Here is a 121,702-nt window from a genome sequence, read left to right on the forward strand (position 1 = left end):
TTGGTAACCATTACGCTTGGATAATGCATCAGAAATATTTACATCATCATCATGCAATTCTATGTTGCCCTATGAGGAGTGTAGGAGTCTGGGGGCTAGGTTAGTTGGCTCTAGCATTTAACCCCTTCGTGCACAGTGACTCAGTATGAGTCAAATCGGTTTTAATCTGAAGAGGAACCGATGATGCACTATGACGCACTTGCAGTGGCAGTCTGAAGGGATGCCGATTAGGCAATTCTGGACAAAAATATTCACCAAAACTTATGTTTTAGCATGAAATGCATCAATATTTGGTGCATCATAGGGGAGGGTGTCTATTTCCAGGCCAACATTCTCAAATAGTCGGCATTCTCTTGGGTTTTAGTTAAGGGGGGGGGGGTGCATGCAAGATTTTTGGCGATTTGCTTGAAAACTATTGGTCTTATCAGAATCCCACCAATACCACGTGAAAGCTCGCAAAATTCTGAATCTAGACATATGCTTAGCCCTTGCATTGTGCAGGCAAAGCATTGTGCTACAGTGTAGGGCAGTTATTTTCACTGTTGAACAACAGTATTCCCACCTCATTTCGGTACTTTCAAAGTACTTTTACTCATCAATTTTGTGCGTGTTTATTAGCTTATCGTATAGTATAAACATCTGGGAAAATGTTACTATAGCCAATTTCTGGGGCAAATAAAATACGTGGGAATGTTTTCCTTTGTGCGTGAGTCCAGCCTGCTCTTGTGACATTTTGTCTGATCATATCACACACACAGAAAACGTACGGTGCGCGAGGGGGTTAAGATGAGAGACCAGCCTCACTCATCCCTGAGTGGCAATACATGAGCAATACACGCCATCCACCCCTTGGATGTAAATCTCCACAGGCTCACTTAGACTGGAACGCCTTCATTACCCACTAAACCACCAGGAGCCATAATTTGGTTATATGGTTACCACTCAGCGTAGTCACCCATAGGCAAAAGGAAGAGGAAAGAATGAAGGAAATAATGACAGAAGGGTAAGGAAGGAAGAGAGGAAAGGGCAGACACCCGAGAGCAGCACTACATCGAGTGAGTGGATGGTGAGTGCCCCCATCAACTGAACAAATACTTTAGTCTTCCTCTTAATTTATATTATTCTGTAGTACTGTTACCTAAAAAAAGGGCTGAGGGAGTGAGAGGTCACAGTGGTTACAGTTATGCAAATTAGAAGTAAATACAGTAATAACAATCAGCTGATGAAGATACTGTACCAAACATAAGGCGGGATAGAAAAGAGAAAGACAGGAAATTTAAGACATTACTTCTATTTTGGTTACATCCAGAAGGAAACAGCTAAAACACAGAAAGAAATGTACACTTCAAAGCTTTTACTGTTAGTATTCTTTGCTATATACCTACAAAAGTTGGCTGTCACTGAACAAGTGATGGTATCTTGTCAGTCAACAACTTTCTATCATTCTACTTTGTGATGCTCCATCACCTGATACTACAGCCTAAATTTCATTTTGGACAACAATTACAGTACAGATATACAAGTATGGCAAACCCTCTTTATAACAAACTTTGACTGGATTCTGACCAACAAACTCTGACTCAACTGATGGAAAAAATTTCATATACACAGTGGATGTGGCTGACTGGCCATGTGACACTGTCAGCTGTGTAAAGACTAAATGGACAGTGTTAGTGGTGTACTGTAAACAGTATGTGAAATTAAACTGTTCTAAATACTGTACAGTAATGTTGTGTGCAGAAGTGTATAACTGTATCTCTCCCAGTGAGTAAGTCCAGGAGTATCCCATGACCCCAGTGACTGCACATATATTGCTAATGATGTCATGGATTTTCTGCCCATCTCACCCTGTGTTGGTCCTTTGTTAATATGCTAAGTTAGATTAGAATAATATCTTTATTCCTCAGCTGGGGAAGGCAACTCTGCCGTACCCCTCAAACCTCTATAATTTATCCAACCTAGTGTATTTACAAAGGGCCAACACAGGTGGAGTGTTCATCCCATCAGCCATGAATGAGCAATTGCTGTTTAGCATACTTCTGGTACATGTAACTCTTGGTTCAAAACACCAGGAGGAGTGGCTCCTAATGAACCGCCTCTACATCATTCTGTCCTCTGCCATCACATCCCCCTTCACTCAAAAGCTAAGTGGAGAGTAAATTGTGCTGCCAGTCAACAAAATGTCAATAGGAAACATGTTTCTTGCCTCACTGTACTATGTATATATGGTACTCATTCAAAATCTTTTATGATTAACAATACTGTTCAGTACATAAAGTATGTGCATAATAACGACATGTACAGTACAGTATCAAGCAGGCAAAATATTAAAACACAATAACTGAGAAATGTAGGGTACTATATTATATCTAGCAAATGAAGGTAGGTATTTAATAAACCTGGATTTATTAACATGGTCAGTGAACATCAGATTTAACAATCCACCACTCCTCCAAATCAGTTTGTTATAAAGAGTGTTCACCAAAGAATAATTATGTCCTGATTAACTTCTGTATACCAATTCATCCTACCATATAACCATGTTCCTTCTTGTGCTCTCATTCACATCTTTCAGTCTTATGCATGGGCTACCTCAGATCATCCTGCCATCCTACTGAAAATGTGTTACAGGAGATTCAAAGAAAAATCAGTTTGTATCTTTTCCATTTTGCAGATAGTATGCACTTAAAACTAATATTTGGATCATACAAAAGGCATTTGAAAAACTTCACATATATTTATTGATCAAATGAAAAACTGCTTCTATTAGATATAAGGCATGGAACATGTAAATACTTGAATGTAAATGGTTTAATTCTGCTTGTATTCATTTACAGAATAGTGTATAGAGAATAAATTATAATACTCCTAATGCCCGTACCTGAAAAAGAAAGAAAGAAAATTAATACTTTGGATGGTATTATGTTGAAATGGTGAGGATGGAAAATTTCTGAATGTTGAAAAGTTAGTTACAGTACATGGATGTCAAGTTAATGGTTCAATAACACTTTTGGGGTAAGACAATGGAGTGTGATGTTGACATGGTTGTTCAGGATATACTGGTACCCTGGTAAGTACTTGCACTGCATATACAGGATGTCCCAGGACTTGACAAACTAATTTCATATGATTCTATGGCCAATTCTGATTATGTATACATGTATCTATATACATACACACAGTCACAACTTGTTATATGACGGGGATGCATCAAGTGAGAACTTATCGCATGATGATTTATTGCATAGTGAGATTGAAACAACATGGGTTCAATGGGGCTAGGAAGGATGCCCTCTGCACCAAAACCTAAAATGTCCCCCCAAATCTCTGCCATCCACCTGAAGTTTGTCCTAGGACGGTCTGAGTCATCACCAGGGGTCCCACCAAAGGCTGGGGGACAGCTGAGGTCCTGGACAAGCACTCCAAGTCCTCAAAAGGAGGTGAAAGGAGATAGGGACAGCGATGCCGTGAGGCGCCTGACAGAGAGCAATGTGGTGAGGCAGACGGAGAGTGATGTGGTAAGGCAGATGGAGAGCAATGTGGCGAGGCAGATGGATAGTGATGCGGTGAGGTGGATGGAGAACGGAGCAGTGACAGTGAGGAGGAGTGTGGAAGCGGTGTGGAAGTGGTGTACAAGTGTGCCAGGCAGCAATGAAGACCAGGTAGACATGACAGAGGCAGGTGATGCAGGATGTTGCATTTGCACACCACTCACTGATAGCCTTGGCTCTTTCTTGGTGTTGCTGCCAGGGAAGGAGGAGGTGATGGTGGCCAGCCATGCTGCCTTTTTCTTAGCTCCCAGGAGCTCCCTGTATGCCTTCAAGGATTGTTCGATGCCATACACTGATGCATCACTCCTCACTGGGTTTGGGTCCTTGTCCTGGATGAATACAATGCCCTTGTCCATTATTACAAGGAACTCCTTCATGGTTTTTATATAAAGAACAACACGGTGCACATCCTTGGCACCTTCCTGAGTCTCCGCCACTCATTCCCTGAACTCTATGAATTCCTCTGTGAAGAGCTGTCCCTCTCTGCAACGGCACCAAGGAGAAGGGTCAGGAAGTCCTTGGCTGCCTTGAACCCTGGTGCACATTGTTCTTCCTGGCTGAAATGTCTTCTCTGATATCCGCTTCTAAAACAACGCATAACATCAACGTTTAAGACAGGTTTTGGAGAATATCCCACTTCATTGCTTTCAGCTTTACATGGAAGGCCTCTGGCCACCACACGGTCATGTGTCTAAGGCCAGCATGGACCTTAATCTGCTCAAACTAACCCAGGTAGTCTTGAACTCCTTGGCCTCCATACCTTGCTTGTCACTGACGTTCTTCCACAGATCGAGAGCCTTACTGCAGATGAAGGTAGGTTGTGGCTGCTTTGCTCGGTTCAGGTTGTTAACCCACAGAGCCAGGATACGCTCCTTCTACACGACAGGCTCCCTTGCTCAAGTTAGACATTTTATGGTCAGAGAAAGTGCATTCTGCAGTGCTGCAATTACAGCATCTGATTCTTTTTGACTGTCAAGACCATGGACTGAGGCTGCTTTAGGACGTAAGCGATTGTACTCAGGCCTTGGCTTCCTCGTGGCACTGAACAATGTCTAATTTCATGTCAAGAAAAAGGTTACACCTTGTCCTTCACAGCATCAGTAGCACCACGCTTTCCACTGAGGGTAGCACCAGACAATTTTTAAGTTCAGATTTTCACTTACTTCACACACTAAAAGTTCTCTCTCAACTCACTATTGCACGTAGCACTATTCATTGCATACTTGTACTGCTACCTGGCGACAGCAATAACACTACGGTGGTCTTATGCAAGCAAGATGATTGGGTAACTTGAAGAACACAAGGAAGACTATCACAATCATAGGACATGAGAATGAGCAGGAGAGCAAGACTCAGGCTGACGCAAAGCCCACTGCCTGCGGAGACCCGAGATGAGGATTCTATGCAAATAAACATTGGGCAGCCATGCTGGCTAAGACAGCTGAGTGTCGGCTTGCATGCGTCAGTGTGCTCACACAAGATTCTCAGAGGTGACCATCAAAAACATCACTGTAGCAAAACTGTGACCAATTTTTTAACGTTCTTCCGAAAAAGGGCATTACGTCTCAATTATTTTTGCAGCAATTTACCATATGGTGAAGTCATAATGTCATGATTAATGTATATACAATATATATACTGTATATTATATATATATATATATATATATATATACTGTATATATATATATATATATATATATGTATATATATATATATATATATATATACAGGGTGTAATGCAATGTATGGCAAAAACTTACACAAATGATCTATCATGTAATTTTGAGTATATTTTGTTCTATAAACATATGCTTTCTGCGACCCCAGTTCAGTACCCAGCATTCGGCTGTTTAAGTGTAAAAGCTTCGTGCCTTGCGTGGGCCATTGGGCGAGAGCTTCGAAGGGCGAAGGGAGACGAGTATTATTAGCATTTACTGTACTGTACATGAAAATCCCATATCCTATCAGTACACGTGAGTTTTAAGAAGAAACTTTAAGTAGTCTATTGATTCTTTAACATCAAATCATGCATTCATGCAATTCTTTTGCACCAATCGACTGTAATTAAGGTTAAAATTCAAATTTTATGGTTTGCAAGGGAGTAGGGAGGGAGGGACGAGAGGCTGGTGTGTTGTTGCCAGTTATGTAATGTTTAGTTTGTAGGATATTGCTCCCAGCATTATCATAACACCCACAGCTCATTCAGTGAAAAAACATTACTGTACTGAGTGACTTACAGCACTTTAAGTCAGGAGTAATATTATTATTCATTACAATTTTTGTGCTGGAAGCAAACATGGCACCATTTTTTTTCATATGATGTTGACGTGAGAACAGTGATACAGGATTGCCAATGTAACGACTGTGGAGCTAGACCTATTTTTTGCTTCTACCTAGCAGCACTATTTAACACCTGGCAACATGATATCTAGCTACATTCTGGATAGTTTTGTCATTTTAGGTGATATTCTAGAGATTTTATCGTATTTTCTAGCGATGTTTTGCAGTGTTTACTATCTAGTGACATTCTAGCAAGTTTTCAGGACTAAACTAGCGAGATTGATGATAGGGATTGGCAACCCTGGGTCCACTGTCATTTGAACGGGAACATTTGCAGGGGAGGCACACACTACAAGTACTGTTCTCCACGTTCATCTGTTCACTGGGTTCAGCTTCAGTTGTTCATGAAACAGCATTCCACGTACCTACAGCAATGAAGAATATGCAGATATCGTCCATTTTTTTTTTTTTTTTAATGGATTCTGCGATGGTAATGCCAGTGCTGCAGAGAGGAAAACAGGTGGAGATACCCAATGGCGCCATGTCTACTTGCACCAGAAAAAATGTAATAAATAATTTTCTTCCTGACTTAAAGTGAGGCTAATCTCCCTTTAGAATGTTTCCCCTACCCCCCCCTGAATTAGCTGTGGGTGTTATGATAATGCTGGGAGCAATATCCTACAAACTAAACATTGCATAACTGGCAACAACACACCAGCCTCTCGTCCCTCCCTCCCTACTCCCTTGCAAACCATAAAATTTGAATTTTAACCTTAATTACAGTCGATTGGTACAAAAGAATTGCATGAATGCATGACTTGATGTTAAAGAATCAATAGACTACGTAAAGTTTCTTCTTAAAACTCGCGTGTACTGATAGGATATGGGATTTTCATGTACAGTACAGTAAATGCTAATAATACTCGTCTCCCTTCGCCCTGCGAAGCTCTCGCCCAGTGGCCCATGCAAGGCACGAAGCTTTTACACTTAAACAGCCAAATGCTGGGTACTGAACTGGGGTCGCAGAGAGCATATGTTTATAGAACAAAATATACTCAAAATTACACGATTGATCATTTGTGTAAGTTTTTGCCATACGTCGCATTACACCCTGTATATATATGTGAAAGCAGTGATAAGAAACAGGGAAGTGAGCATGGAAGTGAAAAAGTTACTACATGACAGTATTGTGATACCAACTCTAACGTACGGAAGTGAAGCTTGGACATTGTTGGAAGGACACAAGTCAAGAGTGAGAGCAGTGGAAATGAGTTATTTAAGAGGAGCCTGTGGAGTCACGTGGAGAGACAGGCTGACGAATGAGGATATAAAGGAGCGTTGTGGTGTGGATGTGGATGTGATAGGAAGCGTTATGAGGAACACACTGAGGTGGTTTGGCCATGTGGAGAGGATGGAGGGCGAAAGACTGACGAAGAGAGTGTATGTGAGTGAGGTGGAGGGGGGAAGAGGGAGGGGGAGGCCGAGGATGAGATGGAGGGATGGGGTGGAGAGGTATATGAGAGAGGGGGGTGTGAGTTGGGAGCAGGGCAGTGAAATGGCGGGGGACAGGGCGACTTGGAGGCGATTTGTTTGTGGCCACCCCAAACGGGATTGAGGCGTCTGGCAATAGATAGATAGATAGATAGATATATATATGTATATATACATACACATAGAGAGAGAGAGAGAGAGAGAGAGAGTACGCACATACTGTACAGTATATGTATGCAAGATCAACATGGCTTCATTCTCACCCATTACACAACTACAGTAGTTACTGATGACTGTATGTGGGAATTATGAGGGAGGCCATATTCACCCATAAGACTATCAGTAATTGTAGCTCCAGAAATGGACTCATGCCGATACGAATTTTTTTTTCTTTTTTTTTAATAACCAAAAACTGGCACTTGAATCATCACCTAAAGTTTATGCATCAAGTCTCGGGACACCCAACAAACACACACTCATGGATGGGGTTATAAGGTCAAAACACAAGTTATGTAGTGGGGCACGAAGATGGTGATGAATGGAAATGGGATGGGGTATTTCAAATCAGATGTACAAAGATGGTGGTAGGTGGGGGGGCTCACCATCCATTCACTGGATGTAGTGCTGCTTTGGGTGTCTGCCCTTTCCTCTCTTCCTTTCTTCCTCTTCTGTCTTTCTTCCCTTCACTCCTTCCTTGTCTATGGGTGACTACAATGAGAGAAAAGCCAAATGGTTTCCTGTACACCAAGAAACCATTTACTACGCAGGGTGGTAACCATATAACCAAATTATGGCGCCTGGTGGTTTAGCGAGTAATGAAGGTGTTCCAATTGGATTGAGCCTGTGCAGGTTCATATCCATGGGGTGGTTGGGGTTACTCATGTTATGCCGCTCAGGGATTAGTGAGGCTGGTCACTTTCATCTTCAATGTTGTGACCAACTTGCCAAGCCCCAGGCTCCTACGTTCATCATGGGGCAACAGAGGATTGGATAATGGATGGATGGATGATGATAAATTGCTTGCTACTACAGAATGTGGAATTTGCAGACACGTTCACTGTCTGAGAGGGGCAAGTTCTGGAAGTATATGTCTAGAAGTTCATTATTATGTGATGGTTACTGAAAGAGAAGGAGATGCAGTCCAATATGCTTGTGGACAGAAGGAGAGTTTTGAACAAGTGAAAAATTTCAAGCATCTTGGTGCAGTGACTGCAGTGAATAGAGTGGTTAAATGAAGGAAAATGGTCAGTTATACGGATCCTGAAGACAGCGACACACAACAGAGGACTGTACAGTGGCTGCTAAGGAGTGGCATAATGGTCTGTTAACATCCTAATTAATGTATGGGTGTGAGACTTTAGTATGGCATGTGTTTGAAAGGCTGAAGTGAGAGAGATGGAAAATAAACTGTTAAAGATCATCATGTGAGTTATGTGCACTGGATAAGAGAAGAATACAATACAGAGATTCAAGAAATATATAAGGTGAAGGAATCACTGACCAAAGGGGAGATGAGTGTGGTGAATGGCAGAGCCACAGATGATAATGATAATGATCAGAAAGGTGACAACAGTGCATGAAGCTATGGCGGGAGGAAGAGAGAGCCTACAGGGAGAGGTCTGATACATCATGTGAATGTGTGAAAGGGCATGTAATGGATTTTGGGGAAGCAAAAGGATCTATCATGGGTAGTAGAAATGGATGGATGAGGCACAGTGTATGGAAATTAGGGCATGAGAAGGTAAAGAAAAACAGCCTTGTATCGTACTGTCTTATCTCTTATATAGGTTCCAATGTGCCTGGATCTATTGGCAGCTTTCCAAGCTGGTCTATATCTGGCAGCCTCCCAATTCAGTCCCTTATCCCTGAGGTTACTCCAATGACCTCATCCCAGGTCATTTTTGGTCAAAATCTCACAACTCTACTCCCGATTTTCACACTTCTCACCCTCCACACCCAACTGTCATCCTCTATCTTTTCAACATGAAGGACTAAATGGTAAATAAATGGATGAATATCTCCATAATTCTGGGGAAAACATGATGATGATGATGATGATGATGAATGATGTGAAAGGTTATACTTGTGGTGTAACTAAGTTTATTCCAACCAACACAAACATCATGTACAAAGAGGATATAACTAAGTCACTGTTAGGTTCCAATGGAAAGTAAAGAAACTGACTCATTATTAAGTACCATTATGCCTTACAATATAATCTACTGAGTTATGTCATTCCAGTAGGTATAACAGTAATAATTAGTTCACTATGTGAAAAATGTAACTACTATACAGTATATTTAACTTGTGTACCTTCTTGTCATAACACACATTACCTGCACCACGAAATATGTAAAACCACATTTAACATGCCCATTACATATCTAGGTAGAGCAACAACAAATGAAAAATGTCATCTGACAATATGTTTATGATTAGCTTAGCATGATTTTGTATTATCATATGGTTTCAGGAGAGTATTAAGGATGTACTGACTACTGTACAAACACAAGATACTCACTTCTGAAACTCCCACTCCCTATTGTCAAGGGGACACACCTGGCGAGTCTTCAGCCACCGTGAGATGCAGTGGAAGTGGAATGCATGCTGTTGGTGGAGAGGAAGGAACAGATAAGGAAACAATAACAAAAATATCCTCTATCTCAAATATCAGGTTTATTAACACTAAACTAAAGAAGCATTTAAAGAGCAATAAAAAGAAACAATAAAAACAATTCAGTGCATGTCATAGGCTAGGCCAGAATAAGAGGCTGGATAGGTGGAGTGGTTGACAGAGGGGTGCGAAAGTCACTTAACCCCTAAAGTGCTAACTGGATCGATCAATCCTTTTTCAGGACTGCGCAGATACCGAATGAGATCGATAGAGGGGCTTTTGGGAAAAACTGTGGACACTAGGCTTTGGACCGATTGTGATATATAGACGTACATCGATGCAAACCAATAAGAACTACGTCCTGAATAGGAAGGAGGGAGGATCCGGGCCCGTACCCATGGTGGGGGGGGCTGATTCCCCCATCACCTTCCTCTACCCCAATACCTTTGTTCCCTTGCCCCCTCCCTTACCTCTGACTGCCTCCTGCTCCCTCCCTTCCCCTCCCCCATCATCCTCCACCATGCTGCCATGTTTAACCCCCCTTTTCCCCCTCTTCCCTGTCTCCTTGGGGAGGGTTATATCCCCCTACCCTTCCTCCACACCCCTGTGTTCCCTCTCTGCCTGTCCTCTTTGTCTTGTGGTGTCTGTCTCCCAACTCTATACCCCTGTACTACCCCTCCAGGCCTCTCCCCACCCCACCCCTGCCCCCCGTTGTATGCTGTCCGCTTTCAACTTACACCTCCCCCTCGCCTAGAGTATTATACATCACTGTTACTATTCACGTTGCGTGTTTTCATTCAGTACCAGATTATTGTTTGTGTAATTGTATACACCGACGCATAAAACATAAAATGTACATTTTTTCATGTTTTTTATGAGTCTCCGTGTATGTACCATAATGTTTCCTGTAAATGTTAGTAATGTTTATTTTTTATAATAATAAGTTGTGTACAGTATTTGTGTGTTTGTCTTTCTCTTACACCATTATCATTATTTTGCATGCTTTAGCTTTTTTACCCTTAAAATTCTTACAGCTACTTGATTTGACAGCTCTGAGGGAGGGGATGGGGAGGAAGGGGTAAGGGAGAGTATGCTGGAGTATGTAACACCAAGAAAAAGATTTTGCATGCTTTTGCTCTTTTTTTTTATTTATTTATTTTGACAGCTACACAGCTATGAGGGAAGAGGATGGGGGGAGTGAAGAAGTGTTCGGAGGGAAGGGTGTTGAGAGTGAGTGAGGAACACCATCATAATTATTTTGCATGCTATTATTTGGAAAAAAAAAAAAAAAAAAAAAAAGGGACTGAGCTGGAAAATTCTGACGGGGTGATAGGAGTGGATGAAGAAGGTCATAAGAGGGAAGGAATGAGGGAGGAATGGTGTGGGAGCGCATACAAAACTGGAGTCGCCCCACCTGGAAGGCTAACTTTTTTCAACTTTGACATGCTATAGCTCATGAAACAGCATATGAACATGCACTGTACACTTCCCAGGTCCAGCCTCCGTCTTGTAAGTTCACCACCATCTGGGCAGGCTCGTGTTCTCTCTCTGAGGCATGAGAGACAACAGTGGTGGTGCAGGGATGACTAAAGTTGGGCCTCCTCCTCCACTTCACTTGCTGAAGTGGCAAGATCCTTGAAGATCACAGATGTGGGGAGATCCTCCAAGGCTGAAGAGACGGGGCGAGGATCATCAGGGTCACCACTCTTGGAGACTGGAGGAGACTGGGTGCCCTTTGAGATTGGAGACTTGTCCCTGGATATAAGAGACTTGCCCTTGGAGACATGAGACTTGCCCCTGGAGACATAAGACTTGCTCTTGGAGATAAGACACTTGCCCTTGGAGACAGGAGACTGGAACAAACCACCTTGCCTTGTGGAAGGCTGTGGTTCTGAAGGTGTAGGGGAAGCTATGGGTGTGAAGTAATGAAGTAGTCCGTGTAGCCTTTGCCTTCTTTAGCCAGTACAGTATATTGAAGATAAAGTAGTGACCAATGTAAAGTACAATATGACTTTCTATGCTGATATTATGCCTTATATTTAATCATGAGTATAAATGTTGCCTCCCCCTGGCAAATACCCACTATCACACGGTTCAGTGTTTATACACCTTTTTGTTCACTTCCTGAGAGCTTGCTACAAAACCAGTAATTATCAAAAAGAGATGAACCTGATCTTCAGTTGTTCTCTCTCTCTCAGCGAAATTGTAAAATTATCGTACAAAATGTACGATAATGAGAAATGCTATCGTGCCCGAATGTGAAATTATCATATATGTACAATAATTATCGTACACATGGCAACACTGGAGAATGCGTGGGTTAGGAATGAGGGTTTTGGAGAGGAGGTGGAGAGGTGCACGGGATCCTGGGATGGCTTACAAACTCATCTCTGCGCATCTACATCACTCCATGTGATGGATGCCTCACAGCTAGTGGCGTGCATTTTGAATTTCCTCGTACCATCCTGTACTGATTCCTGTCCCTTGTATAGCAGAAAACGTCCTACAAATGCTAAGCTCGTAACATCCATTTCCTGTGTTCCGAATCCTCATATAATGCAACCCGCCTGTACTCTTTTGCCTGGTGGAACAGGAGCTCCAACTCTCCCCATCACCAGCATTCCCATTCCCCTTGGGAGTACCACCTTGATCAGCTGGTGCTACAGCCTACTTCCTGTACCCACACCCACACACACAAGGACGTTAGGAAAGCACCGGAACCTGATGAAGTGTCTAAATGAATAATAAAAGTGTACAAAGAGACTAGCAGGAATGGTACATGACATCATTATGAGCTCACTGGCAAAAAGTGAAGTCCCTCAGGATTGGAAAAGACCAAATGTGGCTTCCATATACAAGGGAAGGAAACAAGGAAGAGCCACTGAATTACAAGCTAGTATCACTAACCAGCACCGTTGCAAAAATTTGTGAGACCAAAGTGAAAGACCGGTGGATCAAATACCTTGAAGGAACTTACAATAACAGATCATCAATTTGGCTACAGAAAAGGAAGGTCATATACTACAAACCTACTAAGCTTTTACTCAAGAGTGACAGATGGTACGCAAGAGGGGGACGGATGGATTGATCGTGTCTTTTTGGACCTAAAGAATGCGTCTGACAAAGTACCACACAGGAGATTGTTGTGGAAACTTGAACACATAGGAGGTCTAAAATGAGCATTACTTAGGTGGATGAAAGATTTTTTCGGAGGACGGTGAGATGAGGACTGTCATAAAGGACCAGCAGTCAGAGTGTTGTAAAGAAATGAGAACAGTCGTAAAGAACCAGCAGTCGGAGTGTTGTAAAGAAATGAGAATAGTCATTAAGAACCAGCAGTCGGAGTGTTGTAAAGAAATGAGAATAGTCGTAAAGGACCAGAGGTCGGAGTGTTGCAAAGAAATGAGAATAGTCGTAAAGGACCAGCAGTTGGAGTGGTATTAAGTAATTAGTGGTGTACATGCAGAACCAGAGTTGGCACCAGTCATGTTCCTGGTTTATGTAAATGATATGGTGGAAGGAATAGATAGTTATATAAGTCTATTTGCAGATGACACTAAGCTAATAAGGAAAGTGAAAAAAAAAGAACACTATAAACAGCTGCAAATGGACCTTGATAAGATATCTCAATGGAGTCAATGGTGGGAAATACAGTTCAATGTGAACAAACGTAAAGTAACGGAATTTGGAACAAGTACAAAGAGACAAACAGGAAAAAACAGAATGGGGAAAGAATGGATTAGTAAAATGAAAGAAGACAAAGACTTAGGGGTACTGTTTTTAGAGAACCTTTCATGGGAAAATCACATAATGAGGCTCACCGGAGATACATAACATATAACTTTTTGGAATGAAGAGTTGAGAGAGGCTGTGGCACAAAAAGAATAAAGCATATAGTGAGTGGAAAAGAAACAGGGGCGTGAAACAAGTTGTGAGACGGAGGAGAGAGTTGTGTAGAGAGGAAGAGAGAGGTGAAAAGATTAGTACGAGAGAGTAAGAAGAGAATGGATGAGGAATTTGGAAGGAATTTAAGTGTCAAGTGGAAGGAATGTAAGAAAATATTCTGGAAAGAGGTAAAGAGAGTTAGACAGGGTGCCAAAGAAGTTAGCTGGGGAATGAATGAGAAAAATGGTAGATAACTAGTGGAGAAGGGAGAAAACGTGAGCAGATGGAGAGAACACTTTAAGGAATTGTTGAACATTGATAATGAAAGTAATGAGAGTGTAAGTGGCTGGGGAATGGCTGGGAAACAGAGGGATGTGAGAAGAGAGGAAGAAATCAGTAGGATGGAAGTTGTGGAAGCGATGAAGACAGTTAAAATGGGGAAAGCCCCAAGAACTGATGAAGTGCGTGATGAAATGCTGAAGCATGGGGGAGAGATAGTAGTAGAATGGATGTGGAAGATGTGCAGATTGGCCTGGGAGGAGGGTAGAGTTCCAGAGGATTGGAAGTCAGGTATAATTATTCCCCTGTACAAAGGAAAAGGGGAAAAAGAAGTATGTGGTAATCATAAGGGCATTTGTCTTCTTAGTGTAATAGGAAAAGTATATGGTAGGATACTTATTGACAGAGTTAGGGAAATAACAGAGGAATTAGTTGGAGAAGAACCGGGAGGTTTTAGGAAGGGAACACGTTGTGTAGATCAGATATTTATTCTCAGATCTTTAGTGTAAAAGTTCTAGAGAAGGGAAAGAAGTTGTATGCGGCCTTCATGGATTTAGAGAAAGCATATGACAGGGTGGATAGACAAGGATTGTGGGAAGTATTAAGAATACATGGGGTAGATGGGAAGTTGTTGAATGCCGTGAAGAGTATGCATGAGGGTGCTAAAGCTGCAGTGCATGTAGACAGTGAACTAAGCGAATTTTTCTATTTGAAAGTTGGATTGAAACAGGGATGTGTCATGTCCCCATGGTTGTTCAATCTGTATATGGATGGGGTTATAAATGAGATACAAGGTAGGGCAGTGGATGTTGGAGAGGTCCTAATGAGAGAGGGCAGTGTTTGGAAACACCCTGTACTGTTGACTTCAGATGATACTGTGTTGTTAAGTGAAGACGAAGGGGAGCTGCAAGGTTTGGTGGATGAGTTTGGGAGTGTGTGTAAGAAATAGACTCTAAAGGTGAATGTAGGGAAGAGTAAAGTTATGGTCTTTGAGAGAAGTGAAGTCAGAGAATATACAGTGAGGTTGGATGAGGAGGAAATGGAAAATGAGTGCTTTTAAGTACCTGGGTAGTGTGATGAGTAAGGATGGAAGTTTAGAGGATGAAGTGCTTGAAAGGGTACAACAAGGCAGAAAGGTTGCTGGTTCCCTGAAAGAAGTGACAAGAAACGTGGAAGTGAAGGTGGAAGTGAAAAAGTTACTACATGACAGTATTGTGATACCAACTCTTAACGTATGGAAGTGAAGCTTGGACCTTGTTGGAGGGACAGAGGTCAAGAATGAGAGCAGTGGAAATGAGTCATTTCTGAGGAGCATGTGGAGTCACATGGAGAGACAGACTGACAAATGGAGAAATGAAGGAGCATTGCTGTGTGGATGCGATAGGAAGCGTTAGGAGAAACACACTCTGAGGTGGTTTGGCCATGTGGAGAGGATGGAGAGTGAGAGACTGACAAGGTGAGTGTATGTGAGAAAGGTGGAGGAGAGGAGAGGGAGGGGGAGGCCAAGGATGAGATGGATGGATGGAATGGAGAGGTATTTGAGAGAGGGGTGTGTGAGCTGGAAGCAGGGCAGTGAAAAGGCAGGGGACAGGGCGACATGGAGGCGATTTGTTTGTGGCCACCCCTTACGGGATTGAGGTACCTGGCAATAGATAGATAGAAACATAAGAGTTGCATTTACTTAACTGGATGAAGAGATGATGAAAAAGTTGATTGTATCCATGATTTGCCCAAGGCCAGAATATGCAGCAGTGGTATGGTCACCAAATAAAATGAAGGATATAAGAAGGACTGAAAGAATACAAAGAGCAGCAACGAAGATGGTACCAGGCTGAGAGAATTACCGTACAAGGAATGACTGTTGAGACTAAATCTTCCAACCCTAGAAAAAAGAAGAATACGGGGATATCTGATTAATGTGTATAGAGCATCCAAGGGAATGGAGAAGCTTGATAGGGAGGACCTGTTTTTGTGAGACGAAAGAAAAACGAGGGATCATGGAAAAAAGTTGAGAAGGACCACATGCAACAGACATAAAGAAATACAGCTTCCCTTACAGAACTATTGAAGCATGGAATAGCCTGGAAAAAGAAGTGATATATGTCATGGATATTCACGATTTGAAAACCAAGTTGGACGTTACTAGTTATCGAGATGGGACAGTACGAGCATTGCTCCTTTCCTGTAAATCACAACTAGGTTAACTAGGTAAATACACACACACACACACAAATGTAGGGGGGAAGGGGGAATAACAATCCTGTTTAAATGAACGACAATTCACCTACATAAAATACTTACATTACAAACTCCCCAGGCTACAGTGCACTCCTCTGAAGTAACCGAGGCTTGGTTAGCTTGACATTCTATGCAAAGGTCCATTATGTGGTTGCGACATATAGCACAGTTGTCCACGACGATATCTGGGAAAAAGATTGTGAATGAAATAAGTTACATGTCTACCAAGACAAGAGTACGATATCTCATATCTTATTTGCATTTTTGGTTTTGTATACTCATGAGCATATAGTTCTGCAAACTAAAGTACAGGACTGTATAAATATTGAACACTTGTATTACCGTACTTGAAATCCTTTAACTTTATGCTGTCATGTATTGCACTGTATTGATAAAATTTCCATTGCAATTCTACATTAGTGGTAGGTGGTGGCGACCATCATCCACTCACTTGATGTTGTGCTGCCTACTTCTTCCTTAGTCTTTATCATTCTTTTTCTGTGCCTGCTCTCCTCTCTTCTTATTTCTCCCATCTTTCCTGTCACTTCTTATTGCTTTTCTTTCCTTTACAGATGGCTTTACATTGAGTGACAAGCCAAATGGTTTCCTGTAAGCCAAGAAATCATTTACAACGCTGGGTGGTAACCATATAACCAAACCATACATGCTCCCTGTGTCAACAAGTGGGTTGGTGGAGGGTTAGTGCCCCTTTCCGTAAAACAAGTACAGTAACTCAAAGTCAAACGGCCACCCCTTTACGGGATTATGGCGTCTGGCAATAGATAGATAGATAGATAGAATTCTACATTACCGCTGTGTAGCAATACTTACCCCATGCCCACAGAGCCACTGCATTCCACTGAAACAAACAAAATACATTGACATATTAGTTCAACTATAAATATGATCACCTGAAATTGATAAACTATTACTGTACAATGATATAAGTTACTTCTACACTGTACTCAATGAACAAGGGATATTTACAAAAGTGAATATCAAATGTCCCAAGATCTGCATACCCAAACAGAAGTCTTCCATTACTATAACTCTCATGCATTTCTAAACCATTAGAGCGACTTTTCATCAGTGCTGTAATGGGGGGTATACACAACCATATGACATATACTCATTTTTCTTTTTTGGTCATGTCTTATGGCCAAGAAATATAATTTGGGTATATGTAGCTATGTGGTATACAGCAACATAGACTATGTATTCCTTGTTCTACTAAATGAACTTTATTGTAGATAACAGCATGGTTTCAAACATTCTAAACTGCATTCCATCTGGCAGTACCAGAGTTCTTCCTATCCATACTGGAATGTTATGCGACATTACTGTATATACCTCTAGACAGGTTCTGGACACATTCATATACTGTACAGTACAGTACAATGCATGAGCTACTGCATGGAGACATGCAGTAGTATTATACCACTGTAAACTACAAAGCTTGTGTACAGACACAAGCAGTGCCTTCCTTGCTCCAAACAACCAGCCTAGAACACTAAACATAGCCACGTACAGTACACACTACGAATTCCATTGTGAAAAACTAAATAATTCTGGTTAGTCCAGATTCCTGTCACTTGGCGATTATAGAGGGATAGTATGTTAGCATATCATATTCAGCCAAGAAAACTTTTATCATTATAGCACTGTTACTCATCTAATCTCTCAGAGAGAACTATACAAAATAATATAGTCCTGCAGACTGGGTGGACTTGCTGGAATGCTTTTTAACACATGATGTCTTTGGTTAATTATACTTAATTTTATTTGGATTTGTTCTATTCTGGCCACAACTGGCAAGGTTAGTTATGACTAAGGTTGTTGTTTGGTATGTTAGGATTGATAGCTCAAAATGCTGGGGAGGAAGCTTGACTCTCCTAAACACTTAAGAACCATGGAAATAGACTTTAGGTGGACCCACTGTATGTCCTACAAAGAACCCTATAATATGACTTTCTTATGAGTATTACTAACAAAATAAGAGAGCAGACTAGACAATACTCACTGAAGAAACAGAACACATCAGTACACAAACCAACATCCATCACCAACATTAATGGGTACATTACAAAGTTAAACAGCATCATACTTAAAGTAGACAAACACCACATTCCCCAAGTCAACAGGAAGAAATTACAACCTAAACTTTACACTGCCATGTCAGACAATGCGACAGACTTTAACAGAGCTTCCCTCTCCTGTACACCCTAGACACTATCACAGGGTCAAGAACTAAACGATGCGATCAACAACAAAATTAGTATCGCTCCACAGATGCCTCTCAACTTGACAAAATACTTAACAGTATCACTATATCAACAATCATGCACCTCCAAGACCCACATACTGTAGCCATCACCTCCAACACCCAACACATCCCTTCCTGCAAAAAACATGCAAAAATTCTTAAGAACCACATCACAAGCACAAGTCACTTAACATTAACATGCATGGAGTCGGAGGTGGGGGCTCTTGACATGGGCAGTCTTTTCCACTTGATCACATTACCACATCTTTAACTCCAGAACAGACACATATCATCATCAAGAAAACAAAGAACTCTGACTCTACAAGAACAGGACCAAATGGTATCCAGGTCCTGACAAACATTAACAACTATTCATATGTGCACTGTAGCATTCCCAGTACACTCTATTTAAAAACTTGGAATAAGTATCACTATACAGTACAGTAAGTTCTCACTAATAACAGTTCCGACAATAATGCTTTCAGCAATGACAGTAAGTTAGAATGGATACCCAGTTTCTAAAATAACGTTTGGATTCACCTGAATAATATTTATTTCGCGAATGCCAAGTTGTTATACTACAAATATGTCCATAACAAGATGAAGAATGAAACTGACAAACAAGAAGAAAAACAGGAAATTGCCAAAAATGTGAACAGTAGTGCGGAGAGGGTGGAGGATCCTCCCCTCGCCACTTCCCTTGACTTGCCCACCGCCATCTCTTCCACCTCCAATGCTCCGCCTGGCATACTGTACCTGTAACCCCGCCATAATGATTGTTGCTGCATTATGAAAGAAATATAACATTCGATAGGCTGTAAATTTCTTCGTCAAAGCCCAGAATGATACAATAACGGCAACCATTAAATGCAGTGTCGGCACTCCTGCCACAACTCAAGTGTGCTGAGACAGAGAGAGAGCAGCCATCAAAATTAATGACTAATGATTGGACTTGTACATCAAATTTCATGATTATAACAGAAACAGTATAACAATTGAGTGAATGTCTGCCATCAGTCACTTATCAACCATTTCACGCCTGGTCGACACTCCTGCCAAAACTCAAGTCTGCTGAGACGGAGAGAGTGCAGCCATCAGAATTAATGACTAATGAATGGACTTGTACATCAAGTTTCAAGAAAATACCAGAAACAGTATCACAATTGAGTGAATGCCCACCATCAGTCACTTATCACTTGCTTTCTTTCACAACGCTGGCGAGCCAAGGAAGAACAACAGAGAGGAGTCGAGTAGATGAAGACATTGATGACATTGGGGGCTTTCCTGAAGATTTTGACTTTGTGGGGTTTGGTGAAGTGTTGACTAAAGTGGGTGACCCAGGCACAAGAGGCAGGAGTGGGGACGTGGCCAGCGAGGGGTTGGGGGTGCGTCGCAGTAGCCTCCATGTGCAAGCCTCGGAACAATCATCACACCAAACACCTCGTTAACTCCTTTAAGGTGAGTTTGATATTACACATGACGAATTAATAACTAATCTTATTATTTCAACTAAAAAAAAGTAGTGATAGGGGGGCTTCAAATGGGAAAAATGGGTAAAAGTCCTGGGGTGGTGGCACCAATAAACCATTTAGCCTATATGTGAATTTTAACGTCACACAAATAACTGTTTCACTAATAATGGCGTTTTTCTGGCACCAATTAAATATTACAGGCGAGATCCTACTGTACAGTACTTAAATCAAACAAGGACCCAAAATCTCTTCTTCATACTGACGCATTACACTAGCACATGATCCAAAATAAATGAATGACTTTTTCTCACACTCCAAGTCCCCCTTGCTCATTCACAACATAGATTAAGAACACTCCATTCTACAAACACCTTACAGACTAATATCAGGCAACAAACATCAGATGGCATCAACTCTGCATCTGCACAATAAACATTTCTCCAATCAGATATTTGTAAAACCTAAGATGTCATCTGCTGATGCAAACTAATCACCAAGACATACAACACAGACATAGAAAACAACAACAAACACTGATTTACCAATACTTGTCTTGCAGACATGCAAGTTGCATTCCAGGGCAGGACAACAAAAACACAAAGTTCCCAAAATAGAGCTCTAACAGGGCTCTGTTCTCTCACTCACACTCTTCAACTTATACATGCATGATATTCCCACAACCCAACCACCCACAAGCTCTGCCTCATATGCTGATGACATCATCATCATAACCACACACCTCATTGCACACACAGCCTCCACAATGCAACAGGAATTACCCAACACACTCCAGACTTGGGTCGGGGACAACAGGCTGACAAACACCCCAGCCAAATCCACCACCACATTCATCACCAACATTAACCCGCCCCGTCCCAGAGACGTGAATTCACGTCCTCACATGATGTGCACTCATATCCCGGAGACATACATTAAAGCGGCAACATTGCAAGGTCCCTAATTTGCACAATTTTCAATTTTCGCGAGTGATTTCACGAGTGATTTTTGGCACGTATACACGGGACACCTTCCTGTATTCCTCTACAAGATGCTAAGCAGGGACAATGCCTTACACTGCATAACCTCCCCCCCCCCCTGCATGCCATTGTCTCGGCAATTCACCTGTTACCAGTGACCTGGCCAATAAAGACATTCAGGGCCAGAGTGATTCCCCAATCGATGACAATGTGGAGGACAAAGTTTACATAGCATTAGAGGAAGAAACAGTCAGAAATGATGATCAGGTAATGTGAGAAAAAAAGGTCATGAATGGTGATGAGTTAGTGAGTGAAACAATGCTTATAATGCCTATATTACTGTTTGAAAACCAATATACTCTTGTACTACATATAAATTCGTACCAAGTAAATAAATAAATACTGTTTATGAGTGGATAAAATAGTTACCCTCCCACAGAACTCGTTTTCTTTGGTGCCAGCCTGTTAGAAAACTCAGTCAGGTAAGGAGGTACTCGTACCTGGATGGAGTATTTTAAACCTCAGGTGAGCGATTTCTCTATGAATTTTCGATGTTTCTCACCAAAAGCGAATGTTTGAGCCTAAAAAAAAAAGGCCCAAAAATGTCGGGACTGGGGCGTACCACTGCCCAGAAAACATCGGGATGGGGCGGGTTAAATATGAACACAGGTACTCCCATCACACTTGCCCAAGGATGTGTGCAACAGAATCCCTCCGCTAAGATCCTTGGAGTACCAGGTATCATATGACATCGGACTCACCTTCAAGGACCATGTACAAGAAGATGTCAAGAGGTGGTGTACCTCCAGACTCAGTGCAATCTGGGCAACTACAGAGCCAGAGTTAAAATAAACACTCCTTACTCTCCACACAATACATCAGTGATGACCTATGTCCCCAGCATGGGCTCTCATCCTATCTACAACTCACAACAACACCTACCAACCTGTACATAGCAACACCTTATGCATCACCACAGGCTGTGTCGAAACCATTCCCACAGCTCACCTATACTCTGAAACAAAAGTTCTTCTTGTCAGAGACTACCTTTATACGAGGGGCACACAATTCTATGCAGCAGCCTGTGTCATTAAATAACACCCATGTTATTACACAAAAGAGACAAAACACCTAGGCGCAGAAAACAATTACCACACAAATTATCAAACCTTTTACAGCAATATGCCACCTCCAGACATTCTAACACTAGTACTGAAGAAACTAATACATACTAATTTCATGAGCTAGGCAATACAGCACCTCAGTCAGATCACTCTACTACAAGCCTCCCTCTTGATACCCACCCACAGGACATCACCTGGCCCTCCTCAGCTTACCAGCTTAGATTTGGGTTAGGTGGAATCACTGATCACACATGCCCAGCTTGTAGAATAGGCCCACACAACATACTATAAAACATATAATGGATAACAGCTCAGCACATGCCACATGAAGACCGAGGAACAACATCAATGGGGACCAGAAGCGGTGGCATCTTTGTCGTGGGTCCACCCCCCTAAGGCTGTCGAAGGAGGAGGACAGCATGGGGGCCAAACAACTGCAAACCCCTCCAGCCCCTCACAGGGCCCGAGAACCCAGGAGTGGCTTTGGTCGCCTAGGCAAGTACCACATCTCTCAATTAAACATACGCAACTCTCTTTTCTTCACTGAGAAATGACTCTTCAGCGGTCATTTCTCAAAGACTTCTAGCCGGTGACACTGAAAGCAATCCAGGACCCATCAACAAATACATACTGTATGTCCAACATGCCCAAAAAACATCACTCGAGTCGACAGACAAAGGGTTCAGTTCAGTGCAATTCTTGCAAGAACTGGACCTATTTCACCTGCACGACCCTTGCACCCGGAGAACATTATACAAACACCTGGATCTGCTCCTTATGTTCCTTACCCCCATCCTCAAACCCCCCACCAGCTTCCTCCACACCTCCTCAGCCTAACTCACCAATCCTTTCCACACCAACCAATCCCCCAACCCCTCAGATTCCACCCCAATCTAATCCACCCCAACCCTTACCTTTATCACAACCTTTTCCAATTCCTTCTTGTCCACCCACATCCCCACCTCCCCCCCATGCTGCAGCACCCAACACACATCATACACACAACATTGACATTCTTCAAATAAACATAGATGGCATAAACACCAAAAAACAAGAACTCACACAATTTATCAAATAACAAAACATACACACTGCCATCTTACAAGAAACAAAACTACGCAGAACACAAAAAACACCTACATTTCATAATTTCACCACCATCAGACAAGACTGGGCTGATGGTGAGGGTGGTGGACTCATCACCCTGGTGCACCAATCCATCAACTTTTCTGGTACTAGTGCACACACAAAATCACTTCATCCCCCACATGACACAACAACAGAAATACAATCAATTAAAATACCGGTACCCAATGGCAACAAATCACACATAACAATCGCCAATACATACATTCCCCTCCAGTCATCACCCACAGTACCACACACTCATTCTCCCCAAATACACCACATCACTAACATACCCAACATCATCCTGGGTGGTGATTTCAATGCCAAGGCATTGCCCTGGCATGTCAACAGCTCTGACACAGACAGAGGGGTGGTACTACAATCCCGAACAGATAATCTTTTCATCCTCAACAATCTCCATCAACATACCCATATCCCACACCAAGCCCTCTTCCTCCCATCATCCCCAGACACCACCTTTTGCTCCCCAAACCTCACCCCCACAACATCCTGGAGCGGTCAAAACCCTTGGCTCTGACCACCTCCCAATTATTACCACTATCAAAAGCAGAATCATCCCAGCTAACCACAGACACACATACACTAATTATATGAGAGCTAACTGGGAGGCCTTTACAACTGAAACAGAACAACACTTTGAAACATTAAACAGTACACCCATCATGAACATCAACATCGCCATGCACACTCTCACTATAATTATTCAAAACGCAGACAAAAGACACATCCCTACAGGCAACTGAGACACAACCCCAACTTCACACCAGAAATTCGAAGTCTCATCAGTCAATACGACACACTACAACACTCCCCAACACCCCATACACAAAACACCGTACAAGAAATACAAGAACTCAACACTCAAATAAACAATAAAATATCAGAGCAGCAAACACTAAATAGGAATAATTATCTCTAAACACTTGATCACAAAACAAACACCAGCAAACTCTACAAAAACTAAACGGCATCACACTCTCAACAGCAACGCTACACAATCACACGCTGCCATCACAACAACATACACCATATCCTCAAGCAAACAACATGCAAACACTCTCATAAATCACTTTTCACACGTCAGCCATCTAAACCTCCACCGCAACGACCAACGTGTCATCCGACGCAAGAGACACTTCCCCACAGACCCAGACCCTTCACTGACAACCAGATGAAGCACAAAATTAGCAAAGCACTCATCTGTCTGTGGCTCAGACAACATAAGCAACATGCAACTTAAACACCTCAGACCATAAGGCATACAAGCACTCACCAATATAACAAACTACAGCTACTCACACAGCATAATACCCAACATCTGGAAGCATCACTATCTCCAAACCCAACAAAGAACCCACATTACCTTCCTCACAGTGCCCCATCACATTCCTCTGCACCCCCTCTAGTCACTGAATGCCTGGTACTACTAGTTACACCTCACACACCACTAGCCCAATCACAACATGGCTTTAGGCCACTACACTCCACAAACACTCTTCTTACAGACCTTACACATTGAGTTTTTGATAGCATCACTTCAGTCAGGCCACCACATAGAACACTCCTTGTTACACTAGACATTAGGAAAGCTTTTATTGCCATCCCCCACTACAACCTCACAAACAAAATATTCAACACAAATATGCACAATAAAATAAAAAGACGGCTGGCAAACTATTTAGTGGGAAGATGTGCACATGCAACATTTGCCAGTCAGTCATCGAACATCAGAAACTTCACAAATGGCATCCCCCAAGGATCTGTTTTGTCCCCTACACTCTTTAACCAACACATGCACGACATACTTACACCCCACACACCACAAATACACATAACTTCCTAAGCAGACAACATAACACTTACACATACACACCAAAATGCAAACACAGCCATATACATCCTCCAACCTCACCTCAGCACACTACATAAATGGTTCACCAAAAACAGACTCACAACAGCCCCACACAAATCTACAGTGACCCTTCTCACAAACTGGATAGCAGAACATAGTCACATTCCACAATCAATCAATCAATCATTTCCTGTGGCACCCTCGGGGATGCATAGGGCCTCGATGAACTCACACCACCACATCCTATCTTGTGCTAACTCCTCAAGATCTCCCCAACACTCATCTCCAGCTTCCCGTCTCATTGTCCTCACCCACGTCTCTTTTGGCCTTCCTCTACCTCTCCTACCAAGTGCCACCCACCCTGGTGTACCTCGTACTATTCCCTGTCTCCTATACACATGTCCTAGCCACTTCCATCGTGAGAATCTAACATATTCATCGATCGGCTGCACTCCCGTTATTTCTCTAATTCTACTATTTGGTATCCTTTCCCACCACTTAACTCCTAATATTCTTTAAGTGCTTTATTTTCAAACACCAAGAATTTATTTTCCATAGTCACTGTGCTGTACCAAGACTCGTGTCCATAAATTAAGATACTCCTAACCATTACCTTATAAAGTTTGATTTTTGTATGCACAGAGAAATTGTTATTATTCCAAATATTTTTAAGCATTCCCATTGCCTGATTAGCCTTCTTTAACCTTTCCTCGAATTCAAAGTTCAAAGAACCATCCTTGGCTAAATAAGTATCTAAATATTTAAACCTATCAACTTGCTTTACAAACATACCTCCAATTACACATTCCTGCGCATTTTTCATATTCATATTGATTATTTCAGTTTTTCCACAATTAATAACCAAACCCACCTTGCGACCTTCACTCACCAAACAGTTCAACACTCTCTGCATCTCTTCTGGCCCATCACAAATCAAAAGTATGTCATCTGCATAATCTAAATCCAAAAGTTTCCTGTTCTCTCCCCAAAGTATACCTGCACCGGTTTCTGTTCCAACGCGTTTCATAATGTAATCAATGACCAATATAAATAGTAAAGGCGATAGAACACCACCTTGAATTACTCCGGACTTGACTTCAAACGAATCACTCAGACAACCATCAACCATCACTTTACAAAATGTGTCCTCATGCATGTTCATAATGACCCTCACAAACTCCTCTGGTATTCCATAATGTCTCATGATCTTCCCCATAGTCTCTCTCGAAACACTATCAAAAGCCTTTTCAAAATCAACAAAACAAAGACTTAACAGTACTCTCATTTCATTAACTTGCTGCATCAAATGCCTAACTATAAAGATCTGATCATTGCAACCACGTCCCTTTCTAAAACCAGCCTGTTCATCCCTCAGAATACCCTCAACCACTGGCTCCAACCTATTTAACAACACTCTACTGAAAACTTTCAAAGCTATCGGTGACAAAGAGATTCCCCTCCAATTACCACATTCACTCAGGTCTCCCTTCTTCGGAACTTTAACAATTACACCATTCTTCCAAACTGATGGTAGTAACCCCGTCACCCATATCTTATTGAATAGCTTGGTCAAGATCATTATTAATCTATCCCCCTCCACTTTAAACATTTCCGGAAATAAACCATCCTCCCCTGGTGCCTTATTATTCTTTAACTGTTTTACTGCTTTCTCCACTTCTGCAAGCCTCAACTCTCCTGTTTCTATATTTAAATCTTCCTGAGCAGACGGTATATCCTCTTCTGGTGGTATTGGTCTATTAAGAACTGTCTCAAAATGCTCTTTCCATCTACTTTTAATATCTCCATCTTTGGTCAATAAATTTTCTTCCCTGTCTCTAACTGGTATTTCCTTGCGTTTACCTGCATTACCACTCAGTTCTCTAATCGATTCATATGCTATTCTTTGACTCTGTCCATCATTTTTGTTTATTAAGATTTCAGTCTCTGCAACCTTTTCATCCACACATCTTCTTTTATCTCTCCAAGCTAACCTTCTTACTTCTGAATTCAAACTCCAGTACGCAGCTCTTGCTAATTCAATCTCTTGTTCATCAACGCATTGGATCTCACTCCTCAATTTAGCCTCACCTCTCTTTTTTTATCATATCCCACATTTCCTCTGATATCCATTTCTTTCTCCTGGAGCTATGTCTCCTTCCAATCGTACATTCAGCAGTCTCATGCAAAACTTTGTTCACATCCTCCCACATCTCACCTACACTTCTCTCCCCCTCTTCCAACGTTTCCAACACCAAAAACCTATTTCTGCATTCTAATCTGAATTCCTCCTTTTCTTCTCCTTCCCTTCTAAGCTTAACAATATCGTATCTACCAACACCAGATTTTTCCTTCTTCTGATTTTTAAGTTTAAACCTTATTTTTGCAATGCTGAGTTGATGGTCACTACCAATATCCGCTCCCCATTTAACATGAACATCTAGCAGAGAACTTCTATGCCTCCTACTGATAGCGATGTGATCAATCTGATTTTTATATTTTCCACACGGCGACACCCAAGTTGTCTTGTGTATATTGCAATGCTGAAAGAGTGTGCCCCCGATGACTAAGTCATTTGCTAGACAGAAGCTTCCAAACCTCACTCCGTTTTCACTCATCCTACTACCAACTCCCATCTTACCCATACATGCCTCAAATCCCTCATTTGAACAGCCCATTACTGCATTAAAGTCTCCAACGCAGATCAAAACATCATGTCTAGGTACCCTTCCTACTCCTTCTTGCAACTTTTCATAAAATGTGTCTTTCCTTTCATCGAGTGCATCATTAGTAGGTGCATAACACACAAACAGACTGATGTTGCCATAAACAACACTCCCTTACCACACACACACACACAAACCCAAAATCCTTGGTGTAACATACCCGGTACATCAATGTCATTTAAACAACACATCACAAACATTAAAAACAAATTAACACCAAGACTCAACACCCTACGGTCACTTGCCCATACAACAACACAACAAATAAACTACCACCACAGTATACAAACAATATTATGTTCTGTGATTGGGCTATTATGCAAGCCCTGGGGCTTCAAACCTCACTAAAAACACACTGCAACAATCTACAGACCATACAGAACAAGGTCCTAAAAATAATCACAGGCTGCACCGCTACTACACCTACAGACCACCTACACCAAGAAACCAAAGTCCTCTAAGTCAAGGATCATCTAGACATGACAGGCACACAAATTCTTGCCGCAGCCTCCACAAACCCGCACCATCCACTACACTACATGGCAGCACATCCAAACACACCAAGGGATAACAAAACAACACCCAGCACACGATATAAAAAATACTGTCATCTCTCCCCCCTCGCCAGCCTAAAACCAGCTTCCAGATGCATATCCATACTCAAATCACTCACTGCTCCATTTGGTTACTCAAAGACAACACACAGTTGCACGTATAGCCTCCTGATATCCAACCTTCTGAATCCTACCTCCCTCGTGAGGACAGGGTCCACCTGGCCAGGCTGAGATGTGGGCATCATCCAGCCCTCTTTACTTACCAGAAGAGGCTCAATGACTCCATTGCTACTGCCTGTCCAGGATGCAACACAGCACCCCATACTATTAAGCACATTATGGAAGACTACACGTCACACAACTGGCTGCACCAACAACACAACATACACTCCTTGAGAGATCTGTGGGAAAGCCCGGTCTCGGCCATGGCTTTCCTTAGGGACTCAGGCTGTTTGGCCAGAATGCCTACGGAATAACTACTACTACATCAATGGTGCAGGGATCCTGTGGGACAACCACATAAAGGCAGTTGCTTACATGCAGACAACTGATTTGCTTAAACCCTGCTCAGGAACACCTGGGTCTGACAGACCCGGTCGATCATGTCCATACCCTAGCTCAGCAACTTCTAGATGCCTGGGATCCGTATCTTTTTCAGCAGCTTCTTAACTTTTTGTGCCTATGCCAGGTGTAGGGGGGGTTACTTTCGGCTCTCTCATATTTTTGCTTTATATCCCTCATAAGTTGCATTTGGGTCTGTGAGACTCAAATGTACCTGAGAAGGTAGGGTGTATTTGTTCTCCTCATTTGCAGGTTGCAGCTATGCTGTGTGGGATCCACTCTTTCCATCATGAAGGACCTCCATTCCTCAAGTTGTGACAGAATTGCTAGGCTCACAGTGTTCTTTGTTTGTATGGCTACTGCCAAAAAAAAATTTGCATTTTTTATCAATATTTTTTCCCTTTTTTTCTTTTTAATATACCTGTATAGTTAGGTGAGTTACAAGTAATTTGCCTAATTTTTTAATTGACAAGACCTTATAAACTGTAACATATCCAGGAATTCAATAAATGAAACGTGTGCAAATACAGCATTTTTATATACCTGGGTCTGACAAACCCAGGTGTTCCTGAAGTGTACACAACCCAATACCATTAGTATTTCTGAATGAAGTTAATCAGTTGGACCAGGGTTGAGCAACAACAACAAAGATAATACTTATCTTTATGTATCAGCATAACAGGAAAAGCACACTCAATCCTCGTAAATTGCGTGTTCATAAATCATGGATTCATAAATCACGGCTAAGTGGCTGTCAGACTGCCGGCAACCTTAAATCACTGTTAAGTCACGAAAATCACGGACCTAGGCACCCAAGTGGGCCTTTTCCGAGGAGAACCGTAAACCGTGGCATTCAAACTGAAAATCGCGACCCAACAACCAATCACCATGCATCCCTGGTGGCAAGTGTGGATACTAATGCCGCCATGTTGTTGTTCTTGTCCCACCAGTCCACACACTACAGACCGTCGCCGTGGAGTACGAGAGCTAACTGCCTTTTTGTGCAACTTCCCCCCGCCTCCTACCTGCCATTGCCCCTCTCAATCCCCCAGTGAAGCACTCTAAGCAGTATGGCATCAAGAAGCTGCCGCCGTTGTCGTACAGTCAACATTTGGTGCTCAATCGTCGAGTTGAGAAGGGAGAGAAGTTTTCAAAGCTGATGAAAGAGTTTGGGAAGAACAACTGCTGAGAGGTTCTAAGTTCTTCCCAACACCACCCCACTCCATTCACTTGTGCAATTTCATCATAGGATTAACGTGAGATCCCTTAACATTGCTTATTTCTATTTAATACATGCCCTGAATATTCCCAAATTTGTATGTTTGTGTTTGATGGTACCTAGATCGCCATAGGTACGGTGCTCTGGGGGCAGGTTGGCCGAAGTCCAGACCCAAATTAATTTTTCACATAAGAGTTATTATTCATAAATCACGAAATTCGTAAATCACGGCAGTGGTCCAGACCAAAATTGCCACAATTTACGAGGATTGACTGTATATGGTAGGACACATTAACAAAGTTGGGGAAAAACAGAGGAATTACTTGGAGAAGAACAGGGAGGTTTTAGGATGGGAAGAGGTTGCATAGATCAGATATTTATTCTTAGGTTTTTAGTAAAAAAGTTTCTAGAGAAAGGAGAGATGTTGTAAGCAGCCTTCATGGGTTGGGAGAAAGCATATGACAGGGTGGATAGAGGATGAACATGGAAAGTATTAAGAATGTAAAACTGATGAAGAGGAGGCAATCATGTCTTCAAAATTACATATATTCGCTACTTTTTCAATGATCACTGTGATCACATTTACTATAATTTATTGACATATAAGTGCAATGAAATCTAATATGCATGGGAGCTCTCCTATGTAGCCTAATGATACGAGAGGTAAGTGTTATATTAAAAAAAAAAAAAGTCAACTTGCTGTTTCAGAAAACCATAGATTTTAATAATGACTATGTTATTCTGGATTTTTTTTGGTATGAATCTATCTAATTTAACTTCCACACCTGTGGCAATTTAGCTGTTTCCAATTTATGCCCCCCCCCCCCTTCTCTAATGAAAATGAGACTGGTGTGAGTTTTGGGTGGGGAAGCAAGGATTAAAATGGTTAATTTCCATAAGAAATGATGGTAGAATTTACACAGAATCACACACATAAATTATCCTAACTGGAGGCTGTGACCCCCAGACCCCCAACACTATAAACCACCTCACCACATTCAATCTTAGCCTTCAAAATGCAGGAATTGTACTGGAATCTTACTTGTTGTTTTGTGATAAAAACAATAGCAGAAGTAGATCAAATCACAATAAACAACACCAGAAAAAAACATCATCCTAACTGGGAGGTTTTGCCCATCAGACCCCCTCCCCTCACCTGACATTAAATGCCTCACCTTGTTCAAACTTAATTTTCAAAATGCAGAAACCATACCATCTTAAAGGTTGTCCAGCAAGCATGGTACTATAAATGTCTTTTCTGTAATTATGCAGAAGTTTACTGTTAGGGCAGTCGACTGCTCTTGACAACACTCCGTGATCTTTTAATAAGTCAACAGCTGCATCATCATCATGGATAAAATTAATCACAAATGTCTAATAATGGTTAGAACAGCCACAAAATCCACTAGCCATTTTTTAACTGATATCAAATCAATCTCAAAGTTCAGATGTGACTGCTCATGCAAGTGTGATGTGGGGCTTGCATTTGTGTCACATGACTCAATGGATGCACTCACTGGTTTCCTTGCTTCAATCTAACTGGTCGGCGCATCAGCCTTGTGTGCCTGCCATCACCTCTGTTTGATGCCCCTTCACAGATGAAGGTCAGATTAAGTTATGGTACTGGTAAGTATTAACGTTACTATTCCTTTCTGACAACTACCTTATTGGAGAAGATTTAGTTGGTGAGACCTACTGTTTCTTTCTGATAACTACCGTACTTTATTGGAGAGGATTCAGTTGGTGAGACCTACTGTTCCTTTCTGACAACTACTTTACTGGAGAAAATTTTGTTGGTGAGACCTACTGTTCCTTTCTGACAATTACTTTATTGGAAGATTTAGTTGGGGAGACCTACAAACAATACAAAGGAAATTTCCTAATTCATGTTTCCTGTCAGCCAAGAAACCATTTATAACGCTGGGTGGTAACCATATAACCAACCCATACGTGCTCCCTACGTGTCAACAAGTGGGTTGGTGGAGGGTTAGTGCCCCTCCCCGTAAAACAAATAACTCAGAGTCAAATGGCCACCCCTCATGGGATTATGGCGTCTGGCTATAGATAGATAGATAGATGATTGTCCTCAACAGCAAGTTGTCAAAAAAATATGTTAATTCTTTGCCACACAGACACAGCCTTTCCTTATTTTTCCTATTGATATGTCTTTCACAGGTTACTTGTTATGCTTCATAAATTACCAAAGATACTGAACATTTTTAAAATTCTGCCTGTGAAATTACATAAAGGTTTGTTTATATCACACATACTGCCATCCCATTTTTTTTTTTTTTTTTTTTTTTTTGTCCAACTCTGGGCAAAGGCTTCAGGGCCTATATCTCGGGGGCAGTAGCCTATCCCAAGGCCCAGTAGTCCTCCTACACCTCCACATGTCACCACTTCGGCGCTAACACCCACTGTCCATATTGAATACATGCTAGGGCTGTCTCATACAGGACTGGTGTATTGGTATTAGCGGGGGTACTTTTATGACATGTCGGTGGGTCATCTGGTAGATCAGGAAAGTCTGCTTCTATGAAATTCAAATCCTTAAACTGTTCCCTGCCCCAGCCAGGATTCGAACCTGGGTCCATCAGGACTGCAGGCCGCCTCTCTACCGATTCAGTCACCGCCTCCCCCGACTGACAAGAGCAGTTGATAATTCTTTACCAAATGGGCACAGCAATTCCACCTACACTCTAACAAATATGATCTCATGTTAAGTAATTCTGGTACATAAGCAACACTATTAACTGCTCCAGTGTACCAGTAACTGGAAAAAATGATTGGGAAGACAAAATATACTTATTATGGAGCATTTAAGGAAGCGGCCAGGTCACCTGCAGCAATGTTTACTGACGAACTGACTGGCCACATTCCACTGCAGGGCTCTTGCTAACTGCCGATGGTTGCGAGTCATTTGGCTCCTAAGGTTTCATATTTATGAGCTAAGTAAATTTTTAGTAGCCAAATTGACTATGAGGCAAAATATTTTACTAGCAATAAATATATACCGGTATTTTTATTTACACATTGTGATGATTAGAATCATATAATGAGGTTTTAAAAACATTCACAGTGGCGACAAGGAAAGACTTAATAATCGATCACACCGTGCTTTTTTGTTCATTTAAGTGAGATTTACTTATTTTGTAGTTTAGTGGGTTTTCAACTGGATGTATTTTCTCCTTGCCAAAAGGTGACTTGCATGCAAAATTTGTTTGCCGAAGGGGAAAAATGCTCACATTTGCGAGCTGTGGCTCACCAAACAAGAGCCCTGCACTGCTCTGCTGGATGCGTCAGTGTATCTCAAGTCAAAGCAATGGGAAACAATGTTTTAACTAAACCTAATCCAACCTAACCTCACTTGAATTTAACTGCCAGCTTTCAAATTTAAAAATGAATCTTAAGAACGTTAAATATGGCCGGCTGCTGGCAGATGTCAGCGAAATATTTATGCATACTAAATCCTCATTTACAGCTTTCAGAGGTTTTCATTTTCATTCATTGCCAGATGCCATGTATCCCAAACGGGGTGGCCAAGGGCTTAGAGTTAATTGTTTTACAGGGAGGGGCACTAATCCTCCACCAACCCCACTTGACACATAGGGAGAACGTTATGCCAACAGCATCTGGTGTTCCCAGGCGGTCACCCATCCAAGTACTAACCAGACCCAACGTTGCTTTCAGAGGTAAGTTTACAAAAATCCCCAGTAGCTGTGGTAATCCATGAATAATAACAAGTAACCTGTGAAAGACTCATTTCAATAAAAAATATGGAAAGGCTGCATGCATTTGGTAAAAATTTCATAAGCAGAACTTACAGCCAAGCTCCAAACACATATTTTACCACTGGTGTATTTTCAAATTCTTTATTGATACACTGATAGATTAATTCTGCAGGTTAGGACTTAGACTATGATTTGGCCTGATAGGTAATGGTTTTTGATGGGCTTTAGGGTTAAGTGGCAATTGTAGATTGTTAAAATTAAGGGGGGTCTAGGGGGCAAAGCCCCGTAGTTGGGGAAAGTAAGTCTAGGATAGGTTAGGTCAGGTCAGGCAGGATTGTTAGGTTTCCTATAGTTATGAATATCTCATGCACCTGGTTGGTGAGACTGTTGGTAATCAACATATCTAATTGGTTACAGGCTGCCAAAGGTGAACTGTTGGCTTGGTTTCTTCCAATCACTTTCTAGTGCTGCATCATTACCATAATTACTTTCCTTCAGATCAAGACTTTGTAAGAATATAGTTGGAATTGCCACACCTGTCTGGTAAAGAAATACCAAAGCTTATAATAAAGAATATTCGTAAATGAAGCCCACATAACACCCTAAGTAATTTAGTCACAATGGAGAATGAAATGAAAGTGTTAAAATTAAAAGCATGAGTTGGCAAAAGCCCTAGCATATCTACATGAATCAGGTCATAAACTGAGAGAATAATCATATATTATTTGATTCTGTTGCAAATGATCCTTTCTGTTTATTAAGAGGGTCACTTACATATCAAGACCCTAGTCTCCTCTCATATAACTAAAAAGGCAAATGTACGAGGCCAAGGTATTATTAGCGCAAATGGTTATTAAAATGTTTTCTTATTTTTGCTCTTTTACCAAATGAAATGCATTCTGTCCTACGTAATGGACGTCCCCTTCACTAGTACATTACCTTTTTTACTTCAAACCTCTTCTTGTCTTGTTTAGAGGTGCTGGAGGACGGCACCTCAACTTCTTCTTCCTGTGGATCCACTTCCATCGCTGACATTTTCTCCGCCACCGATTCTAACAAGGGTCTCACGAGCCACCCGAATATTTTCACTGGATTCCATTCTCTTTAAATAAGCTGCTAAATATTTACTGAAGGAACTTTGAAATTAGTTTATTGCTTAAATTATCTTGATTTTAGCCAAATAAGTGTCCAATAAGGGATAAATATTTTCACTAAACTTCTAGCTTTCAAGCGATCATCGGATTGCTGTGGATTGGGTAAACAAAGGTCCTCTGCGACGGGAGGTACGAACACCCCATGAGGGAATAAAAAGCAATTTGACCAGATTCAGACAAACAATGGTTGACTGATATGTTTATTGTTGCTATGGTATACAAAGCACATATGGAACCAAGGAGGTGGTGGGTCTTGCCCACAGAGCTCTGTCATATGGAGGAGAGCTGTCTCCGCAGCGATAGTGACTTACAGCCGCCATATTGAAACACCCGCACTCGTCCCCTTTTTTTTTTTTTTTTTTTTTTTTTTTTTTAAATGTCTGACTCTGGGCATAGGCTTCACAGCCTGCTATCAGGGCCCAGCAGTCCTCCTACATACCATTCACATCTACATGTCACCACTTCGGCTCTAACACCCACCGTCCATATTGAATACATGCTAGGGCTGTCTCATACAGGGGGGGGGGCGCGGTAGCACAGTGGTAGCGCGCTGGACTCGTAATCGGGGGATTGTGAGTTCGAGCCTCGCCCGGGCTGCCGTGCCGGGAGTGGTAGCTCGCTCCTGTAACCCTAGCGGGGCTATATAGTCCAATACAGGGCTTAGCTCGGGGGAACTCCATTTCTCCCATTTTTGTCTCATACAGGACTGGTGTATTGGTATTAGCGGGGGTATTTTTACGACATGTCGGCAGATCTTCTGGTAGATCAGTAAAGCCTGATTGAATGAAATACAAATCCTTAAACTGTTCCCTGCCCCAGCCGGGATTCGAACCTGGGTCCGTTAGGACTACAGGCCACCTCTCTACCGATTGAGCCACCGCCTCCCCCATGAAACACTTCTTAGCTAGCTGTCCCTGAATCCCTGGTGCTTCCATATATACATGTGTCATAATACAATATATATATATATATATATATATATATATATATATATATATATATATATATTACCATTTTCTTCTGCCTAGCTCTACGCATTATAGTATAAAGTTAGCCAAGAGTATGAACAAAGCAACGCCGTAAGTTATTGCAGTGCAGAACATACTTTTTTTTTAAATTGTTTCTCTCTATGACCGCATTAACTGAACGTCAGTTTAATTATGCTAGTAAAGATAAAATAGAAGTCGATGGAAAAAGCATATAATATGTGTTATGCTACGTGTTCAAGGGTCAACTTCTTGTCCTCTGAACACGAGCTACTGAGCTGGGGTTCCCTTCGAGACCGGGTCTAGAGTAGCCTCTACCTCTGGTTGAAGGCTGGGGAGACACTCTGCTGGTTGAAGGTTGGGGAGATGCTCTGCTCGTCGAGGACTGGGGAGATCGTTTGGGGGTCGCTGGCGTGGTGGGGGTATGTTTGAAAAAGGCAGTGATTGTAGTCTGCCTGGCCGCCCTCTTCTTTTCCTCCAGCATCATCATGTACAACTTCATCCCCTCCTCCAACCGATTAGCTGCGTCCCTCTGCTTCGTCCCGGGAGAAGGTTGTGTGTGCGCATAAGCCCAGTGATCTCGTCCAGCTTGGTCAGCATCTCCCTCAGAATTGTCATATTGAGGGCTTGCACTTCAGGGAAGTCCTCCTCCTGTGCCTCCTGGTGTGCCCGCTGAATTTCCATATTGAGGAGCTCAAACACGAAAAAATCTTGCTGCACAGCACGGGTAGAACTTGGTGTGACACAAGAAAGGACTGATAGCCGTATACTGTCAGTTCAAAATGTGTTGGGAAGCTCGAAATTCTGCATGTATGTACAGTATCATGTTTTATTAAATAAGTAATCACGGATCTCACTACTAAACAGAGAAAATCATAAACACATTAGTTTGACAGCAATGTACCATATACAGTACTTCTAAACTGTCATGTACGGGCCATTACTCTCATGTAGGGTAGGATGTAAGTTATCTACATTATAACCAATGCCTTAACTTCTACAATTTTATTGTGTCTAATCACCAATATTCACCATCCTTACCCATATCACCATGATGAAGTGTAATTTAATGACACAGAAAATGCAAAAGTAATATGGCTACCTTTTGTTTACCCTTATTGTGTGTGCAGGCCTATTGTCTTAATCATGTGTCATCCACATATATTGTTGAGAAGAGGTCTCAGAAGCAGGCTCGATCTCAGTCAACTGCTCAGCAGACTGTTGCTTATGGTGTAATATGGTCAGTCATTCTGATGTAAACAAATGTGTTTATTATCTGTTCATATACTGTTCCATCATACATTGTGGCAACCCTATCTGCTGACTCCAGTTAGTTACAGAAGCTCAGTATTTAGGATGCCCCAGTCTCATGCGCTAAGGCAGAGCAGACATGAACAAACTCTCATCAGGGAAGGCTGTGCCATCATGCTGTCCTGACGAAGTCCTGCATTCCTCAAGATCTGCATATAATTCAAGAAGATAATCTACAAAAACCTCACTACAATATACCTCAAACCTCAGCACAGATTGAATCTGATAAACTTAACATTTAACCTTACACCAACCACAACAGTAATGACAAAAATGACATCAGAATGTGGGGAAACCTTACCCCCGTCAGGACACATGGAAGGTACTGTAGACGCATGCCGCATGGTGAGCTGATTGGCACTCTCACAGTGCTGCCAAGGATGCTGGCTTCATTTGGATCACTGCATAAATGATGATTTCAGTTGATTTGTACACTACATCACCTTGTACAGGCCAAGGCGATGCCATTCTGGTGTAAACCAGAAAAAACTTGCAAATCATCTATAACTATTTGGATGTACAGTATTTAAAAATTCCCCACCAGTTCCTGAAGTGTCAAGTTTTAATCAGTATTAAAAACCACAATGAGGTGGACTGTATTTGCATGTTGCAGTTGAGAACACATATACTGCATATGTGCATAAGTTTACCCACATTTTGCAGGTGAAGGGTTAAAGGTAGCAAAGGAATATTAATATGGACTTCTGTAATATGTTATGAACTTAACAGTAAATATGAATGTAAAATAGAGAACTTATAATATGAATTTTTTGACATGTGCTCCAACATTCTATCTCAGTCTCCAAATCTATATTTTTCTTTCAAGCATCTGTCATCATAAGATGCATATCCAAATATCCAAGCCACCGAACATCACAAACTATACTTGATGTACAAGCACCCTGAGCTAAAACATTTTAAATCTTTCATTCTTTGCTACCATTCACAATTTATAAACAAACTTTCTCTTTACTCCATCCACAAGTACTCGTATCTACTGTAATGGACATATTTAATGTAATGGACATAAAACAGTCACATCAAACTTTTGTTCCACATATATTTTTCACACCCAGGTGAGAGTGAATGGAGATTTGAGTGATGAGTTTTCCGTGAATGTTGGTGTGCATCAGGGGTCAGTCTTGAGTCCCATGTTGTTTATCATGGTACTTGAAGCCCTTTCACGTGACTTTAGAAACGGACTCCCGTGGGAGTTGTTGTATGCTGATGATTTGGTGTTGATTGCAGAGAATGAAAGGGAGGCGGAGGAAAGGTTTAGGAAGTGGAGAGATGGTATGGGGCAAAAGGGTTTAAGGGTAAATGCAGATAAAACAAAAGTGATGATATCTAGGGTTGGTGGCGGTAGTCAAAGACGAGGGAGAGTGGCCATGTGCAGTTTGCCACAAGGGCGTGGGAAGTAATTCCATCTTGTGTGGTATGTGTGATAAATGGGTGCATAAGAGATGTAGTGGTATCAGAGGTAGACTGCGAGATAATGCTGATTTTATGTGTGCGGCGTGCCGGGGTGAGCAGGTGGAGATTGTCAGACGTGAAAGGATTGAACTTGCTGGTGAATCTCTTGAGTGTGTGGAAGAGTTTTGTTATTTGGGAGACATGTTGTGTGCTGGAGGTGGGGCTGGAGCTAGCTCTGTGGCTAGGGTGAGAAGTGGCTGGAAGAAGTTCAGGGAGCTCTTGCCTCTCCTGACATTGAGAGGGCTCTCCCTACGTGCTAAGGGGTCTTTGTATGCAGCATGTGATAGGAGTGTAATGCTGTATGGCAGTGAGACCTGGGCAGTGAAGGAGGAAGATATTCGCCAGCTCAGACGTACAGAAATGACAATGATTAGGTGGATGTGCAGTGCGTCCCTGCGTCCAAGGCCTGGAGGGGCTGGGTTTACAATGGAAGAGTTGAGAGGTAGGATGGGACTGGAGTGTATTGGTGTTGTGATGAGGAGAGGTAGATTGAGGTGGTTTGGACATGTGGAGAGGATGGGGGATGATAACTGGGTGAGGAAGGTGAGAAGTGTTAATATTGGGGGTGGGGTTATGAGGGGTAGACCGAGAAAGACATGGGACGAGGTCATTAAGTGTGACCTTAGGGTTAAGGGACTGAACAGGGAGGCTGCAATGGATCGTGCAGCGTGGAGAGCCGCCATTAGGTGACCAAGGCTGACACATGCAAACATGTTGGAGCCTTTAAAAACGAACGATTCTTCATTCATCTCTGGCATTATGCAAAGTCAGAATCTTGCCAACTTTAACTAGTCCTTGGCAGTCACAAAACTCACATCTGATGCCATTTGAATTGCAGTACTTTAGGTAGTTGCTCAAAGGATGAGGATATTCCTGGGACACACCATCCCCTCCACTTTAATCACCTGACAGGTAGATACCATGCAAGGATTATTATTTCTCCGCTGACTCCAAAGACACCCGTGGGATGTGGATAAAAAATTTTTTATGAAGTGTTGATGAGGAAAAACTATCAATTTCATAATAACTTTATTATGATGACCACTTTGCATCACCTAGCTCGCATATACACTAATGGGGTAGTAGATTAATGCAAGAGAAAAAGGTGAATAAATAGCCAGGTGTTGAGTACACATTACAAAAAGAGGAGGTATAAGTTATGTAGCCATTAGTGTACAGCATAGCAACTTAGTTGCCAAACAGGTACAAGGCTGAATTAATGAGTATATGAGAATAAAAAGATAAGGTAATAGTGGGGCAAAAACAATATACTCTCCAGTTTTAAGTTACAAGAAAAAAAATAACTTTAGCTACACCATAATTATATTACATTCATTAACAACTGAGGACAAACAGTACTAAATGTAAACACTCAGGTTTTAATTTTTAACCATTGTGAACATGTATTTTATGATGTCTAATGTTCATTTAGTTTGGGGCTAGTATGCCTTTACACAATATGACTGTACATCAAATGTTTAGCCTACCTTGTTTTCTAGATCTGTCATTCTATTATTTGTAGTTTTACATCCCTCACCAAAAATACACATAAAACTCTTGACCCCACCTTTTTATACTGCCACTCAGTGTTCACGTACCAGAATGTCAGTTTGTGGATCAAAAGCAGAGAGCAGCTCTTTAATTTTCAAATGCAATACTGTACAATATAGTTTACAACATGATAAGCAACACAATTTTTACAACAGTCCAACATGAAAAAGCATTAGGTCATCTACTACGACTAGTTAAGAGTACTACAGTAATAGCTGATGATGTAACGCTTTTCCAACTGTGAAGGAGAAAAGTGGAATACTGTACAGGTACAGCTGATTTTTTTCCCCCAAGAAAAATCCGCCAATCTTACACTGCAATGAAAGGGGTGCAACTTTACCTTAAGAAAAGTTAATTTCACTGATAAAAACTCACTTTTTCTCCACAGTTTCCTCCAAATGTTCTATAAATATTTTTCGTCACAACATTTTACAAAATGTCAGCTTTATAATGTATAAACAGCTTCAACAAGCATTTAGTCATCCCATCTTGATTTTCTCCGGCGCTGTGACGGCTGGTTAGTGGATGTCCTAGTGATGGTCCAAGAGGTGTCAGGACTGGCTGCTGTGAACTGTGGATGGTAAACAGTTCGTAAGAAGCAGACACCCTTATTGACTCCTTTAATACAATAACAACTTTGGTGTTTTGTCTTTGCACCACCAAGAATACATAACATTAACTACATATTCCGATATCTACCACATCATCTCTCTACAATAACCTTCCATATTAGTCTGGGCTAGAAAGTACGATTTTTGAGTGAACCTTGCACTTGGACATATAGTTTTCTTTTACACTGGTTTTAGACAATTTTGACCTGCTGATTTCAAATGCTATCAGTGCCAGACGATAAAAGTTGAATGTTTTTGTGGACATCTCTTTAAAGCAGGTATATAAAATCATGGTTAAAGGCATTGGCTATCTCTTTATAAACCTATCTAGAGCAAGAACTCTGCCAAGATTGAAAATTTTTTATGGAGTTCTGTAAAATTAATTTAATTTTACACTTCATTATTACTTATTATTACAAAATAGGTCATTATTGTATATTATTAAAAAATTAAAGATGCTATAATTTATAGTTGCATTCAAAATTGGTTGAGAAGATTAGGAGAAATACACTGAGGTGGTCTGGACATGTGAAGAGAATGGAGAATGAAAGGCTGACTAAGAGGGTGTATGTAGGTGAGGTGGAGGGAGGGAGAGGGAGGGGTAGACCGAGGATGAGGTGGAGGGATGGAGTTGAGAGGTATATGAGGGAGGGGGGGGTGAGTTGGGAGGAGGGTAGTCAAATGGTGGGTGACAGAGAGACTTGGAGGCGTTTTGTCTGCGGCCACCCTTTGCGGGATTAGGGCGTCAGGCTATAGATAGATAGAAAATTGCAACATCTTGATCCTGAACTTCTGAAGAGGTTTATGTCTGGAGAGCAAGTTATGTGTCACCAAGATGGGCTATGGAATGCTATATGGTCAGATCTCTTCATTGAGACCACTTACATGTGATATGGCAATGGACCATCTGGCATCATAGGATCTACTTTGAATGAATCCACTATAGCCATTTGGGCACTATCTCACTGCACATGTGCACAGCTGATGAATGACCTGGAAGCAATGAAAGATGGAGAAGCTCAACATGTCACCTCCAACAAGGAGAAGCAACTGACACGCATCACAGCAGATGTGATAAATAGAATGAACATAAATGATGCTCTTTCATCATGCATTGACATATTTGACAATGATAAGCATCCAGTCTCTGGTCTTGTTGATACATTTTCTGGGCGAGTTGTTGATGATCCTACAGTTAATGTTCACTGCTGCCTTGAAATCGGAACTGCCCAGTGGTTACAATATGAGAGCCAATGGCCATCAAGCTTCCACAACAAGTTGAAAAGAAATGTCAAGACCATAGCAGCTGCAACGACACATACTACTAAATTTGGCCAAAGTCACATCATTGTTGATGCTGAATCTATCTATGCATGCATCATTGCAATAATGACATCATCAACAGAGACCATTTCCACAGAGAGACAATTCTCTCATGAACTGGCTCCACACCCAACTTCTCTCTTTAAGTATGGTGAAATAAGGACAAGCAGCAAGTCTGTACTCAAGAATAAACTTCAGATGGTACGTGGAATACGGCACTGTCAACATCCAATGGTGGTAATCCTCGATGGCTGTGCTTTGTTGTGAACAATTCCTTGGCTAGCATTACCTGCAAAGCTTTCAACATTCATTGGCACTGCAGTGTCCAGAATCATGTGATATACTGAGACAGCATCAGTCCTTCATGTGGTTTTTGACAGACACATTACTATAAGATGAGTACAAAGTCATACTGTCAAACCTCACAACAGAAAGGATTGAGTCACGTGTTCAAGCTGACAGAAGAATTGCCTTTACCCAAACAGGCCATCATGTTGAATGTAAGTGCAAACAAAGAACATGTCATCCATATGACTGTAAAAAAGTTGTGCTCCATCCAGGTCCCACAAGGAAAATGCATCATCGTGACTGGCCCTGATCCATATCCAACAGAAGTTGCAGTTGGTCCACAGCAAACAGCAATAACACGAGGAGGCAGATGTCATCGTGGCATATCACATGATTCACAAAGCTGCTACAGGCTTTTCATCAATTCAGGTTGTATCTGAAGACACTGATGTGCTTCTTATCCTTGCACATCACTTGCATGCACAAACCAACAGCTTGCCAACTACAGCTGTGGTAACCATGAAGTTATGTTCTGGAAAGTACACTGTCATCAATGTCAATGAGGTGGTCAATAAACATGCTGCAGTCATCCACAACCTTTTGCAGCTCATGCCCTAAATGGATGTGATGCAGTCTCTTCATCTGCTGGTAATGGCAAGGCAACTGTGTTCAAAACACTTGAAAAATTCAATGGTTTGCTTCTTCTAGGTAACATTGCAGCATCAGATGACATCACTAGCTCTTGTTTGAAATTTGTAGCCATGTTATATGGGCAAGAGCCAGAGATATCACTAGGCTACATGCGTGCTAATATTTTCAAGAGAAAGCTTGCTGGTAAACAACATGTACCACCAAAAATGAGCAACCTTCCACCTACTCAAGGTGCATTTAAGCTACATTGTGAGCAAGCCCATTTCCAAACAGCTTTGTGGAAATCACCAAGCATGGTTTCGCCGCCCGACTGGACCCTCTGCAGCATGGCTGGGAAATGAACGGAAAAGAACTTTGACCAAAGTATGTTCTGCCTGGACACTTAGCTGCACCAGATGAAATGCTTAATCTCATAAACTGTGGCTGCAAAATGACACACTTTCCATGCACAAAAATTACACTTCCGTGCTCAAACTTCTGCAAATGCAGGGGCCAAGCAAGCTGTCAAAACCCATTCAAACTGAACATGGACAGCAGTGATGAAAGTGGCAATGAGTCTGACTAACTACTGCGTGAATATATTATTATAAACATTATATTTTGCCAGATTTAATTTCTTGAATTGATTTCTAGAACTGAACACTCATAACCCGTCATGTGATACCAATACGATATAAAGTCTATCTATCAATCTATCTATTGCCAGATGCCTTAATCCCTTATACGGGGTGGCCACAAACAAATCGCCTCCATGTCACCCTGTCCCCCGCCATTTCACTGCCCTGCTCCCAATTCACACCTCCCTCTCTCATATACCTCTCCACTCCATCCCTGTATCTCATCCTTGGCCTTCCCCTCCATCTCTTCCCGTCCACCTCACTCACATACATTCTCCTCATCAGACTCTCACTCTGCATCCTCTCCACATGGCCAAACCACCTCAGTGTGTTTCTCCTAATGCTTCCTATCACATCCACATCCACACTACAACGCTCCTTCACATCCTCATTTGTCAGTCTGTCTCTCCATGTAACTCCACAGACTCCTCTCAAATAACTCATTTCCACTGCTCTCACTCTTGACTTGTGTCCCTCCAACAACATCCAACCTTCACTTTCATACGACAGAGTTGGTATCACAATACTGTTATGCAGTAACTTTTTCACTTCCATGCTCATTTCCCTGTTTCTTATCACTGTCTTTAAGGAACCAGCAACCTTTCTTTATTGTCGTACCCTTTCAAGCACTTCACTCTCCAAAATTCCATCCTTACTCATCACACTATCCAAGTACTTAAACGTGCTCACATTTTCCATTTCCTTATCATCCAACCTCACTGTACATTCACTGACTTCACCTCTCTCGAAGACCATAACTTTACTCTTCGCTACATTCACCTTTAAATTCCGTTTCTTACATAGTCTCCCAAATTCATCCACCAAACCTTGCAGCTCCCCTTCATCTTCACTTAACAACACAGTATCATCTGCAAACAACAGTACAGGGAGTTTCCAAACACTGCCCTCTCTCATTAAGGCAACTCCAACATCCACTGCCCTACCTTGTATCTCTTTTATAACTCCATCCATGTACAGATTGAACAACCATGGAGACATGATACATCCCTGTTTCATCCCAACCTTCAAATAGAGAAACTCACTCAGTTCACAATCCACACGCACTGCAGCCTTAGCAGCCTAATACATATTCTTCACAGCATTCAACAATTTCCCATCTACTCCATATATTCTTAATACTTTCCACAATCTTTGTCTATCCACCCTGTCATATGCTTTCTCTAAATCCATGAAGGCCACATACAACTTCTTTCCCTTCTCTAGACACTTTTCCACTAAAGATCTAAGAATGATTATCTAATCTACACAACCTCTTCCCTTCCTAAAGCCTCCCTGTTCTCCTCCAACTAATTCCTCTGTTACTTCCTTAACTCTGTCAATAAGTATCCCACCATCTACTTTTCCTATTACACTAAGAAGACGAATGCCTCTATGATTACCACACATTTCTTTTCCACTTTCCCTTTGTACAAGGGAATAATTATACCTGACTTCAAATCATCCGGGACATTATCTTCCTTCCAGGCCAATCTGCACATCTTCCACATCCATTCTGCTACTATCTCTCCCCCATGCTTCAGCTTTTCACCACACACTCCATCAGTTCCTGGGGCTTTCCCCATTTTGACTCTCTTCAGTGCTTCCACAACTTCCATTCTACTGATTTTTTCCTGTCTCCTCACCTCCCTCCTTCTCCCAGCCATTCCCCAGCCACTTATAGTCGCATTACTTCCTTTCTCTACGTTCAACAATTCATTAAAGTGTTCTCTCCATCTGCTCACTTTTTCTCCCTTCTCAACTAGTAATCTACCATTTTTATCATTTACTCCCCTACTAACTTCATTACTACCCTGTCTGATTCTCTTTACCTCTTTCCAGAACATTTTCTTACATTCCCTCCACTTGACACTCAAATTCCTCATCCACTCTCTCCTTACTCTCTCATACTAATTTTTTCATCTCTCTCTTCTTTTCCACATATAACTCTCTCTTCTGTCTCGCAACTTCTTTCACGCCCCTATTTCTCATCCATTCATAATATGCTTTCTTCTTTTGTGCCACAGCCTCTCTCAACCCTTCAATCCACCATGCTGTTCCTTGCACCCCCTTTCGTCTTCTCTCCACCCCACACACCACCTCACATGCTGCATATATTTCCTCTGTGAATATCTTGCACACACCTTCCATGTCCCCCACCTGCTCCAATTCATATTTACCCAATCGTTCCTCCACTTCTCTCTTATATTCTGCTTTTTTCTCATCCTCTTGTAACCTTTCCACTCTCCCTACATCTACTCCTTCCTCCCGTCCTTCCCTTCTTCTATTTCTCCATTTTACTTGGACCTTGATTCTGACCACTACCAAGTGGTGGTCAAAAAGTTCACTCCCCCAACCTTTATATGCTCTTGCATCCATTACACATCTTTGCATCCTTTCATCCACACACACAAAATCAATCACTGCCTTCCTTTCATTCAGTTCACCATCCACCCTTCTCATCATTCGCCATGTATACCTGTGGATCATTTTGTGCTTGAATGGGTATTGGCCATCACCAACCCCCTCCTGGCACAAATGTCCACTAAAGCACCACCATTCTCATCTATCTCAGCAGGCTCACCCCACTCACCAACTATTCCATCGACCTTCACATTCCCTACTTTACCATTCATATCATCAATCAAAAACACTCTCTCATTCCTTTCAAACTTTTCCATGCACACTTCCACATTTGTCCAGAACTCTTCTCTCACTCTGCTTGCACGATCTTGTGTTGGCGCATACACGCACACAATCACTCACATTTGTAGTCCAACTTTCAGTCCTACCCACACAATCCTTGAGCCAACTGATCCATACTCTCTTATATTCTCCTTCCATCTGTTACGCACAACAATACACACTCCTTCTTTTGCTCTCTCACTGTCACCTACTCCTGCACATATACCCCATCCATACTCCCATTCTCTCACACTCTCACCTGTTCATTTAGTTTCAGTTACTCCACATACATCCACTTTCGCACCCTCAAGCACCTGGACAATCTCTCTCTCTTTCACCTCAACATTTGCACCCCCTACATTCTAGGTCGCCAACCGTATCATGTCCTTTGTATTGTCCTTAGTCGTTATCTTTTGGTCAGTCCTGGTCTGAGGCTTCTTGTTTGTATTTTTAGTTACCGGTAGTTGTTTTCCGAGGAGGGGCATTAACCCTCTGCCAACCCACTTGCTGTCACGTAGGGAACACATGTCGGTTGGTTATAAGGTTACCACCCAGCGTTGTAAATGATTTCCTGGTTTACAGGAAATCATTTGCCTTGCCACTCAATGTAGAGCTACCCTAAAAAAGGGTACCACTACACTAAGTGGGTGGATGATGGGCGCCCCCACCTACCACAATATATAAAGTCTTTGTGTATTTTTTTCATGTATGGATAAATAATTTTTTGCCATATTTCTAGTAATACTATCCAACTGTTTTGTCAACAAAAATATAAAATATAATTTACACCTTTAATAACCAATGAGATTCATTCTCTGTATTTCACAGGATTCCTGGCAGTAATTTTGGATTATTGCATTTTTACAAAAACGCTCAAAGCTTAACGTCTGGCACTCATCACATTTGGATTCAGCAGAAAAACAGAGTCTAGAAACAGTCATGAAAACTACTATTTGTTAAAAGACATGGTCTAATGATTCTAGCCCTGTACTATATGAATGAGTAAAGTGTTAACCTAGGGAATGGCATACTGTACTTGGAATACAGGCACCATGAGATCTACAACCCATTATAAAATCTAATAAGTTTACCAATCCTCTCACCTGTCACCCTCTAATGCCCCAAACTTCCAAAGGGCACAGCCTACTGTATAAATGTAGTAATAGTAGTTGGGCACTCCTGGTTTGGCTAAGCAGACCCATTAACTTCGGGCAGGCAATCATCCCTGCAGGGCCAGCCTGGGCACTGAACCGATGTGCACTTGTGGTAGATGGGGCCTAACCAGAGCAAGGTGTGAGGACAGGTGACAGTCTGGTTCCTGGATGGATGCCACATTTGCCTCTCTTCACCAGGTTAACAGAGGCACCATTGTCACCCCATTACACTAGAGTCTCCAGACAACATGAGATAGGTTATGGAAAACTTCATGCTGAATTAAGTTCGTGCTAAAATGTGACACATATTTACAAATAAAATGGGAATACAATAGGGGGTTAGGTTCTGAGAACTTCATATTTTTCTTTAAAAATATGTTTTTAAAAAAGCTACCAATATGTCTTTCTTAGATGCCTGTGGCAGTATGGTTTACATACAATCTCGCATCCTAACCTAACCTAACCGAGTAGTTTCTATCTCCCAAGATCCCCCATAATTTTAACCACCTACGATTGCCACTAGACCTAACCTTGAAAGCTCCCAATACCATCCATCCATCCATCATCCAATCCTACACTGCCCCATAAGGAGCGTAGGAGCCCGGGGCTAGGCAGTTGGTACCGACATTTAAGATGAGAAACCTGGCAAAAATTCTAATAATCAACCTGAGAAAGATCTCCACAAAGCACCATGCATATTCTGCCAAGAATTACTTTCGTTGCATTTAGTATTAAGAAAAAGCAGTGTGAAACTGTTTTTGAAAGTATCAAGTCATGAATGATACAGGAAAAAATACAATTAAATCAAATGCACGGAGTGACTGTGTACAACTTCTACAGTAAACATAAATGCAGTAATCCTCAATAATATTCAAATCAGTTCCAAGCTGTAAAATTTGACTGATAACACAATTCACAAGAAATGAATTCACATACTTATCTTACATAACTTCTTATGTCAACGCTTACACTTTACATATCATAAGAGTTTAATTTTCTAACCCCAAGTCCGTTAGTTCATAACAAAAATCAGTCACGAAACCATTTCCACGCTTGCTGCACTAAATGTGAAAACATGAATTTCACAGCTCCCTCATCATTAACCTCTCTAGTTTTTTATCACTCTCCAACAAAGAGTCTATCCACACTGGAAGTACAACCACCTCATTTTATCTGACTGTCTGAATGTTACTCTCGTTCACATTAAGCTTCCACACCACATGCCACTTTGTCCAGTAATTTTAATTTTCCAATGGAACAAATGCTTTTCTTGTGTTCTTATCAGTTTTATGGTGCTTAAGCACTGTAACTAATTTAGTCTGGAACCATAAGCTCAGAGTTCTGAGATGAAATGAGGTGTGTCTGGGGGGGGGGGGGGCCCTGTAGATACAACAGCAGAACAGCAGTCAACATAACAATGATGCTACAGCAGGCAGGTATTGGATGTGGGTCATGTGGGTTGGCTATGGTTATGGAACTGTAGCAGTGACTGACAAATGCACAATGCATGAGCTGTCAACAAATGCAGCCATCTGGAAATCCAATACCTACATGCACTCACTTAGTTCTCCCATGCAATTGGGTGATATTGTGTTATTGAATAATAAAGGAAAAAATTAAATGCTCCTGTTATTGTTACCACCCAGCAATGTAAATGGCTTCCTGGGTTACAGGAAACCATTATGCTTGTCACTCAGTGTAGAGTCACCCTGGGAAGAAACAGGCAGCACTACATCAAGTGAGTGAATGATGATCGCCACCAACTACCACTACTGTACAGAGGTAAAGCATATGTATGGCAGTGTCATCAACATGGATTAAAATTTAAAAGAATAAAAAAGTTGGGAAAAACTCACCAAGCAAGACTCCAATTTTGCCTATGAAAATCCTGTATGACACTACAGTAATTAGATTACAGGTATGCTGCCTAAGGGCACAGCCTACTGTATAGAGATAAAGCTAACATGAGACAGTAATGTTAAAAGGGTTTAAAGGGGCAAAAAAGTGGAAAAAAGCTAACCACACAAAAAGTTTCAACCATCAGGGTTGGTGTATGAAGAGCAAACCATGCAATGCTTTTTTCATTAAAACAGCATCCATAATAACACTTTCTTCACTTGCGCACTTTTGTCCGTGAATGATTGCAGTGGAAATGAGTTACTGTATCTGAAAGGAGCATATGGAGTCACAAGGAGAGACAGACTGACAAATGAGGAAGTGAAGAAGCGTTGTGGTGTGGATGTGGATGTGATAGGAAGGGTTAGGAGAAACACACTGTGGTGGTCTGGTCAAGTGGAGAGGATGAAGAGTGAGAGACTGATGAGGAGAATGTATGTGAGTGAGGTGGAGGGGGGAAGAGGGAGGGGAAGGCCAAGGATGAGATGGATGGATGGAATGGAGAGGTACCAATATATGACAGAGGGGGATGGTGTGTGAGCTGGAAGCAGGGCAGTGAAATGGCAGGGGACAGGGTGACATAGAGGAGATTTGTTTGTGGCCACTCCTTACGGGATTAAGGCGTCTGGCAATAAATAGATAAAGACTTTTGTCCATGCAAAAGTTGCCCTTCAGTTGTCCAACCTCTTCCTTTTAGGGGATATGGAGGAAGATTTGGGACTTTTATTTAACTGGGCAGAAGAGATGCCTGACTATATTGGTATCATCAACTGAAGGAATCCTCCTCCAGCACCCTCAGTTGTGTAAAATTATCAACTGATAGTACAAGTAAAATTAATGAGATGCATCACACTGAGACATTTTTCCTAACTTTAATATATTATCTGGTAATATCATGAATACAGTCACAGGCAGAAGCTAACTGACGAAGTTAGGTAAACATACCTGACTCTTGTATTGTGAGTGGAAGGCAGCCTTCATAGCAGCCAGTCTGTTTGTTGCTGGTCCGGTCATGCTGGGGTCACCACCACCATAAGCCTGACTGGCTGGACCCACTGCATTGATAACACCACTCCCACTGTCCTCACAGCTGCCTCCACAACCACTACTGCTGCCACCTCCCTCTCCTTGAAATTATGTTCATAACATGAAATCATCATCATCATCATCATCCCAACTTCTTTTTCCCTCTCAAAGATGGAATGAGATAAGAGAAGAGAAGAATGTGACAAGAAAAACTAATCAACAGCACATATGATGAAATGGGCTACACATTTACTATTCAAGTCCCCAAATATCTTACTCCTGTTCCATTTAGTAACGTTTGGAAAGTCTACACGAAATTCCATTCAAATGGTAACTGTAAATTGCGGGCATCTCGCAAAGCAGCTATTTAGGTAACAATGGAAATTTAATATCGACAGGTACTTTTTCTGATAACACGGACTCAATATTAAAGAAAAATCGTTTTAAAAAATGAGATAATAAAGGCTACCAGTAAGTAAACGTTCAGGGAAAAATGTTGAGGGTAAACTTGGCATATCAAGACAAAATTACAGTAAATAAAATATACTATTTCTTTTATGTAGATTTGATGATGATGATGATGATGATGATGATGATGATGATTAGGCACTGCTGTACTGAGTAATGTGGATATCTCTGCACAGGACATACAGTAATTGGATTTATCAACTAACCTGAGCCATCAGTTGGCGTGTTGGAGCCAAGACCCGGTCGCTCCCTGAAACCAAGTCCTCGTCCCCCAAGAGCTTTGGCCTTACCCTGCTTAAACCGAGACTTTCGAAACCAAGCACTCTGCATGGCCAGTTCTAGCAACTCTGAGGGAACTTCCTGTGCTGCCCCCTCCAGGTTTCTTACTAAGTGGCCAGCAAATTCTTTGTCTTTGTCTGTCACGAGAGTGTAAGCCGTTCCCTTCTCACCAGCACGGCCTGACAAAGACATCATCACAAATATGTATTAATTATTATTTCCTCATCCAGTGCAAGAGAAAAACCTCATTTAGGATCACTGAGGCCTACTGGCTGCTCACATACTGAGACCTAATCAGGCAAATTTACAGTTTCCACTCAATATAAATCAACATCATAATTTTCAAATATATTAATGCATAAACAATTGAAAAGCTTATTATCCCACATTCTCTTACTTAGTTATACAGTAAATCTCATGATAATAAAAACACTTAGTCTGATAAACTCAGAAGTTCAGTATAAGCAAGCTTCACCATCCGGAGTTTTTTCTGGTTAGTCCACCACCTGATTTATAAGGGCAAAAGGCCTAGTGTACCCATGTGAATCTAAGGCACTATATTACAATGACACTGGACACAAAACTACTTGGGTTGCAATATCCATGGCATTTACCACCTGCATTCAGCACATTTGTAACGACTTCAAAAAATTCCAGGGATGCATCGATTACACGCAAATGTAAATACAGTAATCTCTCAATTATCTGGATGCTCCGTGTACAGACGTTAGGCCTTGGGTCTAGTAGGTCCATATCCGGATTTATTTGTCCATATCCGGACATAAAAGTTCCGGGATTGGCGGCAAGCCAACCTAGAAAGTCAAAAAAGTCTATTGGGTGGCTCACTGGCCTCTCTGTCCATGTGTGGGTAATAGACCATAACCCACAAGCTGAGTTAAAATGGCTGTCTGGGTCCCTACCAAAGAGCGAAAGTTCCCAGGCCGGCCAGATCAATGGGAAGGTATCAGCCTTGAACAAGTAACACAGAACCTAGCCCACCATCAGAGCAAAAGCACCCGTCCGCCTCCTCTCCGAACAGTGAAAGTCCCCTGGCATCCTTCACTTCCCCCGACCCCCCATCCCTCCTCTTTCCCTCCCCATGCCCACCACCACCCGGCTTATCTCCTTGTCCCTCAGTCCTCCCCCACCCAAGCATAGCCCACCATCCCTGCATCACCACCAGTGAATTTTTTTTATTTTTTTGCAATTTATTTAAATATTATTGGTCACATCGAAATTTCAAAAACACCATGAGAAAGCTCGTGAAATTCTGCATCTAGACATCTGCTTAGCTCTTGCACAGTGTGGGCAAAATATTGCACTAGAATGTTAGGGAAGTTGTTTGAAGGTATTTTTTACTCTCTAACAAGTTCATTCTCACTGCATTTTTGTCCTTTTGTTCAAAAGTTCTATGTGTTTTTACTAGTTTATCTTATAGTATAAACACCAGCAAAGGTGATAGTATACAATTTATACCAATATAACCAATTTCCAGGGGGCATATCAAAATGGAAAGAAATGTTTTTCTTTGCGCCAGGGAGTCAGCCATCACTCCTGGTGTCTCAGAAGCTTTCTGAATTCCCAAGTGAGTTAAAAATACTGCAACTGTTGTCTTCATTGATTTTTTGTGGACTTTTGTTGTTTAAGCATTGCTTTCTTAGCATCTATCATTACACTGGATATTCCAATGTGTGTTTTGATGTCTAAATACAGCTGAAATCCTGGAGAACACTGCCAACATTAGGAGGGGTACTGTACATTATAGGCAGGATATTTGTGGATTTTTGTTGTTTGTGCACTGTTTTCTTAGAGTCTAGCATTATGCTGGATATTCCCATGAGTGTTTTGATGACCAAATACTGCTGAAGGACTGAAGAACACTCCCAAAATTAGGAAGGGTACTGTACTTACTGGTAGGGCTTTTGTGTTTTGTTGTTGTTTATGCATTGTTTTCCTAGTGTTTAGGATCATATTGCATATTCCAATGTGTGCTTTGATGTCTAAGAAGAGCTGAAGGACTGCAAAACACTGCCAAAATTAGGAGGGGTACTGTGCATATTGGCAGGGTTGTGCATATATATATATATATATATATATATATATTTTTAAGGATTATATTGCATACTGCAGTGTGTTTTGATGTCTAAAAAGAGCTGAGAGTGCAGAACACTGCCAAAATTAGGAGAGGTACTGTGCATTTTTTTTTTTTTTTTTTTTTTTTTTTTTTTTTTACTGCATATTGCAATGTGTGTTTTGATGTCTAAAATGAGCCGAAAGATCGCAGAACACTGCCAAAATTAGGAGAAGTACTGTACATATTGGTAGGGTATAGCAATAGGTTGGGTATAAGTAGGGTATGGATACAGCAGAGGATATTGCTCGGTATCCTGACATTGCCCTTATCCGGTCATGCCTTTGGCTCTGTTATGACGGATAATCGGGGGATTACTGTACACTCATGAGAAAAGGGGAAATCAATCTAATCCGAATGACTGTCTCAAACAGCAAAAACATAACTGGGAATCAAAAGATCAAGAAAATCCAAAGCAGATCCACTGCTCAACCTCGACTGATTGCAAGAATGCTGACATACATTTTTTTTTTTTTTTTCATAAACATGGATTTGATCAGTACCTTTGCTGTTACGTACTCAGGACCTATACCAAGAATTTAAAAAATCATAAGAAGCACCACTGTCTGCCCTGGGCACTACAACACGGCTGGTAGTGGAGTTGACAAACTTTCAATACTGACACACTGCCAGTGTCTAAATGGTTTCTCTCTCACCAACATTATGTTATATTTCATTGGCTTGTCCATGATACTTCATCTGAAATTACACTTGGTCTGTTACCCAGCAAAGTAACTACTGTATACTGTACTGTATTGGTAACTACTCTGCAGTTAGTTGAAACAGTGTGTTCAAAGATTTGGAATGTTTCAGATAATCTGTAATTCCTGCTAGAACAGCATGTACAGTGTACTATTTTCAAGGAACAAGTTTTTACATGGTCAAAAATCTAACTTTTTACTAGCTGTGAGGGAATTTAGAGGCACTGCACTCAAAGAGACTTTAAATCATTTTCCACACCACAGGGGCATTAAAAATGATGATGGAAGGAATTATTTCAAACTTAGAATGCCAAAGACACGGGGCATGTCATCATGCCTCATAAGGTATTATAACCAAAGAGAAGAATCAATGAACACTCAACCAAGGTCTCCAAGTATGGAATGACTCATTCCACCACACTTTCTAATGGTGGTGGAGAGAATGCCTTTACTCAGTGGCATCAAAATAACTGGCGGTTAAATGACTGTTCTTCAAGTTCCTCTCTATTGCCGGAAAGAAGGATGGTGAACAGTAGATGAAGAGCAACTTTAATCTGCAGTCTATCAGGTTTGTGTCCAAATAAACCTGGGGCCACAACAACAAAAACAAAACAACAATCCATTTTAATGCCTGTGTGTACTGAAGTGGCTTGAGACCATTATAGCTGAAGTAGAGTGTAGCATCATTTGAACAGGGTGGTGCTCCTGAAGGACTCTGGTGGCACAGGACTCTCCTGTTTGTCATCAAGCGACTGTGCCGGCAGCGACTGACGCAACCACAGATCATGCTCGTCTACAAAGTGCGGGTTCAGCCTTGTTTTTACCAACATCTGTGGTCTTAGTACCAAACTGAATTCTGTTCACTTGTTCCTCCAATCCATATCCCCTCTAGCCCTACTCGTCACAAAAAACCCAAGTCACTCCCTCTACTGGCTTATCCCCAAATAGTTTTCTTGATTGCTAACTCTTCACAAACTTGTGTAACATGGGAGGCTCTTCCTATATAAAATCTGAATATGCAGTTGATACTATCCTGAACTTAACTTCCACTAATTTTGATTACACATTATACAAACTAAGTTATCTAAATAAACTAAATACATCTTAACAGTTTATTGCTCCCCCAATGCTTCATCAGACCCCAGCATATTTGACTCCATATCAGTACAGAGAGGATGGATCAGTTAGTTCAAGGATTGTGTAAGTCTGAAAGCTGCACTACAAATGTGGGCGATCGTGTCCATGTGTGCGCCAATGCAAGATCATGCAAGTAGAGTGAGAGAAGAGCTCTGGGCAAATGTGGAAGTGTGCATGGAAAAATTTGAAAGGAATGAGAGAGTGTTCTTGATTGGCGATTTGAATGGTAAAGTAGGGAATGTGAAGGTCGATGGAGTAGTTAGTCAGAGGGATGTGCCTGCTGAGATAGATGAGAATGGCAGTGCTTTAGTGGACATTTGTGCCAGGAGGGGGTTGGTGACAGCCAATACCCTCTTCAGTCACAAAATGATCTACAGGTATACATGGTGAATGATGAGAAGGATGGATGGTGAACTGAATGAAAGGAAAGCAATGATTGATTATGTGTGCATGGATGAAAGGATGCAAAGATGTGTAATGGATGCAAGAGCATATAGAGGTTGGGGGAGTGGACTTTCTGACCACCACCAAGTGGTGGTCAGAATCAATGTCCAAGTAAAATGGAGAAATAGAAGAAGGGAAGGACGGGAGGAAGGAGTAGATGTAGGGAGAGTGGAAAGGTTACACGAGGATGAGAAAAAGGCAGAATATAAAAGTGAAGGAACATTTGGGTAAATATGAACTGAAGCAGATGGGGGATGTGGAAGGTGTGTGCAAGATATTCACAGAAGAAATATGTGCAGCATGTGAGGTGGTGTGTGTGGTGAAGAGAAGATGAAAGGGGGTGCTGGAAGCAGCATGGTGGAATGAAGAGGTGAGACAGGCTGTGGCACAAAAGAAGAAAGCATATAATGAATGGATGAGAAATAGGGGCATGGAAGAAGTTGAGAGACGGAAGAAAGAGAGTTATATGTAGAAAGGAAGAGAGAGGTGCAAAGATTAGTAAGAGAAAGATGAGAGTGGATGGGGAATTTGGAAGGAATTTGAGTGTAAAGTGGAGGGAATGTAAGAAAATGTTCTGGAAAGAGGTGGAGAGAGTCATACAGGGTGGCAATGAAGTTAGTAGGGGAGTGAAAGATAAAAATTGTAGATTACTAGATGAGAAGGGAGAAAAAGTGAGCATATGGAGAGAACACTTTAATGAACTGTTGAACACAGAGAATAAAGTAAGGCGAGTATAAGTGGCTGGGGAATGGCTGGGAGATGGAGGAAGGTGAGAAGACAGGAAGAAACCAGTAGGATGGAAGTTGTGGAAGCAATGATGAAAGTCAAAATGGGGAAAGCCCCAGGAACTGATGGAGTGTGTGGTGAAATGCCGAAGCATGGGGGAGAGAAAGTAGAAGAATGGACGTGGAAGATGTGCAAATTGGCCTGGGAGGAAGGTAATGTCCCGGATGATTGGAAGTCAGGCATAATTATTCCCCTGTACAAAGGGAAAGGGGAAAAAGAAGTGTGTGGTAATCCTAAGGGAATTTGTCTTCTCAGTGTAACAGGCAAAGTATACAGTACTTATTGACAGAGTTAGGGAAATAACAGAGGAATTAGTTGGAGAAGAACAGGGAGGCTTTAGGAAGGGAAGAGGTGGTGCAGATCAGATTATCGTTCTTAGATCTTTAGTGAAAAAGTGTCTAGAGAAGGGAAAGAAGTTGTATGCAGCCTTCATGGATTTGGAGAAAGCATATGACAAGGTGGATAGACAAGGATTGTGGAGAGTAGGTATTAAGAATATATGGAGTGGATGGGAAGTCGCAGAATGCTGTGAAGGGTATGTATGAGGGTGATAAGGCTGCAGTGCGTGTGGATAGTAACCTGAGTGAGTTTCTCTATTTGAAGGTTGGATTGAAACAGGGATGTGTCATGTCTCCATGGTTGTTCAATCTGTATATGGATGGGGTTATAAAAGAGATACAAGGTAGGGCAGAGGATGCTGGAGTGGCCCTAATGAGAGAGGGCAGTGTTTGGAAACTCCCTGTGCTGTTGTTTTCAGATGATACTGTGTTGTTAAGTGAAGACGAAGGGGAGCTGCAAGGCTTGGTGGATGACTCTAGGAGAGTGTGTAAGAAACGGAATTTAAAGGTGAATGTAGCGAAGAGTAAAGTTATGGTCTTCGAGAGAGGTGAAGTCAGTGAATGTACAGTGAGGTTGGATGATGAGGAAATGGAAAATGTGAGTACGTTTAAGTACTTGGGTAGTATGATGAGTAGGGATGGAAGTTCGGAGGGTGAAGTGCTTGAAAGGGTACAACAAGGAAGAAAGGTTGCTGGTTCCTTGAAGGCAGTGATAAGAAATAGGGAAGTGAGCATGGAAGTGAAAAAGTTATTACAGTACATGACAGTATTGTGATACAACTCTGATGTATGGAAGTGAAGCTTGGACGCTGTTGGAGGGACACAAGTCAAGAGTGAGAGCAGTGGAAATCAGTTATTTGAGAGGAGCCTGTGGAGTCACATGGAGACACAGACTGACAAATGAGGATGTGAAGGAGTGTTGTGGTGTGGATGTTGATGCGATAGGAAGCATTAGGAGAAACACACTGAGGTGGTTTGGCCATGTGGCGAGGATGGAGAGTGAGAGACTGATGAGGAGAGTGTATGTGAGTGAGATGGAGGGGGAGAGAGGAAGGGGAAGGCCAAGGATGAGATGAAGGGATGGAGTGGAGAGGTATATGAGAGAGGGAGGTGTGAATTGCGAGTGGGGCAGTGAAATGGCGGGGGACAGGGTGACATGGAGGTGATTTGTTTGTGGCCACCCCGTACAAAGGATTAAGGCATCTGGCAATAGATAGATAGACAGATAAGTACAGCTGACCAACCTTAACCTCACTCTTACTGCTGCAATCACCATTTTGGGTGACTTTAACATCCTTAACTTGGAATGGTTACTGCATTCTGCAAGGACTGATGATACTGGTCTAGTACGTGAGCTGTTTGCAGAATCATCTAATCTCATGAAACTGGTAAAATAACCTACAAGAATACCAAATAATCCTGACCACAGTGCCTATCTTTTGGACCTATTTCTGACAAACAACTCAGATCAGCACAGGATAGAGGCACTATCACCACTTGGATCCTCCAAACACAATCTCATTATGGCCTCATGGGTTAGTTGCCCCAAATCTTCCCATTCTGAACCTGTCAGGGTGACCTGATGGCACTCTGATAGGACAAACTGGGATGAATTTAGAAATTATCTAGCTGATATTCTGTGGGAGTCTTTCTTTCCACTGACATCACTTCCATCCCATCTCACATTACTAATTTAATACAAGTTGGTCTGGGAATGTTCATAACCAGTCAACATGTTACTTAAAGACTGGACTACCCAAAATCGTCTGACAGCAACTGTGCCATAGCAAGAAACCAAAAGCCTTTAGCATATAACTCTTACTTAAAGTTGGAAACCACCAAATCCCTCAATCAATTTAAATTGTTAGAAACCATGAAAAAGCAGTAATAAATCTTATAAAATCAAACATTCTTGACAACCACGAACACATACTACAGTAGAATCTCCTAAATCGCACAATCCTAAGCAGCAGACTCATAATGTGCAGCAATGTCATGCAAGAGTTTGCAATATCAGTGACTCATGGAAATTATATGTAATTCGCAAATGCAGCCTCAAATGTGAAGTTCTGATGCCTCGTGTAATACCTGCCACCATTACCTCAGGCCCACATGTCTAGCCAGGCATTAACCAATCATAGTCAAGCATGGCAATTACTAAACCAAGCATGGCAATTACTAAACCAATCATGTTCAAGCACAGCACTTACTCTAGCCAATCATAGTGCTTCCCTCCCACCCCAAGCATGAAAGACGCACGCGCTTCAGTCCAAGCATCTGCCTGGCTCAGTGCGTTGTCTTCTCTCTGTTGGCAACGTGTGGTTTCAGTGTGGGTTACGAGAGGATTTTTTTTTCCCCCCCCTCATGCTTCCTCCACCTGCCCAGTGTTACCATGGCTCATCGTAACTCTCCTAAGCCTACAACTTCTTTGGGGAAGGGGCAGAAGAAGCCAAAGTTACCTTACACCAGAAGTCAGATGTAATAAGGAGAACTGACAGCTGTGAGAAGAAAGCCAAAGTTGCCCACCGTTAAGGACTCAAAGAATTGACGATATGCACCTACTATGGCAACATGGAAAAAATTGTTAAGAGCATTTGTGCCTGTGGATTGGGACCCACTGACAGCTGTGTAAGATACCAAAGCGAGGCTCTCATCTGGACAGAAAGGTGTTTGGAGATGTTCATAAAACAGCAGGCAAGGTAAAACATCGCAGTTGATGGACACTGCATGCGAAGGCCAGTCTATTTCACAGTGTCACTTGTAGACGTCTTGGTATCACTTTTGAGAAGCCTTTCTCCACCAGCTATGAGTGGTCTGCATGTTTTCTCCGAAGGATTGGTGAGAGGGTGTCGGCTGACATAGCAATGGCCTCAGATCTCCCTGAGTTTCTGAAGGCTGTTGTGGATGAGGGTGGTTACACCAGCTCGACAATATTCAACATGGACGAGACAGCCCTGCAATGGAAACTGCTCCCCAAGTTGACGTACATCTCCCATCAACAGAGGCTGGCTAAGGAACGTAATCCTGACCAGTAACGGTACAGAGTCGTTTTGAGCACAAATGCCATAGGGACCTTAAAATGAGGCCCTTTGTCATCCACAAGGCCAGGAAACCACACGCCTTCAAGAACCTATGGGATATGAGCCAGTCAGGAATGTATTGGCAGGCAACACGACAGAGTTTGGGCTACAACCTCCCTTGTCAATGAGTGGTTTGATTTATTTGTGCAGGAAACTAAGGAGCATTGTCAGAGGGACAGCATCACCATCAAGGTGCTTATATTGATGGATAATGCTCCGTGCTACCTGTGGTACCTTACCTCTCGCCACTCTGGAGTCAAGGTGCTGTTTTTTTGCCACTCCTACATTCAACATGTGTTGGGAACTGCAAAATTGAACAAAGGATGTGGAACTGAATGTTAACTTACAAGAACACATGGCTGAAACAGTGATTTTTTCTGATTAGCAAACATTTTTGTTCCATTTCATCCTGTTAAACTGCAAAACCCACAGAGTGTGAGGTAAACTCAGTGTGATGTGAGACAGAACTGACAGCTGTAAGCTCAGTCTGTCTGAAATGTGCTGATAAGCCCAAAATCGCACAAAGATTGTGGAACTGAATGCTAACTTACGAGAACACAAAGATGAAAGAGTTTCTGCTTAGCATACATTTTCATTCCATTTCGTCCCCTAAAACTACAAAACCCATGTGAGTGTGGGACAGAACTCGTTGACACCCGAGAAAGGACTAATAACCATTTGCTCAGTTGGTCTGAAATGTGATGGGAAGTGCGAAATTGAACGAAGAATGTGGAACTGAACATAAACTTACAAGAAAACATGGATGAAAGAGTAATTTTTTCTGATTAGCAAACATTTCTGTTCCATTTCGTCCCCTAAAACTGCAAAACCTATAAATTTTCGTCTAACCATACGGCCTTGAGTGTGCCCAAGACAGGTACCTGGATGTAAGCCGGCCAATCATGGAGACCCTGGCGGGTGACATCATCGCACGCAACTTTAAATATCACCACCAGGCCAGATGACTTCCCATGTGAGCTCGAGTTTTTCCCCATGTTGATTATGACCTGTCACGTTATGCTAAGCGCATTAGAACAAAAACATGTTACTCAAGGATTAAGTGTATAGTCTCCTCCCGAAAGAACTGCAACAAGAAGAGTGCATTGATCTTAAATAATGTTTGATCATATAAGGACATTTTTTTAATGAATACCATTACTAGCAGTATAACAGGGCAGACCACAAACCTGTTCGTCCAATTCTATGGGTATGTGTGTCTATGTCTCGAGCCACATCATAATTGATGACAGTTCTGATGTGTGGGATGTCCAAGCCTCGTGCAGCTACATCTGTCGCCACGAGGATGGGTTTCTCCTTCTTCTTAAATGCAGTAATGACTTCATTCCGTTCAAATTGACTCATGTCTCCATGAAGCAACAGTGCCTCAAATTCCTTGTTTATTAAATTGTTACTGATTTCTTCTGCATTAGCTTTCTTGGTGACAAATATTAAGACACTCCCAGCTGACATAAATTCTACTAATCGCTGAGTAAGCCATGACCACTTGTGACTCCCAGATTTAAGCAGTCGAATGATCTGAAAAGGAAATTCAGTTAAGCCATAAGAATGTGACTGGTAAGCTCCAATGATTCCTATTTGAAAATGCAGAGAATAACAAGATAAATGTTATTTTTAAGGCTCTCACTGATCTTGACTTTCTCATGCATAATAACAAATACTGTATCTTCTAATCAGTCTCAAAGACAACTAAAACTACATAAAGTGTTACAGTACCTGTGTGACATCCTGGTTAGCCTCTCCCAATTCACCCTGAACAACTCTGACAGGGTCAGTAAGAACATCTCGTGCCAGACGCTCCACTTTCTTCTTAAATGTGGCAGAGAACAGCAGTGTTTGTCTGTCTGGTCGAACATGGTCACAAATGGACCGTACCTGCAGCCAATTACCAGAAATGTTTCACTACAAATCATGTGTGCAATCAAACTACATAATTCCAGTTAAAGTGTATGAGCTAATTTGTCCATCTATCCATCAGCTAATCTAGTGGTGCCCCACCATGAGCATATAAGGCACAGGGCCATGTGCGATTTGTCACAAGGGCGTCGGAAGTAATTCCATCTTGTGCAGTGTTTGTGATAAGTGGGTGCATAAGAGATGTAGTGGTATTAGGGGTAGACTGCAAGATAATGCTGATTTCATATGTGCAGTGTGTCAGGGAGAACATGTGGATATTGCTAGGCGTGAAAGGATGGAACTTGTTGGTGAATCTCTTGAATGTGTCGAAGAGTTTTGTTATCTGGGAGACATGTTATGTGCTGGAGGTGGGGCAGGAGCTAGCTCTCTGGCTAGAGTGAGGAGTGGTTGGAAGAAGTTCAGGGAGCTGTTGCCTCTCCTGACGTTGAGAGGGCTCTCCCTCCATGCTAAGGGATCTTTGTATGTGGCATGTGTTAGGAGTGTAATAGTGTATGGTAGTGAGACCTGGGCAGTAAAGGCAGAGGATATTCGTAGGCTCAAACGTTCAGAAATGGCAATGATTAAGTGGACGTGCAGTGCGTCCTTGAGTGCAACGCCTGGGGGTAGGCTAGGCTTACTATGGATGAGTTGAGAGGTAGGATGGGACTGGAGTGTATTGGTGTTGTGATGAGGAGAAGTAGATTGAGATGGTTTGGACATGTGGAGAGGATGAGGATGATAAATAAATGCAGAAAGTGAGAAGTGTTAATGTTGGGGGTAGGGTAGTGAGAGGTAGACCAAAAAGACCTGGGACAAGGTCACTGTGTGTGTCCTCCGAGTTAAGAGACTAAATATGGAAGCTGCCAGAGATCAAGCAGCATGGAAAACCACCATTAGGTGACCAAGGCTGATGCATGCAAGCATGTTGAAGCCTTCAAAAACAAAAACAAAAATGAATCAGTTAAGGTGAGGGTGACCAGACACTGACCCCTGTGGGCAATCCAACCACACCCTGGAACTTAACCCTGATGGATCACATTCAACTGTGGTGCCTTAACTAACTCGACAATCAAAACTGGCTGACATGGTAAGGATATTATCTACTTTCTCCTAAAATCTTTAAGAAGACAGCTTCCTACATAAAAAAAACCCACAATACCTGTGTGACTTCAAGACTTCAATTGAATACAATGAATGAGAGGTACTGAGGAAAAGAAAGTACATTAATGTACTGGTTTCATTATATTTATAAGAAAAAGATTATAGTAGTACAACATCATATTAAATTTTATACCAGAGTCATACTATTGCTATTCTACTGACGAAAGAAATCCACAAAATGGACTATAAAGTAGGGTAAGTATCTCTGAAAACAGATCTAGGACTCTACAGGAAAACAAACATCTTACAAACTGTCAAGAAAGTGGAGCAGTTTTTAGTATAACTGGTGGCTTAAGAAAAAAAAAAAATCATCATCATTCAATCCTGCTGACTCAAGAGAAGCGTAGGAGCCCAGGGCTAGGCAAACTGGTCTTGACATTTAAGATGAGAGTGACTAGCCTCACTCATCCCTGAGGGGCATTATGTGAGCAATAAACCCCAACCACCCCTTGGACATAACCCTGCACAGACTCAATCCAACTGGAGTGCCTTAATTACCACTACACCACCAGGTGCCATAATTAGGTTATATAGTTACCACCCAGTGTAGTGAATTGTTTCCCGGATAGGAAACCATTTGACATGTCACTATATATTCATCATTCATTCATTCATTCATTGCCAGACGCCGTGTATCCCAAACGGGGTGGCCAAGGGCTCAGAGTTACTGTATATATATATATATATATATATATATATATATATATATATATATATATATCCATCATCCATTCCTATGTTGCCCCATGAGGAGCATAGGAGCCCTAGGCTAGGCAGCTGGTCCTGACATATAAGATGAGAGTGACCAACCTCAATCATCCCTGAGTGGCATTAAGTGAGCAATAGACCCCAACCACCCCTTGGATATAAACCTTCACCGGCTAAATTTGATTGGAGCACAATAATTACCCACTAAACCACCAGGCGCCAAAATTTGGTTATATGGTTACCACCCAGCGTAGTAAATGATATCCTGGTGTACAGGAAACCATTTGGCTTGTCACTCAGTGTAGTCACCCATAGGCAGAAGGAAGAGGAAAGAATGAAGGAATGAAAGACAGAAGAGGGAGTGTAAAGTTACCCATAGGCAGAAGGACGAGGAAAGAATGAAGGAAAGAAAGATAGAAGAAGATGGAAGGAAAGAAGGATGGAGGAGAGGACAGGGCAGACACCCGAGAGCAGCACTACATTGAGTGAGTGGATGGTGAGTGCCCCTACCTACCACATATATATATATATATATATATATATATATATATATATATATATATATATATAAGCTGTTTGAACCATGTATAAAGCATAAAGAAAAATTATGGTAAAGTAACATTAAGATATTTAAAGTTACTAATTTCAAGTCACGGTACATAATACCAAAAGCCAATGATCTTGATTATAAAGTAAGAATAAGTAATACGAAGTTGGGGGAAGATTTTTTGAATCTGTATGAGCTGTGAAGTGAAATTACTGAAACAGAGAAGGTGAGGCTGAGGGAGACCATTTCAGGAAAGAGGTTATTGGTGAACAACTGTTCCCAAGGAGGGAAGGTAAAGTTATGAAACTAAAATGTGAGTGAAGGAATACTTGAGTTTTTGGAGGAATAGAACATAGTAGTAACACTATGATTAAGAAAAGGGAAAAGAATGCTAGTATACCATTTTGAGTGTGTCCAAAGCCAGACTGATCATTTTAGAGTAAAAAAACTGAACAAGTAGGTAGAAGTGGGTGGGGGGAGCAAACACGTATGCTCACACACTAAAGAGAAGGGCGTGGAATTTTAAAAGCCTGGCAGTGATAAAACCTTCTATGCAAAGATATGCAAAGAAGTGAGAAACTATTATGTCACAACTGGTGGTGTTAATGAACAAAAAGTCTTAAGGCTGCTCTAAAGCAGGATCTCCTGAGCACCACTGATATAACCTAAAGCTGGACAAAGGGATCCCCCCCTAAAAAAAAAAAAAAAAAAAAATAGGATGAGGAGACTGATGCAGTAATAAAAAACACAAAACTGTTCAGATGATGGTACAGGAACAGTGGTAGGAAGGAATATTTTACAGCTAAAGACAGAGCTAGAAGAGAGAGGTGCATAGGGTTATGATGCTGTCGCAGAACTAAATGATGTAGATGGAATGAATGAGGCCTTTAGAACAGTCTGGCAGCTGACAGAAAACAGAGATATTCTTGGTGACAGTGTGTGCAGAATGAAGAATGCAAAATAGTAGTTAGTAATGAAGATATTACAGATCCATGGAGAGAACATTACAAGCATCTACTGAATGCAGAGTTTGACTAGAACTGGGATATTCTGGATACAGATGAACCAGTCCTAGGTCCCTGGATATTGACTAATCTTGGGGATGTACATAAGGCAACTGATAAAATGAAAATGAATGAAGCTGCAGGTGTTTCTGGTGTGGCTGCTGAAATTGTGAAAGCATCTTAGGATGAGAGATGAGATTTATAACTGATCTGATTTTTAAAAAACTGTAGAGCTGATAAAATAAGTATTAAGCAAGTGGGGTAGGATGCTACCTGAAATTATCAATTGAGCTTGTAAAGGTCCAAGATTAATTTATTATCATCTGAATATGCATATAATAACATCAACTAGGCATTGTAACATGCATGAGGTACAGCATCCTTAAATTTATTAACATGGGGAAAAATCATGGCATAGTTTTCCTTTGCCACTGTCTGCAGTTCAGACTGTTACACGCCATGTGTGCAATGGTACTTTTTTCACTGACTGAGCATACTTGCTGGATTGCATTCCATTCCAGCAAGGTGGTGTCCTAAAACAGGAGAAAGCAAACTCATTCACCCACAATCAGTCTTTTGGCTGTAACGTATAATGGCTCACACCTAAGAAATTTTAAACTATCTACAACCAAGCCCTATTAAATTACTTTTTACTCAAGTTGCTTCACTCCTTGCCTGATACAGATCGTTAACAGCAAGTCCTTCCCCCATCAACCACTTTACATCAATATGCTCTTTAATATAATGGAAATTCAAATGCCTTCTCCATTGGATATCATGGACATAATGATACTGGAACAGTTAGTATTAGAGTACTGTGATTAATTTCCTGTCTGAATTCATGTTAGCAACTAGACCACTGTTATGTAATACTTGCGCTCATTCAATCAGCCAACAAATGTAATGTATTAGCTTCCTGACACCTGGAAACTGCCAATATACCAAATATCACACAACTCCACTACTTAATTGCTATCAACTAATTTTGTATTACCCCTTTCCAGGAGTGAGGGCCCTTTACTACCTTAAAAATCAAATCCTAACTGTGTCAACACCAACCTGTGGCTCAAACCCCATGTCAAACATGCGGTCAGCCTCATCAAGCACCAGGAATGTGACACGCTGAAGGTTGGTGGCTTTCATCTTGATCATGTCTATCATCCGGCCAGGTGTTGCTACAACAATTTCTGCCCCGCACTCCAATGCTTTGCTCTGCTCCCATTTGCTGCCACCACCATACGCACATACAACCTGCACACAGGACATGATAAAACTTAAATCAACCTCTGATATTTCAGTATGATGATTATTTTTATATTTCATTCTTGCTATAACAGACAGGTTTATTCAGTTTCAAAAAAGCATCTGGTATTCCAGGAATAAAAGAACGAATCACTAATAACTTCTTTAGTACTGTATGATGACATCACCTGTATTTTATTCCCCTTTCAGGAGGGATTTACCATAGTAGGAGGGGTAAACATTGTGTTAGCAACTTCACAGCAAATCAATAATACTGATAAAGAAGTGACATCTTCACCTGTCTATCTATATTCTAGTACACCGCAATCATACTTTATTCTTCACTTTCATGACAATTTACTAACAGTTTCAATGGTAACAGAATTTCCAGAAATGTAGCACATCTCCCATATTACGAGATTTACTGCATCTATACACAGTAATGGATACAATGCTGCACCCTAAACATAATAACAGACCCTTGTAATGAATACAATGCTGCACCCTAAACATAATAACAGACCCTTGTAATGTATACAATGCTACACCCTAAATATAATAACAGACCCTAACTTCAACTAGCTAATGTAGGCACAAGTACATTCGACAACAGTTCCGACTGGTCCACCTGGTACTGGGATATGGCTAACGTGGCAATAGCGTGTGTGTGTTCGTGTGTACATGCCCGACAAATTTTCAAATCGCCATGCTTCATATCTGTACCATGTTATATTATTATGTGGTCACAGTATTATACTGTGATATAGGCTAATAAGTATTGTGTGATTGTTGGGGATAATGATCTGTGCACAGTATACAATTTATAAAGTCCAAGTTATATAAAATTATTCTTCTCGTCTTGTTGCGTGAACAACAATACAGGTTGAAGCGTAGTTCAGAAACAGTGGGCGAGTTAACCCACAAATGGAGCAATGTTGGGCCATTTGTAACAAACACAAGAAGATATTGTCATACATGTAAAGCATCATGGCCACCATCCTTTTTCACCCCACCAGTTCCTTCTAACTCATGGCAATACAGTATCCCATTTGCCTTTTACCTTTCTCAAATACCACTACAAATATTTTATTGCATATTGAGAGAGGTGAAGTCAGTGAATGTACAGCGAGGTTGGATGGTGAGGAATTGGAAAATGTGAGTACGTTTAAGTACTTGGGTAGTGTGATGAGTAAGGATGGAGGTTTGGAGGGTGAAGTGCTTGAAAGGGTACAGCAGGGAAGAAAGGTTGCTGGTTCCTTGAAAGCAGTGATAAGAAACAGGGAAGTGAGCATGGAAGTGAAAAAGTTACTACATGACAGTATTGTGATACCAACTCTAACGTACGGAAGTGAAGCTTGGACGTTGTTGGAAGGACACAAGTCAAGAGTGAGAGCAGTGGAAATGAGTTATTTAAGAGGAGCCTGTGGAGTCACATGGAGAGACAGGCTGATGAATGAGGATATAAAGGAGCGTTGTGGTGTTGATGTGGATGTGATAGGAAGCGTTATGAGGAACACACTGAGGTGGTTTGGCCATGTGGAGAGGATGGAGGGTGAAAGACTGACGAAGAGAGTGTATGTGAGTGAGGTGGAGGGGGAAAGAGGGAGGGGGAGGCCGAGGATGAGATGGAGGGATGGGGTGGAGAGGTATATGAGAGAGGGGGGTGTGAGCTGGGAGCAGGGGAGTGAAATGGCGGGGGACAGGGCGACTTGGAGGCGATTTGTTTGTGGCCACCCCAAACGGGATTGAGGCGTCTGGCAATAGATAGATAGATAGATAGACATTAAATTTATGCGTGGCTTGGACACAATAAAACACTTTAAAAAAAAAAAAAAAAAAAAAAAAAAAAAAAAAAAATGCTTATGGTCAAAGTCAATGGTATCCATTCCAACTCACTTAGCTCACATGACTCGGTGCGACTAAATGCCGAATCGGCACTTTTCATTGGAAAACATTTCAATTTTTTTCGCCAAAGAGCCTCATACACACATAATAATCTGGAAAAAAAAAAAAAAAAAAAAAAAAAAAAAAAAAAAGTACTTAATATAACTTAATTTAAAAATTAGATTCCAGAGCTTAAATGTGCAAATGTTAGCAGATGTTTCCCCTTCAGATTGTCAACATGCCTTGACAGACTTCTATTTTACATAAATATTAATTATGAGTAAAGAAAAATGTATCTGCATTGTAAGTCGATAATTATACAACACAAAAGCCCGTCAAGGTGAGTTGTTATGCTAGAGGCAAAAGACTTCCGATGACTTTAAGAAATTTTCACTCTGAATCCTGATTTTCTATTATAATTAATTTAAGCACAAATTTTTAACTGGATTTCAGATAATTAGGTGCACAAACCTATATGGTGATAAAGATTAAAATATATTCCAACTAAAATTGTCGATTCGGTCCACAATCAAGATCACAATCGGTAATTGCGTGTTTGTATCATGGTCAGCTGATGAGTGGGTGGCTCACCTTGCTGTGTTCCATTCCTTGTTCATTTTCCTTTTTCCTAAGCTTTCTAATCTTCTTCTATCATATCCTCCACATTCTCATCAACAACTGTCTAACCAACCATTCTTAGGGTTGTAGCTAGCAAAATACCATTATTGTGTCAATGTTATTACTGTATTATTGCTATTGTGTCAGTGTTATGTTATATGTACTGTGTAGCCTACATTCCACAATGCTCTAGACTATCAGAATAATTGCCAGACAACATTGGAGAATTCGGACAAAGTATGGTAAAAGTCTGGGGAATGGTATGTGGGGCTAGACTTTTGCGATTCCTGGGCTTTGGGGGTTCCTGGACTGATCTCCTCCCCCTTTAGTCTGGGAAATGGAGGGTCCAGTGTATACATATGTACACACTGTTTGACACTACGATTCAGGTTGTAGATAATATGTCCCAGATCCATGTCATCACTAGCAGTATTTTATTTACTGTATTTATATTTCATAGGACGTTTCGTGCATTCTTACACATCATCAGCGACTGTAAAGGTAGATACAATACACTATAAAACATGTGACATATACAACACATACCTGTATGATACATATACAGATATGACATGTACAACATCTGGCTCAACTTCGACTGATAAAAGTGTACAGTTAAAAGTGTATGGATAAGAGAGACAAACCTTACAAGTGCAGTCAGCTATGAGCTACGTGGTTGACTTCGAAGGTTGTATGAGTAAGTGGGTGTTTGTGGCTGTGTAGTGTTGCCAGTTGTGTTACTGTGTGTGGGATGGTCACTGGCAACTGTCGCTGCTTGTGGTCGGGTCTTTGTGTGTTTGAACAATTTAAGGGTACGGTCTTGTCCGGTAGTTTGGTTGTTTATGGCCAAAGTGTTTTCACGTATGAGACGTGCTTCTGCAAGTTGTAGTCTGATGTGGTCATGGCATCTGTTTATTAGGTTAGTGTTTTTTCTATTAAAACTTGTCTGTTTATTGACATGTGATGTTGAATCATGTGATCTTTTATGGAACCTGATTGTACGTGCATGGTTAAACGTCTACTTAGTGTGGTTGTGGTCATACCAATATATTACATGTGACAAAGTTTACAACCTTCATGTGGGCAAGTGAATTCATAAACTACATTGGTATGTTGAAGTTTGTTGGTTTGTTGAGCTGTGTTGTTTTTCATAATCATGTTGCTAACTTTCTTGTTTTATAGTAAATGCTTAGACTGACAAAAGCACGACACACACATAAACAAGCGCAGCCATATAGAAAGTGGATACTTATCATACCCATTTTGAGTCGCATAATTAAGCAATATTAGTGCTATTAAAAAATACTGGGGGAAATTATATGTTCGTGTTACTGTAACATCGTTGCTTCATTTTCTCTTACATCATGACTCTACCTGATTTTTTCCTATTTTTGATGTTTTTCAGATTTTATTTTTGGGTTTAGGTGAGTTATACACTGCTTTTAAGCTTAGTTTAGCTTGTTTAAAAGCTGTTTGGGGGTTTAGGTTAGTTAGAAACTTGTTTTTGGACTAATCTGGGTGAGTTCAGGGCTTGGTTGGTAGGGAAACCCAAGGCTCAAAAACGCATCCCTATACAGTACTATACATGTTAAATCTACCCCGAGATATGATACCCCACCTAGCGATGGGTTTTTACTTAACCAATAGCAACGTTAAAACGGAGTGTGCCACTCTCTTTCTCTCTCTGAAGTGGAATTCTGTTGCCAATGCACGGGGTTTGCATGAATTAAGAAACTTTTAAAGTAGGAATGCAATATAATAACCCTCTAATTACATCTCAGATCTACAGACATGTTAACAGTAAAAAGTGTAAATAAGATCTCTCATATTACCTCCCTTAAAGGGAAGGGGTCTAAGGAGAGAATGTGGCATTTTTCTACACAAATATCTTAAATGACTAACCTGTATGTTGTAAACCTTGCCGAATCTGCGTGCTTCTGCATATATCTGCTGAGCCAGCTCACGTGTGGGTGCTAAGATCAAACCAATTGGTCCTTCCTCTGGTGCTAGTTCCCTTTGGTCCATAATGTGTACCAACATGGGCCAGATGAATGCTGCTGTCTTCCCACTTCCAGTCTTGGCTATTCCGATTGCATCTCTTCCGCTAAGTGCAATGGGGACTGCCTGGGACTGGATAGGGGTGGGCTGTGTGTACTCTGACTTGCGAATTGCCTTCATTAGTGCTTCATCAAACCCAAAGTGCCCAAAGCTCGTTACTGGCTTTGGTGCATCAAATCCCGTGACCTAAGAGAGAAAGATATGATTGATACCTGGTACAGCACTTAAAACACATTCAGAGTCACTGACCAGAGGAGAATCTTTATATTTTATGCATTATAATAACAATAATAATGAACTGATATGAAATGTAAGTTAGTCTAATCTCCATCTTTACTTGCCCAGTAAGTACTGTACTAACTTATATTCATTTAACATTTTTTTTTCTTTTTTACAATACATGTTATTTAGCTGTGGAGCATGTTTTATTGAACTTGTATTTGGTCATTCATGAGCCCATAAGATGCAAAGTGAACAGCCTGGGTTGAAACAATTAAAATAAGCTTTTACATCAATAACTACTGTAAATTCAGTACACACCAATACAGATACATCTAACCACAACATCAAGTGCAGTTGATTATACATAAATAACTGCTTTAAATTCTATCCATCTATCTATCTATTGCCAGACGCCTTAATCCCGTAAGGAGTGACCACAAACAAATAGCCTCCATGTCGCCTGTCCCCTGCCATCTCACTGCCCTGCTCCCAGCTCACACCCCCCTCTCTCATATACCTCTCCACTCCATCCCTCCATCTCATCCTTGGGCTCCCCCTCCCTCTCCCCCCCTCCACCTCACTCACATATACTCTCTGTCAGTCTCTCACTCTCAATCCTCTTCACACGGCCAAACCACCTCTCAATCTGCTTCTCCTAACAGTTCCTATCACATCATCATCCACACCACAACCCTCCTCCACATCCTTGTCTGTCAGTCTGGCCCTCCATGTGACTCCACATGCTCCTCTCAAATAACTCATTTCCACTGCTTTCGCTCCCGACTTCAGTCCCTCCAACAACGTCCATGCTTCACTTCCATACGTTAGAGTTGGTGTCACAATACTGTCATGTAGTAATGTTTTACTTTCATGCTCACTTCCCTGTTTCTTATTACTGCTTTCAAGGAACCAGCAACTTTTCTTCCCTGTTGTACCCTTTCAAGCACTTCACCCTCCAAAATTCCATCTTTACTCATTACACTACCCAAATATTTAAATGCACTCACATTTTCCATTGCCTCTTCATCCAACCTCACTGTACATTCACTGGTTTCACTTCTCTCAAAGACCATAACTTTACTCTTCTCTACATTCACCTTTAGATTCCGTTTCTTACACACTCTCTCAAACTCATCCACCAAGCCTTGTAGCAGCTCCCCTTTGTCTTCACATAACAACATAGTATCATCTGCAAACAACAGTACAGGGAGTTTCTAAAAACTGCCCTCTCTCATTAGGGCCACTCCAACATCCACTGCCCGACCTTGTATCTCTTTTATAACCCCATCCATATACTGATTGAACAACCATGGAGACATGACACATCCCTGTTTCAATCCAACCTTCAAGTAGAAAAATTCACTCAGTTCACTATCTACATGCACTGCAGCCTTAGTATCCTCATACATAATCATCACGGCATTCAACAACTTCCCATCTACTCTGTATATTCTGAATACTTTCCACAATCCTTGTCTATCCACCCTGTAATAAGCTTTCCCCAAATCCATGAAGGCTGCATACAACTTCTTTCCTTCTCTAGAAACTTTTCCACTAAAGATCTAAGAATGAATATCTGATCTATATAACCTCTTCCTTTCCTAAAATGTCCCTGTTCTTCTCCAACTAATTCCTCTGTTATTCCCCTAACTCTGTCAATAGGGATATGTATCCTACCATATACTTTTCCTATTACACTAAGAAGACAAGTGCCTCTATGATTACCACACACTTCTTTTTCCCCTTTTCCTTTGTACAAGGGAATAATTAACCCTGACTTCCAGTCCCCCAGGAATCTACCTTCCTCCCAGGCCAATCTGCACATCTTCCACATCCATTCTACAACTATCTCTCCCCCATGCTTCAGTATTTCACCACACACTCCATCAATTCCTGGGGCTTTCCCCATTTTGACTTTCTTTATTGCTTCCACAACTTCCATTCTACTGATTTCTTCCTCTTCTCTCACATCCCTTCTTCTCCCAGCCATTCCCCAGCCATTTATGCTCGCATTACTTTCATTCTCTATTTCAACAATTCCTTAAACTGTTCTCTCCATCTGCTCACTTTTTCTCCCTTCTCCACTAGTAATCTACCATTTTATCTTTCACTCCCCGACTAACTTCACTGTCGCCCTGTCTAACTCTCTTTACCTCTTTCCAGGACATTTTCTTACATTCCCTCCACTTTACACTCAAATTCCTTCCAAATTCCTCATCCACTCTCTTCTTACTTTCTCCTACTAATTCAATAGATACATCTAGCCACAACATGAGATGCAATTTATTACATACAGCCCTGGTTATGATTATTCCTGGAGATAATGTTATATATTTCCAGCTGGGACATAACCTGCTCTCATAAATTTGTTGTTATCCAAAAGTAGAGTCACAGAACACACCTACAGTACAGTACTAAGTGAGAAATTATAGTAAAACACTCTGCAATGAAGTACAGTAACCCCTCCATTTGTGTGGGTTCTATGCACTAAATACCATCTGAGTAGATACAGCCAGGTCTTGTTATATGACAGTTGGCTATGCAATAAATCACTGTAATGAAGAAAAAGTTAGACCCATTTTCAAAATAATGACGGCAAAATGATCGCAATTTCACTAGAATGTAAGGATTGTATGTATAAGATATTTTGGCATGGAAGTGTAGACTGATATGGTGGTGTGGGTATCCTGGTTGAGGAAAAATGGGAGGAATGTGCCATGAATGTAATAAGTGTGAATAAAAGGATTACAGCAATGAAAAAATTGTTTGGTAAACTTTGGCTTCATTTATATCAATGTGTGCTTCACAGGCTGGTTTGGATGATGTAGAAAAAGACAGATTCTGCGATGACTTGCTATGTGTGGTACGTGGTATGGGAGATGATGAGATTGCAGTTTTGGGGGGGACTTTCATGGTCATGCAGGCAAAGCAGCTCAAGGATATGATGGGGTACATGGAGATGCATCTATGGTACAAGGAATGTGAAAGGGACATGAAAGAGCGTGGACGAGCTAGACACGGTTTTCAAAGGAGTGGTGTGAAGCAGGCTGTGTGCACAGAGACTTTAAATTGGGGTTCTGTGCATTTAAACACTAAGTGCCATCTTGGCTCAAATGTCTGACTGTTAGCTTGTTCAGGCAGCACCATGTATGCACTGGACTGTTGTAAGCAGCCACCACAATTATCATAAAGTAAACCCTCAATATACCAAACCCAATAAATGGGCCTTTATCAGGTAGGTATACGTGATGCCATAGAATGTGGTGAAAGATTTTTGGCCTATCTGATGGAGCCAGGATTCCATGGGCTTGAATGATGAGTGAATTGAAGTGTGGCTCATTGAACTGGGCAAACTTAGGCTGTCTACTCCTCACCCTGCCCTATGGTAGGAAAGGAGGTCCATATGACAACCACGACCATCACCACCACCACCACCACCACCACCACCACCTTGAACTGGCCAAATGATATATTCATTTAACAAATTTTGTTTGGTAAAAGAATGGACACATGGGAAACACTGACCACTGTTGTGTTACCCCCCCCTCCTCCACATCCTGCTGAATGACGCACCAGTCTCTGGGTGACCATCATCATGAGAGAAGCCGTAAATTGAGTATTTATTGAGAAAAAGAGCCATTTGGACCTGGCTGTAAGTTACTGTGTATGACTGTACGGCCGAACGACGCTCTATATTTAACGATCTTTGTTTGGTAACAGCCACAATGCCTGGGATATTACTGAACAGCATGGTGTTTGGCTTTATTGAACTAGAGTAATCCCTCCACTATCAGATGTAATAGAGCCAAAGGCATGTCTGGAAAGTGGTCCTGTCCAGAAACTGCGCCCCTGCCTGCTGGACTGGGACTTACTGACCCTAACCACGCCTAACTTTGAAAGCCAGCTAAATAACTCCCTACCAGACATGCATAGCACCTATTTAAACCTATTTAAGACTCTATTCACACCAGTAATGGACATAAAGCATGAAATAAATGAAAAAGAACCAGAGAATGAGGAATTAGAAGTGGTTATGGAAAATAATTAGCAGTGTACAGGGTACTTACAGCACGTCTGTGGCTGCCTTCTCTAAGGCTTTGGCAATGGTGAAAATGCTCTTGAAGCACGTACAGTAATCCAGTGCTGTGCTGCACTTAATTCTTTGCACTATGAGTTATAACTGTTTAACACTGCACACTCTGTTCTTAATTGCACCACACCAGTTTCAACTCCACAGTTAATCCTTTGCATTCTAAATTCTAATTTCTTAACACTGCACAACAGTGTATATTCCCATGTGGTCTAGTGGCGAGATATTGCAGTTTATTCACTGTTTATTCACAAAAATGAGCACGTGCGGCATCCACTGCGATAAGCATCTACTCGTGATGGCAGTTAGGCAGTAACTGGTGGGGAGGGAGGAAGGAAGGGGTGAAGAGGCCGTGTGTAAACACAGCTGGCCTGTTCAGCACCATGCGGCAATTTCAAATTACGGGTGGGAAAAAATTCGGATTTTGGGAGGATTTTTTCTTTTTTTGGTTTTTGGGTTCTGAAGGTCCAGGCCCACAATGTCCAGTAAGTGGGCATCCGGACAGTACAGGGATTATTGTATCGGCTTTAACGTCAAGGGTCTGGTACCAATTATTTCGTTATATAGAGGGTGTACTGTGTAAGTCAACTCCATGACTGCTGACCTGAAACTAGGAGTAACTTCTTTAATTGTTCTGTTGACTGATTACATACTTGGGCATGACTGTATATGGATGATGATGATGACAATCATCATAATCAACATCAACCTAACCCTACTCTCCACTAATCAACAGGATATGTAGAACTGAGATATAAGAAAAGGAAAGCAACAAATGTGAGAGAGCTATTAACACGGAGAGTGCATATTACAATGTGTCACACAAGCATTCAATTAACAAATAAACTTTTAAAATTCTCAGTTTCAACTCTCAAGCAAACAGTTTAAGGATTTGAATTTCATTAAATCAGGCTTTACTGATCTACCAGAAGACCCACCGACATGTCGTAAAAATACCCCCGCTAATACCAATACACCAGTCCTGTATGAGACAGCCCTAGCATGTATTCAATATGGACGGTGGGTGTTAGCGCCGAAGTGGTGACATGTAAAGGTGTATGGTATGTAGGAGGACTGCTGGGCCTTCATAGCAGGCTGTGAAGCCTATGCCCAGAGTCGGACACATAAAAAAAAAAAAAAAAAAAAAAAAAAAAAACATACATATGTGTAGTTAAAAAAATTAAGCTGCTCTTACAATATCTGTATGGTAGAGACCACTCTGCTGACCAGTAAATTTAACCCTACATCAGCAACCACCGGCCACATCTGGCCAGACAAAGTTTAAAAGCTTGGCGCCATGGCGCCATTTTGAGAATTTGGCTCACCATCCTGGTAGCTTCCCCTCTTGGCTTGTACTTTTGATTCAATGTGCGTCTGGGTTGCTCGTGTTTTTTATTTCTCTAATATATTGAAAAAGGCCACATGTGGCCATGGTTGCAAACAATGTTTGTATGGTGTGTGTGTGTGTGTGTGTGTGTGTGTGTTTTTTCTAGGCACTAACATGACCATCAAGAGGGATGTCTGGAATCAACATATCCTTGTCGGCAACCCTTGAGAAGGCTGCAAACAAAGTTATAGCCAAATATGTTACAATAAGTATAATTTTGACAGGTTTTCAGTGCCTTTAGAAAAAAATTTACAATAAAAAAAATTCCTTACTTTTTTTTTTTTTTTTTTGTGCCAATATTTTCATTAGTCTTTACTTTACATGTGAATTTTTTTTTATAAATGTGCAATGCATATAAGTATTTTTTTTCCAATTCCCAAATCTGGCCACATGTGGCCGGTGGTTGCCGAGAGCGTCAGTTGGGCATGGTTGCTGATCTAGGGTTAAAAAGGGTGCAGCCATTCTCTCAGTTTTCCATTATACGGCCAACTGCAAATATCTGAGTCACATAGGCTATCTCCTACCTTCCTGGAACCCACACAATTCAATATTCACCACATTCTGAAATCTAACATTCACATATCTTTCCTACAAAACTGAGAAAAGACAAATTATACAATAATTTTACCACTCATTCACTTTTACTATTGTGCAATGGTACAAACAAACTTTTTTCCAATACAGTACTGGTACAACTCCACTCATCCATGTCTCCTGCCACATCTCACAAATAATTCATTTCATATGCATTCTGAAGGCCAGTGCTGAATTTTTTTACCAGCTTCAGACATGTACTACTACCCTTGTTATTAGATTCTACTGCACCCAGCTCACTCCCATTGACACTGATTAAGAGCTACCAAAATTCCTCTCGATTCATCCTATCAAAATACAGTATACCTTCTCCAGATCCATGCAAGTGATATAGTTTCATCACCATCATCATCATCATCACCATCCAGACCTCTCCCACCCTAGGGCAGAGTGAGAAGTAGCAACATCCAGACAGCCCAAGTCTGCCCAGTCCAATGGGCCTTGCTTCCATTCACTCAACATTCAAGCCCCCAGAATCCTGGCTCTATCTGATACACCAAAAACATTCACCACATTTTGTAGCTTCACATAAACGTATCCGACAAAGTCAATCCGGACACTGTCCCGTTAAAGAGGGGTGCCAAATCCCTAATCATGCACTTTTCACAACATTCATCCAGCCAGCTCGATCTCTTGTCAGTTCCCTAGCCTCACCAACTTCCCTACCTCTCTTCCTCACACACTCATCCACCATATCCCTCCACCTTCTCCTTGGCCGATCCTGCCTCCTCCCTCCTTCAAATTTGCTCAGATATATCTTTTTCACCACTCTATTGTTATCCATTCTCTCCATATGACCAAACCATCTCAGCATACTCTCTTCGATTCTGCTGTCCACAGACTTCCACACTCCGCATTTTTCACGAATCACATTATTTCATATCCTATCCACTCTCTGTACTCCATGTACATTCCTCAGCAGTCCCATCTCCACTACTCTCACTCCTGACTTTTTATTTTCATGCCACACCTAAGTCTCACATCCATATGTTAAGTTGGCACTAACACTCCTTCACGTAAGCCTCGTGCAGCTGCAACACTCAAGCCTCTGTTTCTTATCAAGGCCTTCATGGCAACAGCTACTTTCCTTCCCTGTGTCACTCCACTCTCTTCTATCACTGTACCAAAGTATTTGAACTCTCTCACCAATTTCAGTCTCTCTCGAATCACTGCAACATCACACTGAGAGTCACCTTCTCTCTCCATAACCATCCCATTACTCTTTTCTACATTTACTAGGCATGACGTTCACAGACATCTACAAAACTCTGCACTAGTCTACCAAGTTCTTGTCCGGTATTTGCAGGTAGTACTGCATCACCAGCATACAACAAATTTGAGATATTCCATCCATCACCATTCATTACCAATGCCATCCCCCTCCTCATTACTCGTATTTTTACTTCTCTCATCACCCCCCATCCATATATATACGTTAAAAGTCCAATTATTCGACAGCTGATTATTCGGTAGATCTGATATTTCGGCAGTTTTGAGAAAAAGCCTCATTTACGAAAGTCTTTGATTGTTTGGCAGATGTTCGTAATCACCTCGGCAGTCCAAGAAGTGTTACCTGTGATTTGTAGGCCTACTGTTTCATTACACTTGTATATGTTCACTAGATTCTATACTTTTCAGATTCAGATATAGTACTGTATTGATTACAATATTGCACAGTATCATACAGTACAGTAACCACCCCTCAAAATTAGCGAGGGTTACGTTCCAAGCTCTCTCGCTAATTCTTGAAATTTGCTCATTCTCGACACCTTCCAGAAAATGACATTTACCAGTAATTGCATAGCCCATGAACCACTGATACTGTAATGCATTACCCATATATAAACGTTGCTTGTTAGATCTGTTTCCCCATTGTTTTTTACTGTATGCTGATTCCTCAGCATAATGGTGGAAGGAACTGTCCTAAGTGTTTAACTAAACCTAACCTAACTGAGTTTTACTGTACCTAATAATTTATTAACCAAACCTAACCTGACACTAAGATGGAAAAATACATAAAATAAACTGGAGGATTACTAATTGTAATGCTTTTCTGATGAAAGTTAAATGTACATTTAGTGCTCATTCCTTTGTTCATTTTTGTGTTTATATGTGAAAGAAAGGGTATTGTTGCAAACAGTAATGTATTCCATTAACCCCTTAATAACCCCCGGCGTTGAACAACCCTTTACAGTACCGGTGTCAGTGACGTCGAGATAGTGTGAGCTGTAAAAAACTGTAAACAATTATGGGAAGGGAACGAAGAGTACTGGTATGTTTACACAACTCTACGCTACCATTCCAAGCAGTCAGGCAGTTGCTTAATCTCAGATGTTTTCTCCCATATGGCACATGAACCGTCACTTTGTCAATTCTTCCGTGAATCATAGCGAATCATAGCAGGGGTTTAAGAAGCTAAATAACACATAGCTATATTCTCTTCATATCTTTAAAGAAAATACACTGATTTCAGAAGGATGGAAGAAACTTACTCTACATACTCAGAGACAGATTACATTTCTTCCATTTAATTTTCTTAATGATGTGAAGAGAATCATCTGGCACAACTAGCAATGTGTTTTTTAGCTTCCTAAACCCATGCTATGATTCGTTATGATTCATGGAAGAATTCATTAAGTTATGGTGCATTTGCCATGTGGGCGAAAATATCTGACATTAAGCAACAGCCTGACTGCTAAGAATGGTAGCGTAGAGTCGTGTAAACATACTGGTGACCTTTGTTCCCTTCCCATAATTGTTCACATTTTTTTATGGCTCAAACTAACTCGACATCACTGACACCAGTACTGTAAAGTTGAGGTTGATCATCAATGGGGATTATTAAGGGGTTAATGGAATGCCTTACTTTTTGAATCAATACTCTCTCTTTCACATACACAAAAAAACAAACAAAAGAATGAATGCTAAATGTATGTTTAACTTTCATCCAAAAGACCTTACTAATTCATATTCCTCCAGTTTATTTTATGTATTTTTCTGACTATTTTACTTTGCGTTTGGAGAGAGTACTGTATACCGTACTCCTCCAAACACATTTGTAATAAAATAAGTAGTGATGACAGTGTTCACCAATACAAATGATGTACTGAGCGGGTAGGTAATATTCCATATCATTTCAGCCATCCAGGAAGTCTTATCTGTGACTTGTAGGCCTACAGTGTCATAACACTTGTATATGTTCACTAATTTATATATATTTCAGATTCAGGTATAGTACTGTACTGATTACAGTATTATACAGTATCATACAGTATATAGTTCTCTCTCCAAACACATTTGTAATACCATAAGTGGTGATGACAGTGTTCACCAATACATATAAGGTACTGAGTGGGCAGGTGTTTCAATTATTTGGCAAATCCAATTTCTTGGCATCGTCTTGGTCCTGTAGATGCCGAATAATTGGACATTTACTGTACTGAACAACCATGGGGACATCACACAACCTTGCTGCATGCCCACACTGATCATGAACAATACACTTAGATGCCCATTTGCCCTTACACATGCCTCACTACCATCATAAAAACTCTGGATGGCACCTAGCAGCGTACCATCTACACCATACATGTGCAAAACCTTCCACAATCCTTCTCTGTCTACTTTGTTGTATGCTTTTTCAGATCCATAAATGCCATAAACACCTTATGGTCCTTCTCACAAGCCTCCTCCACTATCTGTCTTACTGCAAATATTTGATCCACACATCCTCTGCCACTCCTAAAGCCACCCTGTGGACTTCTCATATCTCTCTTACTTTCTCTAAAATAATTCTCCCATATACCTTCCCTACCACACTCAAAAAACTTATGACACAATAATTCCAACACTTACTTCCCTCACCATTATTTTTGTACAGGGGTACAATCACAGACTTTTTCCACTCTGCTGGGACAGTTTCACTCATCCATGCCTTCTTATATATCTCCAGCAAGCACTTCATTCCACTCTCTCCACTACACTTAATCATCTCTCCATACACCTCATCAACCCCGGCTGCTTTCCCATTTTTCAGCCACTTCAAAGTGTTCTTCACCAGTGAGAGTGTCATGTTTCCTGGTACTGCATTCCTTCTCTGCACACCCTCAAAACCAATTATGTTTACAATGGGTCTGCTCTCTCTATTCCCATTCATCAGGCTTTCAAAATATTGTTCCCATCTGGTCCTTACTTCATCCCCATGGGTTAATAATCTACCTTAGTTTCATATTCTTTGAAATAATTTCTGTTAACATTCCAAATATAGCAATTTGCTCTATGCAACCCCTACCCTTTCTAAACCTACCATATCCCTCACCTATCATATCTTCTGTAATGCCTTGCACCCTCTGTAAGAGTGCTTTGCAATATATCTTCTCTAAGATGCTCACCTAACTGACTGTTCAATTGTTTTCACACTCCTCTAACTCTCACTCCTCTTCTATAATGGAACTTTGTGCATTCTGTACTTTGTGTATTATACTGACTGCTTCCTCACCCCTGCCCTGCATAGTCCCAGGTCATCCCTCGACAAGATGTGGTGCCTTTTAGCCCATTTATTTATTTATTTTTTTTTGTCTCCAACTCTGAGTGAAAGCTTAACGGCCTGTTTGCAGGGGCCCAGTAGTCTTCCAACACTCACTTCTATGTTACCATTTTGATGCTAATACCTATCATCCATACTGAATACACGCCAAGGTTTTCTCACAGACAGGTGTAACAGTACAGTATTAGTGGAGGTATTTTTATGAAACATTGGTGTGTATTATGGTAGATCAGTTAAGCCTACTTTACTGAAATTTGAATCCTTAAACTGCTCCCTGCCTCAGCGGGGATTTGAACCTGGGTCCATTGGGACTGCAGGCCACCTCTCTACTGACTCAGCCATCACCTACTGTAGTAGGTGTGTGGTTACCTGTGTGGTCTACCATTGTCCCACAGGGTACTATCATGGGAGTGGCAATGGGCCAAAGCCAAGTAGCTGACCTTGCACAACACTCTTTGGTGGGGAACTCAGCTATATTTACCATGTGGTCAGTGTCTTGGTTAAGACTACTACTCATCCATACCTACTATACATACTCCATCCTTTTGGGGGCTAAGACTCCTCCTTCTCAGCACCATGCCATGAGGAAGGACCCTGTTGAGGCACTGTTTGCCACATGATGACAGATGCTTGTTTGTGCATCTGCTCGGCCAGACAGACTGGGGTACAGCAACAACTTTCTCAACTCCAGATCTCAACATTTCTCCATGGATATCTTCCACCTATGATCACCTCAGTAAAGTCAGTAGGTTGTTCTAGTGACACATATTTGCTTAGTCAGAGAAGATCATGAAGTTTTCCATCAGTAACAAAACAGTCTTACTTTTGATCTTCAGCCCATTTTTTCTTACTGCTAATCTAATTTACTGTCAACTGTTCCTTGTACCACAGACCTACCAATATCCCTTCCATTCCCCAACCAATAACTAAAGCCCTCCTCTTTCCTAAAACTCATAACTTTGTAAAATATTCTCTCAATCTCTCAACTACATCATCATCATTCTCTTGCACACTTACTTTACTCCCCACTCCTCCCTAGTATTAATGTACTTCTTTTGCTTCCACATGAAGATTCAAATATAAATTTTCTAGACACTACTGAAGATGACCACTGTGTCTGGATTTTATACAAAACAATACTGAACGTAATATGGAATAAATAAGCTTCCATGGTTCAACCACAAACCTTAATGCCAAGTTTGGTCCTGAGTTCATGGACTTGTGTGGGTGAAAGAGCAGCAATATCCTCATGCTCCTGGTAAAAGTTCTTTGTGAAGTCTGAGTACTCAATGGCTGAATGGTCAATAGGGGGCAGAGGGTCAATATACTTAGGCTTCTTTGGAGCAATGGGATTCCCATCTTCATCATACTCTATTTCATCCTCACTGTCCTCCTGTTGCCTGTTGGGGATGTCAAAGTGATATCTGTATCATGATTATTACACTCATCTCATTTTACTACCCTCATTACCACTCAAACTACAATTAGCTGATGAAATTAAAGTACTAGTATATGAGAAACGAAAAATATCCTACTGTATATCCTATCCAGACCACAACTTGAATATTTTGGTGACCACCAAATAATTTTATTCAGCTGCAGCGACACCCAGAAGTCTGAATGGAATATACACAATCCTGCACTCATATCAACAATTTTTTCACCTGCAATCTTATGAATAATTACTTGACTAGCAAGGCTCTCCCACTCCTGAATAAATTTGTCTGGAAAAAACAAAAACCACAATATGAAAGTACAACAATACCAATGAGAGGGTTAACGTTTCCTTAGCTTTCTAGGGTTGCAACAATTTATTACATCCTTTAAATTTCACATACCATCTCCTCCAGTAATAATTAAAATACCGTAGCTTATGGTTTATGAAACTTACTTTCCAGCATTAGGATTCTCTTGAATGTATCTGTAGTATGATTCTTCATCATCTTCCTCATCAATGTCATCACGGACACCTTTTATTTCCTTTTTCTCTGCACCTCCTTTGTTCTTTGTTCTTTTTACCTGAAACAATTTCAAGAAATTAAAATGACAATTCACAATCTATACAAAAGTGGAAATCATGATAAATAACTAATTATATTACTAGCTAACAGGCAAAATACCCACACCAATTACCACATACAAGAATCCAGGAGGAAAACATTTCCAGTAAAAACATTTGCAACATACTGATGCCTTTCTTAAAAGCTTGTTGCCAACAAAGAGTTTTATTCAGGTCAACTTCTTCAGTCTGATAATGAACATTTTTAAAATACATGCTTGCTACCACCAGACAACTTTATTCAACTCAAGAGAGACCCCTAATGGTGAAAGGGTTAACGAAAGCTTGATTTAACTCCTCCAGCAGTCTCCCCTAAGCCAAATAAAATTGTCTGGTAGCAGCAAAAATAAACTTAGAAGTAAATACAGGTTTTGAACAGGTCATGGGAGACCTCTCATAGTGAGGGTGTTAGAAAGACATTTTTTTACACTGAGTAAAAATCATCTGAAGGTAAAAATGATTATCAACACCCTGACCTCTTCTTTCCCATTAAGGATGGGATGAAGTAAGGTTCCGAAGCAAGGAATGAGAAAACCGAGGTATGATCAATCAACAACACTGAAGTAAATTAAACATAATCTTACTGGAGAAAAGCTGATGAAGTAACTAAATACCTGTATAGGAAATTGTAAAACTATACAGTAATGCCAATGAGAGGGAATATCTGCCAAATTAGAGAGAGTATTCTCTGTGACCAAAACCCAGATTCACAACCTTAAAAAAATTCCTTTTTGTAGATGGAATTAGGTTTGCAGGAAGGAGAGGGAAAGGACAATGCACAATATTTTCATGCATCTTGTCCTTCCTGCCAAACTAAATCAGAGTTATCAGAAGAAACTGGACGTAAAATCTGTTTGTGATTCTCGGGACAGGATGATATACGAGGTCTGTTCAGAAAGTATCTAACCTTAGGCTCGATAAAAATAAGTAGCTAACCTGTTGAGCTAGGACACTAATCCCTCTCAAAGTAGGCTTCTTCTGACTTGACACAAGTGGCCCAGAATTCTTTCCACTGCCTGAAACACTTTTTGAAGTCGGTTTTTGGTATCTCCTGCAGGTGCTTCGTTGCATTCATGATCTCTTCTCTCAGATGAACGTTGCTCAACACACGTTGGGAGTGGGCAAATCATGATCCAGACTTTCCGAAGACTGTTATCACTGGACCTGAGACATGAGTGTACGGGTATGACCCAGTAACCAGAGCACAGTCGTCCCAATGGAGGCATGAAGGGTCACCTTGGCCAGGCACAAAAGATCCACAGCTAGGAGAAATGCACTTGCATGCTGACAGTTTATTTAGACTATCATGGTGTTGTGCATCACGAATACGCAGCAGAAGGTCAGACTGTCAACAAATATTACTACCTCGGTGTTATCCGTTGTCTTCGTGATGCAGTTCAGTGGAAGAGACCAGACCTTTGGAAGGCAGCAAGTTGGAAGCTGCACCGTGACAATGCCCCTGCCTATCCTTCTCGACTGATCTTTGGCCGAGCACAACATTGTGCAGGTCCAGCTGGCTCCCCACTCACCAGACGTGGCTCTCTGTGACTTTTAGTTGTTCCTCAAGCTCAAAACTCTGCTGATGGGTTCCCGATTTGACGTGAGAAAAGAGATCATGACAATTGCAAAGAAGCACCTGCAGGAGACACTGAAAACTGACATTAAAAAATGCTTCAGGCAATGGAAAGAATGCTTGGCTACATGTCAAGTCAGAAGGGGCTTATTTTGGGGGTGGATTAGTGCCTAGCTATTTATTTTTTTACAGCCTTAGGTCAGACACTTTCCGGACAGACCTCACAGATACTGCAGAAACAGAAAGAAGAAAAGCTGTCAGGATAAAATACAAAAATCATCTTGGTGAAAGGGTTCATGGAGACTGTTTCTGACCCCTTCACTACCAGTGCTGTTCACAACAAAAAATCTATCTATCTATCTATCTATCTATCTATCTATAGCCCGACGCCCTAATCCCGCAAAGGGTGGCCGCAGACAAAACGCCTCCAAGTCACTCTGTCACCCACCAATTGACTACCCTCCCCCCAACTCACCCCCCCCTCCCTCATATACCTCTCAACTCCATCCCTTCACCTCATCCTCGGTCTACCCCTCCCTCTCCCTCCCTCCACCTCACCTACATACACCCTCTTAGTCAGTCTTTCATTCTCCATTCTCTCCACATGTCCAAACCACCTCAGTGTATTTCTCCTAATCTTTTCAACCACATCCACATCTACCCCACAACGTTCCTTCACTTCTTCATTCGTCAACCTGTCCCTCCACGTCACTCCACATGCTCCTCTCAAGTAACTCATTTCCACTGCTCTCACTCTTGACTTGTTCCCCTCTTGCAAGGTCCACGCCTCGCTTCCATACGTCAGGGTAGGGATCACAATACTGTACCATCATGCAGTGACTTCTTAACTTCCATACTCACCTCCCTATTTCTCATCACGGCTTTCAGTGTACCAACAACCTTTCTTCCCTGCTGTACCCTTTCACGTACTTCATCCCCCAAAGTTCCATCCTTCCTCATCACACTACCCAAGTACTTGAATGCACTCACATTCTCCATATCCTCACCATCCAACCTCACTGCACACTCTGTTCACAACAAAAAATAAAATGTACAAATGAAACAGAATCATCCAAAAATGGTTAAAATACAGTAAATCCTCGTTTTTCAAAGCAGTTTACTTCAACGCCTCGTTTTTCGTGCAAGAAAAAAGTTTCTGAGTTGTTTCACACTTTGCTAGTTTCCCTGCACTTCGACCCTATCAGCCAGGAGCCGACACTCAGCAGACGATGCATACCGATGCTCAGTCTAGGCACTGTCCATTTTTCTATGCAACAGTTTTCCATGATCTTTATACAGTAGGTCCAGCGGGGCAGTAGACACATGTGAGTTATTGTTTATGATCGTAACGCACGATCTTCAGCCGTGTCAAGAATACACAGCAGGTCCAGCGGGGCAGTAGACACACGTGAGTGAGTTATATGGTCACCCAGCGTAGTAAATTGTTTCTAGTTGTACAAAAAACCATTCAGCTCGTCACTCAGTGTACTCACTCACTGGCAGAAGGAACAGGAAAGAATGATGGAAAGAAAGACAAAAGAGGGAGTGTAAAGTCACCCATATGCAGAGGACGAGGAAAGAATGAAGTAAAGAAAGACAGAAGAGGAAGGAAGGAAAGGACATGTATCAATTATTCATTATAATAAGTACTTAAAAATTAACAGAGGATTGGTAACAATCATCATCATCATTACCATCCTAGTCAAATTTTCATTATACGGAATACAATGAGGTGGGTGGCACTTAAATTGAGAGGGTAGATGCAAATCCAGAAGCCATCCACAGGGTACTAAGGTATATATGGTAGAGTATACATTCAGTCACTCATCATCAGATTATCAAAATTCTAATAAATGATACCATCCACATAGCTGCACTGTGTCACTTTCAACATATCTGTGAGGTACAATCAATTCATTAACATACTTGTGTAAATAAAAAAGGAATGAAACACTTACCAAGTACAACTCCTTGCACCCAGAATTTCAACCATGTAATTCTATTTTCTCTCAATTCTTTCACTGCCTAAATATCTATGCTTCTTTTTCTTCAAACTCTTTTACCTTCAACCCCACTCACATATATCCTTTTGTTACCCTGTTGCATTCATGTTATCTAGCCAAGGTACAGCACTTAATCACTGTAAGTAACAGAATGTTCTCCTGTGTTCTTTGATATATTGCAAAATATAAAATGTTCCATATTATAAATCGAAAATCCCAAGTAGGATATACCTGCTGGATAATAAACAATGCCTGGTACAAATAAAAAACACTCCTAAGGCACACCTCTTGCTCAATGCCAGCCATGAATGCATCAAGAGGATCCTCATCAGAGTCAGAATCCTTCCTCTGTGGTCCTGGGCTGCCTGGTGCTGGTTGGTATGCTCCTTCAAAACTCTCATCTTCATCATCAAAATACCTGTCAAGAGATATCAGATATGCTAAGAAATAATGTACTTAAAGTACAGTACACATTACCTCTGCTTACATCTGTACTGCAAAATATGTACAGTACTTAGAATAAATAAAACTCTTACACATTCTACCTTCTAGTCAATATCAGAAAAGATGTTTGCCTCCTGGGTATCATTAGAAGAGATGTAGTCTTACTGGATTCCCCTCACGGACTTTGTGAGCTGAAATACTTTTAAAACATAACTTTCACCTCTCTGATTATTTTGCAAGGAGAGTTCACACACACTTGCTTTCATTCTTGGTTGATTTCCTTCCCAAAGTTTGTTTTTACTGGTACTCACAACATACATCACTGGCTTTCTAACTGTCTGTTTTGTGTTATAAACTCAAAAACAAAGAGGAAGAGCAAACTAAGACTACATTTCTGAATTGTGAATAAAGAAAAATATTGTGTATTCTAATATTTACTCAGTCCTGTTAATAAAAACTCTACTAGGAATTTGGCTGGAAGCAGTTATAATGAGTTTTCCAATGGAGGTTTTGTATACAGTATATATATTTTCTTACATACTCAAATGTATATATAAATTTAAAAAAAATATGTACAAATTTGGTACAGCATGGCAACTGTGTTACAAGCATCTGGTGTGTCTCCTGTTGCTCAAGAAAAGAATGGAGAGTTGCTGATTACAGTCATTAATTCTATGCCATTTTTGTTACATCATGTTGTGTTAGACTATGACACAAATTACTTAACAATTTTGATGTAACACCCACACTCTTGAAAAATGTAGCTTGACAATATTTAACACTACTGACACATCTAATTCCATACAGCTGCTAATGTACTGTGCCTTATAATATGAAAAAAATCAGCTAGGATATATGTATGGCCACATGTACTGATAAAGCATATTCTCATTACATAGGAAAATTATAGGTATTGTTATAGTAGTTCAGTGCCTTTTGCCTTATAAACTTGTGTTCATAATATGATAGGGGTAAAGGTGGGGTCAGACACTATGAAGCACTTAGTCACAGTGCCCATATCCATAACTCAGGCCTCTGAGTTTATGGGAGGTCATTCGCCCAACATCCTCGGAAAGACGGACACTGTATCATCAAGGCTGCCACAGTTACCTCCCTAGGGTACTACCAGTGTTGGGAACAGCGACAAGTAGCGACACTACATAGCAGAGCCTTTTTTTTTTTTTTAAATAGCAGCGGATAACTGTAGTGCACTACTTCATTAAGTAGTGAAACAGTAGCGATGCTACGTTTCTGAGGTATTCCAAATGCTACTCGCTGCTCTCAGACGTGTTTGTTTATAAGAATCAGAGAGGTCTGAGTCTGGTACAAGCCAGATGCCAGTGGGCTATCGGTTGGGTTGTCATTTGGTATTACTGTACAGTATTCATAACAAAGATGTGGCAAGCTTGGTAACGAAAAATCTTTTGGGTAACAAAGCAGCATGATTTGGTATTTGCCTAAAACTTGCTAGCGAATATGTCTTTGTATTGTTCATAATCTTTCTTCATTTGAGATACTGCAATATATTTCCTGTGGATATTATTAACTATCTATCTATCCATTGCCTGATGCCATAATCCCATTAGGGGTGGCCATTTGACTCTGAGTTATTTGTTTTACAGGAAGGGGCACTAACCCTCCACCAACCCACTTGATGACACGTAGGGAGCACGTAATTGTTTGGTTATATGGTTACCACCCAGTGTTGTAAATGGTTTCTTCGCTTACAGGAAACCATTAGGCTTGTCACTCAATGTAAAGCCACCTGTAAAGGAAAGAAAAGCAATAAGAAGTGACAGGAAAGATGGGAGAAATAGGAAGAGAGGAGGGCAGGCACAGAAAAAGAATGCTAAAGGCTGAGGAAGAAACGATTACAGTAAATGACAACTTGTCTCCTAATATATATGTTGTAGTGATATCATCAAATATAAGCTTTGAGATATTCACAAATGTGGAAAATGATATGGATTTCTGACATTTATATTTCGTGCATGCGAATATCAAGCATTCACATTCCACGGATGCAGATACGAATACAATGTTTGTGTAATAAAAATACACTTAATTTTACCTTAAAATACCAGTCACACGGCATTTGTCTTTGATAATTACATGCACTTCTTAACGACTACAATAAATGACAACTTCTCTCTTAATATACACAGGCACACCCCAGTTTAACGATGTAATTGGTTAGGTAAAACCCCATCGATAGGTGGGGTATCATATATCGGTGTACTTTTAACATGTCAAGTACTGTAATGGGAAGCGTTTACCAGCACTGGGTTTCTCCCCAAACCAAGTCCAAAACACATCCAAAGGAGCCCCAAAACAGGTTTAAAGTCATCTAAATGGCCTAACAGCTGTAAAAGAACCTAACCTAAGCCTAACACCTGTAAATAACTCACTAAAACCAACCAATAAAATCTGAAAATCATCAAATTTGTTTGGAAAAAATCAAGCTTAGTAAACTGTACCCCAAAATGACAATGTTCACCCCACCTATGGCAAAAACACATTAATCTAAGTCTAAAAACAGTTAAAATAAATCAACCTAAACACACACTTTTAGTCTAAAATACCAAAATCAGTAAAAAAAATCAAAACTCATCGTTAAACCAGGGTTTGGCCATTGGTAGGCGGGGTATGGTGGTACAGGTATTTCTAACCCCATCGTCAAGCCGGGATATCGCATCTAAGGGTATCGTATATCGAGGTATACCTGTATGTTGTAGTGATATCATCAGATAAAGGATTTGAGATATTTACTATCTATCTATAGCCCGACGCCCTAATCCCGCAAAGGGTGGCCGCAGACAAAACGCCTCCAAGTCACTCTGTCACCCACCAATTTGACTACCCTCCCCCCAACTCACCCCCCCCTCCCTCATATACCTCTCAACTCCATCCCTCCACCTCATCCTCGGTCTACCCCTCCCTCTCCCTCCCTCCACCTCACCTACATACACCCTCTTAGTCAGTCTTTCATTCTCCATTCTCTCCACATGTCCAAACTACCTCAGTGTATTTCTCCTAATCTTTTCAACCACATCCACATCTACCCCACAACGTTCCTTCACTTCTTCATTCGTCAACCTGTCCCTCCACGTCACTCCACATGCAGAAAATGATATGGATTTCTGACATTTATATTTCGTGGATGCAAATATCAAACATTCACATTCCACAGAAGTGTATCTGGATATTCAGCTTTCACATCCTCACGGATGCAGATGCGAATAAAATGTTTGTGTAATAAAAATACACTTAATTCTAACTTAAAACACCAGTCATACTGCATTTGTCTTTGATAAATACAAGCACTGAAAACAGTATAACAAATACTATCGGTACACTGGGTAACTCAGGGAGGGGAACAAAGAAATTAAAAAATAAAGGTAAAGCTTTATTAGAGGCTTCACCAAACCTGTTTCAGCAGTCTGCCACCAGGTGGTCTAGCATCACCCAGCCTCGATTAAATATTTTTGCGGGGTTTTAAAGACCTGTGAAACTGTACCTAATACTAAGTTTATAATAATACTGCTATTTATAGGAATATTTTTTCCTATTCAATCAAGTGCATATATATATATACCTGTAAAGAAAGAATAACCAGGCTTTCAGAGAATCTTAGCTTGGGGACTAAATAGTGTGCTGTCTGTTTACATATACAGTATTTGAATAAATCGTGTGCAGTTAGTAAAAGGAGATTACCATCAGGATTTCTGATGTGTGTGTTTTAGCATGCTTTAAAGTAGTAAGCAGTTCCACTGAAAATAATGTACTGAACGATTGCTTAGTTGGTGAGTCAGCCATATTAATCCAAACAAACGGCAGTGCGGTACGACACTATAATCATAAGAGTATGAGGAGTTGAAGTTTAAACTTACTAAACTGTGCAGTGGAGCCAAGGAAACATTTAAAAGATTTATTTGTGTTAGACTTTGGTTACTAAGATGACCAAGACATCCAACAGGTCCGTACTGCTAGGAAGAGTCATACGTCTGGCAGGGCAGCATATCGAACGGTGCTGCTAAATATGCGGTTACACATCTATTTTCTTTTGTGGATGGATACTAATGAATGACAAATATTTTAAGCACTGTTATCTTGCTTTATGGATGGTTCTAGTAAAATTGCCTAGGTTTTGTCTCTATGTTATGCTTACACAGATGAGTAAACTGACGAAAGCAGAGTTTACAAAATGACACTTATAATACATTATATATAATCAAAGGGCTCCCATATTGTAATTTCTTTGTAGCATATCATGCCATCTGGGTAATTTGATGAGTAAAATATGTTTTGAGGTGTTTTACTTTGTGTCTAAATTAAAAAGAAATTAAGCACTGGCTACTTTTTCAGAGCCTACCCCATATCAGAGCTGGGCGACAGAAGCGAACCTAGTAGCAGATTTCTGAAAGAACCTAGTACCAGATTTCTGAAACAGGATCCGGTGAAGTCCCTAATTAAGAGTTAGGGAAATAACAGAAGAATTTGTTGAAGAACAGGGAGGTTTTAGGAAGGGAACAGGTTGTGTAGATTAGATATTTATCCTAAGGTCTTTAGCGGAAAAGTTTCTAGAGATGGGAAAGAAGGTGTATGCAGCCTTCATGCATTTAGAGAAAGAATATGACAGAGTGGGTAGACAAGGAATGGGGAAAACATTAAGAACATATGAGGCTCCTAGTAACAGATCGGGCTATATGCCACCACAACCGAATTTGAGCTACAGCTGCCATATTGTTCCCAAAACATTCCTTTGTATTGGGGAAGGGAGAGGGTTCCAGAATCTATCTCTACTCTGTCTATTTCCAGATGTCGTATGGGGTGGCCACAAACAAATCGCCTCCATGTCACTCTGTTCCCCGCCATTCACTGCCCTGATCCCAGCTCACACCTCCCTCTCTCATATACTTCTCCACTCCATCTCTCCATCTAATCCTTGACCTCCCCCTTCCTCCACCTCACTCACACACACTCTCCTCATTAGTCTCTCACTCTTCATCCTCTCCATATGACCAAACCACCTCAATGTGATCTCCTAATGCTTCCTATCACATCCACATCCACATCCACACCATAACGATCCTTCACTTCCTCATTTGTCAGGCTGTCTCTCCATGTAACTCCACCTGCTCCTCTCAAATAACTCATTTATATCCACAGCCCTCACTCTTGACTTCTGTCCCTCCAACAAGGTCAAAGCTTCACTTCCATATTATTAGAGCTGGTATCACAATACTGTCATGTTGTAACTTTTTCACTCATGGAGATTCAAACAAGAGTGAGCGGGCTGCGAAGTGGAGGGACAAGGAGACAAAGGTTGTGATGTTGCCAGTTTAACTTTTATCTGCATTTTCGCAAGATGTTTTATTTAATAATTCAGTATAGATATACAATAGAATGTGTAATTCCTTACAAAAATCATTAAAACATATTATTTAAATAAAATATCCACAGCCTAATAAATTATCAGGCTGTGGATATTTGATTTAAATAATATGTTTTAATAATTTCTGTAAGGAATTGCATATGCTACTCTTAATAAATAAGGTATTTTTAATACAGTGTATATTATTATTTACTAATAATAATAATATAAAAAATATTAAAATATATTATCTCTGTTGTTGCATTTTAAGAAATGTTACTATCCTCCGTCCCTCCTGCCTCCCCCCAGCAGAACTCTTGCGACCCGCCCAATCCTCCCCCATCCCTTGTCCAGACATACGGGAAGCTCCCAAGACCATGTATCCCTTGGACTGCACAGTGGGCAATCCACAGGACAGGTGCGCAAGGCAGGTGTGAAAGCACAGTATTACGCATGGTCTCGTGTGGTGCGCCATGTGCAAACGATATTCACCAGAAAACAATGGTGTGCAATTGCGCTTTACGCAAGTGTTTGCGCACCTGCCCAGTACTACAATAGAAGGCATCCCTTGCTAGTTGATTTTGCGACTTCCATATTCTTCTCCAAGGCGCATAGGTTCTCTTCATCACCATCCTCTCCTGAAGCACCATGTCACATATCAGTTATCTATGCTGCTGCACATATCTTTACTCCATATAACTTTAACATCCCTCACCAACCTCCTGTCAGCCCTCCTGACCAGAAAATAGTCAATCTGGCTACTATTTCTCCGACTTATATGTAATCAATCTACTCTCTTTTTTTACAAATATGTGTTGCACCCAATCATGTTCACTGCCTCCCGAAATTCAAGTATCCTTTACCCTGCCACTTTCCACATACCATATGCTCATCCCCCATGTACCCCTTCATATCACTGAGCTGCTTCACCCACATGAACATTTAAGTCCCTTCCCAAAACTAAAATCTCATCATCCCCCATACCAATTACCACATGTGAAATCACCTCAGAATTTATCTTTTTCTTCATCATATAAGCTGATATAAATGAAACTATGAACCTACCAAAGAAAAGTTTCACTGCTATAATCCTTTCAGTCACACTCACATGCCTCCCAGCCACTTTTTAGACATTTTATGATTTTATAATCTTTTTCAGTCAAATTTTATTATATTATGATACTGGAACTTTGGGGGATGAAGTGCGTGAAAGGGTACAGCAGGGAAGGAAGGTTGTTGGTACACTGAAAGCAGTGATGAGAAATAGGGAGGTGAGTATGGAAGTTAAGAAGTTACTGCATGATAGTATTGTGATCCCTACCCTGACATATGGAAGCGAGGCATGGACCTTGCAAGAGGGGAACAAGTCAAGAGTGAGAGCAGTGGAAATGAGTTACTTGAGAGGAGCATGTGGAGTGACGTGGAGGGACAGGTTGACGAATGAAGAAGTGAAGGAACGTTGTGGGGTGGATGTGGATGTGGTTGAGAAGATTAGGAGAAATACACTGAGGTGGTTTGGACATGTGAAGAGAATGGAGAATGAAAGACTGACTAAGAGGGTGTATGTAGGTGAGGTGGAGGGAGGGAGAGGGAAAGGTAGACCGAGGATGAGGTGGAGGGATGGAGTTGAGAGGTATATGAGGGAGGGGGGGGTGAGTTGGGGGGAGGGTAGTCAAATGGTGGGTGACAGAGCGACTTGGAGGCGTTTTGTCTGCGGCCACCCTTTGCGGGATTAGGGCGTCAGGCTATAGATAGATAGATAGATGATACTGGCAATTATTTATGCTCATAATTGTAGTTTTCTAATGCATTCTTATGAGTTAAGTAGTTAACCATGAATCATCAAGTGGTAAGTCATAAAACATAACTAAAAACATAATGCGTTGATTTATTTTGGTGTAAACTGAAATATCAGTATTCTGTCCTGGCTCTGCAGTAATAACTGAACTTAATTAAGCTGAGATGTCCTTCAGAGTGGACTGTAACTAATCTTACAATATGCTCTTTTTCAGTCAAATTTTATGATTATTTTATGACACTGGCAATTAAAATTTAAGCTTTTTATGTTCATAACTATAGTTTTCTAATGCTTTCTTATGAGTTAACCATGAATCATCAAGTGCTGAGTCATAAAACATAACTAAAAACATAATGCATCAACTTATTTTGGGGATAAACTGAAACATCAGTATTCTGTACTGGCTCTGCAACAATAACTGAACCCAAAGAAGCTTAGATGTCCTCCAGTGTGGATGGTAACTAATTTTACCATTCATCCATCCATCATCTTACAATAAGTATATATTCAATGCAAACCACCTTAGTTTACTATGAAACTAACACTACAACATTTTGTGTCTGCTACATTAAAGATGCAACATCAAGTAGTACATTTGGAACATTATTAGATTTCCAAGTATGAATAATCATTGTTTCTTCTGTTTCTCAAGCTCAGAGATTACCTTCTCCAGAGAATGTTTCCACTTCAGTCACATGTCAATTTATGCCTGGACATTACATGTTGACGAAGAGCATTTTGAAGTTTCTGATTACCCTCAGAAATTGCTGCATCAGCCACTGTGAATGTAGATCTATTCAACCTGATCTCTGTTTCTATTTCTTTTATTTTCTTAATCTTCTCTGACTTCCTTTTGCTCTCTGTTGCCTCTTTCTCTTGTTGCTCTTGTCTTTTTTGCTCATCTTCCCTTGCCTTTCTCTTGGCCTCAAGGTCAGCTTGGTATTTCTGGTAGGAATGTTTCACAGCTTTCAGAAGATCTGAAGTGACTGGGATGCCAATTAGGCCACCAGCATTCACAAGATGATCTTCCACAATTCGCAGGGCAATGAGTGTTTCTTCTCCAAGGTTCTGACTGTGGACTGCACAAATAGACTTGTTAATGGAAAACCCACTTTCAGGGGCAGCATTTCCATGACTCAGAGTCAACACACACTTGGCAAGTGCAACAAGTTATGGCTATTTCTTTCTTCCCCGTTCATCTTTCATCTCACCAGTGTCAGCCTAGTCCTGATTAATCCTTCTTATTTGGGGTACAGATGGGATCTCTTCTTGGAATCCAAGACCAAATTTTTCATATACAGTGCTTGTCAGAAATATGGAGCGCCCTGCATCCCTTCTGAGAAACAAACCTTTCAACATTGAAAAAACATATAAATAATGCATTTTATTTACCTTTAGTGCTTCGTAGGGTAGCCTTTACGTTTCTTCACGGACCTGAGACGTCTTGGAAGTGAAAGGGCGAGGCTCCTGAGGTGCTGGAGGGGTATTTTGTCCCAGGAGTCACGAATGGCGGCTTCCAGCTTAGGCAGAGAGCTCGCGTCCTTCCCTTGGAGACTCCTCTTTACGAGGTACCAGAGGTTTTCAATCGGGTTGAGGTCTGGGCTATTTCCTGGCCAGTCTGTCATGAATGATACCTCGCAGTCACGAAGCCAATTGGTGACCGATTTGGCCTTGTGAGCAGGTGCACCGTCCTGCTGAAACACTCTTGCACCTGTTAGCTCGAAGAAGTCTGGTAAATGATCACACAGAAGCTCCAGGTAAACCTCCTGATTCACTCTGAGGTTCTTGGGAAGTACAACAAGCTTCCCCAAACCCTTCCCTGAGAAACAACCCCATACCATGAGTGAATCAGGATGTTTAACTGTGCTTTCTACATACCGTGGGTCAAGTGGGTCACTACCTTTGCGTCGATACACACGTGCTCCTCTGTTACAGGTAACACTAAACGTTGCCTCATCAGACCACAACACTGACAACCATTGCTCCTCACCCCAGTTTAGATATTTATTAGCAAAGGCAAGCCTATGAATTCTCTGGCTCTTGGTGAGAAGAGGCTTTTTCACAGGCCTATGACTTGTGTGACCAAGCTCATGCACCCTACGAGACACTGTTCTCACAGACACCTCACCAAACACTTCTGGGTTGCTCTCCTTAATTTTCCTTGCACTCACACGAGGATTAAACTCCACTGCACGTTTTAAAACATTAACAGACCTTGGGGAAGTTTTCCTAGGCCTACCAGACCTCGGTTTCTTTGTGGGAACTTCACCACTGTTTTCCACTCAAAACCGTGCACACCAACGATGCACTGTCGATCGTGCCACACCAACCAATTCACTAATTTCCTTTGTCTGGTGGCCTGCCTCCTTTAGAGCAATGATCTGGGATATGATTTCACTCGATAGTTCACGGGTACGTGCCATAACAAAGTTTTGAAGGCCAAAACACTGCAGGACACTCGGTAAAAAATGACGCAATTTGAGAGGGACACTCGGCGGAGTTCCTCTCTCTCAGGCAGCCCGTGGGCAACTGAGGTGGGAACCAACCAGCACATCGGAAGGCCTCAGGCTACCGTGACGTCATGCTCGGAGCTCAAACTTGTGGCTCAATTCTTACCCCCAAAAATGGGTGATTCTTTTTGGGCCATAAGTATTGCGCGCCTGGCGGACAACGCTGAATACTTTTGACGAGTACTGTACAATCAGCATCAAAAGTCCTGTTATCTGTCCTGCATTTTTCTTCATGAACTCTGAAAATCAGTTGTGAAAATCCACAGCAACCCACACTGAATACAATGATCTGTGGCCAAAAAAGTTATCGGTGTCACCTGCCTCTCATCACCCATATTTATTTTCGAAATCCATGGGGAGAAGAGCTGGAGATGACAACAGGATTTTTGATGTTGAATGTACATGCTGCCACAGTAAAAGTCTTGTACCCTAGTAGAAGTTTGAGGAGCAGCTGTTTAAATGCACATTTCCTGTGGAATGTGTTCTGTCTGTTAACCCGTCACGTCCCGAGGTTTTCCGCACCTCCGACATCCCCCAGTCCCGAGGTATTTTCGATTTTTTTTTTTTTTGGCTAAAACCTTCGCTTTTGGTGAGAAACATCGAAAATTCATAGAGAAATCGCTCACCTGAGGTTTAAAGTGCCCAATCCAGGTAGGAGTTCCTCCTTACCTGAGTGGGTTTTCTAACATGCTGGCACCAAAGAAAACGAGTTCTATGGGAGGGTAACTATTTTATCCACTCATAAACGGTATTTATGTATTTACTTGGTACGAATGTATATGTAGTATGACAGTATATTGGTTTTCAAGCAGTAATAAAGGCATTATAAGCATTGTTTCACTCACTAACTAATCACCATACCTGACCTATTTTTGCCACACTACCTGATCATTATTTCTGGCTGTTTCTTCTTCTAATGCTATGTAAACATTGTCCTCCACATTGTCATCGATTGGGGAATCAATCTGGCCCTGAATAACTTTACTAGCCAGGTCACTGGTAACAGGTCCTTTGCCAAGACAATGGCGTGAGGGGGGGAGGGGGGAGGTTATGCAGTGTAAGGCATTGTCCCTGCTTGGTATCTTGTACAGGAATAGAGGAAGGTGTCCCGTGTATACATACGAAAAATCACGTGCAAAAATTGAAAATTGTGCAAATTAGGTACTTTGCAATTGCACGACGTACTGGTACGTCGCCGGGACTGGCAAATGCAAATCGTGGTGACGTACCCATACGTCGTCGGGACGGGGCGGGTTAAAACTTCCACTGCTTTCTCACCAAACCACACAGGTCTTCTGATGTTGTGGATGAATCTGTCTAGTTGGCAAAACATCTCTGGCCCAGGGGTACTGAGAACTTTTGCAGTGCTGTGTGTTACTTTAAAAATGCTTGCCAATGAGGATGGGCCAAGTCTCTCTTCTGGGTGAAGAACATAAGCTTCCTTCAGGACAGGCACATCAAATGGGAGATTTTTCTGTAGGTAAGATACAGCAGTTGTGTAAGACTTCAAACAGTTCTCTCTGAAGCTGTGTTGCCTTTCCTCAATGCTGCCCTGTTGAATTAAAATTGCCTTGGCATGTGTCCCAGTGTTTATAGCCTTTAGGCTTTTGTGATTTTCAGGTTTGGTACAATCAAGGGAAGCCAGAATGTTTACTGATTTCAACTACTGTTATGGCAACCCTGGGGAGTGCATGAGGACCTTCTCTGGGACAAATTTTGTCAACAGCTGACTCAGAAGTTGGCCAATGCAATCATATAATAAATAGATCAAGGGCTCCTTCTTCTGAAACTTCAAAAGGAAGCTCTCAAAATCTTGGGGAATGAAGGCAACAAATGTGAGGTATGCTAGGGAAAGGTCTTCTTTCAGTACATCTGAAATTCAATTGTACCTTGCAGTTGATTCAATCTCCCTCTTGAAGTTCTTTTGCTTTGGTAAGAAATGAAGGAAGTATTTCTGCAGAAGTTTAAACTGCTCCAAGATTTGAAGTACAACTGGCTTCAGAGTCGACCACCTCGAGGTCACATGGTGTAGTGCATACCAAGTTGTACACTGAGTGACTTCTTCCAAGGAGAGGTAGTCTTCCTGTCTGGTTCTAGACAATTTTAAGAATGAATGAAGGTCACAGGAAAACTGGTCAATGTCCATGTCTAACCTTCTGGGTAATTTTCTGAATGCATTATGAACATGATGAAATGAACAGGACCAAGCTGCAACTGTCTTCCAGATTAACAATCAGTTTCTTATCATCATCATCCGGACCTCCTTTCCCACCCTAAGGCGGGGTGAGGAGAGTCTTCTCGAAAGATAAATTGACTCTTGGTCCATCCATCCCAACATGAAGCAGGCAGCATGTATTCCAGTTCATCCTTTGATGAAACTCCACAAAGTGAATGACCAGATCTTCTGCTGTACACTGGCCTACAAAGAGTGACCTGCAGTAGCAAATTTCAATGCCATTCTGTTTTTTTTACCAGTATTGCACATGTTCATCATACTGCTTTTTCACTTGTGATGTAGTAGTTGCATCAAACATGAAAGTACATGGAGTGTCTGAAAAGCCCTCTATGAGCTTTTCTTTTACATATGGTGCAAAACCATACTGAATGTAGTATTTCACTTTTGTCTCTCCTTGTTTGTAACTTTTTGCTTTGTCTGAATCTGGGAACACCGAGAAGGATCACTCAGCATCATCATTTGTGCTTGCAAATGAATAACTGGAGCTGACAACCTTCAGAGCTTGAATAGTTTCTGCTTTAAGAACAAGCTCTTCCTTGGTCAGAACAATGTCATCTTTTGACAACTGAATGCCATTCCCAGATATTTTTACAAAGTGGGTTGGAGTTGATTGTCCACTCAGAATTTTTTCTGTTTCAGCAACTTTCGTTCCCTTGCTATCATATCACGCAGTGTGACATCTGGAGTTTGGGATGCTAAACTGCAAGACTGCCCTTTGCTTTCACCATTTTGGGGGGTTTACACCATTTACAATAATTTTTTTTATTTACAATAAATTTTTTCCAAGTTATTTTATGCTTGCTGCCAATATTGAACCAAATTTTATAATTTTATGCCATGCTAAGAGGCTTGTGCTCATTATAATCACGACAAATTCCACCCATTTTTCCTTAACAGGCATGCCCACACAACTGTATCTATCTGCACTTCCCTGCCAAAATAACTGACACCTACATGCCCTCCCAGCAATCATTCTGGCTGATCATCCCTTGTACCTACCTTCCTGTACACAACCAACATCCACCCACCTCCTACTGACAGCCTCTAGTATTTCCCTCGCTCTTCCCTTTAAACTACCCACATTCCATGATGCCACTCTGATCCCCTATGTGATTTAGTTTCCTAATGCTAGCTTTGATTTTTTTCAATTTTTTCTCAAACTCGGTGATTATAAAACAAAGGAGAGACAGCCCACAGGCCCTGTACACCTGCCCAGTCCCAAGTCCAGGCATGGGAACTGGGACCCATAGTCCACCAGCTGTGACCAGTGGCTGTGGCAGTGGTCTCGGGCACCCTGCCAGGACAGTTACAGGGACACCTTCCAAGTGCATTTTGGCACTGTAACTGCCCCTTTCATTATACACCAACTGGGAGGGCAGTCTTCTGGGGTGCTACTCCCAGGTTTGGGCCCCTCTTCCCATCCCATCCCATCCCTGTTCCAAGAACTATGCTAGTGGAGGCAGCATTCACGCCTGCCCTCAGGTCTGCCACCAAGCGGCGGGAATAAAGTTTTCTTGACGGATGCCCTTGCGGCATAAACCCCAGTGATGTTATGGGATATGCTGTGTGGAATGTAAAGCATATGTTGAGTAGTGCATGAGATGGGTGGACAAAAGTGTTTGGAAGAGTATGTTGGCCTACTCTCCATGTTAGTGCCACATTGAAAATGTCAGCAAAATGGGATGGTCAGGATATCCTAATGGCTAGTGAAGCAAGAGCTCCAGCTCTCCCTCATCTATCACCAGCATCCCCATCCTCCTTGGGAGCAGGCTACCACTTGGCTATTGCTACAGTCTCCCTCGATAATGAAGAAACTAATTTGGCATTATTTTTCATGAGGCTTAAGTTATCTTTTTTTTAATGTCCATCTATTTCCTGTGAATGAAGTTAAAACACAATACGGTAAATATGTTATTTGAGTTTCAGTAAATGAAAGCCATAGCCTGCATCTTGGACATATGTGACATATGCATAAGCACAAAATACTGGTAAATAATTACTACAAAATATTTAGGGGAAAAAAAAAAAAAAAATTAAAGCATTGGTAGCAAACACAACAGAAGTAGTAGTGGTGCCCTACTGTTCCCCCAAAGCAGCTGCAGTGCTAGTGGTGCTACATTTTTATCCAAGAAATAGTAGTGGTAGTATCACTACTTTCAGCTGGTGGTGTACAAAACACTAGGCACTGTACCACCTAGGTATTGCCTACCAACCCACAAGGGGTAGATGGACATGTGAGTCAAGTGATGCTGACTGTTCACACTAGAATTCAAACCCTGGAGTAGACAGGATAACAGCTCCACAGTCAGTGATGCTAATCTCTCAACCACTGTACCGATATACACTAACACGAGAGGTACACAAAATTATAAAAACTGAATTATTTAACTGAATTATTTAACAGTGTAATATGAACAGGAAATTACACAAGTCTTACTCATCCTCATCCCTAGGTCTCTTGCGTGGCTGCCCATATCCACAACCCCCAGAAATGGCATTCTGGCTGATGGCAGTCATGGTGTGATATCCATGCTTGCTGAGGGTGGCATTGGGAGGAGGGGGAATGGTCTCTTGCTTCTTGGCAAATGAGAAACCAGTGAAACCAAAACCTCGACCTCTGTTGTAGCTCATGGTGGCAGATGACGAGATAAAGTCGCAGTCTGCAATATGACACATCTACTATAGTGATCTTTCTAATCTGTACAACATGACACAATTTAAAAATTAAAAATTAACGTGGTACACAATTAGAAAGCTACAAATCCAAGTTAAAATACATAAAAAATACAGTAATCTCTTGTTTACAGCAGACTTTATTATCATGGTTTCTGCTATCAATTCTAGATTAAAATCTGCACTCCAGTTGTATAACACATTTTCTGGGTCAAAATCTTAATGTATTGTGCGCCTGAGTTGGTCCGAGCCCGACACTTGGCTCACCAAGATGCACAAACACATTCACACACCTTACTTGCATACGATGACACCTTACTCAATGAGTTAATCCCTCGTGACAGGGATCATAACTTTCCACTCCTAGCCTCAGTACCCCTTACCTAAAGCCCACCTCAAGTCTCTCCCAGTTATGTACACCCAGTAACAGAATATGGTAAATACAGTTTTCTCCAGTACTGACCTCTTCATCACTTTCTAATAATCTACCCATGCCTATCTTTCAGGTTTTACTTTATGTATGTATTTTGTGGGTCTAAATTGTTGTAAAAGGAAAAACTGGGACTGGATCTTGGGTGCCCAGGACCAACTGGGATAAATTCCATATGTTCTGGGTCTTTTTATCATGAATTTTCATTTTCATGCATCTCTTTTGGTACCAATTATGTGTGATAACCAAGAGATGACTGTCACGTATTGTATAGTACCGATACTTCACTACATCAGTTTGTCTATAAAAAATATAACTGTCATATTCATACAGATGAAAAACAAGTTTTCTTTCATAAATGACCTGTCTAATGCAAAACGGAGAGTGTCTTCCTGACATAACCATTTAAGTCTGTCCTAACTTAGAACTACATTACATGTAAGGTACACTCAAACCTGGATTTAAGGAACTAAATGGGGAATCAACTTGTCCCTTACTTGAAAATGTCCAATGTTTTACCACATATAAAACCAATCTTATTATGAAATGCAATGATTGTTTCACTTTTCTTACTTATTTATATGATTATGAATATTATTTTACGGGTACCATATAATGAAACCTATTAATGTGTATAATCTAGACATTACGTATCACTTTTGAATGGTCTTCTCCATTTGTCAGGTAGAATATAGTGTCCCTTAAATCCGAAATCCCTTAAATCGAGGTTTGAGTGTACTGTATATACCATTTTGAAGGGCCCAAATGAATTCAATAATCTTTAATGCTGGTTATAATGCATCATATTACATAAATGAAAACTGTTGTCAAAATTCATATGTGCCATCATGGCAAAAGTACAACATACCACTGTACAGGACATTCCCAAAATTTTCCTGCAGGCCATCAACGGAATTAAAACCATTTTTCAAAATTAACAACAAAAATAAAAAACTGTGTTTACTGCTCTACACTGCTCTCTCTCATTTTTTCTGAAAGGTGTTAGTACAGTACAGTATATACTTCTTGATGCACTCTGACAGTCAGCAATGTGATGAGCAAATCAGAATGGATGGGTATTTTTTTTTACTGATGGGCAAACACAGAGTGTGAAGATTTATGTGTTTTTTAGGGTTCCTCTCATCAACAGCTACAACTTCTTCCTATACAGGTACCATTTCCTCAAGAAATTAGTAATAATGGACATGTTTTAGTTTGGCTACATAAGGGTGTGGTTAGGTTAAGTTTGATCTGGTATGATTAGATGAGGTTCGATTACTGATTAAAACTGCCAGTTTAGTTATCTAGTTTTCTTTGCCTGTGGTCTGGTCTGGTCTGATAAGGCTAGATTAATGTTTTACGAAATCTGGAGGTGAAGCCCCCACTTAGGATAGATGTGGTTAGGTTTGGATAAGACATAGTTTTTCTGATGCTTTTTAATGCAATTCACTTGATTTTAAAAATTACTGTATTTTCAGTGGAAAAGATTCTTTCCCTCCATTCACCTCAACCATATCACTCTTCAGATATGCTGCCTGATGCTTCCTATAAAAACAATTCCAACTGGCTGTATATATAACCATTTGGCATATGGCACACAACTCAGCCCTTCCTGAGTAACAGGCTACCAAATATATGGTACAGTACAAAAGATAAGCGTGGTGTGCCAGCAGACATGGCCTACCCAGTTCACCAAGAAAATCTTTGCAAGCCAACTGTTAAATCACACGGGTAGCCAACCAGGCAAGAAACTCCACATTCCCTTGGATCCCCATTGTTTATGGGAGGAGGAAAAACAGGGAAACAAGGGTCAAATTCAAATGAATCACTTAAAAAAAAAAAAAAAAATGTTTTATCCACATAATTCATGTTTGCCCAAAAGAACCAATTTATAAACAGCTGGGGCAGCTAGCAATGCAAACCTAGGAGATGATGTGACATGAAGAACTGATTTTCCAAATAAGTTTCCTACTTTCTTTTCGTTTTCCTTTTTTGAAGGCTCCAACATGCTTGCATGCGTCGGCCTTGGTCACCTATGGCAGCTCTCAATGCTGCTTGATCTATGGCAGCCTCCCTGTTCAGTCCCTTAACCCTGACGTCACATTTAATGACCTTGTCCTAAGACTTCTTCGGCTCGCAACCCCACCCCCAATACTGTATTAATGCTTCTCACTTTCTGCACCCAATTATCATCCCCATCCTCTCCACATGCCCAGAACACCTTAATCTACCTTTCCTCATCACAACACTAATACACTCCAGTCCCATTCTACCACTCAACTCTTCCATCGCAAACCTAGGCCCCCCCCCAGGCCTTGCATTCAGGGATGCACTGCACATCCACCTAATCGTTGTCATTTCTGTACGTTTGAGCCTGCGAATATCCTCTTCCTTTACTGCCCAGATCTCACTACTACACAGCATTACACTCCTAACACATGCTGCATACAAAGATCCCTTAGCATGTAGGGAGAGCCCTCTCAATGTCGGGAAAGGCAACAGCTCCCTGAACTTCTTCCAACCACTTCTCAACTTAGCCCCACTTCCAGCACGTAACATATCCCCCAAATAACAAAACTCTTCCACACACTCAAGAACTCACCTGCAAAGTTCAATCCTTTCACACTTGACAATCTCCACCTGCTCTCCCCAACACACCACACACATAAAATCAGCATTATCTCGCAGTCTACATTTAATACCACTACATCTCTTATGCACCTACTTATCACAAACACTGCACACGATGGAATTAATTCCCATGCCCTTGTGGCAAATTGCACATGGCCACTCTCCCTCTTCTTTGACGGTATTGCCACCAACCCTTTATATCATCACTTTTGTTTTATCTGAATTTACTCTTATGCCCTCATGCCACATACCATCTCTCCACTTCCTAAATCCTTCCTCTGCCTCCCTTTCATTCTCTGGAATCAGCACCAAATCATCAGCATACAACATCTCCTATGGGAGTCCATTTCTGAAGTCACATGAGAGGGCTTCAAGAACCATGATAAACAAGGGACTCAAAACTGACCCCAGATGCACACCAACATTCACGGAAAACTCACCACTCAAATCTCCATTCACTCTTACCTGGGTGCGTGCACCCACATACATAGCCATAACCACCCTAACCAGCCACTCCTCCATCCCAAGCTTTCTCATTGCCCACTTCACCACCTCTCTAGGAACTCTGTCAAAGGCCTTCTCCAAATCAACAAAAATAAAGTACAGTTCTCTTTTCTTTCCTATATATTTTTCCTGAAGCTGTCAAACAATGAATATAGCATCAGTGGTCCCCCTGCCTGGTAAGAACCCAAACTGCATCTCATCAATATTCATTCTTTCTCTAATCATACCTTCTAGAACTCTCTCCACTACCTTCATTATCTGATCTAAAAGCTTTATTCCTCTATAATTTCCTCTTTCCAAGGCATCACCCTTCCCCTTGTACACATTTACAGTTACACTCTTCAGCTAATCATCTGGGATAACACACTCATATATAATCATATTTATCAGGTCAGTGACTAACCTCACTCCTATATTTCCTGAGTGCTTCAACATACCAGCAGTCAACCCAGACCCACCTGCTGCCTTCCCCACCTGCATCCCGCCTATTGACTCACTCACAGTAGCAGTGTCAATCAAAGGCCAAGGGCAAAACTCTGGATCTGCTGGCTCCAAACCCTCCTTGTCCCAGTCAAATTCCTCATTCAACAACCAGCTATAATGTTCTCTCCATGCATCTTTAATACCCCCATTGTTCACCACTCTCCTTCATCATTCTTCACACACTGCTCATCTATAATATTCCGATTATCCCTCTTCACCTGATTTGCCACCCAAAATGTCATATTCATCCTTTCCACACAATTTAGGTTATCAAGTAAAAGTCTCTGTGACTCAGACTTTGCCCTGACCTCTCTTCTAGCTGTACATTTAGCAGTCAAGCATTCCTCTTTGTTATCACCCTACTTCCATTCCCAGAAAAGCCTTCTTTTCTCCTAATTTGCTGCTTCTACACCCTCATCCCACCACCAAGTTACTTTATGTCTTGGTGGGCCTCTTGTCCAACCACATACTGCATCAGTAACTCTCAAGAGGTTGTTTTTGAGAGCTCTGTACCATTCATTAATGCCTCTGTCAATGGCACCCTGTTCAGCCACCACTATCCTCATCTTGCTATAGAATGCATCCCTTACTGCTTGGTTTTCCAGCTTCCATATTTTCCTCCTAGGTCCATAAGTCCTCTTTTTTATCAATCGTTCTTTAACCCCTTAACTGCGGGGAGTCACTTTCGTGACGCTTGGGAGCAAGGGATCATACCGCGGGGCGTCGCTTTTGTGATTCTGTGTTATTTTTAATTCACCCGGGCTTCCAAGTGGGGGCTTGTATCATCTATCAGTACTGCCAATGTCCAACACTAGTCAGCACTCCTAATCTCATCTGTACTCCCATCCATTGTTGACAATTTAGCCATTTCTCCCCGTTCTTGACTCCCCTCCCTACCCCCCCTCCATTACCCTATCCTCTCGCCTGCCCGGCCGTGCTACGCTAAGTAAATCTTCCCTGGAATTTTTCACTGATTTCATCCATTGAAATAAGCCCTATGTCCTATTCTTATACCAAATAATATATACAAGAAAGAAATAAGGTAAGTGAGAGTGCCATACACCTGGAATTGGCTAATTATCACCTGACAACACCTCACGTGCACTCGTTCGCTAATTTTCGCTGTTTTTTTCCCCTTGAAATATGCCGTATAATCTATTTTCGTAATAAATATACATGTAAGGAGGGAAGGGAGAAGCCTAAGTGATATTTACATTCACCTGGAACTACCTAATTTATAATGTATTGTCTAGATTTCCTGCCAATCATATCAGTGCTAGACAAAGCTGTTTCAAGATCTAACATTGGCAGCTCTGAATATATATCTCCTAAGTAGGCCTCTAATCTATTTTCGTAATAAATATACATGTAAGGAGGGAAGGGAGAAGCCTAAGTGATATTTACATTCACCTGGAACTACCAAATTTATAATGTATTGTCTAGATTTCCTGCCAATCATATCAGTGCTAGACTTAGCTGTTTCAAGAACTAATATTGGTAACTCTGAATAACCCCTACGCAGGCCTCCACGCTGGCCCTCCGTTATCAGTTTACTCTCATCTTCCGAAGTGAGGGTACGTATGTTTCTTCTTGCTGACTTCAAGGCCTTTTTTCACCCCCATGCAAATGGCCCTGTGACCTTTACCCCCTACTAAACCTCGTGTGGAAAGAGGTAAAGGGCTGACAATTGATAAAAGAGTGACTACGATCTTTCTATTGAGTAAAACAGTGCAAGTGGAATTGTAAATAATGTGTAAATAATGTGTAAACAGCAAGTGAAAGTAATGAATGTAAATATACGTGAACAATGGAAAATAGTTTTATAAGTTATTTCAAGTGACAGTGCACAACACAGTGTAAATAAAATAGAAATGTAAATAACGTAAATAAAATAGAGAACGTAAATAGAAATGTAAATGAGTAGTATTATAAGAATACGAGTATATACCCTAGGAGTAATGAAAGTGAAAGTTTCACTCTAGCATGTCTGAATGCTATGAGTTATGAGAGTGAAGATGAAAGTGACATTCACTCTCAATGCCAGTATACAGGACGAGAAAGTGAATGCTACGTATTTTACTGAAAGAAATTGAATCCCTACAGTGACAATAAACTAATACTACTGAAGGAAACTTATGGATAAAGACTGTAGATATATATAAGCGTTATATAGTAATAGAAATATAAAGTGTGAGGGGTTTTATGAATAATAAATGACAGAGTACCAAGAGTGAACTAGTGCCAGTGCGACGATCAGACGCGCTCGTAATTTCCATTGCTTTCACAGTGTTTTTTTTTTTTTTTAGTATGGATCCCAAACTACTTGAAAATTGTAGAATAGTGTTTATAGTGTTTGTATCTGGCTGTGGTAATCATATTACGGGTTGTCGGGAAGTGTAAAGTGGAGACTTCGTTACCCTACTTCAGAGGTCTCCACAAGTCCTACGGTAACCGACGAAGGCTCAACAATCATTCCAGGAGAAAGCTGAAGGTATGTGCCATAAGCATATGTAATTTTATTATTCTAGGACTAATAACTGATTTTTGGCAAATATTTTTTGAGAGTCTGTCGGAGCCCAAATAACCCCATGGCACACGCAAGTCACTGGTAAACAAGCCCGCGGTGTAGGGGTTAAGCACCATGTCACATATCAATAATTTGTGCTGCTGCACACAATCTTAACTTCCTATAACTTTAACCTCCCTCACTAACCTCCTATCAGCCCTCCTGACCAGGAAATAATCTATCTGACTCCTATTTCCCCCAGACTTGTATGTAATCAACCTAATCTCCCTTTTCCTAAAATGTGTGTTGCACACAATCATGTTCATTGCCTTCCCAAACTCGAGTAGCCTTTCCCCTTCCTCATTTCTCGTACCATATGCACGTCCCCTATGTACTCCTTCATATCCTTGAGCTGCTCCACCTACATGACCATTTAAGTCCCCTCTCAAAACCACTATCTCATCATCCTCCATACCACCTACTACACGTATTAGGTCATCCCAAAATCTTTCCTTCTCTACCTCACCCAAGCCTGCCTGTGGAGCAGGCAATTCTGATTCTAATTCATATACTGTACTGTACTCTTACCAATGTAACTACTGATAAAAGTTTTGAATAATACACAATAAACTATTTTGTATAATCAACCAACAGGCTCTACTAGTTTTTAACCTTCATAGAATTTACATTCTTTATCATTCATGGGAAATGCATGACTTGGTCAGAGATTATGTATTATCCATACAATGCAGCCTATATCTGACCCTTTTACTGCATATTGCTGTCTACATTAATCTCTATGAAAGTTTTGTGGTTCATGGAAAAAAATGAAACTACCGGTACCAATTAAGCTACTCCATAAATACATGCAATAATTCTGAATGTTATTTGTTTCCTTCATTCTATCCTCTCCTTTCTGTCTATGGGTGGCTCTACACTGAGTGACAAGCCAAATGGTTTCCTGTACACCAGGAAACCATTTGCCATGCTGGGCAGTAACCATTAAACCAAATCATGGCGCCTGGTGGTTCAGTGGGCAATTAGGGCATTCCAATCAGATTGAGCCAGTGCAGGTTTACATCCAAGGGGTGGTTAGGGTCTGTTGCTCACATAATGCCACTCAGGGATGAGTGATGCTGGTCACACGCATCATAAATATCAGGACCAACTTGCCTGGCCCTGGACTCCTACCGTATGCTCCTCATGGGCAACAATGGATTAGATAATGAATGAATGATTAGTTCTGATAAAATTTAAAATTAGCTAACCAAAATATATTAGTATATTTGATCAGCTAGTTTGCATGAGATGACAAAGGTTAATTAGATCTACGATAAAACCTTACATCACCAGCATAACTCTGGCTCCCACAGACTGCTTCACATTTTCAGCCACAACGCAACACAGTCCTAGAATTCTGTACTTGTAGAAACTGTCAAACTTCAGATAATATGGTATTTAGCAGAAGGCACAACTGGCTTTCAAGGATTTTGAAATGCTGCATACATAACAGTACTCTATATTGCAGCAACTGGAAATACGTTTCTTCTATAACACTTGTCACTAATGAATAATATGGAGTTGGTAATCTTTAAGCAGACACAGGACCATCTTATTTGACAGTTTTCTTCAGTTTTTTCTTTTCCAAAGCCCTTCATGGAATTCTCTTAGTATTTTGTGAGTGGCTTGAAATTTTGATGTTTTTTCTATCTACTGTACAATATTTATAGCCAGGCGCCATAATCCCGTACGAGGTGGCCATTTGACTTTGGGTTAGTTGTTTCATGAGGAAGGGAACTAACCCTCTGCCAACCTGACACGAAGGGAACATGGGTGGGCTGGTTATATGGTTACCACCCAGTGCTGTACATGGTTTCCCAGCTTACAGTAATTTTGCAAATCATTAGGCTTGTCATTCAATGTGAAGCCACCTGAAAAGGAAAGAAGAGTAATAAAAAATTACAGGAATGATGGAAGAAATAGGAAGAGTGGAGGACAGACACTAAAAACGAATGAAAAGGTGAAGGAAGAGGTATGCAGCAGTACATCAAGTGAGTGGATGATGGTCACCACTACCTACTGGTGAAAAACATTTAAAATGTGTGTCACAAATCAAATTCGCGACATTTTCCTTTTGTGAGAAACCACGAACTATTAGTGGAAAACTCACTGTATATCGTTCAGTTAACCGTTTCTCTCTCAATTTCGATGGTATACTTTTTTCAAAACATTTGTCACTGTTTCAAAAGTGACCGTTCTAATGCACGTCATTAAGTGCTCTACTGAGCGATATTGTTGTTTCTATATTGTTCGCCCCTGCTTGCCCCAACCGTTGGCAACGCCTTCTTCCGGCTGGCCTGGGCATCCTACCCCCACACATCGTATTTGAATCAGTCTTTTGTCTGTCGTGACGGAGTGTGGTTCTGTGCTCCAGTAGTGAGAGTGAGAGAGGTCTTCTAGCACCCAGACTCCACTAGACTACAGTTCTCCAGGCTCCCACCCTTCATTGGTGATATGCTACATTGACCAGTATTTCTTTAGTTTTTTCTTAGTTTTAAAATAATAATTTTAGCTAGTTTTGTGAAAGAGTGAGTGAGTGCATTCCGTTTAATATTTGAATTCATTTTGCTCTATATAACGTAAATTTAATTATTGTAATCAATAAATTTACAGTTCTTTCCTTTGAGCTTAATTGTTATTCGTGTTTTATTTCACCACGAGCGTCTTTAGTCTGCTTATCTTAGCTCGCACAACTTACTTATTTTTCATAACTATACTTAAAGCAGTTCTTTCATAATAATTCTGAAATCCGTTGTGCTAGCAAGGGGTTAAGCTTCAGCAAGAACCTGTCTGTTATTAATATTAAATATAGATTGTCAGGGGGTAAAAACTCTCAGGGGCCTGCAGTACCGACTGTACAGCATTTGTGAGTAATTAATCTCCGCTGTGTACTGGAGAGAGAGACAGCATTAATTCCCATCTTTTGAGAATCGGCAGTCAGCCGGAATAAAATGGTGATCTATTTGCCATAAATTTATTAGTCGTTGAACTTCCATTAAATTTGGGATCACACGCTTTCTTAAATTACAAAACCCCGTTGACAACTGGCGACCTCATTTCAGGATTTAACTCCTAGTACTATTATTAATGAAATAAAACCCACTCACTAAGCTAGTTAGTTATTACTTATAATAACTAAAGGTTAAAGGCACAAGCTTACTGGTGTTTACCATTAGTTTAGCAAGTGAATTTCTGCTTTATTAATCCATAGAGTACTTAACTCTATTTAGTACTTTATTCTTGGTAACGCCAGATGATTTTATTCGCTCCTGGGAAGTCACCATACCCATTGTGTTAATTATTGAGTCTTCCCAGTCATTTGCATTTTTGCTTTATTCTTTGCCAGTTAACTAGATAAGACTGGTCACCACTAGCTTGTGTCTGTATTCTTTACTTGTGTTTATTAGCATTCGTTTGCGAAGCAGCAGTCAGTACTCAGTTTTGGCTTGCTTAGTAAATTAGTGTCATGGCTACCACCGTATTTTTACAGGAAGCCAAAGACATGGGGCTTACCGAGCCCCAGGAAATTAAAGAGTACATACTCTCACGGCATAATCAGGAGCAGCAGCGCGAGAATGATGCTCGTGAAGTGCGTAAGATTCAGTGCGAATATGAGCGAGAACAGCGCAAACAACGTGAAAGAAAGCGTGCATATGAGCAAGAGCAGCGTGAAAAGGAGCGCGAACACAAGCAAAAACAACGCAAACTTGACTTAGAACACGAGCGAGAACAGCGTGAGGAACGAGAGAGAGAACGTGAACATGAACGTGCCGAACGTGAGGCACGAGAAAAACACGAGCTTGAGGTTTTGAAGCTCAAGCGAGATTCCTTGGCTTCAGGCACATCTGCTGCAGAAAACCCAAGCTCCACTAGCGCTCTTCCTACACATGTCCTGGCGACCCCACGCATCAAGCTTCCTTCATACAAGGAAGGCGAGCGAATCGAGCCGTACATAGCTCATTTTGAGGACATGGCAGACATGTATCAACTGGATGAGGCAGCTAAGCGGCTCCAATTTCTTAGTTTATTTGAGGGCCCTGCCCTTGATATTCTCCACAGAATTCGTGGAGACAATCTCACGTATGAGATGATGAAAGCTGCACTCATTAAGGCGTATGGTCTCACAGTAGACGACGTCAAAGTTCAGTTCATGCGAGCTTGTCTCCAAGACAAGGAGACAGCTGTTCAGTTCCTCGACCGTCTCACTGCTTACTTAGGTGAGTGGATGGAGAAAGATGAAACTCCTTCCACACGTGAGGGGATAATTGACCTCATGCTGCGTACACAGCTAGAAAGGTCGTGGCCTGCTGAGCTCATAGCACAGCTTAAGATCTGCCAGGTGAAAGATGCCAGCTAAATGGTGGAAAAGGCTGATGCATTCTTCACTGTTTACAGGTACCAAACTCGTAAGCAAAACACCTGGAACAGCAGAAAAGATACTGCCAAGTCTGGGAAGCCGTCTCAGACTGAACCCCAGCAACAAGGCCATTCTCAGAATAATGGCCAAGGTCCAAAACCGCAGAGGAAGGACCGGGGCAAAACACTCAGAAACCTGAGTGGAAACGGTACAACAGGTACCCTAATCAGCAGCAGTATCAGCCACGGAACCGACCGCCGGGACTGTCCTTTTCACCACCAGCTCAAGTGAATAGGAGGCAGGAGGCGAAAGCAGCCTTCATTCCTCAGCAGCAGCACAGAGGTCACGTCCCTACCAGTACGGGTACTCTCCCACAGTTCACTAGTCCCACAGTGACAGTGAACCCCCCTCCACAGATGGCCAATGTTCCATCTCCACAGGCAGTGAGTACGACCCCTCAAGTTTCTAAATCTCAAGGCACCAAGTTTGCCGCATCATTTATTCAGCAGCCTCATGAGTGGCTAGCTGCTTCCTCCACAGGCCCTCCCACAGGTGACAGTACCTTCCTTGTTCAGCCAGGGTTTGTGGGAGGCATCCCTGTGAAGGTCCTGAGAGACAACGGGTCCTCAGGTTGCTCTGTCAAGCAGAGTCTAGTTTGGCCTGAGCTGTACACAGGTCGACAGATCCATGCAAACCTTATTGATGGATCAGTGAGATTGTTCCCTGAGGCATGTATCCAGGTGGCATCTCCATTTTATACTGGTACGACACTCGCAGTTGTCATGCCAGAACCTTTGTTTGACCTAATCATAGGCAATATTTCCGGTGTCAAGGATAGTTGCACTGAAGATGACGCTACTCAGACTTCGGCTACAGTAACACGAGCCACGCCTGAGGCTCCAGACTGTGTCAACCCAGTGACCATTGAATCGCCGCAAGATCTGATGTGTAGCCAAATTGTTGTTCAAGAACAACATTCTGACCCGACACCTGCTGCCGTGCGAAAGAAACAAAAGGGTCGAGTGATAAAGTATTCACGGAGAGGTCAAGCCAAGTTCCTTCGCAAACAAGGATGGCTCTACCGTGAGTCACGAACACCCGAGGGCGAGGTTCGATTGCAGTTTGTTGTTCCCGTCAAGTACCGCCAAGCAGTGTTAGAATGGGGTCACTGTTCAGCCTCAGGAGGTCACACGGGCAAAAGGAAGACCCAGGGCCGTATCCGAGCTGACTTTTTCTGGCCAGGGATGGGACGAGACATAGATAGTTTTGTGCGTTCCTGCAGTGTGTGTCAAAGTACCACTAATCAGGGACATGTCCTTCCTGCGCCGTTTGTAATCACACCCATAATCTCTGAAGCAGTTGAAAGACAGGGTAGTGGTGAAGTGGGTGCAGACCTGATGTCTCGTCCTTTGGCACCACAGGACACATCATGTCCAGGGCCTGTACATACATATGTACCGTAGGTTAAGGGGAAAGTTCAAGAACCCGCAGAGGCAACCTGAGGCTGTGTCTGCGGACACATGAGCCCGAGTTTGCATAAGGATTCTCAGCTGCCCCGATATTGTATATACATGTGTACTCTAGGCAAAAGGGGGGAAGTTTGAGGACCCGTGTGCAGTCCGAGGCTGTGTCTGCGGACACACGAGCCCGAGTTTGCACAAGGATTCTCAGCTCCCCGATATTAATATAAGTACTGTAGGTTAAGGACCCATGTGCAGTCCGAGGCTGTGTCTGAGGACACACGAGCCCGAGTTTGCATAAGGATTCTCAACTTGCCGACACTAATCGTAAATGTAGAGTTAAGTTTAACACGTAAACTACACGAGTCCTCGAGACCAACGGCGTCCAGGGACTACATTTCCTGGTTAATAAGGTACGGTACCTAATAAATTAATGGCGACCTCGAAAGTACGAAGCTTAGGCTGTCACTCGTATTTTTCAGCTACAGCATACCTTTCGTAGCATGTACTGATTGCTAGGCAGAGAGAGTAATTGCAATGTAATAACACTTTTTGTCTCACTGACACTTTTGATGCTCCACCCTAATTGATTTTGCAGGTACAGCGATGGGTGTAGCAGTTTTGCTGTGTGGGCCAGCTGATCGTCTGCCGCATGCTGCCGCCTCTTCTCTGCCTTCGTCGTCGCCATATTATTAATATTTACTATCATTTTACACGTAGGTACAGTTACACTACAACTGTCACACCTACACCGTGTATTACATACACCACGCTACACAACAATTAGTTGTCAGTGTAAATGTAGCGAACTTTCACTCAGTTTGACCTGAGTACAGGATTTTCACCGTCGTCACGGAGTTTTTTCCCTCAAGCTTGCCTCTATTAACGTAAATACGAGGTTTTTACGCTCATTGGCGATAGTGATTTTCTCCTGTAGCAGGATAGCACACACACCACAGTGTGAATCTTGTGTGACTGAGTTAGGATGTGTACATATATATATATATCCACAAATTTTTTCCCATAAGGAAAAAATTTCATTTTGAAGGGGCGTAATGTCACGAATCAAATTTGCGACATTTTCCTTTTGTGAGAAACCACGAACTATTAGTGGAAAACTCACTGTGTATCATTCAGTTAACCGTTTCTCTCTCCATTTCGATGGTATACTTTTTTCAAAACATTCGTCACTGTTTCAAAAGTGACCGTTCTAATGCACGTCATTAAGTGCTCTACTGAGCGATATTGTTGTTTCTATATTGTTCGCCCCTGCTTGCCCCAACCGTTGGCAACGCCTTCTTCCGGCTGGCCTGGGCATCCTACCCCCACACATCGTATTTGAATCAGTCTTTTGTCTGTCACGACGGAGTGTGGTTCTGTGCTCCAGTAGTGAGAGTGAGAGAGGTCTTCTAGCACCCAGACTCCACTAGATTACAGTTCTCCAGGCTCCCACCCTTCATTGGTGATACGCTACATTGACCAGTATTTCTTTAGTTTTTTTCTTAGTTTTAAAATAATTATTTTAGCTAGTTTTGTGAAAGAGTGAGTGAGTGCATTCCGTTTAATATTTGAATTCATTTTGCTCTATATAACATAAATTTAATTATCGTAATCAATAAATTTACAGTTCTTTCCTTTGAGCTTAATTGTTATTCGTGTTTCATTTCACCACGAGCGTCTTTAGTCTGCTTATCTTAGCTCGCACAACTTACTTATTTTTCATAACTGTACTTAAAACAGTTCTTTCATAATAATTCTGAAATCCGTTGTGCTAGCTAGGGGTTAAGCTTCAGCAAGAACCTGTCTGTTATTAATATTAAATATAGATTGTCAGGGGGTAAAAACTCTCAGGGGCTTGCAGTACCGACTGTACAGCATTTGTGAGTAATTAATCTTCGCTGTGTACTGTAGAGAGAGACAGCGTTAATTCCCATCTTTTGAGAATCGGAAGTCAGCCGGAATAAAATGGCGATCTATTTGCCATAAATTTATTAGTCGTTGAACTTCCATTAAATTTTGGATCACACGCTTTCTTAAATTACAAAACCCCGTTGACATGTGGTCTTTGTTTACATTCCCCGACAGCACTGAAAACAGATGGACTCCATCTCAGAACGCAATTTTTGGCAAGAAATTACCCTTATCAGTACACCGTCCGATCAGCGAAGTTAAGCAATGCTGGGTCTGATTAGTACTTGGATGGGTGACCGCCTGGGAACACCAGGTGCTGTTGGCATCCCTACGTGTCAAGTGGGGTTGGTGGAGGATTAGTGCCCCTCCCTGTAAAACAATTAACTCTAAGCCCTTGGCCACCCCGTCTGGGATACATGGCGTCTGGCAATGGATGAATGAATGGATGGATTTTTCTTGTTTACTGACGGAGCCTCTTCATACTGAAAAGGGACGTCTTTACATGTTTACAGTTACTGGATTTTTTTTTTTTTTCTTCTAACAGGTGGTCCTATGTCTTCTTGGAGATTGCCAAGGAGTTATTATTTAATATGCTGATTTAGCCTATGTGTGCTTACCTCCTCCCGCTGTCATTCTAGCGGCCTTCCTCAGAACTCAACAGGCCAATCAATGCTTACCTTTTGAATTTACAACCATCAGGGCACTCTAACTCTTGCACCTGAATACAGTGAGGATCTGAAATCAGTGCAGTCATGGCTGTCATGTTGTGCATGTAAAAAGGAACCCTCTTAGAACAACGAGGAGGTTTTATGAGGACCTGGAGGTTAATTTACGTCTCAGGTATGAAGTGAATTATAAACATAAGGAGGGTCTGGGATAGCAAACTTCCCCCACCCCCCACCCAGTTAGGCTTCTGTGTCTGTGTATGGTTATGTTAAGTCTCTCATTTAACTGCTTCAGTCTAGGTTAGGCTGAATTGGATCTGGGATCATCTAGGTAGACTGATGCCTAAAACATCCTGTTGCCAATGCCATGAAACTTATTATTTCAGCAATGAAACTCCAACTCATTATTGTTTTTTATGTTACCTGTTTGTTTCTTATTACAGACTGATACCATACTGAATATCACTCATTTTCCCACCACCACCACCACCACCCTTGGGATAAGGAGTAGCCTATCATAACTTGAAAACAAAAGATTTCCTACAGAATATCAAAATCAAATGAATGACAATAAAGAAAAAAGGTAAAATTACAGTTCCAGCCAAAAAACAGAATTATAAGATTTTGATCCATTTCTTTCAGTATTTTAGAAAATTCTAAGACACTTTTCTTCTATGGCAATTTTGTCACAAATTATTTTTACTTTACTCTTGAAGATAACCTAACCCTCGGGAAAAAAAATAAAAAATAATTTGTGATGAAAATGCCATAGAATTGTCTAAAAAAAGAAAAGAAAAAGAAAAGGGGGGGGAGTATTATTTTACAAGTGGACCGACAAAACAGCAATGAATCACACTTACTTATACTGTGGATCGTGCTGTGTAGCTAGTTTCTATATAGGTCTTACCCGGCGGCGATGTTTAGTTTACCAAAAACAGATCAAAATTTCATAGTTCTGCTTTTGGCTATTAAAAAAAAAAAAAAAAAAAAAACACTAGATAAGCTACACTGATGAACTCATGTTGGGGACTCTGCAAAATATTAACTCAAACTTCTGGCAGTGATATTTTTGTAAAAGATGCATAGCTACTGATGCTAATTTTCAAAGTAATAGTACATGCATGAGTGAAGGCATCCTTCGTTCTTTAACTTTCTTACTACCCCAAGAACGTAAAAAATAAATAAATTAATAAACTACCATACGTGGTGTAACTTAGTTCTCTCGAAACAGTCGGAGAATGTAGGTTATCAAACAGAACATGTCGATACACGGCTAACAGATTTTACATTTACCAAATCCTTGACCTATTTAACTGTTCCTACTCAATATTTAATAAAGCTTTAAACTTCCACAAAACTTCAGGATATTCTTAAAACTGGTTGTGCTCTCGGAGGTTTGCCTGTCAATGGCGGTATCAGTGCCATCATCTGACTAGATGAAGGAATGAATAAAGCCTGGGAATTGTATTACATCATCTCAGTATGCCGTATAACTCATAGATGTCTTATGACTTGAAGAAAGACTGTATTTCAGACTGAAAAATGCTTACCTTACACACCACAATCAATCGTTGTTTACAAATGCGGTTTTCTTGTAAATAGTACCGAGCTATAACCGAATAAATTTTACTATTCTGTAATAACATCATATGCAATGTAATATATAATTTATACATTTATATCTACCATGCAATGTTTCAAAAATAAAAGAAGAGGTAACTTTCTGATAATAAAGCATATAATATTCCATAACCCCCAGGTTTTGACGGTATCGGCTTAACGCGGTCTCGGAGTCCCCTAGGGTACAAAAAATTGTCTAATTATGATAAATAAATGCAGCTCTGTCTCTGGTTAGAAACAGACGTCTATGCACATCTGAAAAACCTGACACTTAACTAAAGCCAAATCATTTTTTTTTTTTTTTTTTATCATCTTCCCGAAAACGAGAACTTTGCAAATGTATTTTCTTGAGATGTCCCTTCAAGCACCATAATACATTCCTAATAAACGTGACGATGAGCTTCAGCAACTGTAGACGTACTAGATAAACGCAGGACCATGTGGGCTTCACTATAATAGTGAAACATCGTGTGATAATCCGCAAGAAGTTTGTGAAGCGTCGTTGGGGCTTCGTCACTTCAAGCACCTGGGAGTCATGTGAAAATACTTCTATCTATCAATCTATATACCCAGGCTGCTTCCCCCAGGGAAAGGGAGGTAGCCGAGACAGGACGACACACTCCTCATTTACTCATTCATTCAAACACATTCATTCGCATCTTAGCCCCAAAGGGGAGAACGGACAGATCCTCACCGCACCACACAGCACAAGGGTCAACTGTGCAATGCAATCAGTGACATCCGCAGCAGGGCCCGACAGCAGAGCTGGTTTACCCCTGCCACAACATAACAGGCCCATCCCCTTACCCGCACCTGACCTGACTAGCTGATCAGACCAAATGCGGGAATATCCCCTCAGGGCTGCGTCATCACTTATTCCTTTCACAATTTCTCTCCATTTATTTCTGTCACGCACAGCCACTCTTCCTTGCTCAACAGACATCCCTCTTGCATCCAGCACTCTCTTCACACTGTCCATCCATCCTATTCGTGGTCTTCCTCTCAGCCTTACACCTCTCACATCAGATCTAGTTATCTATTTCACCAATCGCTCATTATCCATTCTCTCCATATGCCCAAACCATCGCAACACCCTCTGCCCAACTCTACCAGCCATCTCCCGAACAACTCCAGTTCTCCTTCGCACTTCATCATTTCGCACTCGATCCATACGCATCACTCCACACATACTCCTCAGACACCTCATCTCCATTACATTCAAACTTATCCTCTCTGCTACACCCATATTCCATGTTTCAGCCCAGTATAACACAGTCGGTACCACAACACCCTCATACAGCCTTCTCTTTACATCCATTCTAAGTGCACGACATCTAAACACTTTTTTCATTCCTCCCAGCACCTTTCCTACTTCATTTATTCTAATCTTCACTTCTGCATCTATTCTTCCATCCACAGCAACATGTGACCCTAGATATTTAAAACACTTAAAATGCTTAAGGAACTAAAATGAAGCAACATATAGGGCTTCGCTCGTGAACCACCTTGTGACTGAAAATCATTTGACGAGGATGCTCCCGCAGATAAATACAGAGATAACACGTGTCGCCTTTCCTTATTGGCTGGAAACTGGTAGAAGTGTACACCACCTCAAGTATTCTGCACTGTCTTACAGCTGAAGGCACAGCAGTGGAATACCATTGTCGAATCTGCAATTCTCTCTCTCTAGACTTCCGATAATTTGCCGTCCAATGTGCCGTCGTAAACAAAAGTCACATGACTCGTGACATCACATGCAAAAGATCTATTGCTCCATCAGGGGCGTAGGGACTTGCAGCTAGGCTAGTCAGTCCAAAGTCCCTGTCACACACAAACGACTCAAGGGCCGACCGCGGGGCGACTCAAGGTCGTAACGCATATTTTCATCGATCATCCCTTGATTTGCTGACAAAGCCCGGACTCTCTAGGGCGCTTGTGAGCCGCTGGGACGACTCGTCTGGCCTCACGACTTGCCAAAAGCCTTGTCAGTTGCATCGCAGTCGGGAGTGTCGTACGTCGGTCGTGAAGCAGTCTTAGCTCAGTCAGATGCGTTGTGATGTAGTCGTTGCGTGTCGTGATGCTGTTGTCGACAAAAAAACCGCTATGACTGTGTGTCCCTCATCAACTGACTAGACACAGGAGAGGTCCATGGTGATGCTCTGTGTGTCATTGGTGGTCTAGGTGTGATTCCCCGCCCCACACTGGATGTCATTGGTGGTTCAGGTGTGATGCCCTGCCCCATGCTTGGTGTCATTGGTGGTTCAGGTGTGATGCCCCGCCCCACGCTGGGTGTCAATGGTGATCCAGGTGTGATGCCCTGCCACATGGGTCAGTCGTGGGGGGTCATGGGGATGTTGTGGAGGGGTTGGGGAGCATTC

General features: G+C 41.4%; 2 protein-coding genes across 2 annotated transcripts; both read right to left on the minus strand.

Moving 5' to 3' along the window:
* Positions 1-2,796: 2,796 nt before the first annotated feature.
* Positions 2,797-35,047, minus strand: Roc1a (Regulator of cullins 1a). Its single transcript, XM_080272196.1, has 5 exons — positions 34,905-35,047; positions 17,172-17,199; positions 16,404-16,525; positions 9,846-9,931; positions 2,797-2,881 (listed from the first exon to the last, which is right to left on the minus strand). The coding sequence occupies exons 1-5, from the start codon at positions 34,998-35,000 to the stop codon at positions 2,869-2,871; spliced, it is 345 nt and encodes a 114-aa protein (XP_080128322.1). The 5' UTR covers positions 35,001-35,047; the 3' UTR covers positions 2,797-2,868.
* Positions 35,048-39,922: 4,875 nt separating this feature from the next.
* LOC145399657 (ATP-dependent RNA helicase DDX42) lies at positions 39,923-119,291 on the minus strand. Its single transcript, XM_080272197.1, has 12 exons — positions 119,255-119,291; positions 102,462-102,684; positions 87,948-88,080; positions 83,919-84,046; positions 83,214-83,427; positions 71,033-71,374; positions 66,446-66,637; positions 61,787-61,945; positions 61,240-61,588; positions 51,363-51,614; positions 50,608-50,789; positions 39,923-41,011 (listed from the first exon to the last, which is right to left on the minus strand). Exons 2-12 carry the CDS (start codon positions 102,653-102,655, stop codon positions 40,916-40,918), a joined length of 2,241 nt encoding a protein of 746 aa, XP_080128323.1. The 5' UTR covers positions 102,656-102,684; positions 119,255-119,291; the 3' UTR covers positions 39,923-40,915.
* Between the last annotated feature and the right edge of the window lie 2,411 nt (positions 119,292-121,702).

This window comes from Coenobita brevimanus, chromosome 50, assembly GCF_032717465.1.
Source record: "Coenobita brevimanus isolate Jiangsu-jjx chromosome 50, ASM3271746v2, whole genome shotgun sequence".
NCBI classification, from domain to species: domain Eukaryota; kingdom Metazoa; phylum Arthropoda; class Malacostraca; order Decapoda; family Coenobitidae; genus Coenobita; species Coenobita brevimanus.

Excerpts from the sequence above, each read along its gene's own strand:
- Roc1a (XM_080272196.1), bottom strand. The coding sequence starts at position 35,000 with ATGTCAGCGATGGAAGTGGATCCACAGGAAGAAGAAGTTGAGGTGCCG. Across the intron at positions 16,526-17,171 it reads AGTGGCTCTGTGGGCATGGG|ATATCGTCGTGGACAACTGT; the intron begins GTAAGTATTGCT and ends TCTTTTTCCCAG. Across the intron at positions 9,932-16,403 it reads TAGCCTGGGGAGTTTGTAAT|CATGCATTCCACTTCCACTG; the intron begins GTAAGTATTTTA and ends CTCCACCAACAG.
- LOC145399657 (XM_080272197.1), bottom strand. The coding sequence starts at position 102,655 with ATGAGCTACAACAGAGGTCGAGGTTTTGGTTTCACTGGTTTCTCATTT. Across the intron at positions 66,638-71,032 it reads GCAAGGTTTACAACATACAG|GTTGTATGTGCGTATGGTGG; the intron begins GTTAGTCATTTA and ends TCCTGTGTGCAG. Across the intron at positions 61,589-61,786 it reads CTAACCAGGATGTCACACAG|ATCATTCGACTGCTTAAATC; the intron begins GTACTGTAACAC and ends TTTCCTTTTCAG.